The sequence below is a fragment of the Strix uralensis genome, chromosome 5, assembly GCF_047716275.1.
Source record: "Strix uralensis isolate ZFMK-TIS-50842 chromosome 5, bStrUra1, whole genome shotgun sequence".
Lineage (NCBI taxonomy): Eukaryota > Metazoa > Chordata > Aves > Strigiformes > Strigidae > Strix > Strix uralensis.
Genome location: NC_133976.1, coordinates 40,034,460 through 40,164,044, shown reverse-complemented (window position 1 = coordinate 40,164,044; position 129,585 = coordinate 40,034,460). Strand labels below are relative to the sequence as shown.

General features: G+C 40.8%; 3 protein-coding genes and 1 long non-coding RNA gene across 7 annotated transcripts in view; all 4 read left to right on the top strand.

Moving 5' to 3' along the window:
• Positions 1-27,739: 27,739 nt before the first annotated feature.
• On the top strand, positions 27,740-74,054 carry LOC141944253 (uncharacterized). Of its 2 annotated transcripts, XR_012629207.1 has the most exons (7): positions 27,740-28,060; positions 28,176-28,227; positions 54,372-56,030; positions 61,562-61,682; positions 66,110-66,210; positions 66,290-66,439; positions 67,283-74,054. It is a non-coding gene; the product is annotated as an uncharacterized LOC141944253 (long non-coding RNA). The 2 variants fall into 2 exon arrangements; XR_012629206.1 differs by having other exon boundaries at positions 61,562-66,210.
• A 1,158-nt stretch (positions 74,055-75,212) lies between these two features.
• MDM1 (Mdm1 nuclear protein) lies at positions 75,213-100,904 on the top strand. Of its 3 annotated transcripts, XM_074870531.1 has the most exons (15): positions 75,213-75,292; positions 75,859-75,964; positions 78,225-78,586; positions 79,027-79,161; positions 81,240-81,383; positions 83,432-83,565; positions 85,604-85,703; positions 90,618-90,656; positions 91,025-91,200; positions 92,621-92,899; positions 94,616-94,764; positions 94,892-95,022; positions 95,947-96,205; positions 97,275-97,343; positions 99,594-100,904. In XM_074870531.1, the coding sequence occupies exons 1-15, from the start codon at positions 75,275-75,277 to the stop codon at positions 99,698-99,700; spliced, it is 2,208 nt and encodes a 735-aa protein (XP_074726632.1). In that variant the 5' UTR covers positions 75,213-75,274; the 3' UTR covers positions 99,701-100,904. The 3 variants fall into 3 exon arrangements, with proteins under 3 accessions (XP_074726632.1, XP_074726633.1, XP_074726634.1); XM_074870532.1 differs by lacking the exon at positions 90,618-90,656; XM_074870533.1 differs by lacking the exons at positions 75,213-75,292; positions 75,859-75,964 and having other exon boundaries at positions 78,447-78,586; positions 81,240-81,255.
• Positions 100,905-109,985: 9,081 nt separating this feature from the next.
• On the top strand, positions 109,986-114,547 carry IL22 (interleukin 22). The gene is made up of 8 exons (XM_074869369.1): positions 109,986-110,086; positions 110,849-110,997; positions 111,855-111,945; positions 112,028-112,285; positions 113,080-113,145; positions 113,235-113,378; positions 113,604-113,669; positions 114,071-114,547. Exons 4-8 carry the CDS (start codon positions 112,082-112,084, stop codon positions 114,182-114,184), a joined length of 594 nt encoding a protein of 197 aa, XP_074725470.1. The 5' UTR covers positions 109,986-110,086; positions 110,849-110,997; positions 111,855-111,945; positions 112,028-112,081; the 3' UTR covers positions 114,185-114,547.
• Positions 114,548-129,436: 14,889 nt separating this feature from the next.
• The window catches only part of IL26 (interleukin 26), a 6,905-nt gene continuing 6,756 nt past the window's right edge, over positions 129,437-129,585 (top strand). Inside the window, exon 1 of the mRNA XM_074869367.1 lies at positions 129,437-129,585. This exon is cut by the window's right edge and continues 22 nt beyond it. Within this exon, the coding sequence (XP_074725468.1) occupies positions 129,437-129,585 (149 nt within the window).

The window sequence follows — 129,585 nt, the reverse complement described above, 5'->3', positions numbered from 1 at the left end:
TACTACCTTCTGAATCACCAGCTCCTGTGATACCTGGATAGTTCTTCAAAGTCTTCCATAAAAGGACTGGGTGCAACGGCAGTTAACTGCTGATGATGACTGATACGTTCACAATTTAGATAACATTGGCAGTATAAACTTCTAAACACGGCAGTATAAACTAAAGCTTAGTTTTCCCCATTTATAATTCTGCACTCCTCCTGAGAATGTCCTTCTTCACCCTGTTACCAGACATTTGAGAATAATGCATTGAGCAGAATAGAATAGCCTGAATAAAGACAGCACTGGGACCGTAGTGGTAGGCCCAATCAAGTATATGGGAAGCGGATACTTTTGACACTGCTTTACCAGAACATGAAAGTACAGAATTTTGGCTTGGGAAGAGAGTGTTTATAATTATAACTGAATGTCAGTACCAACATTTTAACTAACATACCTTTCGATTTTAATGAGCTTTACACCAGAACTTAAATTCAGCCCTTGAGGGATGTGCAACATTTAGCAATACTTGCATATAAAATATATATTCACTTCTGGTTTATGTCAATATTAAGACAGGAGCAAGTATATTTAATAATGACAGGTCTAAAAATGCTCAGTGTTTTTTGTCCTGCTTCTCCCAGCAGCAGAATTATATCCCAATTAACACAGCAATTTACACTGAGATATAGATATAGATATGACTTTTCTTTGCTTCCTTTCCTTTCTGTCCACTTCAGAATCAAGCCTTAATTAACACAATGGGCCAAAAACATTCACAGGGAAATCATTAGTTACATTAGCAGTTCATTAGTTTTGGTACTCAGTTCCCTTAGAAGAACAAAATGTACAGCACAGTAAGGAGAATTTGTTTCACAACTTGGTTAGACTATTTTCTCCTTAGCTTTCTTTGTAGATATGGCCTTGTTCTGCCATATCTTTCCTCTGGCCATGGAAGTTGCTGCTGAAACTACAATCAGGAGGGAGGTCTTAATGAGAACTGTTAAAGTCTACACCAAGGAATACACATATTCCTTGCCTTTTAAAACTAGCCAAAAAGCAGGGTAATTTTTTTTTCTCCTTAATCTTTTTTTTTTTTTTTTGCAAAACCAATGCATTGTGGGGTTTTTAGCTGATAAAAATTTCATTGTTTTACTTCTGTCTTAACAAGTCCCTATATGGCAAACCCTTCAAACAGCCATTTCATTAAAGTGTTTACCACTAATCCAACTGTGTGTTTTAGTTGGAAGGTAATATATTAGGGAAACTTTGTATCACCCAAATAACCTATGTAAACCCAGGAAAATGTTGACACGAATTTTGGATTAGTGTATATATTCAAGCCATCTCCAGATAAGTTGCTACATCTGCCACAGGCCATGGCTCACAGTCTGATCTGGAAAAGTTTTAACTTTTTTCATGTTGGATGACTGCTATGATAATCAGTGGCATTGGAGCTGTGCAGAGATGTGTTGATGCCCCGCTCTGCCTCCTCTCACGCTCTCTTGCCATACTCTTTGCAGCTTGCTTGGTTCACTTTAGCCCTGTTTTCAGGGTGGTTTATCAGCTAGTAGGCCTACAACCTAGTCAACCTAGGTCAAATCCTTTCTTGTTCCTTAACTGGCCTGAGGTTCTGAATAGATTATTTGTGTAATAGATTTATTTTATGAATTCTTTCATTATACTACTGCTATATTGTGCAGTTCTGCTGAACTTCTAATAGAAGATTTCATAATATTCTACTCCCACGAGATGTCTTTGTTGTTATATTCAATTTTTATCAATAAAAATACACATTTGAAATGAAAATGCTGTCCTCTCTGAACCTTTCTTACAAATTCAGAATTGCTTCAAGGTCCCAAGCCTTTTAACTACCTCTGCACTACACAGAATCTTCTACTACAACCTCGAGCAGCATAAAATTTATTCTAATTTGAGCTCCAGACAGTATTGTAACATGCAGAGGAGGCTGGGTGAAGAGTAGCCCTGTGAATCACTGCCAAAGATAGGGACAGCATGGAAACTGTTGCCCTGGTGTTGCCTTTCCTTGTGTGAAGGTGATATTCCTGTTGCCCCGGTGCTGTGTTTCACATGCTAAGGTGATACCACACTGGCTATGCTAGTTGTGCAGCCTGTTTGTGTGCGCCATGTAGCATTTCCAAATTTGGTTCAAGTAGAAGAAAACACAGAGCCATGATTTTAATGATGTAACATAAAATAAAAATTCTAGGTTGTTTTTTGTTTTGTTTTGTTTTTTTTTTCTCAATGGTATTGCACTTGAGTTGTTAGTTTTGCTCCCTGCTTCTCCTAACTCTTGTTGTTTTCTACATTTTTCCTTTTCCTTCTATTCTTCCTTTTTGTTAAAAAATGAACAGATTATGGGAGTTTCAGACTCCAGTGAGGACACAATGAATTGCAGTAACGGCTTTCATGCTGTCTTTCTCTAAATCATATAATTTCATCTAAGCTTTATTAGACATCATTCCATTATTTTATAAAACAGCAACTTCCCCCCTCCCCCCTTCTTCTCTTTATCTTTTATCTTGTCTCCCTTTTTGCTTTAACACAGCAGTTTAAAGATTACAAGTTAGTTCTGGGGTGGGGTTGTGTGATATAATCAACTTCAAGATAGTCTTTACATTTCCTTTCATCCACTACAACACTGAAATTTATGCTCAGAGATCAGCATTCACTCTTACTGTATTTCTTTATGCTCCTTCAATGATATAAAAAGAGAGGACTGTAGTTTTTTTCCTGAAAACACTCTTAGATTAGCACCATGTTATTTAACAATTTTGGTACATAACAGTGGGTTCAGAGAAAGAGCAGTGCCTTGAAGATAACAGTCATTTTGTAGCCAGTTCTTGCGAACAGCTTTTTATCATTTAGTGAAGTTTTTTGTCTGTCTTTGGGCATTCAATAATGAAGGAAAAGCCCTCAGGAGGGAATCCTTCCTTTTATAGAAGAAGTGCTAAGGCACTTCAGGCTTTCCCAGGCTGGCCCATGTCCTGCTCTCTCTGTATCTGCCCTGTTCCAGGCATAGCATCGTATTTTAGTTCCCAGGAACATTCTGTGCATGGCTTAGGCTGTTCGTGAAGGCTGCGTGTGTGCGGATTGCAGTATACAGGCACATGGACTCAAGAAAGTGAACAGAGCTGCCCACATTATTTTATGTACAGAGAACACTGAGTGTCATCAATTCACTGGGCCAGTAATTCTCAGCATTTTCCATACTCAGGATTTCTGCTCATCTAGCCAGAGTGTGATTAGATGTCTCTCTCAGACTGCAGTGTAGGGAGGACATTCAGTCATGACTCCTTGCCACATGCATACATTCATGACACCCATGTTGAAAAGCTGTGTGTGTACTTGTCCAAGTTACACTCTGGAGATGTATTTTTTAAATGCTCTGTAATAAGCTACCTATTCACAACAGATTCATGAACCATTCTGTCACAGAGATGCCTGTCAGCTCGTTACAATTCATTTCAGGTTTGTTAGTATATTTCCAAGGCAGATTGGCTCATAATTAGGAATCCTAAACGCCACTAATAAATCTCAACCCTATTTTCTTTCAGAGTACATCAGTGGTGAAAAGCTTGCCAGTTGAACCTGGATGGAAACTGTCATAACAGGACAGTTAAAAACATATCATATTCCCAGTGTCCTGTGGTTTGGTACCACTATCATATAAAATAGATTCCATGTAGTTACGTGGAGCTTGTAAAATGGACAGATCAACCTTAATTCCACCCTCCTATATATGCAATCACATAATATATAAACAAATTACAAAATTCATCAGAGAATATTGTCCAAAGTGAAATTGAACTAATTGGTTATTTGCTTACCCACACACTTCATAAACACATATATGGAGGCAAATAAACAAATAACCAATTTTTGAGACATCATTTTCCTAATAATTTGTCCACATTTCTAATAGGTTTTGAGTGACAGCAGTAATAATATTTGGGAAAATGCACTGTGCCTATATACATGTAAACATACAGTTACGATTGGTCTGAGAATCCTATTTTTGAATTTCCGCACTTCTTTGCAATGAAATGTTTGACCTTCATGATGTATTAACATACAGATTTTTTTTTTAATTTAATATACCGATGAAATTGGGGCAGAGAACACAGATGACTGCCTCTGAGCCCTCAGGCTCCTGATTATCTCAGGATAACTGTGCCTTCCTGGACTTGCTCAACTGCTGCATTAACAGTCTTTACTGTGAAGAAAGCAGCACTAGATAAACATCAATCAGAAGGGTATCTCTAATTGTTTGAGCCTACAGAAATAATTTGCCCCAAGCATCAGCAGTAGATAGGTGCGGTTTTCAGATCATCAGGAAATATCTTTGGCTAGTATCAACTCAGTGCTGTGTCATCCTCTTGTTTTAATTGACACTGAGTGTATCACTTACTCATTCTAACGCATTTACAGATCTTGATTAAGTCACAATAGTTAAATGTCAATATATTCATAGCAGTTTTATAGGCTAGGGGGTTACCTGCCTTTTTTTGTGTTTGAATACCTCATGCAGAGACAATAAAGGCCACTTAGTTATGCCTGGGTGTTGACTAGTGCCAGCAACAGCTGCCAGCAGCTGAGGGTGGCACTGGGAAGATGCAGTGCTCAACAGAGACATCCTGATAGGTATCTTCACTCCCTGATTAAGCATTTTTTCAAAACAACCTGCCATCCTTGTGCTTGCAGCCATGACAGAGAGCAGATCTAGGGAGTGAGGAGCTTCTAAGCTCACAGAGCCACCACACAGATTCAAAACTGGCTAATAACTCTGCTGGAGCAGGAGACCTTGTGGTTGTCCCCTCTGTGTGTTGTTGACAAGGGGTGTTTTGAAGGTGACTCTCTTTGCCTCTTTTCACACATCCACCATTTTGTCCTCCTGCATATGTCACCCAAATCTTTGTATATATGTCCTGCAATTTCCCTCCTGCTCCAGTGCAGACGCTGAACACCCTGTGTCACTACACCTGGAGTTCATAGCTCATGTAACTGCCAGCACAGAAAATGGATATATACCCTACAGGGAGCTTGGCAAAGTAGAAGTGTTGGGGTGCTTGGAAATGCCAACTGGAAGGTCTGTCCCACATAAGTGAGGCTACTATTCCAGTAAATGACATCTATTTCTGCTGCATAAAACTAGGGAAAGATTGGTTTCCTGGGACCTTACCATACTTCCAGATTAATTGCATCCGAATGAAATAGAAGGTGCTGATATTATACTGGCAATATCAGATATTCTTGTTTCATTTACTGGAAGACAGGTTTTGTTGTATTTCCCCATGAGTAACAAGTGGCCTGATGGCAGTTTCTGGATATTGGGATCTATTTGAATACAGTAAAAATCAAAGCCATTCTATGAGGGAAAGAAAAGAAAATATAGTTTGATTGTTGATTACTTTTTTTTTTTTTCTTTTTGGGTAGCTTTATGTTAATCTGTCCTCAAAAATACTTTATCACTAACAGTTTGGATATTGATAGAATATCTATAGCACTGACTTGCCATCAGAATCTACATCTAGGCTGTGTTTTATACACTGCTTTTATTTAGATCTTCTCTCCTGTTTAGTCTCCAGGGAATTTAGTTTGAACTAACATAGCTCCTTTTTTTTATTTCTCAAATTTTTATTCATATGTGACTCAAAATATCATACCCTATGTTAAAGGATTCATTGCTCCCTTGTGCATATATGTATCAAAGCGCATGCATATACACTAATATTTGCCATTTATTTATACAACACATTATTTTAACAATGTAATACATATACTTACACATACTTATAGCATATAAAATTATTATGTCGGGCTATGTAATAATAATAATTACAGTTGTGTATAAATGTATGTGATGACAAAGATCGTAAGAGGATTGTAACAACATGCTAGCTATTACTAGTGGTACTTATTTGGAGAGAGAAAATTAACCAAAATAACTGTAGTGGATTACGTGTGCCTGAAAAAGTATCTGTCCTGAAATTGTCATTATAATTAAAATTCATACCTTACTTTAATCCAGAGAAATGTTACAAGGTAGCCATTGTTATTACTAATAGATTCTCCACAAGTTGAGAGATGCATGTTGTGAGCATTTATCTGTAAGCAGAAGTTACTGCACTTTTTACAAAGACAGTGCATTGCCACAGAAAGGTGTTAACGCTTCTGCTCTAACATTGTGGTTTGTGAACACTGACGGCTTCTGAAGCCTCTCCTCTTTCCAGAGCGAACACGCACAAATCTGCTGTAGGAAGAGATAAATAGCTAGACTTCAATCCCAGCCTGCTTCCACTCCTCTGAACGGCTCATTCAGAAGCACTCGGCTTTACAGACATTTTATCCTGAGGCTTTTATCACTGAAAGGAAGTGGGGACATGACTTCTCCGATCCCACTGCTGGTTTCCCAGGTTGTGCACAGATCCCCTGCCACAATAGGCTGTAGTCTTGTTCAGCAGCAAACACGAAACGGGCCATAGCTACAACAAACAGAGAAAGAGGAATAATAATAATAATAACCTCAGCTGTTCTTTAGCTGAGATAGATCCATGAAGTGCCACTGGTATTTCGGTTGCAAGAGGATGATATCTGAGCAAATGATACAAAGTAATCAATTATAATTATACTGATTAAAATGAGAAGGATGGCAGACTTTTGCATCATAGATACTGGCTGTGAGGTTTTAAGGTCTGAAAATCACTTGTTCATTTTTAAAAAAAATGTTTCTATCAGTATAAAGTTTAGCAGTTTAATGATACCTGCATTCTATGCAACACATATTCCTCCATTTAAACAAGTTAAGGGTCTGATCTCATATTTACGACCAAGCTAAAACTTTCAGAGCTCTGAGTGCACAAGGAATGCATAATCAGATTTTAAGAGACTCAAATCTTCAGCTCACAGCTGCCTTGAACATCCCTTAACAACAGCTATTCCTAAGGCTTCCTCCCAGCTCAGAGGGAGAGGAAAATATATTAATTAAGGGTGCTATGCCAGTTCATACCAGCCAGAGATCCAACCTAATAGTTATAGTCCACAATAGAAAGAAGAGTCTTGATGGAGATCTCTAGGATATATATGCTAATTATCCCAGAGATAATTGCTGGGTGCAATGGTAGGAGATGATGATTACTCTTTACTCACACTGGAACCTGTGGGCCAAGTGTAAGATGGTGCCGGCTCCTTTCCTACTGGCTGATAAAGTATTAACATGAGAATCAAAGATACTCAGCAATGCCGAGGAAAAAGCCCTAGATGTGAACTGCATATATATTAACCAGCAGCTCTTTTGAGCAGAGCAGGAATTTTCAGATTTATATTGATAGCCGAAAGGGGTGCAAGAAACTGACTGTTGGATATGAAGTAATGAAAACTTTATCCCCTTCTCCTGTCCTGTCACAGTAATCTAATATTTCTTCTGTGTTTCTCCAGTCCACACGCTCTGTATTGTGCTCACAAGGTTTTCCCTACGATCATCTGAGAAGTCGATCTGCTGAAAGGATTCCTCTGGACCAGAAGACAACTTGGCAATGTGGTCTGTTGTGGCCATCCTGCAAATCTTTTGCCCAAGTGTGACAGAAGCTTCCCTGATGCCCTCAGTACATTTATAGCATAAAACATTACAACAGAGTGGGGTTGTGAGCTTAAACTGAAGTTTACTCTGTCATCTAATACAACATTTCTGAAAGGATTTAAGAGCACAAGCAAGTAAGAAATGCCCTATGAGGTCAGACCAATGATCTATCTGGTCCTGTATTCTGCCTTTGACACAGATGGGAGCCACTGTACAGGTAGAGGAGCAAGTGCACCCTGGCACTCTCTGTGGTCCATTACTTGCATATAACCCTAGCATCCAGAACTGTTGTATTGGGGGTGTTGGAGGCTACCTGGTGCTTTTGATACTCATTTATGGACCTGTTTGTGCATGTCTTGGTAGTTGTCCGACTGTCGTTCAGCTTAAATCTGACTACATGTCTGAAAATACTTCAAAGCTCAGAGTAAGGTTTTTCACTAATGATATGCACTGAATAGTTGCAGTTTTATCAGCCTGAAGACAAGTCATAGGAAAAGATAAATAAATCAGTTTCTCTCTCTTGCTTCTTGGACTATATCTTTTCCCTTTAAATTCCTTGGTTCCATCTCTTATTTGTAGCACTTCATCATATTACTGTTGCTGTTTGAGTCCTGCAAGTTTTCCAATCTACCTCTTTGTACACATTTCCTTCTTTCCAAACCCTGAATGTTTTTTGCATATTAGGTTTTCACTGTTTCTTTACTGGTTCTTGTACTCCCATTTCCTTTCATACCACACATCCACCTTGTAAAGCAAACAGCTTAGTGTCATCTACCTCATTATGTTATACTGCATTTATTTCACAAAGATTTTTCAAAATAGTTACCAGAAAAAAAATCTGTGACCCTTTGTGTTTAAACTGCATATCATATGTGGTTTCTCATGTGGTTTTCTCAACTGAAAGGCGTGGGAAAGAGTTCACAAACAAATAGTCGTGGCTTCTAATACATGGGAGAGTTGAGATAGGTGCCTGCATTTCTATTACAGTTGTCAGTAGAAACATGATGTAAGATACAGAGTTATGGGGAGGAGCAAACCTAAATTCAGGGGCAATCTACTGATCCCCATCTGGCACTGTAGTCTCATTTGGACTTTTAAATGCTAGTAAGTCTCAGTGGCCAAGTGAGAAGGCACCAGATCAGGTACTTGAAGCAGTCCCAGGATTTAGTGTCACATGTCCATCCCTCACTTGTAGACAAGTTGTTCTCACTGCAAGATCAGGCTGGTGAAAGCCTTGCCCCTGCTGTCCTGTTAGAGATCATACCAGAACCCCTCCAGGAGCGACCAGGGCAATGTGTGGGTGTGTGTTCAGAGACATTTCTGTGAGGGCCACGAGGCCATGGAGTTCTGTTTGGTTGCCTTCCTCAGTGCCCAGGAAAGTGCAAGGCACAGCAGGGGGTTTCCCAGGCTGGGCCCCCAAAGCCAGGCGCAAGGGTGCGAGCCAGCTGGGGTAGCCCAACCAGGTCAGAGCCAGCAGCTACACAGTGTGCTGTGCTACAGCAGTGCCTTCTGCCTGGCCTTATGGTTGTGCTGCTCTGCTGCTGAGACATAGTCAGAAGTCTTAAAGCTGCTTTAAAGCTGACTGTTAGTGATCGTGAGGAGTAGGGGACACAGAGCTCTAACCTCAGTCCCCATCAGGTTTGTCCCTAAGTAGAGTCTGGCCATATCTACAGGTTAACAGTCCTTTGTAATGAATGTCCATGTAAATCAGAACCCTAATTTATTAACTCAACTGCAGAAAACATATCTCCTTCTCTACCATGCACATTTAAAGAGTTCTGCCCATAAATTAAAAATCACATCCAAAATACTTTTCATTCCCCAGGGATCATACAACACCTCCAAAGTCTGTCTTACTGTCATTCTCCCAATCTGTTTTGCACTGCTGTTGAACAGAGCTTGTACCTAGTAGCGGTTCTTTCAGAGTGCTACATGTCAACTGTAGGTCCTCCTAGGCCTCATGCCTGTTCTGTTTGTCTTGAACTTAGTCCTTCAGGGACCTAAGCAGATTTGTCATTAATAAGTAGATGGAGTATAAGGTGGTATCAGTACAACTGCCGGAATTTTAAAAAATAAATACATCTACACTGCAAGAGAAATGAAGCTCTTAATTATGCAGAATTCATCACCTGCTTGGGACAGTATAGCTTTGTGATCCATTAAAAGCTTAATTTTATTTTGAATCTTTTTTCCAACTTTTTACAGTTATATCAACCTTCCCTATATGCCTTTCAACCTCTCAGTCTGAAAGCAGCTCCGCCCTGCAGATGCAGCTTTAGGGAAAGTCACAATCATTTTATAAGCTAGATATTACTGAAAGGTAAGACTACACCTTGGGCACTATTCCTCCCTAGCTTTGCTACATGGGGGAAATATGCAGATGGTCTCAACTTTTCAGTATCTCTTCCAGTGCAGAGGGAAGTTAGACCTGAGTCCTTGTTTCCTTCCCAGTGAGGAAGCAGACCCGCTGCCTTCATGCAGTAAAAAGAAATACTCCCTGTACAAGACCTTCCTTTAATTTTTTACTAGGGTATCACAGGAAGGTCGGATGAAATCTGGCCCTAGAGCATTTAATCTGACTCATTTTTTTGCACAGCTTCTTTCATGTAAACAGTATAATAAAGCACTTTGCAGAACAAAGGAGTATTTGAGAAGCCTGCTAAAGATGCTGGGTTCATTAGATTCATATAAGGCCAAATTCTGTCCTTCAGGACACACCTTTCATTAGGAGTTAGATCATGCATCCAGGGCATGGAAATTATCCTTTAATGCAGTCATATCAAAGAGATTACACTTGACAGTTTTCTCATTTCTTGCCACAATTAGAAATGTTAGCAAAAGCCCTAGAACAATAGTTTTTCTTTTGATTTATTCCATGTCCCAGACTTGTTGCTTAATTTTTTTTTTTTAAATTATGTATGACCATAGGAGAGCCCTGTTTCTCTTGGCAACTTGCAAATGGCTAACTTTCCTCTCCTGCCTTTGCTCTCCCACAGAAACCAGCTCTTCAGTTTCAAACTATTTATTGGTCTCTGCAGAATGAGAAGGAAGATGTTGTTCCAGGAAGGGACCCACATGTTGGTGTTCATGGCCCAAGGCCTGTCTCTGAGTCATCTGGGCCTTCCTTGCGAAGACATGGATGGAGAGTGAAAAGGCTTTGTTCTGTTACACAAGTGATATGGGAGATTGGGGAGGCAGATGGTATCAACAGGACAAAAAGAGTTGAGGCAAATTTGCAGATAAAAAGTCAGTAAATGTGGTAACAGCACTAGGCAGCAACGCACCATCTAACATCCCTCAAACAGCAGTTCTCCTTGTTGGGAGATAGAGAAGAATGGACCGCAGAAAGTGTCTAGACTCAAATGGTCTCCATGAACAACACCTTACACTGCCCACATTGAAGACAGAATACTGGATGAGATGGATCATTAGTTTGACTTAGTGGGACATTTCTGCTGCTTTTAATTAGGACTTGGTATTTGAGATTATTATTGTTTTTCAGTGAGATTTTCATAGCACTTGGATTGTAATAGCAATCATGAATCGAATTAAATAAGCAGAAGTCATGTTTGTCCTAGTTTTTATTGCCATAGGATGTGTTTCTGTCTTGTAGGTGTTCTTTAGTGTCCACTTGCAGCACATCATATAACTATTGGTGTCTCAGTCTGTATTTCTGAGGGGGTGCATCTAAAAGCCACTGCCTGAAAGGAGAGAAGAAGGGAGAGTGAGAGGGCTGGAAACAGATAATGTACCAGTTGTGGGCTCATTCTTTTAAAATCCAAAATTTCTGTTCCAATTTTTAAAACATCTGTGTTTTATTCAGGCAGAAGGGTGATCAAGTCTGACAGAGTGAGTTTTTTCAGACTCATATTCTGTTATCAATCTGATTTACCTCACTTAATCCCTGTGGAAATTGTATCTGACCTAATTTTTTCAGCAGTTACTCTTACAGCAAGAAAAAATATTAGGGGTGACCCTGTGCATTTCTGCCATATCTCTTTCTCTGTAATGTGGATTATTCTAGTTTCAGTCCACATTTGTCTCTGAAGAGACAAAGTCAAAGATCAGTTCAAAACAGCCAATACATTCTTGCAAATTCACATTTGGCAGTACTGTAAGTGGGTAAATATTGCCAACATGTACTGATTGCTTTTTCTGCTTCAGCCAACAGACCCAAAGTTATCTGCCAAATACTCGTCTTTTTGTAGATGACACTTCATACTGCCTGATATTGCATGAGTTGTATCAATTCGCTGCGAACCTCACCTGCTCTGAGAGTGTTATTGACTCTATAAGGGATTCTGCTCTTTTCAACAACACATTTTGTGATTCCCCCTTTAATCCAAATTTAGCAGAGAAACAGACTGCTAATAGTGAGACTTCCAGTTATGGCCATTTGCCACATTTTAGGGAGTTGTCTAGCTCCTAACTTACTGTGGCACTGCAAGGTGGAAAGCTTATAAATTGTTTTTGATCTCTCTCGGGCCCTTATTATTTCTCTGTGTGTGCATGTGCGCACTTGTGTGTCAGTGTTTGTGTAGCCTGATAAGATGCCTTATGGTCTATTCCGTTAATATGCCTTCTGTGTTGCTCCTGCTGCAGCCAGCAGCCGAGCTGCCCTCACCGCTTGTGGTGGGTAATGGAGAATGCTCAGAATTCAACAAGTGTCCGCTGGCTCAGCTGCTTTTTTATCCCCTACAAAGGCATGCCTGCAGTGTGGAGGACAGTGTGCTGTGCTCCAAGTAGCTATATTCTGAGTTGCTGGTGGTCTTGAGGGAATGTTTCAGATTCAACGACAGATGGAAAAAAAATGTCTCCCCAAAGAAGTTTTTTCCCTTTGCCAGAAACAGACCTGTTTTATGAAAGAGCTATAGAGCTGGATGCTATTGCGTTGTCTAGATATGGAAGCTGAGAAAAGGAAATATTTTTTTGAGTTATATTGTTCTTACAAGGTTTATAAAATAATTACTCCTTCTACTATGATGAGGTCTAATAGGTCCAATATCACTGTCCTAGGCATTACAGAAACATGGGACAGACATACCCTGCTTTAAGAATGACATAGGCTGCTTTTGACATGACATTGGTGGTTATTATGAAGACCTGCATGAATAAACAAAATCAATAATGCAAGATGAATGCCTCCCTTTAACAGCAACCGCTGCATGAAGTAGTTCGTTTAAGAATCCTTTGCTGGACTGGAAGGTATACAGTGACTTATAAATGCTTTCACTACTGGTTCTTTCCCTGCCATGATCATTAATCAACTCAAACTTTCATCTAGCTTACTGTTATGAAGAAAATCGTGCCTCTTGTATTGCACAGCTGCAGTGTGATGAGGAAACTTCAGACCCTTCCTCCTCTCACCTAACTCTTCCTCAGTGTATCTGTGCAGTGGCAGCAAAGGAAATGAGCTTAATAGCTCCTGGCCTAGTGAGTATTGCCTCCATTAGCTGTTGGTACTGAGAATAGCCCACCTGGGAAAGCAGCTGGAAAAGGCTTGAATATCATCCCTTCACCTCACCTCACAGTTTTTCTGTTGCCCACTCCCAAGAATGGGCTTGAACTAGAAATTATTTAACTCCATAATGAGATTCCTATTGATTGGATCAGTCCTTCAAATAGAAGAAATATCATCTTTAATTTGAAAGTATTTGTGGTGCTAAAAGCCTCTTGTTTTTTTAAATTTTTTTATTTTTAAGTGAAGGGAAACTGAGGCAGAAAGGAACAGTAGCACAAGGGTCAGAACTTCAAGGCTTCAGCAGAGTGGTCTTCCTCCCTTTTTATGCAGGGGGATATGGAGTGGAGTTCTTGTGGAGTTCTTGTGACAGCATGGGTGGTGCAAGCTGCTGATTAACTGTTCTGAGCGAGTTTACAGCTTTGCAGTTGGAGGGCTAATGGGTAAGGAATTATTACCTGCTCTTGGATCTCAATTATGCAATCTTTGTCTCTGGTCTTCTGTGAAGCAAGAAAATTGAAGCAGAAATGAAATTTATTAGCAGGACAAGCTGCATTATGAACGTGGTAAATGCTGATGTCTTATTGCAAATGAGGTATTTGCTAAATAGAAATGCTTTTAAAACAGCATAATCCTTCACTGTCCCTCCAGGACAAACAACTGGAGAGCAGTGATTGCAGAAATCATTTAGGTCATGCAAATCAAGCTCTAGCAGCAGTGTTTCATGCAGTGAGAAGGGAAGGCTAGACTGTCCTATTAAGAAGCCCTGTAATGATAAAAAATGATTAAAATGCCTTAGAAGAAATTACCAAGTGGCGGTCAAGAAGGGCTGAGAAGGGCAAGCTGATCATGGAAATGTGTTTTTTAAATGGACTAATTCCAAGGGAGTATGTTTATCATAGTCACACATAAATGGCTGAACAATAATCACACCAAAATTATGTGAAAATTATAGCCCTTACAGGGTCTGAGGGTAGTTTAGTGGCTTTTTATATACAGAGCTGATTTACATCAAGTGACACAGGGGTCTAAAATTCTCACATAATGTTTTCACAAAAGATGACAATCAGCTTTCTTCTGGACTTAAATTTAAATGTCACTTGGAGAAATATCAAGTTACCCAATATTGTACAGTGTAAGCAAAATGTAACAAAAGGTACTGCGGCTAATGCTGCTGCAGTAAGCTTTATTGTACAGGGGAGCCAGCTCTGTCATTTGCAGATCCTGGAGATGAATTTCCTTTACAGTGGTGCTGGCCTGCCAGTCCAGCTGAATGAAGACAGTGTAATTGCTTTCTTTAATGGGACTAAACAATCAGGGATATTTTTTATGTGTGGCAATACCTGCAGGAAATGTATCAAATGCACTGTTTGGTTACAGGCTGTGCATAAGGCCCTTCACAACTTGGAGAACATTGACTCTTTGGTGTTATTGCACAGCAGAGCTGAGAAGTACCTCTTTATAAGCTAATGGTTATAAACCAGTTTGAACAGCAAGCTGTCTCTTGGCAAACACTGAGGAGCATGTCTGTTTCCCCCCCCCTCTTCCCAGCCACCCCTTGCTTCAATTCTCAGAATTATTTCTACTTCTATCTTTTGAAGGTTTTGGTGCCGAGGGCCCAAGGGAGGTTCTGTGCATGCAGCCCCCCAAAGTTAGTGACACCAGCCTGAAATCACGCTCACACGACTGCTGAAGCTCAACTTCAGACTTGCCAGCCATCAGCTGCTTCCCAGCTTTCCTTGCCAAAGGCATGTGTATGGTAAGGGTGAAGAAAGGTTCAGGAGGACAATGGTGATGGCTAGCATGAAGGGAAGGGACAACCAAGGCTGTCTTTGGCCTGGCCATGGAGTTGTAGCAGGGAAATTGAGAGGCCAATTAGATCTCTACCTGACAGTACGACAAAGAGCACAGGAGATAATTATGTACGAGGTGTTACTGTGACAACTCACAAGGCAGCAGCGCACTGAAAACAAAGTACAGAAACATAAAGCTGAAACCAGAGGAGAAAAAAAGAAGAGAAGATAAAAAACATGAAAGAAAGAGGAAAAGAAGTACAACAGAAGCAAGAGCAAATGAAAAGGTCAAAATACAATTTGAAAGGATGGGAAGAAAAAAAGAGTAGGTAGTGAGGGGGAACCAAGATAGATGCATGATCAGAAAATAAGCGTTTGATAGCCTGGTTAGCAAACAAGATCCCAGGATGTGGTGTTTTCACACCAAAGACCCAGAGTCGTTTTGGGTGGGGTTTTTTAATCCGACTTTAACCATCTCAAAGTTAGGTGTTTGGCCTGAGGAGGTCTTCTAGGCTCTGTCAGTAGTTAGCAGGGAGAGACAAGTACCAGGGGATGCTCAGTGGTTCAGCAGTCAGTGTGGACACAGTGGCTCCACAGATGTTTCCTTTGCTGTCAGCAATGACTTTAATTAAATTGCAGTTCTTTTTGTCTCCTTACCTTCTCGCTCCTCTGCACTGTTGTATGACTGGTGCTGGTGAAGCTGTTGTTGGGGGTTGCAGTGAATTGTGTTGGGAAATCCAGGAGAACTCTCGTTCGTCCACATTGGTCATTTGATGTGGTCATCACAGAGTGGCCACAGAGTTTTGCTGACCTGCTGAGGGAGTCTTGTGGAGACACAAATGAGTGGGTAAAAGAAACAGTGAGACCTGGTTAAGCTGTCACTGCCAGTGGAAAAGCTCCCCATTTGCTATGCTAGTGGATGGTGAGTGATTTGTCCATTGGAGGTCTCTTGGCAGAGTGAGCTCTGATGGCTAGCCTAGCCTGGCAGCCTCACTTCTTCATGGCCTTACTCTTTGCAACTAGCATTTCGTGTCAACCACTCCCTGCAACCTGTTGTATATCTGGGCTGTTAAACGCATGGCAGCGGAGTTAGCTCCGTGACAGAGGGGTCCAGGAGAGCATGAGGGAGCTGCTCCCAAGAAATGGTGGTTCGTTGTGGTGGGCCACGGCTTTATGTGGCTGGGGGGATGTTGCACACTGTGTGATCGCTGCGCGACTCTGAGGCCTTTCATTACATCAAATGACATTTCATATGACAGAAGTTCACTTCTGTAAGGTCTCCCATATTCTCCCTGCTACACTCATTTTCCCACTGGGCTAATCGCTTTGGCAGTGCAAACAGCACCAGTGTCAGCTACCTTTCATACTTGAAAACTGTTCATATATATACACATTTGCAGTAACTAATTACAAAAAGGAAACTCTGATGCAGCAGCTGTCAGAAGACAGTGAAAATTAATAGAAACCAGTTCAGTGAAAACAGTCTTCATTTGAAACAGCTAAAATGCATGGTTGATTTAAGTATCTGGCCAGCTCAGATTAAGTAGTCTACGCTGGGCACAGACCTCCAGCAGTCACTGCACTGCTAATGAATGAAAGAATTCTCTTATTATAAAATCATTATCAGTCAATAAAATGAGCTCAAACCACAAAATAGGAGCAAAGTTCAGGGATCTGATAGTTTATAGTTTAGCCCCATCACTGAAAATGTCAGGAAATTAAAAGAAGCTCTATGTAAGTTGCCACACAGTGGAACCCAACACACAAAAACAATCCCCAAGTGCCATGGCAACACTCATGGGCTCTTCTGAAACAAAATGCTGTTTCTAAGGTGAAAGAATGGGGCCTTAATCTTTGCTCCCAGCTCTCCATTCCCACCTTCATCCCATAAGTATGGTTCACACAGCTGCTAATTATCTATCAAAATGCAGGCAGGGAAGACAGAGGTGAACACTTGGCTTGAAGAAAAAAAAATGAGCAATACAAAACATATCTAAATTAGGCCATAAAGACATACAATAAGAAAAAACCAGTAAGGTAGCATTATGCCTATCAGGCAGGCACAGTTCCCTGTGAAGGGCCCATACCATTTTTAGACCTGACCTAGGCTTGCACAGAGCTGTCTTAGGAGTTACTGAGAGCAGGATGGATAATCAGTGATGGCTAACTGGCTAACAGCTGACTGTTGCTGAAGTTGACAGGGAAACTGGCTGGTGATTTTTCTCAACAAAAGTTATACCAGAGGAAGAGTTTATTACATTACACCTTGCATTTGGCTAGGCTCTGGTCCTCAAGTCTTGGCTTGGCTGATGTTTATTCAGCAACTTCTTTCCCTTGCATTTGTTCAAAGGAAAGATGTTGATTTTAGGTGGCTTCAGCAGCTCCACACCTGGACTCGGCTGGTCCCAGCTTCCCAGCTGGTTCTTGGGCTGCCTGGTTCTGCCTCCTGCATGCATGGCTTTTTGCCTGAAGAGCTGCATATGGGATCTCTAACACCTTACTTTCTTTCGTGGTGGTTGAAGGAGGAGTTGCTTAATCCAATTAATTTTCTCCTAGAGGGTTGAAAAAAGGGCAGATTCAGAGAGGTCATGGTAGGGCAGAAAAAGCACTGCCTGTTTTTTCTCAGACAGATTTTATACCCTAGCCACAGAATCACAGTGTATGCGTGGTCACCTGGAATATGAACAGGCAGTTTATTGTGCTAAATTCAGACTGTTTGCAGCCTCAGGAAGACATTACTGCACTGGTTGATGATGCTGTCACAGTTTCAAGGTTACCTTTGCGACCACACAGGAGAGGAACAGATACCATGGCAATTTCAGTTCTAGACCAGATTTCTGAGGAAAGTTAATTCTTGCAAATTCTACAGCATGAAATCAGAAAGTATTGAACAAGAACTGTATAAACTACTGCTAAAATGAGAGCAAATCTGACTCACAGAATATAGATATATTAATTTAAGACACAACAATGGAGTTACTTAGGATGATAGTACTTAGATATGTTACCCATATCTTTTATTTGTAGGACTTAAAAATTCTTTGTGAAAATGAAGGAAATATACTTTTGTTTTGCACATTACAGATATCAAGTGAATTGAATCACAAAGAAGCCTGGGTCATTGTCCATCTGGGTCTAGCCTGGACCTTTTTGTATGCCAAAAATTATTTTAATCTGTAGGTTTTGTTGGATACTGATGCATATCCTAGTGTCCTGTAAGAAACCTTTAGGTCTCTGGTCATTGCCAAGGCTATAGTTTCAGGCCTAACATATTTAGGATACCTCACAAATGGGCTAACCTTGTAATATATGCTTGCAAACTCTGTAACTAGGCAACTAAAAAAAGACATTTATTATTAAATAATTATGTTATCTAAATAGCAAAGCATTCTTGTCTAAGTACACACATTTTATTTCACTACATCTGGCTTCTCTATTGTTAATGAATAAAAACTAAAGGAGGAAGCATAGCTCTGTGCTTTTTCTGTTCCTCTTTATCTATTCCAGTTTGTAGATCCCAAGAGCCACTTGGGACTTATGGTTTTGAATATCCATGGAAATAAATACACAGATCACTTGTAGTGACTGTGGTGCTTGTCATAAAGGTTCTGCAGATGAACCTTCACTTGCCTCCACCAGCCAAGCTAACCTCTAGTTACTACTTGTTATGCTGTGTTCCAGTGAACTTCAAGGAGCTTTACATGAAGCACATGTTGTGATGCAATGCAGTAAAAGAACTTTCTCAGAAGAGTCAAGAAATCCAATGCTAGATTTCTTAGAGATCTTTGTAAATATGCCACAGCAAGTCACAAAGTAGTAAGGTAACCTAATTAACACTATGTATCCCAATATTAAGAAGTAGTTACTTGTTCAAGGAGGTGGTTGTACATTGCTGTTGGAATGATGACTTTGGAGATTGTACAGAAAAGTTAGTTATATCTGAAGTAAAATTAAATACTCTGAACTGAGTTGAAGGTGATAAAGACCATAAATACCACAATTATCTGATAATAGTAGATAATATATTTTTATGATACCTATAAATTCTCTTTCTTGCTCTCAAAAAAAGCACCTAATATAGGGTAAAACCACCCCAAATATTGTCAGGAAATGCAGCAGCTTTGAGATAGACTCATCTGTTTCTGCAGAGGATTCAAATGCCTCCTCGGGGAACAGCGATTTCTAGGCAGAAGTGCCAGTGTGAAATGCTCTGTGCAACTGGAGCCACAAAGAAAAATCAGGTCTTTCATTCTGGATGTATCTGAAGTCATCTGTGAACATTTCAGGAATCTATATGTCTTTCCAGAATGAGATTAATGATTACCCATTTTCCAATCATTTGTTCATAGCAGCTGTGCTGTGTGGAACAACTCTTGTGCACTGCATCCTGAAACGTTTGGTATTTGCAAAACATTTTACCATTTTCCACTTCAGAAGCATCTAAATTTAGTAATGGTACATAGCTCTGCCTCCTCAGGGGCCTCCAGTTCAAAAGTCCAGCTCTGTTTTGAATGTAAGTTTACAGCAAACAGGACAGCATGACATAGTAGTGGCTGAAGAACAACCTACATCTGTTCCTCAGGTCAAAATCTTTATCCACTCAATCTGAGGGTGCTGGAGCCCAGGTGGAATGCTTCAGGGAGTGCGACAGTTCAAGGCGTTTTATCTCCTCCTTTCAGTGTGGACTTCACAGAGACATGGGATGTTCTGGTTTTCCCTCTGGACAGCTGTGGTCCCATGGCTGCTTGCAGCTCCCACCTTGTGTTGCCTTGCTTAGAAGCAGTCAGTCAGCTGAATGACAACCTTGTGGTCTAGTTGCCCACTCTTCCTCTGCAAAATCTTGCTTGCTGGACCATAGTAATCTATGGAGCCATCCTGTCCCCTCCCCTACTTACACCACTGCTGTTCATTGTCCCACTTCTTCTGGGCCCTTGGTCTCCTCAGAGGGAAGTAGAAAGCAGATCTCGCCCTCCCCTGAACAGCAAAAGCAGAATTTATTCACCACTGCAGCAAACAGCAGTACACTAGATAGATTTTTGTATAGGGGAAGATACTTGCACATATTAGAGTCAAAAGTATGAGTCTTTGACCCTTTCATTTATTATTATATATCTTGACCTACATCTTCAGAGAAGGCATTTTTGAGTTTATAAAGGATTCTGGATTCCTTTCCAACCACTTTCTGTTCCTAGTTAGTCCCGTGCTGGGTCATAGAATCACAGAATCACAGAATCATCAAGGTTGGAAAGAACCTTGAAGATCATCTAGTCCAACCGTTAACCTCACACTGACAGTTCCCAACTACACCATATACCTCAGCGCTATGTCGACCCAACTCTTAAACACCTCCAGGGATGGGGTCTCCACCACCTCCCTGGGCAGCCCATTCCAACGCCTAACAACCCGTTCTGTAAAGAAATACTTCCTAATATCTAGCCTAAACCTTCCCTGGTGCAACTTGAGGCCATTACCTCTTGTCTTATTGCTCATTACTTGGTTAAAGAGACTCATCCCCAGCTCTCTGCAACCTCCTTTCAGTAGTTGTAGAGGGCGATGAGGTCTCCCCTCAGCCTCCTCTTCTCCAGACTAAACACCCCCAGTTCCCTCAGCCGCTCCTCGTATGACATGTGCTCCAGACCCTTCACCAGCTTCGTTGACCTTCTCTGGACACGCTCGAGTAATTCAATGTCCTTTTTGTAGTGAGGGGCCCAAAACTGAACACAGTAATCGAGGTGCGGCCTCACCAGTGCGGAGTACAGGGGTAAGATCACTTCCCTGTCCCTGCTGGCCACGCTATTTCTGATGCAAGCCAGGATGCCATTGGCCTTCTTGGCCACCTGGGCACACTGCTGGCTCATGTTCAGCCGGCTGTCAATCAACACCCCCAGGTCCCTCTCTGACTGGCAGCTCTCCAGCCACTCCTCCCCAAGCCTGTAGCACTGCTGGGGGTTGTTGTGGCCCAAGTGCAGCACCCGGCATTTGGCCTTATTGAAACTCATGCAGTTGGCCTGAGCCCATCACTCCAGCCTGTCCAGATCTCTCTGTAGAGCCTCCCTACCCTCGAGCAGATCAACACTCCCACCCAACTTGGTGTCTTCTGCAAACTTACTGAGGGTGCACTCGATCCCCTCGTCTAGGTCATCAATAAAGATGTTAAACAGGAGTGGCCCCAAAACCGAGCCCTGGGGGACACCACTCGTGACCGGCTGCCAACTGGATTTAACTCCGTTCACCACAACTCTTTGGGCCTGGCCATCCAGCCAGTTTTTTACCCAGCAAAGCATGTGCTCATCCAAGCCATGAGCAGCCAGTTTTGCCAGAAGAATGCTGTGGGAAACGGTGTCAAAGGCCTTACTGAAGTCAAGGTAGACGACATCCACAGCCTTTCCCTCATCCAATAAGCAGGTCGCCCTGTCGTAGAAGGAGATCAGGTTTGCCAAGCAGGACCTGCCTTTCATAAACCCATGCTGACTGGGCCTGATCATCTGGTTGTCCCTCATATGTTGTGTGATGGTACTCAGGATGAGCTGCTCCATCAGCTTCCCGGGCACCGATGTCAAGCTGACAGGCCTGTAATTTCCCAGATCATCCCTCCGACCTTTCTTATAGATGGGTGTCACATTGGCCAGTTTCCAATCTGTCGGGACCTCCCCAGTCAGCCAGGACTGCTGGTAAATGATGGAAAGCGGCTTGGCGAGCACCCCAGCCAGCTCCTTCAGCACCCTCGGGTGTATCCCATCTGGTCCCATAGACTTGTGTGTGTCTATGTGATGCAATAGGTCACTGACTGTCTCCTGGATTGCAGGGGGGTCGTTCTCCCAGTCTCTGTCTTCTGGCTGAGGAGGCTGCATTCCCTCAATACAACTAGTTATTGTTATCTTGTTATTAAAGACTGAGGCAAAGAAGGCATTAAGCACCTCAGCCTTTTCCTCATCACTTGTTACCATGTTTCCTCCTGTGTCTAGCACGGGATGGAGGCTCTCCCTGGTCTTTCTTTTGCTACTGACATACTTATAGAAACATTTCTTGTTGTCCTTGATTGCTGAAGCCAGGGTAATTTCCAGCTGGGCTTTAGACCTCCTGATTTCTGCCCTGTATAGCCTCACAGCCAATATCATATCATACTGAATGTCTCCCATCATCCTAATTTCTCTTTCACAAAATCCTTGTGGGTATGTTGGACTTCCACGTCTCTGCCACAGCTTTCTGTCCAAATCTCAGCACCTTGCTCTGTGGCAATTCCCAGCTGATGTCAGGTCAAACTGGGTACGCCAGCAGGGTGGAGTGGCTATTGCCGGTCAGGCTGTTCAAAGTCGTCTCACTGCTTTAGTGTTTTCCCTTTTTCTGTCTGTATTGATATAATACAGAATCCTAAATGCTTTAGTAAAAGTTTTTTCTCTTCTTCTCAGTAGCACTAGTAACAACAATAAAACAATTTCCCTAGGAACGAATTCTTAAGTTATGAACTCTAGATTTGAACAAAGAACATTCATATTGTGTGAAAAAGAGAAGGCCTTTGTTTGAACACAACAACCAGGCATGAAGAAAATACAGAAGTATGCTTGGACAAATTTTTCAGCTTCATTTTCCGTCAGTAAGCTAGTGGTAACAGAATGGAATTTTTCTTGCTGAGCTTAATGCTTGTGCTGTATTATTTTAGATATGCTCCATTACCTTATGGCACAAAGGATCTGTTTTTTCTCAGTATACAATAGAATTCATGCTTCTGTTGTGAATTCCTTTGAACATTATGAGGAACTGCACAGGGAAATGTCTCCTTTGGCAAGAAGGAATGGTGGAAAACAGAAGATGCTGCTTACGAAACTCCATGGGAGTGAGTCTGTCTAGCCACACTGCAGCATGAATTCAGTTCAATAGTTATCAAAAAGCAGTACATCTGAACAGTTTCACTATGCAGCCAAGTTCAGATTACTTCTTGAGAACTTTTCTAATGGATTCAACTGTGCATGACGAAAGGCTTGCACCTGAAACCAGACTCAAGTACTTCCACTGTGTAAAAACATATGCTACTGCTGTGCTCAGCTGTGGGATTTTTTGTTTGTTTAAAGGTAGAGGTACATTTGTCTGATCTTCTGAAGGAGAATCACATCTCCTCTCTTCATCTCAAGGTCAAAGATCAACCCTGGTTTGTCAATTCTTGAAATATTTCCTGAAAGATCTCCTTCAGATATCAAAACCAAGAACCTTAAGCAACAACATGGAGAACAGAATGCTGAAGATGTGACCCCCCCAGCACAAAATGCTGTAGATGAGTAAAATTAGCATTGGTTTCAGAGTGACTAGACAACTTAACGAAGGATTAATCCATTGGGGGCTATTAAATGCTAAATCACCATGTCTGGTTCAGAAATCCTCTGAACCACAAGTTGGTGTGTGCTTGATATTCTGGGAACAACATCATGCACTTGCTCTGTTTCTAACTTCTTTTCTAGGCATTTACTACTGCCCACTGTTAGAGACGGGATACTGGGCTGTCTGATGTTCTCTGACTTGGTGTGCCTGTTTCTGTGTTTTGAAAGATTTCTTCATAGGAAAATTGGAGGAAGAGAGGAATCAAATGATAACTCATAGAAGAATGTGAATAGAGGTCACTAAGAGGAAAACTGAAAGAGAGGAGAGTTCAAAATATTGTCATTTCTCTATGTATTTTCCCATTCTCCTTTCATAACATATTTATGATGTAAGGACAAGCTAAGCCACTTCTGGATGCATTGTGTGTAACCCGATGAATCTTAGAGGAGTGAAGAGCTTGTTGCAAGTTCTGATCCTCTTCCAGTCCAAACAGTCTGCCTCAGAGTCAAAAGAAAACAATGTGGTCAGCCTCTCTTGCTCTCTTCATATCCCTAGTGCTGCTAAATGGGTAACTTAAAAAGGCACATGTCATTCTAGTCAGTCATGCCTCAGCTAATCCATTTGGGTATAGAGTACCTGTCCCCTCCTTTCTAACTTTCAAATAGCTTTGCTTTCTTAGTCATTTGTGGTATCCCTGTGTGGTCATGAAAGCTAAATATTCGGTCCCCATTAACTCAGTCCTGTTATTTCCTCTCTCTGTCTGCTGAACGACCAGTTTTTCAGTTTCCATTTCACAAGTTAGGAGTTCCTCACCCCGTTGTTCCCTGTGGTTGGGGAGGTAAGGACAGAGATTCCAGCCTTGTCTTCACAAAGTAGCTTGGACTAAGACCTAAAGTTTGGGAAATGGTTGAGATAAATAGTTAGCAACTTGGACTTCTTACTGACATGCAACGAGACTTTGAGTAAATCTCTTATCTTTGGTGTGTTTCAGATGATCTGTCTTTAAAGCAGTCCATTCTCAGTGATCTGTGATTTTAGGCTAACTTATATTATGATTACAGAGGCAGTTTAGATCTGGCCAGGCTCAGTGTTGCATAGACACTTAGTGTTGCATAGACAGCCATCTAGAGTAAGTTTGTCTCTGAGGAAACTCAGCCAATTTTGTAAATTTTGTACACTGAACTATTTAATCCCACCAGACTGAGGCTTGCTCTGCACAAAGGCAACTTGGGTGTCCAAGCACCCCATGGCTCAAGGTGCCCTTGAATGAAGCCAGCCTCAGTTTAGCAAGTCTGGCACTAAGCTTGAGGTATTAAGTCCAGCTGGACCTGAACTAACTCCTGCAGAGCCCTGAATACAACTGCACTGTACTCCTCAGCCAGCTCTGAGCATCCCTGCAATGTGGAGCGTGGACAAAAGGTGACACTTGTATGGTCCTGAAGGAATCAACATACTTCAGATGGGCATATTAGCACTGATATGGCACCAGCCATCCTGGCTGACTTCACAGCAAACCATTCAAAGGCCTTGGCACCAAGTGGCACAGTACCATATTGCCTGCAGTTTTCCATTAGCTGGGTTATTTCAGGCCTTTATTCCTCTCCTCCTCTCCCATAGCTCTGGATAATGGCAAGCTGGCCACAGCATGAAAGCAATGATTTTGCCATAACTGTATGCATTATCAGACCCTGTAACTTTTATGGTTATTTAATGCAGTCTTTCAGTTTTTGTCCACCCTTTTTTGGCTAGGCAGCCTGCATTTCAGGATCCTAGCCACGGAGCACAATGAAATTACCAGTTAACTCGTCCCTGTAATAAGCTGCACTTAAGAGTCCTGTCTGTGGGATATGCGGAAGGGATGGGCCAGAGAGCTGGAAATAGGACTTCATGCACACAAAGAACCACAATAACAAGCATACAATGTCACTGTTTAGACAGTTAAACTCGGTAGCATGCACATAAAAGAAAAAACAGAAGTCATCAGTCTTGATAAAGCTGGTTCCCACCAAAACATGCAGTGAATTATCTGTGTTTTTTTCCAAAAAGGAATACCAAGACTAAACATGAAAGTGTTTTCACATAAAAGTTGTAATTGTAAAGTATTACATTAAAAATAAAATCAGTGAAATGACTAAAGAGGACTTTGAAAATTTGTCTTCTTTTGTCTACTCTCAATCAGATTTGAAAAGTTTCCAGCACTGTGTTCTTCCTTTTAGATGGTGCAGTACCTTGGCAGCATTTCCTGAAGGCTTTTCATGACCTCCTACCATAATTGCTTTGAAACCTACAGCAATCTCTGTAGAGTCTTCTTAAAAGAATATTAAAAAAGTTAGTAATGCAACTATTTTTACATAGACTTAAAAATGGAAGGATCACATTTCTGATGTGTTTGAGTGTCAGAGATCTGATTTTTAGATCTACTATGATTTTCTTCTTGTGTTTTTTTTCTTTTTTTTTTTTTTAATTTCTGCTTAAAAATATAATAGGTGTACCAAATTGCATAACTATATCAATATTTCAAAAGCTACCAAATCTTGCACATGCTAAAAAGGAAACTTAACAGTCTTTGCTAATCTCTAATGCAAGATGTATCCATTATTTATGAAGGCAGCAGACAAAGGGGGACTGCTCTTGAATGGAATCCTAAATACTACATGAGAGAAGCCCTGGGCAGCTACACAGCACAAGGTTCCTTGTTATTAAAGCTACTGACCAGTCTCTTGGGAGATTAAGTCTGAAAGTTAGTATCCAGCAAACTTTACACTAATTGAGTGTGAACTGGACTGAGTTTTGTAAAAGAAGGAAAGAATGAAGATATGATCCTGCTATCCAAGCATCATTCTGTACCAGCACCGATCGAGTTACAGCAGGTCAGCACTTTCTTCCTCTCATCTCAGATTTTCTGCATCTCTTTTTTTCATATGTGAGGAACGCAAATGACCTTCAGTAGTGGGACACTGTGGTGGAGGCCCTTACATGGCAGTTAGGGGAACTCCACATCTATATCCAACAGTACCTGTAACTTTCCTTCCCTCTGGATGTGTAATCACTTATACTAGTGTATGTGATACTAGCCTTAATGCCTATTAATGCTTGCAAATGACACAGTGAGGCCAAATTGCAATTTCCTGAAAGCTGAGCTTAATAGACCCTTAAATACTATTTGCTTCTACTGTGGCTGATGAAGCTTTTCCATATTGATATTCCATAGTGAGTTAGAGAGGCAGGATCTGACAAGGGTGACATCTTTTTCTCATCCATACAGAACCCATTTTTGGATATCCCACTTCAGAAGAGGGAGGGACTAATGGCAGAGTTTCATGAGAAAATCAACAAGAATGATCAGAGCTCAAAAAATAATCATGAGGGCACAGACTGAGGAAAGGCAGGAGGAACCAAGGTTATTTTCTGTGGAGAAATGAAGAGAGGAATGACATGATGTCAGCCTTCAAACGTGTTTTTTGAGACACATCGAGGCCTGCCAGACGGAGGACAGGAAATTGCCTGACCTCTGTGTTCATGTTGGATAAGACCAGAAAAAAATGTGCTAAGGGGGATAATGCAAGTGCAACCTGCAGTTTGGGTATTAGTGAAGATTTTTAATGGTAAAGATAGTGAAGGACTAGACTATATTTCCTAGGAAGCAGACCTTTAAGTTTTAGAGATCTTTAAGATGAAGCTGGAGAAGCATCTGTTGGAAGTGACATAGGTATGGTCCACCCTACTGCAGGGAATGGGTTGGACTAGAGGACCTCCTGAGGTCCCTTCCTGCCTGCTATTTGCGAGTCAATTGTTATATATAAAGATTTCCAGGGTATTTCAGATGGAAATATATTAAAAAATTCTGGGACATAACTGAAACTATTCTTCTTATAGCTCTTTTTTGTGCTGAATTTTCTTCCGTAATCAACACATCAGGCACAAAACACCCACAAAGCCCTGAAACAGCTGAATGAGGGCCCAATGTGAGGACAGCAAGAGGTACCATGCTACACCACTGAAAATGGCGAGAAACCTTTCAAAACGTTGTGAGAAGGACGAGACTGGTGTCAGCCGAAACTAGAGCTCTTTTATGGATCTGAATCATCTGTTCCTTTCTTTCTTGCCGTGCTACGTTCTGTAAAAATAATTAAAAAAAACACAAGAAGAAAAGCACAAATGTAATGGAAAATGTTTTCATCTCCCTGAGGTTTTGATATGTTCAAACTTTTTAAGAACTGGGGAATAGTTTTCCTCAGGGAAACTGTTTTCACCATTTTCCCCTTGTCTCATTTACTAAAAAACCCAGTGCTTTGAACTTAAAAGGAATCACACAGAAATGATGGTTTTATGAACATGACAAGGAGAATGGTGCCTGATAATTTTTTTCCTTTAGAAGTATGTTCAGGTTTTCTCGTTGTGAATTTAGGCATGCTAAATTCTCCATTCTTTGGTTTAACTACATACAGAAAATGATGCCTTTATAGTTTACATCAACATAAAAGATAAGCCTGTTCCTTGTGATCCAAGCAGAATGATTCTGTATGTCAGAGCTTTACAAGGAGTTTAACTTCAGGAGAGCAAGTTCTTAAAGGTGAACTACAAAGCACAGAGAAACTATGCTTTCGTGCCCTGTAGTGAGCTATAGAGGGAATGGTGGGATGTAGACTATATTCTGGGGAGCACTGAAGAAGCCACAGGATAATTCTGTTTTCTCCTTCCTCATCATGTACTATTTTCTTCTCCTTCTCCCCTATGCTTTCTCCACATTCTGTAACCCCCATGAAGGGTGTAACACTTGCTCTGTGCAAGTGCTGCATGGTTTGGGCTGGGGTTTTTACCCTGACAGAGCAGTTCACCTTCAAACAATTCTTGAAAGCGAGTTTCAGATGGCCTCAGGCATTTTGGCTTGAAATTTAGAATACCTTTTGAAAAAAAGTGAGTATATTAGTTTCATTGCTAAACTCAATTATGTTTTCAAATACACTGGACTTTTCTTCAGGGCTATTTTTGTTGTTGTTTGTAATTTGCATATCTTTGTCCCTACCTTTAGATTCGAAGACCAAAAAGGCTTAGAATCATAAAGCAACTGAAGATGTTGTTTGGTACGTTCCCTTTTTTTTCTTTTTTTGCACCTTAGGTTGATAGCACTACATCGACTTCGCGTCTTGCTTATTATTGCGTGAAAAATTCAAATTAAAGAAATCAGACAGTTGTAAATTGCTGGCATATGTAGTAGCAAATTAAAGAGCAGGCATCAACAGAAATAAAAGCCTGAAATGAATTGGAGTTCTGAGGATGCACTGGGAAACTGAAGAAAGACATCAAAGCCAGCAGAAAAAAAATTAACAACTTAGCAAGGAAAACTGGCTTTTAAGAAAAGACATTGGATTCAGCAAAGTGCTGCATGGCCCATAGAGGATAAAAATAATGAAGAAGAACAGCAGGGACCGCAGTAAAAATGGTTGGAAATGAATACACCCTGGAAAGTAGTTGGTACAGTCTTTGCCAACAAAACTGATAGCAATTAAGCAATAATAAATGCTCAGGAATTGTCTGAAGATGCGATGATTTGCTGTTTAATGTTGTTATAATGTTGCTTACATGTCAGAGAACAACTGGCCTTTTAAGCTAGTCAGATCACAAGATTCATGAAACAGCTTTTAGAGCTAAATCACAAGGAATCCCCCGGTAGTTTTTAATACTTAGTTATATGACAGCCTAGAGGGTCGGAAAAAAATGAGTGTAAGGCATTAGTAAAATTATGTCAGGGATTATCTTGTAACCCTGACTTATGCTTTTAGTCCTATTACCATTATGGGATGCAAGTATCAAGTGTGTGTTTGAGGGACTCTCATTCATCATATGCTAAAGCAAAACCTGTTTCCCCAGCTGTAGATCATTTTGCCATATACTCTTCCGTGTGGATTTGGACTCCTGTTCAATTCCAAGAACTGTTATTGCCACTGTGATGGTGATGAATTAGGTGAGGATTAACTCCAAATTACATGTATCACCAGCAGCAGCACCTGTAACACCCTTGCACAAGTTTGTGAGCCTAATTCTGATCCCACTTAGCCTAATTTTATTCCAGTGAACTTCAGCAGAGTGACTCCTGGTTTGCTGCCATATAAGGGAGATCAAACCCAATATGACTCAGCCTGTCGCTTGCCAGTCTATTCTAAGTAAGACTATAATAAGAACTTCCACAAAGGAACCTTATTTTCCTAATATGCAAAAAAGAAAAAAGAGTAGGAAAAGTGTGTCTTTATAGACATTTGTTCCACTTTTTTTGGCTTTTGAAATGGATATGTCTACACAGACTATAAATATTTGCTCAAGGCAGATTTGGCATACCTATGAGCTACCTGTGTTAATTTTAATATACTTCATGCTGGTAACAGCAACAGTAAAGATATGACATCACAGGCTAGCAACTGGAGTACAAGAAGCCTGGGCACGCACAGTAGTCACTTGCCCATGCTTTTTGTTATGCTTGCTCACTAGCTTAACACTAGTCTGGGTGTGCTTACCCATTGTAAAATCATTTTGCCTGGCACATAGAAACACACCTGAAGAGTATGTTCTGGTATGAGGGATGCAATTGTCTGGTTCTTGGAGTCACTGAAAACCAGTCATTTCTGAATGGGCCCCTAATCAGGAGACAGAGTGACTTCGTACTTGAGGAAAGCACTCCTAGAACATGATTATCCTCACATTATGCCTCAGAGAAGCATTATTTTGTTACCCCAAATTTGATAGCAAAGACACAGTGTTTGTAATATTTTATTCTTGGAAAATCTTATTAATACTATTGGAAAGACAGGCTTTAAAATAACTTCCACAGTGGCTGCAGCTATGGGGCTATACCCAGCAAATGCCTTAGGCATACAACTTTACCCATATGAGACAGGTTTGCTCATGTGACTGCTGATATTGCATGCATTTCACAGCAGTATGCCCTGTAACTGGAGTGTGCTCTACAAGGTCATGCTATTTGCCTTGCATGCTGCTTTTAACACAAAACCACTTTGAATGTTAGAGGATGCTCATCATTCTGAAAGTTATACATTATCCTGTAGAATATTAATCAAGTTATATGTATGTATATTTTCCTCATCTGAGAAGATTATTACAGCTATTGCCTTAAGGAGTCTCTAAGGCCACTGTTCCCTTTGCTCAAATTCCTCATTGAAACATACATCTTTTGGGAGGCCAGTAAGAAGCCAGTCTATGCATAATAGCAAGTAAAAGAGATTTGGGGGATACATAGTGGACCAGCCATCTACATAAATCATAAGCTTATACTTCTTTGCTCTTCCTCTATTGCTTCCCTTTTTTGAGCTAAGGGACTATGAGTAAAACCTTGGCTTCACTGAATAAAGAATTAAAAACAATTTTAAAAAGATGTGGCCAGTTTTAACTGGATCTTTTTGGCCAGCCATAGGAAAAATGGCAAATGCGCCATGAAGATTAGTTAGAACTTGGACAAGAATGCCACGCACTTCTAGCCCCAGGCTGCCCAAACTCTGAGCCCTGGGTCAGACAAAGGGTACGGTTTTATAGTGTTACGTTCAGAAGCCTTATTTCTGCTGTGCTTCTGTGGCTTTTTAATATGCTTTGTGGATAAGCAAAAATTTCAGAATTATTTTCTCCTCATTCAGAATTTGCAGTCTCTGGTCTGTTTTTGGTTTAAGTTCTTCCTTTGGACGTTTCACCATAGGGTCCCAGAGTCAGATTCCTGTCATGAAAGTGTCAAAGCTTACTCCATTCTTAATTTCTCCTCCAGGACTTCCACGTCCGTCCCTAGACAAAATGTAGGACTGAGAACCTGCCCAGGTTCCCCCACCTGGTGCTGTAGGGTCTTCTGTGTGTGGCTCCACCATCTGGTAGCTGCTCCTCAGAGCAGTACTGGCAATAACTATCCTGTTGTGATATCGCCATAAGGTATGTGATGGATGGGAGGAAGTGTGGAAAGCAGCAAAAGTGTGAGGAGTTTGTGAGTAAGGGGGAGTGACCCTGAAGGTTGGCAGTGTGTCTTTGCTTGAGTCACCTCCCTGGACCAATGGTGGAGTTACTGGGGACCCTGAATGTTTATTGTCTAACCATGTCTGTAAAGTGGTAATTGATAGTTCACCAACAGACCGTACAGAGCTACGCCCTAGGGTTGGACAGGGGCTTCTCTGGGTCTGGTACTATTCAATGTGTTCGTTAACAACTCAGATGATGAAACAGCTTAGTAAATTTGAAGAGAATAGCATTGGAGGATGAGAATTTTAAGATAATTTTGATATATTGGAGATGCAGGAGAAAAAATAAATCCTTTAAAGAATGTAAGTGTAAAGCATGTCAGACGAGAAGAAATGGGCTTCGAACACAGCAAGGAGGATTTTTTCTTGGACAGAGATTTGAAAACATTCCTGATGGTGACACCCCTTCACATATGGCATAAAGGGGTTCTGCTGGCCAAAGGCCTAAAGAAACAGAGAAGAAGACTTGAGGAGCAGCATTCAAGTAGCTAGCTTAGCCCTTTCATTTCTCAGGCTCTTCCTCTTTCCTCCATACTCCTTTAGAGGATGCAGCCAGGCAGTGTCACAGCTGGTGTTAGTCACCAACGTGCCGGAGAGCCCTGCCCCAAACCACCTCAGCTTTGTTACATCCTAGAGAAAGGCTCAAAGAGGGAAGGAAACTCTTCTCTCTAATTCCTGGTGTGAATTTGTGAACCACAGAAGTTCTGACATCTAAGCAAAATTTAGGAAATATGCTTTAGGATTTTGTCCGTTCTTCCTCCTGTCTTTCACTTTAGCGGGTTTGGGAGTGACTGAGCTGTAGCTGATCATGATCAGCACAAACATTCCTGTAAGGAAGGTCTTTGCAGACCTTGGGTTGTCTCCAAGGCCAGCTACCCAATAGACCCAGTCCTGTGATGACTATGAGACTGCTGGAGGCTGGGCACAGTTGTTCAGATGACAGTTTCTTTTCCTTCAAACTTTCCCATTACAAGGTGGGTTGCCATGTAGTATACTAACAAAGTGTGCTGTCTGAGTAGCCTAAGCAAGTGGCCCTACATCTTGATTTGGGAGCTTACCTGAAAAGACGGAGTGGGGATTATATCTCCTGTGATGAGGCTCAATAGTTTTAAGGTCTAAAGCTTTTGGCACAGTGGCTAAAAAAAATTAATCATTTAGAGGTCCAGGCCTGAGTGAAGAGAGAAAAATAGGAACAATAATGTTTTGGGACTCTTCATGGCTATAACATGAGTCACATGATGACATGATCCCCTGGTAAAAGTCTTTTTCCCAGCTTCCTCTTCCTGTCCATTACCACACATGTATACACACACACATGCATACACAGAGTGCACAGTGCAAGAAGGGTTTTTCTCATCCTGTCTGGCTTTTGCTGTGTCCTTGGGTGCCCTGACCCCATTGTTCCTCGGTTTAGCCCTGAGCACACGCAGGATGGGAAGATGTAGGGGAGCACACAGGCCTTGCCAGGGTGCCTTGGCTGCCGGCAGACCTTGAGGAGGAGAGGCATCACGTTTGTCTCCAGCTGTTCCTGAGCTAAATAAAAATAGAAGTTGTGTCATCTAACATCCTGGTATTTATATTTCAGGAGGCAGAGCTTAATTTCTTCATTAACCTGAGTAAATAATTGAAATTGTCCCAAACACTTCAAGGGAAAAAGCATTAAAAAATTAACAGTGTATGGGAACAAGATTAAGTTAAAAAATATGAAAATACTTATGTGCATTGCTGTTTGTTGTAGTTGCTGTATTGTCTGCCCCTTATTAACTGAAAGGAACATTTTCCCTTCTTCTAAGTCTATATTGTTTTATGTTTATTATGTCTTGTCACTTTGTGGCACATCCAGCTAGATTTGCTAGAATTATTAGTAATTACTTGTCTGAGCTAAATGAAAGTGCTAATGAAGCCAAGACCCCTCTGGGGGTAGGGTCTGGGCTTCCATTCCTATGCAGGCATAGCTGAATTTTTGGGAAGAAAGCTAACACTATCTCCACAAAAACACTTCTCTCAAGTGATAATACACCATATCATCTCCCTCAGCAAATAGTAACAAGTGCTACAGAGCAGTAAGCAATTTGTGAAATGTTGAGGAAGAAAAATAAAATTGCTGCAAACTACCCAAAGGCTATGGAGCTTAACTCAGCATGTGGCTGAACTGAAGGCAAAGCTATTTTAAATAATTGATAGTGCTGTAAATGTACATGATGTGGTACTGGAAGAGGTCAGTGCCTAACACGTAATAAGCCCTTGCCCTGAAGGGTTTATGGTCTGATAGTGCAAATGGAGGAAAGCCCTGGTACCTCATCAGAGGAAGGGGTCGTAGACAGTTGCATGGCCTTTGGAGCACAGATGTCTCAAGGAGTGTGGCGTGCAAATTCAGAAATGAATCCAATAGCTAGAAAAGAGTGAGCAGGATTGGCAGAAGGTCAGATGCAGTTTGGAGGAGGCAACCAGACAATTCAGAGCTGTGCCATTTTAAGTAGGCTGACTAAGACACGTTGGTGATTCAGTGGTGATGCTGGCATGCCAGAAGAGCTTTGGGAGCTCATGTGAAACAAGATCAGATGCTCTGAACCCAAGGTCTGGCATGATTGGTGCAGATGAGGAATCCTGTGGCTGAGACTTCCTCAGCTCAGATGTAGGGAGCTTAAGGCAGTGGGTGGAAGGCTCTGAAGATGACACTGGTTATCTGAAGTATTAGGATGCAGGGACTATTATGTCACTGGAGCAAGCAGCTTTGTTGATATTTCCTACCATTACCCCTGGATGCGGTTCAGCGCGACCTGTGAGACCTAGTCCAGAGGGAAACAGCAACACCCAGAAAGTTCTGTAGAATAGCCTCCTCCTTCTGGAGCTGTGTAGACACAGCCCCCGTTATTGCCATTGCCCTACAAATGGATTGATCTTGGGCAGCATCACAGGTCTGGAGAGCTGTCTTCTGTACTCTGAGGGCAAGAATTTGGCCCAAAGCGTGCCAAATCTGAACCAGAAAGACATTTTTCCTCCTGATTCTCTCCTGCCTCTGATCTCGCTTCTGCTGGCTCTCACAGCATGGGACACTGACTGACTGTATCGAAGCCTCAGGGGGTAGGGAGATTGGTGCCAGTGAGACAGCTGGTTGCCATTACATTATTTACTCCTTACCCTGGAACACAAAAATAATAATGAAATGAATGTTAAAGATGGAGATAACAGCAAGCAAAGAAGATCTTTTTAAACCTGACAGGTTCAGCTCTAACATATTTGCATCTTAAACATCTGCCTATGTGTAAAGAATTTTCATGCATTTCAATGCACAGAATCAAAACCTCAGTGCAATAGTCAACAACTGCCATAAGCATTTTCTGATACAACTAACTCATAGTATGTTAAGTAATTTATCAATATTTTAAGAAGAGGTACTTTTGGTAAAAAACCCACTTTCTTCTTTTCCCCATTTAGCACAGATTTTTTGAGGATAGATCCTAACACCAATTTTTAAACAGAATTCCCCATTGCTTTCCATAGTATCCCAGTTCTGAAAAGTGGCGTGGTACCACCATATGTTAGCTTCTTAAAAATGTTGTATTTAACCAAGCAACAAGAAGTCAGTTTTGTGATACAGAACAAATGTAAAGACATATGGTGAGTAGACCTGCCTGGGGAACACCAAACTTTCTGGTTTACAGAACAAAAATGTCTCAGTATTTTCACTGCCTACTCCAGAGTCTGCTTCCAAGAGAGCCTGTAAAATCAAGAAGATATATGGGGCAGAATTCATCTCACCTAACTTGAGTCATCTACAAGTCAGACATCTACATGTGAGCTAGGCACCTTGGCCTATCTTTACTGTCAGCAGAGAGAAAGGCACTTTAAAAGGGCTTGATTTATTAGGTCCATTTTAGATGTCTAGTTTGGGATAAGATTAACCGCTTTTTTAGAAGGGTCTGTTTCTCCCATTGGGATTGACTATGCAGAAAGCTTAGATGACTAATCTAGATGAAAACATCCCCAATGTGGACATGAATGTTCAGAAGAACCCCACCCACAGGTAAGATTTCTGGGCCTAGAGGGTGCTGAGAATGTCCAAAAGTGCAGATGTGTGGTATGAATTCCACACACAGTTTGGAGGTTTCATTCTTGTGGGAAAAAAAATTGCCCTGATCATCCAAAATATTTTCTGAAAATCTAATTTTGATTGAAATATTTCATTGAATTTTTATCACAGTATTCTCTCTCTTTTTAAAAATAGACAAGAAATAGGCAAAGTTGATGCAGTTTTGCAGTGTTTGGTAGAACTTGGTCCTCTGATGGAATATAGTCCCCTGTGGGTTTCTCTAACACACTGTACTTTTCAATGTCAGGCCTCACAGTTTCAGAAACATTCATATTACTTCTTGAACTTTGCAAGATACTGTAATGACAAGATGAAATATGTGTAGCATGAGCTAACTTTGGGAAAGCTTGGAAAATGTACTTACAAGGTATATTATACCTTTGCCAGCATAACATTTTATGACATAGACTCAGTTGCTAAATTAGAAACTCTTTATTCTGTTAAAATGTCACAACAATTTCTATCCTTGAGCTTCATTCTTTGCAGCACACTCAGACATGCACATTGTTTTGCTGCTGTTGTTCTTCTTATGATGGTGACGGAAGTCTAGCATTCTTGGTAAAGAGGAATGAAGGACTTGTCTGGAGCCAAAAATAACTAATGAGGAAGCAAGGAGGAGGTTGATAATACCTTCCCCCTGCGGGGAACCAGCACAGGCACAACAGTGGCTTAAGCTGATGTCCTTTGCTTTATTAAACTGCTTAGCTCTACCTCTCTTCTTTAAGGTCTACCAACTTAGATTTTACTTTTTCAGATAGTGAGGGAATGTTAGGTACTCTGTACCTTCCTCTTCACAAGTGATGATGTGCTTTGCGTTTCTGAAATTGTATTTCAGCAGATCAGGGAGGAAGAAGCCACAATATTGATTTGGAAAACTGTATTACATTATTGGCAGCTCCTCTCTTTTTGGCTTAATTATAAAAAGCAGTCATGAATGCAGATCTGTTCTTGTGTCTGTTGAAAACTGAAACCTCACTGAAAGGAAAATTAAAGCCCTGATTGCTTAGGCGGTCAATGGAATATCCATTTAAAACTATATTTCTTGTATTAAGAGGAATTTTATAAAATAAATGCAAATACAAAATGTTACACTTTCAAATAAGATGTGTATCAACAATTATTAATAGTTCAGTACAAAAGTTTCAGGGAGGCAAAAGCATCTGCAAGTGGGAAAACAGAGTTGATGTGCTAAAGGCACAAAGATAAGGCTCACACCTGCTAGATTTCTTTGCACAGGAATTTCCTACTGTCTCAGCACGATTTCAGCACGAGGACTGTGGGTGAGGTGTCTAGATTGTGTGTGTTCCCTGAACTGCTCTTTCTTGTAGCTAACTTTATATAAATGGATTATGTGGTTTACTTTTCTGCTTTCATGGGATCCCTGTGAGCATTGAGAAACTCAAAACACTGAGTGTCTTGTCTAATGATTTTTTGTATTCACTTGGAGTCATAAGCATGAAACCCTGTACTGTTCAGCATCAGCAGAATCTCTTTCCCATTTAAAGTAACTTTAATATTCCCTTTTAAATTCTAGGTGAAACTTCAGAGTTTTGAAGTCAGGAAAACAATCCACAATCTATCTACACACTGCATATACTAACATACAAGCTAAACAAACATAAGGAAATGACAAAGCAGCAGCCCTTCAACATATGAGCAGAATGATTATCTAGGAGGTTATTTTTAAGTATGAAAAACGTTTATCTGTCCCTAAAGTTCCCAGTTGTTTAGAGAAACGTTTTCTGATGCTGCTGGCTTTCTTCTGATGCTGTCTGTGCTCTCTTCCGGACAATCCATGTGACATTCAGAAATGTGTACTCATGACTAAGCTGCCTGCTGACTACTTCTGACACACATGATTCCTCAACTTAACAAATTCAGCAATAAAAATATAGCAAAGCAAGTAAAAATCTCACAGTGAACTCTTTAGCCCCAGATATGAATAATTCAGATTTAGTTGAGAAAAGAACTGATTTAATTCTCATAGAATCAACCACAAATAAAACACAAATGTAAATATTTACTTGAAAAATGGTGGCTCTGCTAGGAGTTAAGTCAAGACCCTCACAAACGCAGGGCAGATTGTGATCTCAGTTTTCAGCGAGATTATTGCTGAAGTCAGTGTGAATACTGCGGGGAGAAAAAAGGGACTTTCACTCTATGAAACAAATGTTGTGTGTAAGGCTGCACCCCACTGAAGCTGGAGGGCCTAACAGAGAACTTAAAAAATAGGAGCTTCTACAAATGAAAAAAAAAGTCATGAGATCATCACCTACAAGAAAGGCCTATATAAAACCAGTATGAGCCTACTGGATAACACTTCTGGAAGTGAAATATGTTTGACAGATGGAAGTAATGATAACCTTCTCCCAGCCTGGCAACAAAGGGACAGAGATGGGGAGAAAAACCCCCAAAGGACAAGGCTTGAACAAGCCCTGAGAAGAGCCTAGCACAAAGAGCTGTTCTTTGACCCACGGGCAGCAGACTGGTGACTTGTTTGGTATCTCTAGGCATGCAAATGTGTCTTTTTAAGGTGTTTGGAAGTAAAGAGATACCTAGGACCCTCTCCAAGGCTTCGTGTCAAATGAGTAAAGAAGACATCTAAGTCTGGGTAATGGCCCAGTTCAAGAAGTCATAAGAATCAATCACATCATTGCTTAATATTTCAGTGAAGATAGCCTCAGACCACATGGGCCAGTAATAATGCAATGTATGCTCAGAGCTCCTGTCATCTAAGTATCTAAATGACTTTCTTAGAAATGATATAAGCTTCTCAGCAGATGAGTATTATTATTTAAAAGATGGACATGACAGTGTACATGTATGTTATAAGAATTATACAGTTAAGCAGGCCTTTTAAAGACAGATCCAGCACATATCCCAGCTTTCTTGACTCCCAGTCCCCTGTTGATACCAGCCGGACCATTTTCTTTCTCATCCTTTGTAACAAATAATTTAGCTGTTCGTCAATATCGTATAGCAGTGTTTTCCAAAATTTGCAGGTAAAATTCTGTGCTGCATCTCCAGGAGATGTGATATCTTGTAGGCCTGGGGGCACTCTCCTTACTGTACCCCATCAGTGGCGTGTACTGGACTTTTCAAAGGTATTGCAGCTTAAACCCATGACCACAACACAAGCAAGAGCCACCCTTGTACCTAGTGATTTTCATCTCCTCGCTGGTGCCCTTCTGAGCATTCTCCTATGGCAGTGTTGGCACAAATGTCCAGGTTTTACTACTGTCTTCAGCAGTGCTTTAACCATATTTGTTGATGCCAATTTTGTGGATCTCTTCTGTTGTGCTGTCAATACTGTATTTGGCATAAACGGACTGAAATGTGGTGAAGGATCTTGCCATCGACCACTTTTGAATCCTGAGTTTTCTCCTTTCACATATTTGTAGGTTACACATAAAGTACAATCAATAGGTCAAAAAACCATGAAGTGACTAAGCCATTTTTAAATACTACCCTTTGAAATGTTGTCTCTCCTGTAGCTAAAGCAATGCTAGGTAAATATAAGTACCTAGACACAGAACGGTGAGAGTGGGCTCCTTTTTGAGCCTTTGGATATACACTTCCAGTGAGTTCATACAAGCCACTTAAGGTGAACTAATGGGATAGAACCTGTAGTGGCCAACCTCCTGACCTACCACACTGCCCCTGCCTTCTGATGGTTACTTCACCGTAATTACAGAAAAGGAAATTTAAAAAAAAAGGGGAATTGTGGTACTTGAATCTACATAATATGATTTTTAGTACAAGACAAATACACTGTTGATGTTGGTGACTTACTACGAATACTCACATTGCATGTGGTTGACCCAAATGGCACAATTTCAGATTCTGACTGAAATGTACTAAGCTGTGTGTTTCTGACCCATCAGTATAGTTTACAATTGCTAAAAATACCCATGCACTGCACAGATGGTAGAGATCAGTTAGTCCAAAAGAGTCACAAAGGAACAAGTTTTAATGATAATTTGGGATTTTTTTGCTTGCACGTTCCAATGGTCTTTTAAGGCGACTATGACAGAAGAATTAAGAGAAAAAAGGGCCAGCAATCTTTGTGTGGAAGGTAACAATACTGTAGTCAGGGCACTTGTCAATCTGTGCCTGAACTTCAACACAGCTTTTCTCAGGATAGCATCCTGTCTGAGTCTTACCTCTACACAGCACCTCCTCAGAATGAGCACAGACACTGGCAACGTCAGGTAGATTACTTCTGTTTCTGTGAGAGGGATGGAAATACATACTGAATGTGGTGTCCCTAGCGTAACAAGGTAAGGTGGTCTCTTCCTTGCAGCTCTAGTTTCCTCCTACTTGCACATCTAATGGTCTGGACTATGCTTTAACCTGGACATCTGGAGAAGACTCCGATACCCAGGCTAGCCGGGTCAAATCCAGGCATCTGTTGGGTCTGACTTTAGGGTTGTTTCTGGAGCTGGAAGGATGCAGAATAGTGATGACTCTGGCACAAGCCTTCTTTATAAAGCACAATAGAGATAATAATCAGAACAATTATGCAAAACTCACTAAAACTTTCAGGAATTTACAAGTAGGTACTGGTAAATATTCAGCAGCAATTGGTGGGATTGCAAGTACAAGTCCCTTTTTAATCCAAACAAAGCAGAGAACAAACATCAAGAGACCATGAGAAAAGTGGTTACACTGATATAAAAAAGTGCAGCTGAAGCAAGAAGTGGTTGCTGAATGTTAGCAAATACAAACAGTGTGGTAAGGAAGATCTATAAAAATAAGTACAAACAAGCCAAAGGATAAATGGGGGAATAAAACTTCACTCTCAAACTGTAGATAACTCTTTACTAACATCAGAAGGTACTTCCAGTATCTTCTTATTGAATTGTAACCAGAGAAAAAGCTGTTTGAGAAACACTGAAAAACACTGCATGCATGTTTATACTGCTTTTATGAAGTCCTTTTCCTCGGCAGTTATCCGTCCATCTGTTTCCATTTTAGCTTTATAGTTATATTTGACTCACAGAAGGTCAAAAAGAAAGGGCACTTTCTGGTTGTTGACAGACAGTGTTTGTAATGCTCTAAGGGAGTGTCTCTGCAGGTACCTTCCCTCCATGCCTGACTGGGGATGAGGGAGAAACACAGCTTTATCCTCATCCTACCTACCATCTCCTTCAGAGCTGAGAAGCTGACTCCTGCCTTTGAGCAGCCCACTGTATCAACACGCATTGCCTCCTGCTAGCTCTTTAAACACACGCCTCTATGCTCTGTCCCATGCTGTCCCCAACACTCAGGAGAAGCTCTCCGTAAACATCTGCAGAGCTGCCTCATAATCTTTCTTCAGTCCTCCCTTAAAACTCTCCTTTTGCCACATTGCCTCCCTGAGTTTGCATGAGACCCACTAGATTGACAAATATTTGTTTCATCACTTCCTTAGGCTTGTTCTTCTCTCTGCTTTTCTGCCTATCTACTGCATCTTTTCCTAACTTTAAACTGTAAGTTCTGGGGGGCAGGACTGTCTTCTCATGTGCTATTTAAACAAGGCCTCGTACAAAGACTGCCATTCCTGGCATGGACACCTCTCAACTCTCCAGTGCAATGCAAATCAGCTGTGGCAGTTGTTAATATATTAGATTCAGTTTTTGCTGGTTTTAGATCTACCCCTAGAAACATCCTTATGATCAGGACCAAAGTCTTAACAAGGGCTACTGAGGTCCAGAGACAAGAGATGAACAATGGTTTGATGTACCTGCAACAGCCTGGACAATGCAGGAGACATGTCTGTCTTGCACAGAATCCTGCTCTTATCACCTTCATACCCAGCTTCGGGGTTAATGAATTTAGTGTCAAACCCATGCCATGCATCCCTGCAGGCAGGCCATCACCTGAGAAGCAGCAGCTAAGGACTAGACCCTACAAATGGCATTCAGGCTCCTAATTCCTATTTAAGTGACCAATATATTCCAATTCCAATAGGAGACGAGGCTTCCAAATTTGAGTTATTTTTAAAAACCTGATACTCCCTGGTCACTCAGGCATAGTACAGACAGTAAGTTGAGCATTTGTATCACTTGCATTAATGGATGATATACAGCTTTCCTAAAAGACCAAGAAACTTCATAGTTCCATTACAGCCCTTGTGCTAAAAGGGTACACTTCCGCTTCTTCTCAGGGGTGCATGAGAAGATGTCCCTGGAAGAAATCAAAACATTGGCTGTGGTTGCCTCACCAATTCTTCTTCAACACAGTTTTGCATTCAGAAAAGCATTTGAGTCATAAAAGTCAATAGTTACAGAAACTGTGGTGCCTTGTGGGAAGGAGGCAACAGCAAAACAGAACTGCGGGTGAGGGTGGGTGGGTGGGAGGTAGAAGCAGGATGTGATCACTGGGGAATGGACTCTCTCAGTCCTCACTAAGCACTGTGCAGGTTTTGGTGGATGGACTGTGAGTCTGTCAACATCACAGGCCCTAATCTTATAAAACACACACAGATGAGTGGCTTTGTTAAAAAGAAAAAGGTCCAGCTGGGGTAGTTTCCTTCTGAGTTGTGGCAGTGGCGGCAAACAGCTTCAGACATTTTTAATATGAAAAATTGTGAATCTCTACCCTAGCAATCCATCTAGGAACAAGTACATAACCAGTCCATGAAACTACTCAGTTAAAATATATCAGCCATGTCTATTGATCTGCCTGATCAGGTCACTGGGAATCGCTTGAGAGGCACTGTGTGCACTGCTGTGGCTGTCGGCAGCACCTGCAGCCCAGCCCTGCCAAGTACAAAGCTCGAGGGGGGCAGATTTCCCAGGTAAAAACAAAGACATTCCAGATTACCAGACCCCCCGCAGTGCTAATATTCTTTCTTTTTACATGCACAAACTCACCACTGAAACCTGACCCTTGAAATGTTACTATTTATTAGTACCTGAGGGGCTTGGTGTTAAGCAAATAGAACTAAGATAGTACTTGAGAGTGCCTGGTCCCTGCTAATATTTTTCTGGATTGGCTTAAACTTTGTGAGCATATCAGCTGCTTTCCCTTCAGGATAAACATAAAAAAGCCACCAGCTCATCTGGAACGGGAGGGACCTCTGCGCCTACCGAAGTCACAGTGGGGCTGGAGTGGGAATGCCCAGGGGGATGACGATGCGAGATGACAGGGCAGAAGATAACCTCAGTTGTACCTCTGTGTACCTACAAGAAATGCAGCAAGAAAGGTCACAGAAATCCTGGCAAGACAGGAAAGGCATGAAGACCATAGGAAAAGACCCCGATCCTTAAAAACAGCTGAGTAAGCAAGGTTTCCTGACTGAGTGTGTCAGGGTCATGGGTGCACTAATAGCCTCACTGGCCCTGCCCAGCCTCACCAGGGATCAAACCTCTACCCATAGGCCCCATTTTGGCACAGTCCTTTAGACCTCCATCTGAGCTGTGATGCTGGGGTGCTGCTCTCCAATGCCACCATAGCTATGCCCAGCCACAGACTCCCTTGATCCTGGCCTGTGGACTGACTTTCTGGCTTGACCTTGGACCCACCTCACCACCACAGAGGTGCCCAATGATCTGGTCTCTTGGTTGAACCGAGAGACCAGCTGCCCTGCTGCCTGTGTGGGGTGAAGTCCTGCCCTGCCTGTCCCCCTGGTGAGCCCCTGCACCCCCTGGCCCCCGGGGGGTGTTGGCCCAGGCAGCACCCTGGCGAAGTCCTGGCCAGAAGCATGGGACTCCAACTCCCGTGCTTGATTGCAGCTGTGCTCAGGGAAGCGTTGCTGGGTAGGATCTTTGTAAACAGGGACCTCTTGCATCTGCACATGTCTGGTTTTGCCAGTAATTTCTCAGACAATGCACAGGACTCTGAATCTTGTGTAATTCAGGGTCTAGAAAGCAAGGCAGAGCGCGTGGCTCTGGTTTCACCGAGGTGCTGTATGTGCATGCTGACAAGAACGTGAGAAGTGCCTGTTTCGATGGGAGTCCTTATTCTTTGTCTCACAGTGCCCTTGCTTTGTACAGGCTCTCTGCCCAAAGGGATTTTCTCTTTTGCAATCTGATCCTTAGCTAGTAGCTTGGCACTGAAACCTCTCCATCACACAGCACAGGAGTACTAGGCACCAGCACAATGAAGCTTTGTTATTGGTCTGTCCTCACTGAAGAAATGGAGACCCCCAGCTCTTCTGCGTAATGTGGCTAATAGCTGGTTAACAGCCCCTGACATAATGAAGTGGCTCCTGTTGCTCAGTATGGCCTTGCAGAGTATGAAACACGGGCAGTGGCCAATCTTGAGGCTGGTCCCTCACCGCCTCCTTTCACAGTTTAGTTAAATTGACAAGAAGTCCTACCTCCTTTTCTTCACATTTTCCTATGGGAGTTCATGACATTTTGCCAAACTGGTAATTTTTTGTATTACTTTGTAGAAAAAGGTAGGGATTTTTTGGCAAATCAGCTCCTCTTTTTCTTTTTTTCCAGTTGAAGTGACCTTTAGATTTTCATGTTCATTACAAACTCCCACAGCACTGAGGGTCTTCTCAGAGGGATTTGCTGGTGCTGATAATTATAGGTGCCAATTGCATTGGTTCCCTGATGTCTTCCCCTACTACTTTATGTTTAGTAAATGAACTTTTTAAAAATCATGTTAGGGGTGTTTTTAAAAGCTCCTTGGAGGTGGGAAAAAAGAATGGGTCAGCAGTAAGGAGAAGTGGTGGAAATGACAATGCTTGTCCGTTGTACGCCAGATAATTCTCAGATACAAACCAGAAGATGTTAACAGCTGTCCCCAGTATACTTGGAGCCAAAGAAGTTGAGAGGAGGAGGGACAGGCAGGTAGAAGGTGAAAGAGATGGTCAGAGCTGTTCAGTCAATCCATAATAGAAGAGAAAAAGAGGGATGTTACCCCTTCATTGCTGACATCTAGAGCATTTCATACCCTCTAACATGGTGGGTACAAGGGTGAGGAAGCCTGCTTGGACTCTGAGCTGCTGCTGGGCAATTCTCCGTAATTATTTAGTGTAGTGTGTGATCTGGATTAAGGCATCCAGACAGAGATTGGTATGGTGCATTGTGTCAGAAGGCCTTTTAAACAAATCAGTTGAAATATCTTGGAACTGGTTTCTGCAATTTTTGTCAGGGCAAATGACCATAACTCTAAGTGGGAATTTTGCTTACTGCCTTAGGCCGAGTTTTGAAAGGTATTTAGGTGCTGAAAGATAGAGTTAGATTTCCACTAAGACTTTCAGAAATATTGTCTGCTTCATAAAATCTTATCTGGCACATGTCTGATTTGTTTGGTACTTAAGTGTCTCAGAAATTTGGAACTGTGAGGGTAATAAATACAGAAAAATAATGGGAGTTCAGATTAAAAAAAAGCAACATTGTTTTTTACAGTATCAGGATTGGCATGCTATTAAACTATTATTACAACAAAGTCAGGATCTCTTACAAGGTTCATGGAACTAAAAGGTAGAAACAAAAAATAGCCACCAGGAAAATGAAGAGAATGAAGAAGATGCAGAAAGTCTACTTTATAAAGCCCCTGTCATGCAGATTCAGATGATTTACTTTTGGCTTCTTTTTTTTTTTTTTTTAAACCTTTTCTCTAGAGAATTATTAGATGAACGTAGAATTCTAAATTGAGTATATAGATCTTTCTACACACTCGCAGAATAAGAGATCTGAAATAACATAACCACTGTTCTTAAAACTCGTAAGGACAGCCACTTGTTCAGGAAGGTTAAATGTATCCTGCAATGCTGAGCAAATCAAACAGCACAAAGAGGGGTTTCAGGAGATTGTAGTGTGTCCTAATCATGAGTATGAGCCTCCAGTTTCTTCGTTTGGTTTTTTCTTTTTTTTTCCAAGGGTGAGAAATAGAATAGTTCTTGAATATGTAGATCAGTATAATTTAATTAGCTTTTATGACCAGGACTCCTCAGAGATAACCATAAAAGTCAATTAGACTGTATTAAAATGCAGCCATTTCCCTGAAGCTTCTGTGAAACTTCCCTTACTTATTCAGGAAAATGGTAAAAATCTAGATATCTGATCTAATGAAAAGAATAGGCATGTAGAAAGAATGCTGCTGTCTGTTTTAATAGATTTCCTTGTGCACTTTCCGAGTGCCTGAAACGTGTTGTAATGTACAGGTCATACCTTGAGTCTACACATTTATATGCTGTACTGGCCAGCCAGTGTTACGGTATGATCTCACCGTCCATTTAAAATTGGATTTGAAGAAGATGGTTAGCAAAGTGTAGTGCCTCAGGGCAAAAGCTGATTATCTGCAGGAATCAGGAAAGGACTGTGTCCCAGCTGTACTCCCCCTCCTAACTCCAGATGTTACACACACAGAGCTGGCTGAGCACACAGCAAGACGTGCAAATACCTAACCATGCAGCCAGACAATCACATCTTCATTGATGCCTTCTTTCCTCACCCTTGCCTCTCTGTACTGTAATCAGATCTTCTTCTACGCTATGTTTAAGAGCAGCTCTGAGGCGACACTTGGTGACTATCCAGCATTTGCCTGCTTGGTCTGTCTCCACCTACTCTACCACACAGCCATGGTTAGTCCATGCACGATGGCTCTCTGCCTTGAGACAAGGTTGCCTGTTACTCCTGTGGGCTTGGTCTCCAATGCATCCTGAACTTCAGGAAGTGGAAGCTTTTGAGGGCAGGAATCACAATTACATTTTTGGTATCTCTAATGAACATTACAGACATATATGACTATATTACAGAATATTCAACATTTAATTTTTAGGTTTGCTCTTCTTCTTCTGAACAACATGTTCTGGCCATTACAAAGAGCAAGATCCTACTTTTAATTTGCCTTATCACAAGTACACACTCTCTTAAATATTACTGTGCCTATTAATGCCAGGAATGGCTTATATTATTCCTGCAGGTATGGATTACCCAGAGCAGAGGTGGGGAGGGGTCAGCAGCCTAAAGCTATAGTATCTTGCTCACCAACAGTTTGGTCCTGAGAGAAGGAGTGGCAGAGCAGCTGGGCAGCTTCCCCATCACCGCCACATGCATCTGGCCCTGAATTCCAGCAGAGCCTTATTTATTTCAATTAGCTCACTAGACCTTTTAAGTCTGCATGCTTATCTCAAAAATAAATATTTGCTGTACAGCACGTCACGCTGCCCGGTATTATGTTCTCTGCGTAAAGAAAGTCCTTGCAAAACATACCACAAAGAGCTTGTAAATTTATTGTGAGAATCTTCATTCTGGCTTTACCTGACTTTATAGGATTAAAGTCTCAGAGTTGTCATATTAGTGTGACATTTATGTGAAAATTATTGCATACAATAATGTACTCAAGTTCTAGAGGAGAGAGACAAGTGTGAAGCAAACAGAGCTCATATCAAACTTGCAGCAGATAAGAACAAGCATTGTCTTGAAATCTCAAGTTCTTCTCTTCTTTTTTATGGCATAAGGAGAAATATTTGAGAGTTAGCAACCGTGGCACTGAGATGATGTCCCTTGCATCAATGTAGTTAATCTGTCAGCAATTCCATCAGCAAACCTGTTTTTCAGACCTGTTAACTGTGGTCTGAAAATCAATTCCAGACTTAATCACGGACAAAGGGGTGTATTCCACTGTTCTGCATGCCGGCGATACACATATATAATTGGGAGAATAGATTCCAAGGTCTCAGACCATGAGGAATTTTATGCTTACAATATTTATGACAGAATATCACCATTGTGCTACAAAGTACAGAAAACTAGACAGAAAAGGTGATTCAAATGCAAAATAGTTTGATCTTCTGATGAAAATTCTTTGGCCTTTGGCCTTATCATACAATACAAGGCATGTAAAAATTGTGCTGGAATTTCCCTCTTGTCATATCTCATTGCTTAATTATTAAACATGTTTGGTATGGTACAGTTGGACTATAACAAAGTCTGTCATTACCTGAGCAAACAAAACTCCTTGTGCTATTGTCCTGCTAGATAGTCAATACCCGATAAGGGCCAGGGCTGCAGCTCCTGGCTGAAGCCGGGCCACATGGCTCTGTAGTGTGAAACAGTATAATCCTGGGGTCACGCTGGCACTCAGAGAGCAACCAGGCACTGCATTTTCAACTCTTTATTTTTTCTTCATGAAGGAACAAATTCTACACCCTTCTCTTCAGCTGGATGGACCACGGGGAGAGGACAGAACTGTGACCCTTTGGCACTGGCAAATGCCAAAGCCTTTGGGTCAAGGGGTCAAGATAAAACTGCCAGTGGCATCAGGTCAGGGCACCAAAATTACAGAGGTTTCTACACTTTTCAGTACATGTATGAGAGTATGAGAGGCAGATGGAAGAGCACAATTTAGAGAACATAGTGCAACGGCAGAGAAAGGACACCCTTCCTCCTCTGCCCCTGCTAGCCCAAGCCCAGTTTCTCAGGATGGACCTGAGAAAGATCTGTCTAGTCATACATATGAAGCACTGCTGCACCTGTTGATTTTTAGGCTTTCCACTTAAATATAAACAATGACCCAAAACCCAGCATTAGTGAGACAGATTATGACAAAAATTTTCATCTTTGTAACCTTCAATGCAAAGCAGTGGGTTTAGCACCAGTGCAGCCCTTGGCAGACACAGCCTCCTCCACTTTTACCATCACCACTGGCTTTGGGTATGCTTACTTTTTGGTCCTCAATTTGAATTGTTTGCCTGTTTTTCCAGATACAGTTCGTGAGGCGCCACCTTTCCACTGATGCTCATTGAAATGGCACCAGCTCCCAGTCGTGAATATCAGGCACAGTGCAGCGTCTCCACTTAGGCACTCAAAAACTGAGATGTGATACTTCCATGTTAATGGCTTTTCACTCCATTGGTTTTATTACAATTTTCCGCGCAGATGTGAAATAGTCCCTTGAGTTAGAAAGGGAGAGAAAGAGGTGTGAGGCTCAAATACTGATGAGCGATACACATTCTCTGTCCACTGCCTTAGTCCCACTCCCAAGGCCTGACAGCCTTGCGTAGCCCAGTGCAGGGCCAGGCAGTGATACTGGCAGCGGCTCTGAAGCAGCACAAGAAGACACTATGTGTAGTGACCTCAGTCCCTTGCAGCAAGTTTGCCAAGGTGCCTTCAGCTGCAGGGATAACAAACCTGCGTGAGCTCTGCTGTGATGCAGGCAAGGGCTTGACTTGGGGACATGCTGAGCTCCTGGCAGCATGACTGAGCTATTTATTGAATGCAGGGTCTGCCTAAGCAGAAAATTGTAGTTGGGGGCTGCCTGAGAATATCTGTAGGGTGCTTAGTTTGAGTTTTCTCCTCCAGATCTGCACGTGCATGGGCTCAGCTCAAGACAGGGTGAGCCTGAGGAGCCAGGCGGGGCAGCAGCCTGGGAAGGGCAGCAAAGTGTGCCGGTGCTGCAGGCACTTCTGTGGATGTGATGCTGCTAATTTATCTTCATCTGCGGTTTGTGCTACATGCCAGCCTGCAAACTGGAGCAGCTGAGATGCAGGCAGACCCTCGGCAGCTACGCCAGCTGATGCTGGCGGCTGGGAATGGTGACTGCTCTGGTGCCACAGCCGGGCCTGTCACGCTGGCAGGGGGTCCTGCTCCCCGCTCCCATCTCTGTCCCCTCAGGGCTACTCCTGCTCCCCGATGTCACCGCAGGCCCCTGGGGCTGCTGTCAGCTGCAGTCAGCACAGAGTGAGTCTCCCTCCCCGCTGCCTCAGCTCCGAGCACCGCAGTGCAGGCACGGGTCTGTTCCTCACCACCTCTGCTGCAGAGGTGGCAAATTTTGGCAGAGGCAAAGGCAGAGAGCCGGAGTGGGCTCTTATGGTCAGGGCCTTTTTTGACAGGGGTACAGTTTTTCCAAGGCAGTCAAAAACCTTATACAGGTCTTCTACAGTTTACATCTCATCTCTAGTACATGTCGTGCATGGCAGTGCTGTAGCTTTATAGCCACATAATCTAGCTATATTTTCTAAAAAAAAATAGACTAAGGCTATTTAAAAAAAAATCTTAGAAGGTAACTTTTTTGAAGCCAACTAACTCAGCACTTGCAAACCTAACTATAAAAAGAGCTTTATGCTGAACCATCCCACCCTAGAAAGCTTTTTAGGCCATCCCACCATACAAAGCTTTTCAATGAATTGGAAATGATTTATCTTTAATGTCTTGACCTCAGGGCTCAAAGGGGGGTCTGGCAACAGCCCTGTACAAAAGCCCTGGTGGGAAACATTTAATTTCCCAAGATGTTGCTCTTACAGTATACATGAAGAGGAATTGCTTCAGACAGCGCAAGGTGAGTTTTACAGATCACAAAACTCTGCCAAAGTAGGGGTGAAATACAAATAAATAAGTAAATAAATGTGTCCTCTCTCTCCTTTATCATGCACAAGCTGGAAGGTAGTATGGACAAAAATAAAGGTCCTACATGAAAATGCTGATGCAAAAGCCTAGTTGAGGAGCTCCTGTAATTTTATTACAGAATCTCTTGTCCAAATAGCAGAGGTCTGCATAAGGCCTGGCTATGTTTGGTGTGTAGAGCAGCCCTCTGTTTGCAGGGGGAGGAGAGGCTGTAATCTGTATCACCTGGAGTGGGAGCACACACGCTGCTGCAGTCCGCTGCCCAACACACTCCCCTGCCTCCCTGTGCAAATGCATTATCTCTTGGATTCATGTGTGACCTCTCAAGATATTCTGTCTTTACCACTTAGGCTTTCCCTGTCCCTATCTCAGGAGGGAACCAGGAGTTTTCCCCATTGTGAATTAAATTAATGAGAAAAGAATCTAGGGAAAATTGGCTATTCTTTGGCTGATTACCTTTAGTTATCCTACTAGCCATGTTGGGGTTCAGCATTACTGAAAGAATGAACAATAATCTAATTAATATGCTTACTGTACTAGAATAGAATCTAAAGAAGTATTTAGCTTGTCGCAGCATGCACTTTTAAATTTTTTACTCGGCACTAACATTAAAACAGCCAGACTTTCAGCCGTGCAAACTGTGGATAATGAATTTCTTTCATCCCAAACAATTTACTCCCCTGTGTATTAAAACACTTAACCAGATCAGTTGTATTTGTACCAATGCATGCTCTGACGTGCAGAGCAGTGGAAAAAATGAGCAATCAGTGCGTAGTAATGATTATTTTCTTGGTAAAAGCTTTTTCTAAAAATGATAGAAATAAAGTCACATATTTCTCTGTCAGAAGTGAGCACTGTTTACACAACCAACATGAATAATGAAAACAAGTATATTCCCTCCTGCCCTTGCTCTTTTTGGATACTATCCAGCATTGACTGAAGTCAGGGAGAGCTCTACTGTTGACTTCTCTGGAGCAAGAGGGGATCTGCTGCCTGCAGTCGGCATTCCCTCTGGAAATGCCATGCAGATGGAAAAGTCCCACGCAGAAGGCAGAGCTCATCGCACTCAGGGTTAAATGGATCACCCTCTGGGCCTCAAAATGAGGTCAAAGTTGGGAGCGAGAGGAAAAAAGATGAGTTTAAAATAAAGGTTTGCATGCTTTTTTCCCTGCCATTCTAGTTTCTGAGGCATTTAGCTGTATTTGGTTGTATTTTTAGGCTCCGTTCCAGGAGCAGATTGAAGAACTAAAAACTTTGTGAAATGAAAGTTAGGATTTCTGCATGATCACTTCACTTCAAAAACTAATTTTCTGAAAGAAATATCCCACCCTGCAACACTTGTTAAAATACAAATATTTTGTACAAATGCAATTTTAAGCTAGCCACATGAATCAGGTCTCAAGAATATAATTCTCTACTTTTAAAATTTGATAGGACAGCACAGAAATGATGCCGCAAGGAGCCCATCCTTTCATCATGTGTGTTTTGGGGTTTATTTCCATGTTCTTTTACAAACTTGCGTGGGATTAGGGTTTTCAGTTACAATACACATGAACGTTTTTCAAAGCAACTCACAGCAACACAATTAATCATTCCAGTAAAATGGAATTTAGGGAGAAGATTTCTGTGCTTCAGAGAACCGAAAAGGACCAGGGTTTGGCCTGCGGGGGTGGGATTCACCCTGAGCAAGGGGTGACGTGGACTTGAAACAGGCCCAGTTCATCAGCTATTGACTTTAGTGGCAGCACTGCCTGAGCAAATAAGAGCTCACACGAACTTTTCATTTGTGCCTCCGTAAGGGAAGAGATTTGACTTTGGCCGCCAGCCTCTTCAGCCTGTTTGGCTCTCTGGGGTGGTTCCTCTAGATTTCAAAGCATATCAGCTGGGGCTATTCATGCAGTTGTAAAAATAATGCGGATTAATGAGAGTTACTCCCCACTAGGTGACCCCTGGAAAACCTACTCTGCAGTCACTGAACGGCAAGAATTTTTATTCCGTTTTGGCTGGAGAGAGATTAAATCGTTAGACTTTTTCCCATCATCAGCATCTTCGTTGTGGAAACACGCCGGTCAATTTTTACTGTGGTTCAGCAAGGCTGTCCTCAGCGCTGCACATTTCCTGCTCAGCATCCACCTTCCTTGCTTTTAAAATTCATTATGGGTTATCTGCTGCAAAAGAGAATACCGAGCCTGTATGTCTCGACCACCCAGATCTATACCCTCCTATTGTCAGATCTATACACTTCTGCTGTAATAAAAGTGCTGGAGAGCAGAGCACATGAGAAAGTGCTCCTAAGGAGCTCACTGAGTCTTAATCTTTGCTTTATACCCTGTTTAGCAACGTTTCTTCTGAAGCTGTGCACATATCTGTGCAGCTGTATATTTTCAGCATATGTCACTGCAAAATGAATTATTCAGGATTGTTAGATTACTTATAAATGACACCAATCAATTAACACCACAGCCGGCAGTCTTTGGGGCTTTTGTCAGAGGCCAGGATGGTAAAGCTCTCAACTCCACATTTCCCAGTATGACGGATTATGGTAATGACATCTTATTTTTATTGAATTTTTAATTGATGAGTAATATCTCTGGACTCACTGTGCTAACATTAGGTCTAGGGAGAACTAATCTCTTGAAGGAGAACATGATACAAGCAGAGCTGCCCTTCCCCAAACAAAAACCCCATTTGAATGTGGCACCAAGCAATCACAGGAGTTTGCTGCTCACAGTTGTCAGAGCATTTCACAAGCCTCTGTGCTGAAGATTTGTGCCTTTTCCTTACACAGGGCTGCCCAGGCCTTTGAGGAGACCATGCATTAACATGCACTTCACTGCTGTCCTGTAATAAGGTGAAAAAAGTAGGGTGGCTCCAGGTCATCTGAAACAAAGCAAGCAGCAGCCTGTATTGATCCCTAGGCCGAAGATGCCACATTTCTGTTTGCAGGCTGGAAAAGCCTCAGGTCTCCCTCCTCTGCAGCACTGACATTTCCAGCATTTCTGCTCATGCTACCAGCAAGGCCACCAGATAGCAGGTTCTGCAACCCTCTCACAAAGGAACAAATCCTACTACGGGCAACAAAGCCACAGAGTCATGAAATTAAATATTCATCTCCCTTTCTTGATTGAAGGACAAAAACTGGGGTCCCCTCCTCCTTCCAAAATGCCCAGCCCACAGGCAGATTGTGCTGGTGCGTGCTCATGGTGTTGTGCACGGGGTGAGACACGCAGAGAGCTGTGCTTCAATACCAGCAAAGAATAACACAGCTGATCCAGTGTCTTCCATGTTGTATTAAGTAGTAAAGCTGCATGATGACAGATAAACACTATTATCATGCATTAAACATGTGTGGTTTAAGGACAGAGAGTAGTCCAAAACTAAGTTTTTCAATGCAGATTGAACATGTCATTCTAACTGCTTGAGTGTATTTTTAAATCTTCCTTGTAGCCCCATGAACTAAAATCAGGCTGTTCAGAGTCCAGCTAAATTCACTTCATAAAGTCACCAGGAATAGTTTAAAAACATATGCATTGTATGCTGACACAGATTGATTCATTAAGGGTGATGGTAGAGTCTGAATTGGAAGGTGCAGTGAAGATGATGATAAATTTTAATGTGGCCGGTGTCTACTGTTCAGCAGATATGAAATTGGAAATCAATGATGGCTATTAAATACAAATGGATGCTACCTTTACGTTTGAAGCAGTCTTCCATTCCCAATCTTTCAGTGTGCCAGGGGAATGCTGGCATGAAGGAAGAAAGCCCAGCCTTGCCACAGTCTGCCAGTGCTGCTCTCTGTACTCTCTGTTTATGTCTGGGGTACATCTCACCCTCTGTGAAACAGGTCCACAGCAAATGCTCCCAACTCCCCCCATGCTAGATGTGGTGCTAGCAGCTATACTTTAAGTCTAAGTCTTGGTTTCTGTGTCTGGGAGTCACATGATTGCATCTGAACATAAGCTCATACATATTTCTAGACCTCATGGTCAGAAGGAGAATCTTTGAAGGGTGATGAATGTCTAACAGATGCAAGGATGCTTGAGACTGCTGACACCTGGAAGACTAGCCCAAGGCAAATTACGAGTACAAACCCTAAAAGCCAAGAGTGACTACACCCCAGCTGGAAGGTGTTGCTGGAGGAGTGTGACATCTTAGCCCACCCCAGGCGCAGGAAAATGCTGTTGGATGTCCCCCTGGCTTCTAGCATGGTGCCAGCAGTGGCTGGAAGGCAAGTGTCTGCCTGTCGGAGAAGCAAGCTCCCCTGTCAACGCTGCTTCACGTAGCGGTGGAGACAAGGCATGTCCTTGGGGGAGCAGAGAAAGCCTCAGGGAGCTCTCTGTTATATTTTGCCTAGGGCATCAGTTTGCCATAATACAGCTGTGTTTTCATATAATGCAGAGACAAGGTGTTTTAGCCTCCTGAGTAGTGTCTGTTGCCTTGCTTTCTATCAGCCCTCTTTTCAACACACAGATGTGGATGATGGAAAAAACTTTACTTTGTTGCTTCACAATAAAATATTAAATGGAGAGACAGAGAGCAAAGTGCCCCCTCCCCCGATAACAAAGCAATGAAGAAATGAGTATCCCAATCTCATTTAAATATTTGCTGGCTCTGTTGACACTGGAACGTAGAGCTAAGTCCCTAATTAAATGAGAAAACAATAAACATAGCTAGTAAACTATTGGTTTTCATTAATCCCCATCTAGAATGTTTTCAAACAGTGTCTAACAAAATGAGCACCATATTTTAAATGTTCACCCTCTAGATCTCTCGAGAGTAATCAGTGATGTTTATCATGTCCTTTATGAAAATGCTGTTTCTCCCCTTCTCCACTGCAGGAGCAGAAGAAAGAAGGGAAGCTGTTCTTAGGATGTGGGCAAGATGCAATAGGGATTTGTGGCACCTGTGCACTGGAAACAAACACAAATTCTCCTGTGTGATCATGATAGTGGTATTGGTGTAATGAGTTCTTCTTGGGTAAGTAAACATGATAAACTGATCTAATTCCCAGTGAAGGGTCTGCGTGATGTGGCCAGACAACACAGAGGGGTTCAAACAGGATTATGGGAACCTCCAGCCCAGAGCCTGGCTTTAACACCCGCCAACGTGGTCCACAGAGGTGCCGTGGATGTAGAGATCCATTAGGTCCTCAGGCAAGCCCCAGTCAACACAGCTGACCCATGGAGCTTGCATGGGGCTGTTCACGAAACACAGTTCTAGTCAGGAGGGACAGAAATGCATCATCTCCGCTGTCTTATGTTTTTCTCTGTGTCAAAACTTGCCTGACTCCTGAGAAGCATCTCCTATTATGTATTTTAATTTCACCTTGCAGTGGCTCCCATATGATAGCACTATTTTTCTCATTTCCATGTTGTCCTTGACCTGCATTGGCACTGGTACCTACCTCTCCTTGGCTAACATGTATAAATTTAGCTGGTGAGGTTGAAGCATTAATGATTTCCAGCCGTTTTGGCCAACATTTTGACACTATCAGAGGAAGATTCTTGTCTGAAGGTTACTTGAGCTGGTTATCAAAAAGTGGGGGAGGGGTGAAGTGTTGCTAAAACATCTCCAGGAAGAACCCATTTTGTGAATGTCTGAGATTTTTTTTTTTTAATTGATATTTGACATTTCAGCCAAGTCTGAAACCTCCAGGATTTAATTGCAGTAAAATCAATGGTACATGAGAAGTAATGAGGTGTGCCTGAATTATCCTGAAATAGATATAATTGCTGTATAACTCCCCCAGCAGGTCCCAGTTTCCCCAGCCACAGTCAGTATCTCATTGTTTGCCAAAAGTAAAGATGTCAAGAGCCAGTGGGATAGAGAACAATTAGCCAGGGTGCTCTTGTTGCCTGTTTTGGTTTTGAATGACACATGGTGAACAGCATTTGAGAAGGGGAAAGGGTGCTGGAAAAAGATGTCAGCATCCTGAGGGTGCTTCACACTCAAGCGGTGGGGAAGACAATCATGGAAGTGTAGTGGCAGGGTGGAGCAAGCACTGGTGCAGAGGGCTTTGTTCAACTGGGAGGTCTGAGTAGATATTAATGGTGTTCTCATTAGAACTGAGTTTTGACTTTCAATATAGTATGGAAAAATCCCTGTTACAGGCCAAGATGGAAATGCTCTGTAAATTATCAGCTGCCATCTTACTAGAGCCACAGCTCTGAGCCATGGCATTTCATGTGGCTAGAGAACAATAAGGTACCTGGCCAGGGGAGCAGCTATAAAAGTCACTGTGACTAGGGAGTCTGTCCTCTTAAGGGTCTCTGCAGTACAAATGTCTCTGCTCAGGATTTCTTACTGCCTGATCTCTGCTGCCTTTCTTTCTCCTGGAGGAAAACATGCCTAAGATGTGGTGAATCCAGGCTGGACATTCTCCACTGTCTGAGGATGCGTGACTCTACCCCTCCTCTGCTGGAGAACAACAAGACACCAGGTTTCAACTTATTTTACTTAATTGCCTCCTCTACTGCACTGCTTCCCTTATACACAGAGTAAGTGTGCCTTAATTAAGGGCACTCAGCTGGGGAGGCAGGATATGCAGGCTGAAGGTGGGATTTGATGTGGGTCTTCCTACTGCTGCAACCACTGAGCTACAGAGACAGCCTCCATGGCCCCTCAGTGTTGTACTAGATTGTGGATGAAACTTGTTTCTGAAAGAAAGATAATTTGATAAATTTTTATTAAGTCTTTTTAATTTTTTTTAAAAAATTTAATAAATAGATCATTTACAAGCCCAGGGAGATGTAATGGGGATACACAGTCATCTGGACTTTTACTAAAAATAATACAAGATAAATTTAGCTAATGAGTTCAGCATGTATACGTTTTAATAGCTTTCCCCTACTACAGCCTTATACTGGCTCCTATTGTACATCAATGATTCTTTCAACACATGTAAATAATATAGACAGCACACTTCAAATTCACATAGAAAGGAACTTGTTTTTAGTTACAAACAGAAATAAATGCAGCAGCAATTGCATAGATCCATTCAGGCAGTATATCAAGAGTTGGGCCAAATTCTGCACCTTTTGCTCACAAAAATAATCCTTACTGACTTTCTGGTGTCACTGTGACAAACAGGGATAGATTTTCTGAAAGGACTTTACATTGCAATATATTTCATATTAGCTCCTAATGCCAAAGGCACTTTTAAAACCTTCCATATGTCTAGCTAAAGCATAGAGGATGAGCTCCCTACATTAATAGAGAACATAACCGATCAATTAGTATAAAGACTCTCTCTCTCTCCATAATCACCTGATTCAGTCATCTAACTCCAGTGCTACTAACGCAAGGCTTTTTAAACAGCCTATAGTTGTCATCGAGGCCAAGATTTTAATGCAAGTCCCCTTATCTATTAGTGTAGCTTACAAGAGCAGCTTGTCTAAAGTTCTCAACACTGGATAAAAATTTGAGATGTGAGTTTAAATACGCTATATGCCTCTGCGTGGTGAGCTGGGCCCACTCTTTGGACTTATTACAGAGTCTGGCCATGCCTATGTTGCTCAGAGAAGCAGAGGACAGTGTGTTACATGTGGCCATGTGCAATGTTTGCTCCCTGCAGGGACCGTCTTAATTCACAAGAGTCACTAAGCACCGTCATGTAACAACAGTGTCCACTCCACAACAGTTATTGCTAATTTAAACCTAAACTTATTCTCTGGTCATGTTTTTCACTGCACTTGCAAGTTGCACTTGCAAAAATGTGTGAAGAAAATAATTTTCAGGCATGCCTTCTTGAATCCTGGCGGCTAAGGTGATGAGGGTACCAATAATAGCGTAACCCTTTGCTTCTGCCTTGGGATCTAAGTGATTAGGCTGTGAAACATCTCCTTTCTTCTCACAGGACTATTATTTTGTTTCATTGGGTTCTCTATTTCTATGATGATGTAACACTTCTTAATCTGGGAATCAGTTAAGAATGAGCAGTAGGGGTAATGGGTGAGACAGATGTTTGCTGTCTGATCCTTTGCAACAGCATGTCTTCTTCTGAAGTATTTTTACCTGGACAAAGCACTATATACAGTTTATTAGTGGAAAGGAGCTTTCAGTGTGAAACCATGAAGCAGAAGCAGTGTACGCCTCTCTTCCTCACCTTGGTCTTAATCTACATCTTCAGGGTTTGATCTTGTCCACTTGAAGATGGCTGCTGTTGACCTCAGTGGGATTAGGTATTAGAAACACACAGAGGGGATGATACAAGAAAGTGCTTTACAGCCAGTCTGCACAGAAAGAATTGGAAATACCAGGTGCAAGTTCAGGGAGAAGAAAGGTGCAGATGTTGCATTTTCTCAATTTAGAAATAGGCGTCCAAAAATCAATATTCTTTATACGTAGCTCTGAAATATGCTGCCTAAGGTGACTTGGACTCTACAGTGATGTGTGCCCTAGAAATCTGATCAATACAACATCTGTTCCAAAAGTCTACCTTAGTCAAAACAGGCATAACTCCTGACTCCTCAGAACATGGGCAGCTCCTGCAGGAAGTAAGCACAGACACAGTCTCCAATCAAGTGTGCTTATTGGGAATAACATTTCAGGTACAGTTTGCCTGCTAACCTGCTTATTGTAGTAAGTTCTGCAAAGATCAGACCTGCCTAGGAGATTTTCTGTAAGAAGTAGAAAATGTATGTTCAATGCAGCAAACTTTGATGATAAATGTACGCTACATTGCTTCATTCAAATATATATGTTTGTTCTTTTTCTCCTCAAAACCTAAATTCACTGTATAGGTATATGTAATAAATATACCAATTTAATACCATATCCTTCCTAGTACCTCTTGTTTTCTAATATGACCTTACAAATTTTTCAAACTGAAATACGGGGGGAAGCAGTGAGGCAGAGTTTCCACATTAACTGTTATGAGAGCAATGAAAAATTTCTCAGGCATTCCCAAAAATATTTCCACATTCAGAGGAATACCTTTTATCTTGGAGCTGATATTGTACCAGAATAGTTGCCATTTTATGTCATTTTTATTCATGTTCATCCAATCACCAGCTTTCCTAGGAAGCCCATGCTTAACACTTGGGGCTGGATTTGCTAGACCTGCAGAAATCATGGAAATTGAACCTGTAGGAGATGTTTAAAGCCTTTCTGGCCCCTTGTGTACTAATACAGATATTTTCATCTTCCTATGACAAAGAAAGAAAAATATGCTAGAAATTCACATACTTGACACAATTGTCAGAGAGGAGAAGAGAAATTTCAAAATTCACCACCGATCCCAACTGGAAGTACAAAACCCCCAATTATTTCTACAGTACTGATTCCTTTTTAAAAACTGTTTACATCTGAACTCAATTAAAACCAAATCTGATTGGATCAATCAGTTCAAAGGCAGGAGTCCTTTACCATCAGTTGTATTTACAGACACTGATTAGAAATGTTCTGTGTATGCTTGGGATCTCCTTTCAGTTAAATATCTGCCTTCTTTAGTTCAGACCTTTAATTCAAGGTCTTGGCCCTATCAGCATACTGTGCAGTGACAGTGCCACACCAGCAAACCCCAAGTCTTGGTACTGGATGGAATGTCCAGTAGAAAAGAGACCATTTCTGCTAAAAAATATGGTTTTAGATAGATTTTTTTTGAGGGAGTGGAGAAATGGCCTGTCCAAAAGCACCATTCAAATGCAGCATGGTGCCCTAATACTTTTATGTAATACATCAGCAAGATAGTATAGTTTGAAAGGAGTATCTGTGACTTTAAAGAGCCATTCTACTCTTAGGAACTAAGGCAAATGCATTCTTTTTTTTAAAAAGGTTACCCTTAATGAGCCTGCGGGGAAGCTATTTCTGAGAGGGGCACATTTGAGTGCAGTGCTATTATTCCTGACAAATTAGTCATATTGCATCATCAACACGAAACAATGAAACTGAAGAGCCAGGGCCCTAATTTGCTCTCACGCATACTGGTGTAAGTCCACTGGGTCTGATTTCCTGGCATGCCTGAGCTGGGAAGAGATGTCTCAGAAAAGCCAGTTATAGCCCAAAGGCTGCTCCGTTCTCCCAAGGAGCGGGTGTCCCACTGGCCTGGACAGCAGCTGGGGATGGGATGGGAGCACGGCAGGCTCGGCCACCTCCCTCCCCACCTTTCCTCTTCCTGTGCACTGAGGGGTACGTGGCAGCTTGGTCCTGGCCAGGAGCTCCCCAGGGAGAGAGCAGCCAGCTCAGGAGACGGGCTGTTTTCCACCTCCCTTTGTACTACCAGGCTGGTGCAAAGCAGGGAAGCAAATATTGAATCAGACGGAATCACTCCCCTTTCCTGGCATAGAAGAGTTGCAGAAGTCCATCATTTCTTATGCCTGTTGAAAAGTAAGGAAGAAATCAGTATATCTTGGTGGGGTTTGAAGAAAGATGCCTTTCTACTCTGTTCAGATAATACAATGGTTTGTGTCCTGATTGACCTTTGCAGTATTAACATTTTTAAAACATATTTTTTAATTAAAATGGGCTGGAGCAAACTTCTGTTCATGTCCTGGATTGAGCCAGAGTTCACAAGTGGGTCTCTTTTGCAACTCAAATCAAAACACTGAAGACTAAATACACACACTTTGATTCAATCTGTGCTCTCAGTGAGGTTTCCAACAAAACACTACATTTGACAGTGTGGAGCTACTTCAGATTTCCATGCAGAGAATTAAGATCAAAATCTGCCCTTGACATTTGAGCCTCCCTCCAGTTTAGATCAGGAGTTTTGACTCTGATCCATGTTTAAGACTAGAATTTAATTCTGCTATCAAAAAAACCTCTCCTGTGCTCTTTTTAGCATCTTTGCAAGTTTAGGCTTGTGTATAAACTGTAGAGTGAAAAAGTAAAACTAGTAACTAAAATAGCAGGAACATGATCTACTAAGCATCATCATCTGAGTAGTTCTTTCCCCTTCCCCCACATGCCGGCTTGTTCTCAAGTATTAATCACATCCTGAAGGCTGCCCTACAAAAAGCACCCGAAGAAAGCAGCTGTAGTACGCTAGGGCCAGTTTCATCTTTACGTGTGTATTCATAACCGTGGCAGATGAGGGTGAGAAAGCTACGTGGGCAGGGAAGTAATGGGAAGTAATCACAAAACAGACTTACTTATGTAAGTGAAACGATGCATACAAGTAGTCTTCGGAGATTAAAGATATTTGGGTTGGGAGAGGAGCTTTAATTGGAATTGACCTTGTAAAACATGCTCCCTTATGTTCAGGCTTATAATCATGGGTGGGCTGGCTGATCTATTTAAAAATGCCTGGTTCACATTAACCACCCAGTTTTTAGAGGCAGTTTTTAGATGCTTGGTGGTATTGCAGAGAACAAATTACCACATTTGAATATTGATCCAGCACTCTAGCAGTTAATGGAAATGAGTACAGATGTTTTGTGTAGCACCTCAGACAGCACTATCATGCCGTGTTTTGACATAAGAAAACACTTTATTTCAGGAAAATAAAATACTACTAATCCAACTGCTGCTACTAGGACAACAGATTTCCAGTTGCTGATCTCTAGATATATTTTTAGAAGGACCAGATGTTAGAGAAAAAGTTCTAATAAACCCAGAGATTGTCCAGTAAGATTTGGTCAAAATTAGTTCCTTTGTAACGCAGATCCAAATGTAATAGGCCCATCACTAACAAACAAGCTGTTTTGCTCAGGAATTTGTACAGAAGAGAAATGCTGTATCTTTTTGCACTCTGGGTGCGGGCATGTGAAGGGCTGGCCTGGAAAGGGGCAAAGCAGTTTTTTATGAGGAAGTCCAGGGCTGCGCTTTTTGGGATCTAACTGTAATGAGTGCCTCTCCCTGACTTTCTTCTGGCCTCATGGAACAGCACATACCGATTGTCTCTGAAATAGCCCAAATTCCAGGCTCTCTTTAGAAAGGAGGAGCATGAACACTGGGCATTTTGAATTTGTGGAGTTTTGAGCATATGTTGCTGATGTGAGCTGGTAGGCTCATTCTGGGTTTGCTTTGGTTTTGTTTTTGTTTTTTTTTCAAATACAGAGTCCCAGTAATTTACTCTGTGCCTTTGCAGGTACTATTTCAAGGTTTGCTCCCTGGTCGGTTCCCCTGCATCGGCTGTGCCCCTGTAACTGTGGTGGGGTCACAGGAGCCTGGTGCCTCACAAGGGCTGAACGCCGCCAATGGGAAATAGGGTGAGACCAAGCTCTGGCTCCAGAGACACGGGAAAAGGATGGTGAAGCATCCCTGCCTGAGCAGAAAGCCCAGTCCAAGCAAAGACCCTCATGCAAGCTCCTGCCCCTGTGCAGTTTCCAAGCTTCAGGGCTTCTGTGGCTATTATCATGTGTTTCTAAGTGCTGTCCACAACAAATCTGTACCTAAATTGCATATAATTGACAAGTGCAAGTAAATTGCAGTCCTTCTCAGGCAAGGGACTTACAGCGCAAGAATTCACACACATGCTTTAGAAATGTTTGAGAATTGTTGACTGAAACTTTTGCTGATGAAAAATCAGGTTTTGTAAAATTATTTTCTCAGAAATAGCTTGCTTTCCTCTATGTTATATAAAAAAGAACATTTCCCCCCTCTTTTAACTCGTTGGCCAAAACGGAGAACTTTCTTTGTTTTCTGCCAAAAATCAAGTTTCCTGTAAGGAAACTCTTTCTTACCCCTGCACGCAGTTTCTGACTGGCTTCATGTGTATAACCTCCGTAGTGTCTGGGTGTAGCATCACACTTCCAGGAAACCAAACCAAATTCGCAGTTGACACGAATGACTCAGGAACTTAAATAAGAGCAATGTATTAAAACATGTTGTCTGTATAAGAAATGGGAATTATTAGAAGTATTTTTAAAGAAATAGTCTCTGATCTTTTGCTTCCTGCAACCTCAGACTCCCTTAAAATCCTTTGACATGCCTCATTTTTTTTTCAGCCAATCTTCTATTGCTAACCTCTGCGCAGGCTTTCAAAGTGGATGCTGTCCAGAAATCCTATTACAATAAATTTACTGTATTAAAAAAATCTGAGGAGGAAATAAGATATGGTCACATAATCAAGTCTGACTGTTCACCATTGCCAGCCTTTCATCCAGCCCTTTGTTTATTGTCATCTTATCCTGTTCTTAATCTCATTTAAAGCATAGGTGCTTTAGTACAAGGACCTTCCATTTTCTTTCGAGTGCCTTCTGCATATATGATACCACATTTAAAGCACATAATCTCTCTCTTTAAAGTGCTTTCCACATCTATGATGCTGTAGAAATAAAAAATTGTAACAAAAGCTTAACCAAGAGTTGTAAACCTAACCAGAATATATTTCTGCAGCTTTCAGTCTCCTTTGTTGTAAACAGTAAGGCCAGCTTTCCTGTATTTTAAGAGAGATTATCACATTTATCTAAAAATCCTGCTTAAAGTAATGGATTACATATTAGCAAATCTGAATAAAAAATCACCAGTATATTAGAGTGCATATCTGTAAAGAAATCTTGAGGATCACTTGCTTTAACTGGAAGTATCTTGAGATCTCTCATACCTACTTGGAGAGCCAGCTTCCAGATTGACATCCCGTTCAGAGGACACCATGAGAGCAGCTCTCCCCAGACCTGCAGTGAAGTGCCAGCGCTGGCCTGGAGGTGAAGTGGTGCTAAGACACTTCAATTTACAACCTTGAGGCCTAAAAGCAAGTTTGCACCAAGTGAGTTGTCTGGACATGGCCAAAGGGAATGGAACAGCAATGGCAGCCAGCTAGCCTCATTTTATGATGTGGTCCTAGCTGTCCAAACCACTGTAGCTCCAAGTGGGGAAAAAAAGTGTGTGCTTGGCTGCAGAAATACAGAAAAAAATTATTAGCAGCAACGGATTTCCATTTTGCCCCAGGGAAGGAGGCAATACAGTGATTCTGTTCCAAACACATCGCCCTTCCCATTATCTGGAAGACTGTTGTGAAAACCCGAATGAAGTGGGCTTCCAGATGAGTCCTGTGCTGATGGCTAGCGTGGTGGTGGTAGTCTTTCAGCTGTTCAGCAAAGCATTAAATCTTTCAGCGTTCTTTCAAACATGTTTTCTGCTGCATCAGGTTCGTGCCACCTAGTGGTGACAGTCCCACCGTGCTGAACCCCATCGGTAAGGCAGACGGATTTTCACATCTCCTCATGAAAAACAGTAATAATCAAAGTATACTTTCAAATGATAAAGCACAATGTCCTAAGTTATTAATCGGTACCCTGGATGCACCTCCAAACTGCACATCAACCCCTACAAGACTGCAGATGATATCCCGGACCTCGGTGAAAGAAAATGCCAAAGGCAAGCATTGCCATCTGTAAATTTGCCTGCCCACTCCAGCTGGCCTCTGCCTGGATCGTGAAGCCAGAGGCAATGCAGTAATAAAACAGAGGAATAGAGAAGTGCTTCACTCGGGCAGTTCTCACTCATTGCCACTTCTTCATCTGCCCGAGTCATCATGCAGTTGTCAACAGTCCATCTATTGTCTGGAAGCCCTGACAGGTATATTTGAAAAAAGAAATGTTTCTAAATAGCTTTATTTAACTGATCTTGTATTTCACTTTGATTTATGATTATTGTCTAAACTTAACTTGGAATAGATCCGCTTAACAACCAGATGTCACCAAACTTGCAGTAAATTTTAAATTAAAGTTCCTCCATTTGTCTTTGTTCAATGAAATTTTCAGCCTTGCTTATGCAAAGCACTTTTGAATATTCATCATCTTTTTGGCTGGACAATTTAATTCAGGAAGGGAGAAAAAAGACAACATCTATCCACATTGCAGCATTGGACTTGTACCAGGAATGAATCTGGACCAACAGATTTATTGACCAAAACACAAGAGAAGAAATTGTTGACTTTCTGCACTGAGCAAGCCACAGAAGAGACTGAAGTTTTAATGAATGGATTGCAGTGGAAAATTTCTAATATTGTGCATTCACGTACAGTTTAATGGATTCAAGCCAATACCGAAAAGAAAGTCAGCACTCAAGTCTTCAGAGAAACTGTCATGCCATAAAATCTGCACTGTTGCCATTCAGAGATCGAAGGTTCAACTTGCCCTGGTGAGGAGGTAGGAAGCAATGTGGAACCCTGATCTGCTTCAGAAGTCAGTCCCCAGGAGCACAGAAAAATGTGGTGTTTCTTTCACTTTTTTTCTGGAAACTGTTAGGAGATTAGCTTTAAATTACTAACTGGGATCCCCTATGAGTTCTGACAGAAACCATTGATAAGAACTCTTGTTAATATGTACCTCCAGCACCTCAGTAGCTGGTTCTGCTCTCTGTGTGATGTCCTCCCTGGTCTTTGGGCCACTGGGATTAGCCAAAGTGCCCAGGAAGCAAATAGAACTTCTGAGTCTAACAGAAGTGATACTGTGCCAATAAAGGCTTTCAGGCATTTTATCAGTGCTTCTTAAATAATCCAATTCAAAACATGACAAGAAGTGTCTGAGAGATGAGCCATAGTTCCCAATGAATGTAAAAAACGGATTAGAAAAGCATCATTTGTTGAGGATTAAATATTTTATAGACAGAAGAAATGTGAGAAATATGAATTTTTTAAGCTGACTTAATACCATGCTTTCAATGTTCAGTGAGTGTCATGGGTGGAGCAAGTGCAGATGTAAAAAGATTAGGAGGAAAATCACTTGGAAGACCTGCTGCATTAGAGTTACAATTTAAACTTAAAGTCAGGACAGAAGCAGCATGTTATGACAGAAACCACTTAACATCTTCTTTAACAGCAAATTGTTTATTTAAGGATGATTATGTCTGGGAGGGAGCAGAAAAAAAAATCAAACATTAACTCTTGAATATTTTTCTAAGCTTGAAAAAGCAACAACTTCACAGAGACTACCAGTATGACCCATGCTTAAATGAGAGATCCAAGATGGAGAGAAAATCAAAAATACCCATTTTCTCAAGTAAGACCAATACACCAGTTGTGATAATGCAATCAAGCTGGATCCTGTCGGTACTGTTCAAGTAACATGTCAAATGATTTTCAGACTTTTTTCTGATACAATATCTACAAAGTCTAATTTCTGATAAGACCACAGCAGACTGAGATTCTCCTGTGTCTTTTTTTTGGTTTTTTTTTCCCCAACAAAAAAAGTAAAATTTTTGGAAAATTTGATTCAACTGGAAAATTCAGATTTTTTTTTTTTCATCAGGTGATTACACACAAAATATTTAACTTCCAATTATTTCCACCAGACAAAATACTTCATGGGAGGTTAATGCCACACTGGAGGCTACCTATGGATACATAGCTAAGTATTTACTACTGTTCAGCAATGCTTTGTGCTGGACACTTCTCTCCAAATATAAAGTGGGATATAGTTTTCTGCTTGCCTTGGCTGCCCCAACAGTTTTACAAATGGATGTTAATTAGTTGCAAATAGCCTGTCTTTACCATGCACTGGAGACAGTGCCTGAGGGAGGTAGGTATTCACACATGAAAAAAATTGAGGACCAATGGGATATCCTGACCCAAATGGAAACTTCCAGCATAAGTCAGCCAAAAGAGTGAGTTTTTCCCTACACATTTCTATTTTAAAATTGATATTTAAAAATCTACCTACTACTCACATGGCTTCTTTCCTGTAACTTTTAGATCCTGGTGGGGATGAAGAACTTTGTTCTGCTCAGAGCATTTCAACTTGGTTATGCTACCAGAAGTGGTGGAACACATGCCTGAACTAATCTTTAAAAACAGTTAAGTACCACCACTGTTGGTTTTAACTTGCTATGATACTGCTTTTTACATTAATGCTTTCACCATCCCTGTCTTCAGAACAGGACAGCACTTCCTCCTCTTGAAGTCATCAGGAATGTTGTTCCTTACATCAGCAGGACTTTCTGACCATGACAGTTACAATTTTATCTCTTCATTGGATATTGTAATCAAGGGCTGGATTTTGACAGCTTGCTCCAACTGATGATGGTAAGACCTAGCACACCTGCAGGTGGGGAGGTATACATTTCAACCACAAAAACTTTTGCTGCCATTCCAGATTTCAGATTGAAAAACTACAAAAAATGTTTGGATTTTAACTATTTGCTTGAGAAAAAGCTGTGCCAGAATTCACAACTACAGACTGTTCTCTGAGGAACTGGAGGAGTTAATGCCTCAAACATTCACTGAACTGTTTGCTGCACTGATCTTCTAAGGAGGATGCCAAACATTGGCTCTATTGTATAAGTTTGATACTTTGTATAAACGATGCAGGTCTTGCTATAGACTATGCCCTTGAAGAAGAACTAAAGACTGGTAAGAGGGGAACATCTGCCCCAGAAGGAGCTAAAGGCTGGATGGTTGCCCCAGAAGCATGAAGTCAGCAAAAAAGGGCAGTAACTGGGGGAAAGGTAAAGGTGTCAGGGGGAGATCATGACCACCAACTCAACTGGTCAAACGGGTTAATGCACCCCATCCCCCCTCAATGCATGTGCTCCACCTTTTCTCGTCTCTCGTGCTAATGAGTTCATGGAAAACCTGCCTCTCCTTGTCTAGTATGCAAACCAGCCGGTAAGATGAACTTAAAAGGTGACAGAAAATGTTGCTGGGTGTGCACCCACCACCCAAGACTACCAGACCTGAGACAACGCTGGAACCTGGGGTGGCGATCTAGACTCTTTGACTCTTTTTCTCTCCCTTTTCTTTTACTGCCTTTCTTTTCTTTTCTTTCTTATAGACTTATCAATAAGAGGCCACATAGCTTACTATCCTTTTCCATGCTTGTTTCTACCACAAGTAAAACATTTTAACTGGTTGTTTCTGTTGTTTCAGCTTAATTTAACCCGAGAGGATCACAAGACCTTTACCACTCCCTGGGCTCTCAGTCCAGGTTGTAACACTGCTCTCATGAATGACATCATGACATCATGAATGACTACTCACAGGGGCCAAGTTCAAGCCACTGACTAGAAGACAAAAGGTTATAATACACAATCCTTTTTAGATCTCTTAGCAGAGATGATCAGCCAATGATCCTCTGTCTAGATCTGGTCTGCAAATCAGTTAATCTGGTCTGTGGAAAGAAAAGAGATACCTTCAGCAGACTGTACTTCCGAAGTTTCTCCATTGATTTCAGTGGGAGCTACTCATGAAAGGAAATTGAAGGACTTTGTTCCTGGTACTGTCATGGAAAGAAAAGCCCTAATGAAATTATCTTTGGAAGTGTACCACTACAAGTCAGGAATTTTGAAATTAATCCAACGTATCATATTTAATTGCATATATTTTCTAAAAGCTGTTAAGTACTGAAGGCTCTGGTTTATCTGAAATTGAAAAGGCATCCAAGACTAAATTGATTGAAACGTGACTTTTGGGCACTGAGACTGAGCAGCTGCGATAAGGACCAGATTGCTGGTTGGGTGGCATTTTCCTTTCCAACAGTATTGGGAACTTTAGATTTTTCTACAGATTGAAAGAAAATACTAGAAAGCATTGTGTTTGTGCAGACCAGCTGTAAACACAGAAAGGCCCACTGTGCCCTTTTTGTAAAGGCCCTGAGAGCATCCCCCCACTGGGAGGTCTGGCTGCCAGGGCTTGGGGACAATGCAGAGTCAGTGCAGCTAAGGGAGAGGCCCCCAGGCAGTGCCGCAGGGAGGCTGCAGCTGGGACCCAGCTCAGTCTCGGTCCCAGAGAAGCTGCTTCCAGCTGAGGCCACAGTGCTGGGTCCCTACCTGAGCGACAGTTCCCACTGTGCTGCTGCCTGGCCTCAGCCCATCGCCATGCGGTGGCTTTCCTATAGCTGGGAAAGTGTGGAGTCAGGATCAACCGCAAAAGTCTTGCGTTTGACAAATCCCACTTAGCAAGTCCACAAAGAGCGAGAGGGATGCTCGGGCCTCTCCCGGGGACCAGTAGGGGTAGGGTCAGGCTCAGCCTGCAGCTCCACACCTGCATCCCCTGCAGCCAACCCAAAGACTGATGCTATCTTCAGCCAGAGGTGGATGAGGCCCTCCAGGAATGCTCTCAGCTTGCTCACTTTCTCTGGTGGGCATTATCTGGAGGAAATAATTTTCTGAAGAAACTCAAGATATGCATGTCACAGTGATGTCATATTTGACTTATAAGGGACTCCACGATTTTTGCCAACTGCTGTTTACACAAAACTCAGTTAGAATGGTGTCCCGGGGGGCTGCTCATACGCATGACAGACAGAAGACAGGCTGAGATAATAAAGAAACTTCAGTTTTAGTTAGGACATGCTGACAAAACTGTTAATATTTGATTTGTGTGGCACTGGATGACCTACCAGTCCAAACGGATGGGGCAGGAGCACATGATAGCACTTCTGGTGAATTATCCAGAGTACGCAGTTTGGTATTTATACTGGCTTTATATTGTCTGTGGGGAACTGGCAATATCTAGTCTGGCATAAAACTGGCGTGGTATGGGCAGAATATGCTCATACTAATATAAACTGGAACGTTTTTTTAGCACATTCTAATCATGTGCCTGAAGCATTTTGCACCATAAGGCTGCAGCGTTTTGGTGCAGTACTCAGTGCCATAAAATATTCCTGTGTGTTGCCTAACATAATTCCAACTGAAAAGCTGAGCTGTAGTAACCAAAGGCTTACACAGTGTTAAGAAGCTCTCGTTCTTGTGAACAGCCAGAACTGTGTGTCAGAACCAGGTACACAGTCAAACAGATTCCTTGCAATACCTAAATACAGCTAAGAAATGGATTAGTATCAGCTGCTGTGTGTACCTAGTGCAGACAAATGTGAGGAGAACATGGAGCTATTCAGGCTGGCGGTAGTCCAGTACTATGAGATCCTGCCGGCTTGCAGATTTGTGTTGGGCTATCTACTGAGGGCAGCTAGAGCTTGGCTCATTCAGATGTCCTGCTTACAATATTTACTGGCACTCTTTGAGGGGAGACAAGTTTCTAAATTTGTTTTTCACAAACTTTCAAAGCCAGGTACCATCACTGGCAGGGACACCAGTGGCATCAGCGGTGGTGGCCACTGCTAGAGACAGCAGGTCCTATACCTGGCTGCAAAGTATACATGAGGAGAATGCATGAACACAGTTGGGGAACCTCTGCTATACCACTCTATCAATGCCTTCAAATCACCTCATTAGAAGGCACTGGAGCTAGTTGAGTAATTGTGTGCATCAAATCTAGTTTTCCGAGACACAATGTAGCTGACACAGTAGTATCTAAGAATTTTGTAGTCTGTGGATAAATACAGGTTTGTGTATGTAACTGATGGAGCATTATTCTTAATCGTGTGGGCTGGTAGGGGTCAGGAGGGAAGAGGCACTCATTGAGAAAGACTGAAGAATCAAAGTCTGGTCTGTGTTTAGTATAGGTACATGATCAAGCTGTACCAGTGAAGGCTTACCATCTGCTGATATTTTGTTTAACAAAAAGTGAAAACAAGAAGAACATTTGCATTGCAATTACTGGAGGGTTAATGGATAAAGTGGCAGATAAAAAAGTTGATAGGACTCAGGATCTTGAGAACTGCTGCCACTTCATAAAAATAATTCTGTGCGTCTCTGTGACAGAAAACCATCACACCAAAAGCCGCTACGGTGACCCAAGAAATGCGTACTACAGAGCAATATGCAACTTCTTCTCCAGATGCCATCAGTGAGGGAGAAAGGGGGTAACAAGCCAGCTACTCCTGGTATCTACAGTGAATGAGTTCCTGAAAATGAGGGGGAATATATGATCTATGCAAGTGCCATTAATGGCTCTTCCTGTAGCTGGGTGCTAAAGTTGTTTCACTTTTGATCATATTGTCCCCTTCCTAGTCCATCCTCAACAGTTACAGCTACTGGTACAGTGTATTTGAAGCTACTAATAACGTCTCTTTCAATATTTGTACTATAAACCACAGCTGGTTTACATAAATTTTTTTCATCTTTTATCATCTTTTTTATAGAGAACAGATAAAATACAGATATCAGCACAGATGACAGACAGTGGCAAACTGCACTGACAGAGCAAGAAAAATTACCAGAGCAAGAAAAATTTTTAGATGTGCCTTTACCACAATGTTGCCAGATGAACTGTGTTGACCTAGACAGAAAACCCAAACTTGTCTGAACATTTTTACTCTGTCCTACAAGACTGTTGGAATGGACTTCTCTCTGTCCACTCCCTGAAGGGCACTGCCAGGAATGCCAGGCAAGAGGAAGAGCTGCTCACATTTGGATTCCAAAAGGTAAAGGACAATCTCCTTCAGACAGTGTGGCTAATTCCCACTCCCTTAATGAGCCTTCCCTTCTAAATGGCTATGAGTCAGCACCACGAAGTGTGATTTCTTACTGATATATGTATATGGCACCAGTAGTGTGGTAGCAGATTATTGTTACAGACGGCATGCAAAGCAAAGTATGAAGTGAAAAGAAAAATGACAAAAGTTTCATTTAACAGAAAGTTCAGCACGTCTCTTCCAAAACCTTTTCTTAATACGATCATAGGGAGTTTTGGCCGTCTAGCAGATGGGCCACTACAGTGACTATTAGCCTCTTTGCCTTCCCTTTTGAAGTTGAACTGCATTACCTTGCTAACACAGCTGAGCCCGCCAACCCGAGCTGTGAGATACCCAAGGCCAAGCTCATGTTTCCGTTGTTACAGTGCAGTTACCAGTGCATCAGACCATCCCAGGACTGCACACGTCCTGCCAACAGGAGTTACTCCCTGAGGGGTTGTCATAACAGATTATTTATGCCAGCATTGCACAATTTTGCTACTGCACTGCGTAAATCTTACGCACCTTTAAAAACAGAAAGGACAGTATTTCTATGTTATGAACAGTCATGTAGACTGGTAATGACTGAGCGTGTAGAGCTGCACAAATATCACAAAGTAACACTCTGTGCTTCCTACAGAAACAGAGATCAGTATTGTTTATAGCTACAAGTTGGGTGTATGCTTCTTTTCCTAAAGGATGAGCAGCTATGGTTTCACTGTGCTCTCCGGGCAAACATTAGATCAAAATTAGATCAAAATGACACATGCTTTCCTACTTTTCTTTTTCTTCTAATGTAAGAAGTGAAGTTGGCCACCGTTGCCCTTGCATCAGCTACACACATTTGAGATACTTTGTTCTGTTTCTGAACTTGAATTCCACATATTTAAAAAAATATCATGTGCTTTTATAATCAAAATAAGCTCATGATTAGCACATACCAAACTATGGTTAGAAATCTTGTATTATTCTCAGTTTAGAGAGGGAGGAATGATAGAAATGCTAAGGATGCTGATTTCAAAAGTGGTCTGATCTGAGATATTTTGGAGTTTCAACCCTGAGTAGCCACAGAGGCCAGCAGCCCTTGGTTATGGAAAGCTCTGCTTCATGTGTCTGGCCTTGGGTGGGTAAAAGTTGAAGTTCTCTAAGGCAGCAGTCACTTTTGACAGTGTTTTGCCCTAAGAGATAGCGCACAATGCACAAAAGAGTGGATGGTGGGCTGAGAGTTGGACCTGTCTATCCACATTTCATGTTCATTTTATGACCTCTTTTACGGTTAGAAAGATGAACTACATAGGTGTCTCTGCAATTCAGAAGGAAATTGTATCAGAGGGACAGACTAATTTAAGATGGCAACAGTTAATGCTTTTGCCAAGCTCAAGAACCACAACTGAGACATGAAGCCAGGACATCTTCAAATCCAGACCCCTGTAAGCAACAAAACACTGCCCTTTAATGACTGCTGGGTCAACTCAGCCACTTGAAAAAGGGATTGAAATGAGTACTAAAATTAAAGTAGTTTTAATACTGCAGTTTCTGAATGAGTTGTAAAATAAGCTGGGACAAGTTTACACAAGAAACGTTTGCTATAAAGAGTAAAACCATGGGACCTGAGCCAGGCCAGCGGTGCTGCTGCTCCTCCTTTGCTCCTGTACCAGTAGGTGCCAGAGGCTACAGACTCTGTAGGCAGAAAACACGTTTCATTGCTCTCATTTGATTCCCTCAGGCTGACACATGGAGTGGAGTTGACAGGCTCCACGGCAAGCTGTGTCTAGCCTTCTTTGGCTAGAGGGAGAATTGCTGATACATCGTGCTTCGAGTTTTTGCAGTGGAGAGCATAAATGTTAAAGCAAAAGAAAAGAAAGAGACGTTAGGTTACCACCTCTTTAAGGCAGGGTTGCCTGTGGTATACAAGTTTACAAGCAGCGTGAGAAACAGGTCATAAAAAGGTCCCCATTTAGTTAGAAGTAATAGACAGTTAGCTTTTCACAGGCTGATGTTCAAGTGAAAGGTGCTCAGGGAAAAATCTAACTTAATCAAGCACTTGAAGTCAGGACTCAAGAAGGCTGCGGTCAAGATACAGAGGTCAAAGATAAGGGTCAGGATATGCAGCAAGACATAGTGAAGCTTACAGGCAAACAAACGAGTGAAAAGAAAAATATATGGGTCACATTATCCATTCGAAATTAAATACATAAAAAATTAAAAGAATTTTCATATGTAGTTTAGGAAGACAAACCACATCTGTTGATTCATTTTAAGAACAGCAACAAGAAGGTCTAAATGTGGAGTAAGTATGAGCAAGGTAAAATTAAACTTATACTTGCTTTATAGGAAGTAAAGGAGGAAGATGGTCAACCTCTCAAGTGTTACAGAAATGTGAAGTGACTTGACCTCAAAATTATTTAAATCTGTTATGTAGCAACACAAGCTTTAAATGCTTTTTTTTTTTAAACAATGGAATTCAATAATACAGACCAGTTACCAAGGGATGCACATTTACATCAGTCCCTGCTAGTTTATTTTCCAGAAAGCTGTAAACAATCTTCTCCTTTTCAAGACCGTGAGTTTGTGAATGCACTGCAACTTTTTCCACACATGGATCAATTTTTATGATTTCATTATTTATTCAGCACTCATATGAAAATATTGTTATCAGCCTCCACATTTTAGCATTCTTACATCATATTACCTTGAATAACTGTGTGTTCAGTAGTATACACTGAAGTAGCTAGTATACATCAGCACTGATAAAGAGCATGAGGTAAAGATCCTGGTAGTTCAGTGGTTGACATATTTACTAAAGTGCTTCCTCCACATCAGCTATTCCTATCTCTTAGCTATAAGGAGAAGATTTAAAATGCAATTTAAATCAATCAGTGCATATGGAGGAATGTGAATTCCATTGTTTCGGGATAATTTATTTTGCTTTATCTTAAAAAAATGGAAAGACATTGTTAAGAAATATAATACCCTGCACTTCAAGAGGGTGTGGTGTCATGTTACGTTTCTGCATTAAAGAATCAAACCCATCTCTGAATCCAGGCAGCCCCAAACCATCTAGAAATGCATTATTAGAGTTCGGTTAATTGGAAAACACCCTAAAAACATACTGAAATTATGTTTGGCCTGATTTCCATACATATCAAAGAGGAGAGATTCCTGGCAAACCTTGAATCTGTATTTTGAAGAAGGAGTTTGCCAGCTGGCTTTTCACATTCTGTAACAAGTTTGTGCATTACTTTAGAAAATGTACTGAACTAGACCTGATTGAACATTGTGAAATAAACCATTGTAATAACAAAACAAACTATTTCGTGGACCTAGCAGTTTCAAGTGTAATCAGCAAGCAAATTATAACAAAATTATGGTCTTGATCTTGAAGTTCATTAATAAAGATATGTGAAACTTGGCAACACTATCAATGCAGCACACTTCTTCCTTTTTTTTTCCCCTGCTGTTTATGTTGCAGAAGATTTTACTTTGCTCGCAAGCCTTTCATTACGGACTGGTGCTCTCTCTTTCCTCGCATTGACAGTAAAAAAATGTTGCTCACCATTTATAAAGGGTCGGACCAGACCTAAACTCTGCTTAAGTCAGCAGGACTGGCACCAAAATCATTCCTCCCATGTCTGGCAGGATGCTTTGCAGACATAAAGGTGACAAAGCCCTGGCTCGAGAGGCTTACCCTGGCTCAAGAAGCTTACACTGCACTGGAGGCATCAGTGACCAGCAACAGGCCCTACTAAGAAGGAAGACAGGGTGGGTCAGCAGCCGCTGGCAGAGGGAGTGTGAACAGATTGCCTAAGCCATTTTGTTTAGTGTATCTCTTACCAGTTTTTTACCACCCTCTCAGCTGTTTTTGATGCAGTCAAGGAAAGTCAGGATGGAGATTAGCAGTGGGCAGGCAGTCAAAAGAGCAGGCCCCAAGGAAAGATCTGAACAAGAAGGTGGATTAGGATCTCCTGACCGTGCGGTGCGGTTGGGTGAGGTGGCAAAGGAGGGTCTACAGCCAGCACACCATCGCACAGGCCCCAGAAAGGTAAGGGGACTTGTTTCTTCTTTCCCTAAACGCTGTTTTTGTGCCAACCTATTGCTGCAAGCGTGGGCGTGTGATTTTTTTTTTAACCAGGCGTCCAACTTTCCCCTGCCCTTGCGCTGATTAGCACCGAGCACCCCACACTGACTGACACGCGGCTGGGCGCACACGCCTCCCTGCCGTCCTTCCCCAGATACGAAGTACTGGCGATATAGCGCCGTTATCCTGCCACGGGTCGGGGAAGAGGCGTTTACTGTGGGTAATACGGCGCCCGCACCCGGCCAACACAGCCCCCGCGGGTGGCGCCGTGAGGGGAGGCTGCGGCCGCACCCAGCCAACATGGCCCCCGAGGGCAGCGTCGGGAGAGGAAGTAGCGGTGGCCGGGCGCGGGCCGCGGCGCTCCCCACCCCCGCTGGGCGGCCGCCGCGCAGGCGCCCGGTGAGGCGGGCCGGGGTGGGCCGGGCCGGCGGCTTTGCCAGGGAAACGGCGGCGTTGACGGCCGCGGCCCGGCAGCCCGCGCTCCGCCATGCCCGTGCGCTTCAGGGTGAGGCAGTGCGGGGCTGCCCGGGCCGCGGCCGCAGCAGGGAGCGGGCGGGTGTGCGCGCCCCGGTGTGCGCGCCCCTGCGGGCCGGGCGCGGCGCGGGCGGGCGGGCCCCGGGCGTGGGGGGGGCGGGCGCAGCGGGCCCCTGCAGCCGGCCGGGGGAGGGGGGGCGGCAGGTTCTGGGGTGCCACCGGCGAGGCGGGGAAGGGGAGACCCTTGCGCTAAGGAGCGGCGGCTAATAAAGACAGAAGGAGTTCAGTCGTGCGGGAGGCAGAGGGTTCAGCCTGCGTCTGTTCCTGAAATGTTATTAACTTCAAGATATAAGTAGGTTTTTGCATACTTCTTGGTGCATGAAATTGTTCGATGCTGTTTCCTGCTATTTGGAGAGCAACCAACTAGCTTTGCTCTTCGATGGGGGTGGGTTTGGAAGATGCAGAGCAACCTGCCAGCGTGGCCGAACCCTGCAGTGGCCTTGTTGGTGTTTTTTACCTTGGAGATGTGTCACCAACAGAAGCAGCGAAGCAGGACGTGCACCCGTCACTTGACAGACACCTCTCTGTTTGCTGCAGGGGCTGAGTGAATATAAGAGAAACTTCAAATGGAAAACCCCAGAGTTTTGTAGCCCGTCCCAACAGCAGAAATCCTTGTGGGCAGGACTTCGGTCGGATCAGTTTGGTAAGCGCCCCGGAAAGCTGCCCCTTTGATTGCAAACCCCAGCTCCAGTAAGGCTGCGGTTTGCTGTGGTTGAGTGCATGGTCACAGTGAACCGGCAGCGTTTGCAGTCTGTGCACTTTGTGCAGTTAAAAGTATATTCCTACTCATCATTCAGAATATGTTTTTGAATGGCATATTCTTTCTGGCTACACTGAAACCTTCTTTTAATGTTAGTGCTATTTCTATAAAACCTGAAAAATATGGGCTTTCTGACATGCAGCCTAAGCTGAGTCCCAGATATGAAGCACAGATGCAGTGTTAACCCATACAGGGTGTGTAGAAGGAGGCACAGAGTTACCTGTGGTAAAATTCTGTATTTAAGAGGTGACTAACTTGGGAAGTTTGATACAAAGTAAAATTGTTATGAAGACTTAACAGGGACAGCTAGCTGAAAAAAAAAGATGAGCGTTAAATGGAAAAGCTTGTAGTACTCTTGTCTACGAGTTTGGGGTTGTAGACGTTACCATGTCAGGAAAATATGGGGTTGGGAAGTGGAAGACAAAGGAAATAGCATCTAGATTGAAAGGCCCATAGGGAGTTGAGGAATAGGACTAAGCTGGAGAGTGATGACAACTGCAGTGCTTTGAAAAGGAGCAGTAAAAAATAGGAATTATTGTAGTGGCACAAGACAGATTAACAAAATTGTGCAATTCAGTGCAACCGCACTATGCAGTCTGTAATGAGTCCGATATATTAATTCCTACAATATGATAAGTGTTCTAAATTGCGGCCTAGTAATTAAGAACAGACCACTGGGAGTAGGGTTTGTTTTTAATTGAGGTGCTAGACATTCTAATAAATAATTTAATCTTGCTAAAGATGATGCTTTATATCTATTACTGCTTTCTTCCATTACTGCAAAATAGGTATTTCTTTAACCTCGCTTTCCCTAGCACACGACTCTGTGTACCTGTATTGAAAAGTATAACTTCCACGAATTCTGAAACAGCCAAACATCCAAACACATAAACTTCTTTAAAAAATTGTAATCTATGCTTCTTTTCCAGTCAAACTAAACTGCAAATTTTGCAAGAGTTGCAGTACGGTAGTGAGTTATTGCTAGTACAGCAGGTTCTCCTCCTCCTCGTGTTTTAGCAGTGTTTTTGTGCGTACTTGGTGTAGTTTTCCAATGTCTTTGCATTTTCACTCCCACCATTTTTCTGGCCATTTAACCATCTACATCTTCAAATGTCACTCTTGACACCTCATGGGATTTGCAGATTGTAATTGATAATTCATTTATGGTTCTTCCTGTTGAAACATAGTTGGCAGTTTTAAGAATGACTTGGAACATCACCACAAAAAATTAACAGCTGCAGGTGGTCTGAGTTCCTTCCTGCTACTAATTCCTTACTGGAATTATTTCCTACCACCTGTATGTGTAGGCAGCTATGCAGACATTTTGTATACCTTTCACTATAGGTTGTTCTCTCTTTCTACGTTGCTTTTTCATGAGAGAGGAGTTTCTCCTAGAAAGTGTTTCTTTCAGCCAGTTAGGGGCCTTCACTGGCTTTTCTGTTGCAGTTGAGCTCTTTGCAGTTGAATTATGATTTCCTGCTTTAAATATGTTCAGTCATTCAATCCTCCTCTTAAAATGGTGGGATAATTTTATTTTTATCTGCAATTCTTTCAAATAACTTGATACCTGGTTTTGTTACATAGTCTTTTTACAATTTTGGAAATGCTTTTGCGTTCTTGCTGTAAAAAGTCACCAGCTATATGAGGTGGTTTTAAATCACAGTTGTATTAGATGGATAGGGATCTGTCACTGTCCTGTCTCAATTGGTTAGAACCTGTTCAGCAAGGTGTATTGTCCATGTGTAATGAGAAGTGTTTGTGGCATACTCTTATCGCTGCAGGTTGGTTATTCTGTATCTGTGTTAACCACCTTCTTCTCACTGGCTGTGTTAATTTTGTTATTGTTGTTCAACTCCTAGAGTCAACTTGCAAAAGATTATCTTGTGGCCGTATTTGCTTTGTAGGATTTTAGCCAACATAGTCCTGGAGCACCATGTTCCTGTCTCTCTTTAGTGGAAAGGAAAGGCATTCGCAGAGAGGAAAGAAGACAGAATTTTACAGCCGTGCCCATAATTCTTAGGCTCAAATAAAATAGTTTTTTCTAATAATCAGTTGTATGATAAACTTTCAGTTTATTCTTGTAATAGAATGATCTTATGTCTTCAACAGAATGTTTTTGTTAAACCTGATACATCTTTTACAGGAATCACCAGAGAACCAAACTTCATTTCCAAGAGAAGGGTACCTTACCGTAATCCACAGATTGCAAAGTCCTTTGAATGGACAACAGATTGTGATTTGAATGACCCACTTGAAACTGAAGCTCTTAGGACTGCAGAGCTGCACACAGACCACAACAACAATGATGTGAATCTGGAAAAAATCGAAGTGCCAGAAGGACCCAGACTCCCCCCAAAAGTTCAGTCACATTCAGTGGATTCTAGAGGTGAAATAGCTCTTGCCTTTGCAGAAAACAACATGAAGAGATCACCCTCTGCAGCTCCACTAAATCAAAATGAAGCATTTTCATCTTCAAAAAAGGAATTGGAGAAAATGGGTAATGGGGTAAGAGAAGATTTTTTTTTTTTTTTTTATTGACCAGTATAAAGTTCCTAATCTGATACTTACAGTAATGTAATGCACATACACCAATCTCTGTTGTTTTAACTCTTTCCTTAGTTCTGTATTTTGATATTCTATGTTGTAGCTTCTGTGTTGAGAGAACAGTATTTTGAGACCAGATTTTGGTTCCGCTTAGGTTAATAGGGATTTGCCCTTTGTGTGCCATCACTACTGATTTCAGTTAAACAAGGATTTAGCCAATAATGCATACACATTTTGGGGTTCTTGGCTATAATGAGAAAATGTACTTTGCATTCATTTAATTCATACAACCAAAAACCAAACCGCTGGTTTGAAAGTGTACATTGAAAGGTATCTGACTTGCAAAACATTGTAGAAAAGGGAAGAATCAGTTATTTTTTTTTTCTTTTTTATGTTGTCAGCTTCACAGAGTCCTTCAGAGGAAAGCAGGCATGAATATTTCACGTTTAAATACTTTCCCCAGAAGTTCTGAATATCAAAGTCAATTTGTTTGGAAGAGTCCTCATGAAAGGTCACCAATACTTGCAGCTGAACAGGTAACTTTAAAGAATCCAAAAAGTAAATGAATACTTTCTTTTATGTATCAGCAAAGTCGCTTACCTTCCAAGATTTCCTTTCTTCGTCTTTTGGCAGGGGAACAACAAACTGGAATGTTCTTACATGATTTTATTTTTTTTTCTCTCTCAATATACAAGAGTGCTGTATAATTAGATTTGTTTCCCTGTGATTCTTTATTGTAGTCAGGTCTAATTACTTGTTCTCCTTATGCCTGGTTGTATTCTGTCCTTTCTAACAGGACCATTTCCTTGTTTTCATTAGTTTACCTTAGTAGCTCTAAGGTCCTACTCAATGTTACCCGTCATTTTTATGATTTTTATGTTATCTAATATATAGCTAATCAACAGAGAAATGTTCAAGTGTTCTGTATTGTAACAACATGTCTTGCCACTGAAATCATTCAGGTTTCACTATTTATTCTCATGGTATTTTATGGGTTACCACAGTTTCTTAATTCTCAGTCTCCATCTCTGTGCACTTACATTTCTAAGCCCTAAAATGCATCTCTCTAGGGTTTTTTCTTTCATGAGAGCTGCTTATATTTAGAAGTGGAGTCTTCTGATTTTAAGATATTCTTGTGGCATTTTAATACATCTCATGAGTTTTTGGACTTAGTAGGATTGGAAATGCTGTTATTTCTAACCAGACCACAAAGAGTAACTCTGATTGTGAGACTGCTTTGTGTTTTCAATTCATTGTTACTGGGATCAGGCCGTAGGAGACTCAGTCCACCTTTTGGCATTTTACAGTAGGCACTTCTGCTTTTATTTTGTCTTCTGTTTCTTCACTAGGAGCATACATGTTAATGGGGTTACTACAGGTGGTGCGCTCTGTTTTTTTACCCACAGGTAGCAGACTTGTTTGGTAACAGCTTTCAGAGGCAATAAATGTTGGTAACTAGGATCAGTCACTATCCTGTCTTTTTCTGTTGGAATACAAAGCAGGTGGACTTACTGTGAGATATCTGTTCCCCAGCATTCCCTTATCCAAGGAGAACTCACTGGAATGCATGGCAATAGTGTAGAAGCCAAAGGACCGTTTGAGGAAGAGGCAGGTCCCAAGAAGTCATCTTATGGAAAATTTCATAGAGAATTCCGTTTGATTCTATTAGAAATCAGTTTGATAATTTCCTTATTGGTGCTTGTGAACATCATGCTATTTCAGAAGAAACACTGTGAAATCTAAAATAACAAACTTTTTTTCACAGCTTACAGAGTAAGAAGCTGTAAGAGTAAGTTTGTAGGCATTATAAACCCTTAGATAAATAGAACTTAGAGAAAATCTAAATATGTATAATTGTTTGCAGGTTCTAAATTTAAGATTAGAATTTCATGATAAAAATTATACATATTAACAAACCGATACTCTTTTGATTGCTATTGATATGATGGAGTGAATACTGAATAATGACACTATCTTTTATCTTTCCCTCGAAGAGATTCTGTGAAAATATAGGTTATCCAAGTTAGGTTACAACCCAGGCTTAAAGTCTCATAGCAAAGCTGAGGAAGATGTATGCTTGTGACATATGACATGGTTTTTTAATTCAGCACCTCATGAGGAGATGATACCTGACCACATATTAGGCAAATTCTCTACTTTGGTTTATAATACAGTATTGTTTGGAAAATAGTGGATAGCTCAAATTACCCAAGTCCTAAGCATCTGGTTCTAAAGCACAGAACAGTTGTCTGTTACTTGTGGACTGGACATGTACTGTGGACTCATAGGGAAGTTTTAAAAAAACTGATCCTACATACAACTCTGAAGGTGAACTGTCTTCCCAAATAACCAAAACCTCTGTTAGTGATTTTCATTAAGAATAGCGTTTGGCCACAGGTTTAACTGTGTCTGACTTGGTCACTTTTAAATGTATCAGATGAAGTTTCTCTTCAATTTGTCCTAGAAGTTAATGAATCTGCACATGCTGTATTTGTACACGTGGCCATCTCTCTGCTTATATGTGAGTGTATTTGCATGAAATGGTTAACTGATTTTGAAAATTTAGCCTTAAGGTAAGCAAATCACACTCTTTTTTGTTTTCTTTCCCTCCAAGGTTATTTGCAACACAGGTAAATCCATACCTCCGTTTAAATCTCCTGCAATTACTTCTGAAACTGCATATGAGGGAAATTTCAAAGGGCCTCCTCCTGTTAAGAGTCCACAAGAGAGAGGTGGTTCAGAAGAGAAAGAATTTCTGGTTTGTGAACAAGTTTCCTTAAAAGAAAGGCATTAGTATACTTCTGTAATTTTGATTGTTCTTTTCTATAATGCGTGGGTGGGTTTATTTTGAAAATTTTTAGTTATGTTTTTAGAGCTGTTGCTAATGTCACTGGACTCAATCAGTGGTTTTGCTATAAAAGACTGAAAATAACACTGTACAGCTCTGTTTGCTCTTAGGGGTTTCTGTAATGGGTTCTGTAGTTTCTGTAGTGCATTTGTTCAATTTACAATGACATTTTAAGTGTGTTTTTCCTGTCACCTTAATTTATGAGTTTTCAAGTGGGTTCTTCCTTTTTTTTTTTAAATTGAAACTGGTTTTAGTCATTAGGATAGTTTCTGAAATCTAAATCTCTGATTTATACTCCGATTGGTACCAGTGTAGTCTCTTGGTATGCAAGAGGGCTGGATGAGAGGTCTGGAACTTTTTTGATCTCATAAATCAGACATAGTGTGAACTAGAAAAAAAGTATTTTGATGCATGGAAGATGCCACAGTTAGAACTGATTTTCACTCAACAGTTTAATTTGAAGAAACATGGAGGAAGGGTTACAATTCATTTGCCTTTGCCTTGATAAGTTGAAAGGTAGGTGTATTTAGCACAGCACTGTAACAGGACATTGTGTAGCCTATGTAGGCTCTGTTACTCAGTTCAAAACATTAAAATGTCTTTTATGAAAGTAATTTGGCTGTCTGAGGCCTTGCATTTCCTTGTCTTGCTGTTGGCTTGGACAGACAAGTGGACTTTTAGGAAACATGGCTATGGCCGTTTTACCAGATACATTAAATGAAAAGGAATTTTTTCAGACTGATACCTTCTAAAAATAGGTGAGAACAATTTAGACTGCATGACAGCTAACCTATTTTGCAAGGTGGACATATGAATGAATATTTTTGTAGCAAGCTGTCAAGTGTAGTGTTGTCTAAATGCCTGCAGGCTAGCTAACCATCCTTCAGATAAAGGACCACGTGAGTCTCTTCAGTACCCATCTCTGTTCCTTGATAAAAACAGAAAGAGCCATTGTCAGACACATGTTCACTAGGACCATTACTGAGCAAAACGCATACTTAACATGGAGTCCCTGTTGCTCAGTTTAAGCTGTTGGTACTTTTGAGGTTCTTAGAGATGATTGCTGGCTTGGAGGCTTTATAATTTAAAATTCAGACCTGCCCAGTGCGTTAAATCTCATCTGAGAGTGAGGAATTTTATGTCCTCTTTTGCTTCTCTTAGCAGATGTGAAGAAAGCTTGAAAGGCATGAGGCTTTCAGGAAGCATTTATTTGTTTTTAATATTGAAAATTCAGTTTATGTTTTCCCGAGAGAGCTAATAAAGTGAAGGAAGAGAAGGAAAATTTGGTGAAGGTGTCTGAAACACTTTTTGTTTATACTGGTATCTCTTCTCTGAAGAGTGTCTTGAAAAAGTTTTGGTGAACTTCTTTTTTGCTTTCCTTTTTCTTTTTTTTTTTCCTTGAATCTGAACAATATCTGTGAAGAACTCTAGCAGAATCAGAAATCATGCATGAGATTTCTGAGAGGATAAAATAAGCAGGAAAAAAAAATTTTTTTGAGAACTGGATGAGTCAATCTGACCCTTTATAAACCAGCATGGCAACAAATTAAAAATTTGCCTTTTGGTTTATTATCAATTGGTTTATCTTGCTTGACTATAAAGCTAAGAGGTTTTTTTTATTTATTACAAATTCCAGAAATACATGTTAAGTCTTACACAACTCAGGTTAGAATGTACAGATATTGTATTATTTTATTTCTGTGTTTCACGTTGAATTCATTTTGTAAAGTGTACAAAATAGGTCCTCTCACTAACTGAATGTTGCACTCAGAATCTTAGCTTTGGCACTTTTCTAGTTTATTTTTGTATTAACAAAGGAATGTAATATTCTTGTTTGTATTAAATATGCAAAACAGTTAACATTAAAATTAACTTTGCAGAAGCTTGATGTCAAAAGGAATATGAGGGTTTTCAGATTGTTAGCTAATGTGGTATTTTTAAAATTATCTTTGCCTTAGAGTAAGAGGGAAGAACCGTTTCAAAAGCCAGCAGAAGATGCAGCAAAACAAGGGAAATCAGAACAGAAACATCCTAAACAAAAAAATAAGCAACATATCAGTCCAAAGCCCCTCTCTTTACATACAAGCCGTGGGTATGTATAAAATAGGAAAACATAGCCTAGTGAATAGTACAGCAGCCTAATATTTAGAATGGCGGATGATGGACCTTTAATCACGCTGTCCTGCAGTTGCAGGGGCAAATGCCCCCTTGCAGTGCTGGGACTGAGCTTCCTGTGGGTACATCTAAACCTGGTGTTAATTTCTATCCCCTTCTCTGGTCAGCGGAAGTGGAAGCTTTGTAACTATACTTGTTCAACTGAACCTTCTGATGCAATAATAATAATACTATTAAATTTAACATAAATGAAATTAAATTGGTGCAGTGCTGCTACTAAACTAAGCTTTCAGTGAATGCTTTGGAAGTTGTAGTCACCTCTCAAACTGATCTGCTGTGGTTGCTCCATGTCTTAGAACTGTGATGATTGTACTTGATGTCTGCTTTTTCTAGTCTGCACCACCTTCTGTCCCAGAGTAGCAAAACCAAACAAACAGGTAAAGGGAAATAAATTTGTCCCATTTAGGGTAATCTGACAAGCATGGAAATTAAATGAAATTGTATGCTACTGAGGGCTATTCAAGTATCTTTTTCTTCCACCACATACCTGCATTGCAGGAACTGCTCATGTTTCCATTTTCTACACATCTGAGATATGCCAGGAGAAATAAAAGTCTGGAATGGATGTAGGTTTTAGAATGCATGAATTAATCCATTTCTGCTGTCTTTGTGCTTAGTGTATGTCCCAGTGATTGCTTTCATTCACATGACTTTCTGGCAGTGTTAAGGCATTAGATTAAAGATGGGAGAGGAGACTTACCTAGGTCTGAATGCTCTTGGATATTGGGAGATAATTACAAAATGATCACCCAAAATACTATGAAATAAAATTGCTTTATGAAAAAGTGAGTCGATATAGTGTAGTTAAAACCTTTAACTGTGGTTTTCATAGCTCTTTGATGTAGTAGATTGTAGTAAGTTTTGCAGTGAGTAGTGTGTAAAATTCTTGATCATTTGCTATGACTTTTTTCATTTAAGGACAAATTTCTACCTCTTATGCCTTCAGTGTCGTAGCACAAGTCAAAAGTTTCCAAAACAGTCACTGGACAAATAACTATCAAAATGTGCAAGTGACAGGACTGTCACTTTGTATGCAACCTGCATTGCATAGCCTTCTTTTGCAGCAGAGTGACTGGGATCAAGGCACAGCAGTGATGTGTTTTTTGAGCTAATCCATTAGTTTTGCAACTAAAACTGAAGGAATTCTGTTAGTTTCAGAGAAAGGGACATACGGAAAGAAATTTTTAATATAAAGGAATTTTTTGCCTTGGTATTTTTTCTTTTTACAAGGTGCATTTTATTCTCTGACTTCAGGCTTTTATGATCTGTTTCTGAAAAAGGGCTGAAAAAGAGGACTTTTTCACCAATGGTGAATATATGAAAATCAAGTTAGTAATGTTCTGAACCGAGACTAAAACCAAAAGCCTCTTGAGATTTAAGCTAATAAATCCACAGTTCAATGCTGAAGGACTTGAAATATTGCTTATCATGTGCTTTAGGTTAGAAGATGTTAATTTTTGTGTGTGTATGTGTGGCAGAAGGGAAAATAAATCCATCCTTTCGAGTACTGAGGCCTTTTGAAGATCAAAGCCAGTAGGACATCGTTAGATGAATTATACTGGCTGTTGTTCTGGTAGTTGAATGTTTCTAGCCTCAACAATTCACCCCACCCATATGGTCCATTTTGCATTGAAGGAATTGAGGCTTATGTGTGTATTATGTTCTGCTGATCTGGCTGTCAGGGCAAAAGCTGCTGGCAAAACATTGGGAGGAAAAACCAACAGGAGTAACTACTTGAAGAGCCACCAGCTGTGAATGAGCTTTTTCACAGCTTTCCTAGTTGTCTTGGTGTGGACGAGCTGTGTTTCAAAGCATGTGTTTTTCACCTCTCAGCCTGGCATTTAAGTGCAAGTATACTTATGATTGTTGATACAACTTTAAAAGTGCTCTTAAAGAATATTCTGGATATCGCTTTACTCTGTCTTTTTCCCCTCTCCTCATTCTTGATTTCTTAGGAAGATGAACACTGAATATAGGTCAAAATTTTTGTCTCCAGCCCAGTATTTCTACAAAGATGGAGTTTGGTCTCGTATCAGAAGTAAAATTCCCAACCAGGTGAGTATTCTTAAAAAATCTGAAGCCTGAGTATGCTTTGTATTTTGATTTTTTTAATGCAAAAAACTTTGGTTTGTGGTGTTTATAAGATACAGTTTTGAGATTGTAATGCTAATGACTCAAACTCCCAAAGGTGAGTATACAAAAGAAGATTAGGTTCTGACAAGCCAGTATAATACATAGTAAGAAAAAGAAAAGAGACAGTGTGACTTAGAGAATGTATTAATGTGACATGCAGAGTGAGGGAGGAGTTCTGTTTCCCTTACAAATCAGAATCATCCAGAGCAATCTCTTGGAGCAGATAACTGTAGTGTTGATGTTCAGCCCAATTGTAACAAGCATAAGTTTTCAAAATGTAGGATTAGATGATAGGAGATTCCAAAGGAATAAAAGGTAAAGGTCAACATATGTATCAGCCTAGGTCAACTTGATGGTTAAGATCAGTTTATTAGCTTGCCATGCTGAAGCTGTTCAAAGCAGTCAGCTGAATTCAGTCATACACAATACAAAATTCAGAGCTTCTCTTGCAAGTTTCAGCCAATCTTAAGTATTTTCATGTAGTTCATTCAATAACTGTGATCAGTATTATACTCTATAGGAGTTTGTTTGACAGCACTCTGAAAATGCTGAACGGCTTCAGGACCATAGGATTTCTGAGCAGGATTATTGAGTATGGTTTCCTGAACTAGTCAAGTAAATCAAAACTGTTATCAGTGTGGTGAGAAACTGCTAGAGCTAGTTCTGCAACTACCAGATTTCACTGAAGTCACTCTGGCTTCTCCCAGCTGATAGAGGGAGCCTTCATGAGACACTCTGTGTGGCTAAATGTGTGGCAGATACTTGGAAATGTGAGTTTCCTCATCAGCTGAGACCAAGCTGATGGGGAAGACAGAACTGGAGCGGATGGCTCTAGGGTGGTGGGCTTTGAGATTTTGGAAATAACATTCGCTGGGAATTGCAGGAGTAGTGTGGTAGCATTCAGTTTTATGTTTTCTCACTGGACTTGATCTAGAAAGTAATTTTATTTCTCTTTTTAAGCAAAAAGAAATAGATGTTGAAAATATATGAAATAATGAGAACTAGGTCTCAAAGTTTAAAGTATGTTATAGTTTGAGATAATTCATAATCAGATTTTGTGTATGCATGATTGAGATAATCCGTTCTGTGAAAACAACCTCATGAGGATTGTTAGAGGACTAAAAACAAGCAGTATTTTTATTCTTTATATGTATTAATATATGCATTAGACTTAGTCTTACCATCACTAAGGCTGTAGAATAATCTAAACTATTGCATGCAACCCAACTGTAAGCAGTATACAGAATGTTTCTGTAGAGTATTATGTCATTTTTCTGGCATGTAAGGCTTTCGTCTGGAGACTGGATGTTGCATCAGTAGTGTTCAAAACAGTCAGGAGCAATGCCTAGCTTCAAGAGCAACTGACTGGTAGGCAAGTAAAGGGAAGGGAACACGTTGCCTTGAGTAGGTTGTGTTTGCGGCCAGCTGAGGTGAGTCACTGCAGTAGTGAGTAGAGCTCACTAGTACTGCAGCACTGCAGTAGAGTCAAGGGAAAGAATGAGGAGACTGCAAGTGAAGGATGGGTGTTCTGCTTTATCAGGCAGGATCCTTTTTGGGTTGTGTTTGAGAGAGGTAGGAAGTACATATATGTGGCATTTAATTAGAGCATATGAGATACCAAGAAATTCCCACACTGTAGATACGCGTTTTGGATGTGTGTGACTTTTCCCTGGAGGTTTTCTTGCTGACAAGGGAATTGCAGAAGAAACTAGAAAGGAGTCACTTGGGAGTAAACATGATGAAATAAAAAAAAAGAATTATTAGGACTTTAAGGGCCTTCTAAATGAAGGAGTTGTGCTGGGTAGCTGGAAGAGCCAAATTAATTTAAAGACTGTAGTAATGGCTGTTTTATTGATGACAAATGTGCTTGGATTACATACGGATTTTTATGTATGCATACTTACATTAGATCTTAGTATGAGTTCATGTAGAAGAGACTTTTGTAATTGGAATTACCTGAATTTCTCCTCTCGCTCTTAGACTTTAAATCACATGCCTGTGAGCATACGTCATGGTTTAACCTCTGTAGGCAGCTGAGCCCCACACAGCTGCTCGTTCACTCCTCCCCAGTGTGATGGGGGGATTGGGGAGAGAACCAGAAGGGTGAAAGTGAGAAAAGGGTGAAAGTGAGAAAACTTGTGAGCTGGGATAAGGACAGTTTAATAGGTAAAGCAAAAGTTGCGCACACAAGCAAAGGAAGGAATTAATTCACTGCTTCCCATCGACAGGCAGGTGTTCAGCCATCTCCAGGAAAGCAGGGCTCTGTCATGCGTAATGGTTACTTGGGAAGACAAACACCATCACACTGAGTGTCCTCCCCTTCCTCCTTCTTCCCTCAGCTTTATACGCTGAGCATGATGCCATATGGTCTGGGATATCCCTCTGGTCAGTTGGGGTCAGCTGTCCCGGCTGTGTCCCCTCCCAACTCCTTGTGCACCCCCAGCCTGCTCGCTGGTGGGGTGGGGTGAGAGGCAGAAAAGGCCTTGACTCTGTGTGAGCACCGTTTGGCAATTGAAACACCAGTGTGCTATCAACAGTTTTCAGCACAAATCCAAAACATAGCCCCATACAAGCTACTCTGAAGAAATCTAACTCTATCCCAGCCAAAGCCAGTACAGCATATCAAACTAGTTTTGTTCATAAAGCGTAACAGTGAGCTTGTGTAAATGGGATACTGTGTGGGATTTTTTCTATATAGAGTTCTTCTAATTTGCTATTGCCTTGTTAATATTTCCATATATATCATTGAGGGTTATAACTCTTCAACAGGAAGTTTTTTGTGGGTGTAGCAAAAATGAAGAGCAATATTAAAGCTTGGAATTTTCTGGTCTTCAGGACAGGTTGGTAGAAAACCAGTGTTAATTCTTTAAACCTCTGTTAACGCAAAAATAAAAATCCTGATAGACCTTATCCTTGGCCAGGGCTTTTTTTTTTTTTTTCCCCCCACATCCATCAATATTTTTGTTTTAAGAACTACAGCGTGGGATCCAGCATGGCTAAAATAGTAGGACTGAATAAAATACTTCATTCACGGTTGAGACGTAAGAAAGAATCTAGCCATTTCACAAATATGTTAAGAGCAGATTAATGAAAGTATGCAAAACTTGGAAAAAGTGTCAAGTGCATCGGTTTTATTGTAAAGCAACAAAGGTACTTTGGCCATTTACAGTATAGGCTGCCCAAGTCCTTTTGGTTTCTACATGGTTATTCCATACCTGTTCCCATACTAATGCACTGACATGAAGAGAAATGTTCTTCAAAGCTGTATCTAATTTCTGCCTCTGATGGGTACATCTTTTGTGTAAGTGATTATATGATAAACTCTGACTGATTCAGTCTAGTTTCTACCTTAGTTGGGACTGCACATGGTTAAGTTTGGGTCCAGAGCAGACTTTCTGAAGTTCTGAGCCCAAACACGCGAAGACTGTAATAGAATCCTGGTATGACCGTAGTGATTACTCTTAGACTGCTACTCTACAATATATTATTAAGGGTTGCTCTTCAGCAGTCAAATGAAAAAATCTCTTTGAATTATGCTTTTGAAAAATTAATACGGGCAATTCATAATCGCAGTAGGGCTCTGAGCCCTGTGTCCTGCTGAGATAATGCTGCCCGCTGCGTCACTGAAGGAGGCAGTTGCCATTTGTACTTCTTCACAATTCACTGGAGACATAGTATTCTTCCTCCCCCTGCAGTGTCCTGTTGCTCTGGATTTATATTCCTTCTGTTGCAGCTGTCATAATTAATTTTTCATTCTTCTACTTAAAGTGAATAATCCAGTAGATCACTTACGCCTCAAAGTTTAAACTCTCCTCTTAAAATGACAAGTATATATTTTTAATGGGCTATTCTTTGGAAGTTTAGTGAGTCAAATTGTGGGATCTTAGCTGGTGTGGGCTAAGCGGATTTCCATCTGCTGCATCCACTTACTTTTAGTGGGTTTAGCGGAATTTGGCCCACTTAACTCTGTTCCTTGCAGGAAGAACGATGCGAAGTCTGGTATGAAATAAGAATAAATAAGAAAAGCTATGAAAATATGCTGGAGGAAGTGTCAGTATTACTTTTCTGCTCTTTGGCAAAATACTTATTTCCTGTGAACCACTTTTTAGTGGGCCAGAATTCACACAACAATATAACAAAGTTATTTTTGATAATTTAAACATAGAAGTTTTGTTGCTGCTTTTTCTTCCTGCACTTTGTGTTTGGGTGAAGGACACATGACAGTGTGAGTGTTGAAATAGTTTTAACCATAAAAATGATCGTGTAAGGTCAGCAGTATAATGTCAAAAATGATAGTGTAAGGTCAGTGGCATAATGTCTAAATAGGGGACTTACACTTTTTTTAAAGACTAAACCTGACCTCTCATTCTTACAGTTACTGATAGCCTAGAAGGAATGATTTTGATGTTATGTCTTACATACAATAGCACCAAGAGTTGTCATGTAATCATCAGCTCCTCACTGAGATAAGATTAATGTAGCTAGAGACAATTGCAGTGTTCACAGCATACAAACTCAGTATTACACATGCACATAGATCTGTTGGCTTCAAATAATCATGAATCAGTGTGTGGTGAATGTATTTTTGAGTGTTAAGACTTAGAAATCTAAATTAATTTCCTCAAGGTTGGTAAAAACTGCTGAAATACCAGTGCTGATATATTAGTTTTAGAGCTTTTTATTGCATCTCAGGGAGGCAGCATAGAGCTATGTTGACAGGATTTTAGTATTTAATTTCTTTCTTAGGCTGAAATAAACTTACTAGGGTGATAATAACAATACAGTGTTGAGAGAAAAATAAGAAATTTTAAAATAATTCTGTATTCCTCTCCTTAGGCATCTCAGAACACCCTAAATTCCATGTGGTATATGGAGGTTGGTTGCATTGAAGTTCCAGTTTCTCTGTTTGGAGCACTGTGTCTGGGTGCTGATAGAAAAACTAGAATCCAGCACTAAACTTATTAATAGTTGCTGCATAACTTTTTGTGCTCATTGAATGAGTAATTGACAATTTTGCTTTGGCTTCATGACTCAGACATGCTTACTAAATATACACTTCTGTTATTTTTGCTTGCTTTTTGTTGCATTTATTGCAGCATGCAATGTTTGTGCTATGGGTGGCCCTGTATTATGAGTAACTTGCCTTTCTCCTTTAGCTGCCATTAGCTAATGCAAATACGTTATAATATAGCCTCTTAGTGAACTTTAAACAGACATGTAACGTATGAAACCTTGACGTGCAGGTGAGAGAACTTCGAGAAAGAGCAAAAGCTTACAGGCAACGAGTAGAGGGAACACACTTCTCTCGAGACCATCTCAATCAGATCTTGTCAGATAATAATAGTCTTTGGGATGTGTCCTCAAATTCCAGTTCAGAAGAAGGCATCAGCAACAACATCAGAGCACTAGATCTTGCTGGGTAAGATTGTAATTCCTGCCTATTATTCTGTAGCTTTGAAACAGAGCAAAATAACTGAATATAGACTTAGCATAGCTGTGAGATCTTGGATGCTTTGACTGTATTCAAGATGTGATTGGACAGGGTGCTAGGTAACATCATCTAGGCTCCCTTTCCCCAAGGCACGTTGGACCAGATCGTCTTTTGAAGACCCTTCCAACCTGGGCTGTTCTACCTTTCTGTGATATGTAAATTCTCTAGAACAGATCAGAGTATTTACCTTCTCACAGGTAGATAAGTTGATCTGTGCTCAAATTGAAAATGAGGCACAGTCCAGTCTTCTGAAAGAAGAGAAAGTTACTTGTTTATAATTCTCCACAAATGCATATTTAGTGCAGCAACCTTAGTCTCATCAAGTCTGGAGGAATTTTGCACTGAGTCATACTGAAGTAATATTCTTCTTTCCACTGGAATGATATGAAATATGTTTTGCCTACTCAGGTGTTAACAATGTTCTTGTCAGGATTAATTAATCTTATGGTTGAGTCTTAGACACTGTTTAGTACTGAGATGAAGACTTAGAAACTGGAATGGTGTACATCCATTTTCTTCTTTCTTTGAAGGCCATCAGAATTGGCAGATATTAAATCCCTTGCTAGGAAAATTCAGAATTAGTATTTTAGTAAAATGTACAGACAGCTATTGCTAAAGCAAGGAGGAAAAAAAAAAAGCCATTTGTGTCTCTTCTGAGATCTGATATTTAAAAACAGCGCCTTTTTCTGCAGTCCACTTAGACTGCTGTATGCACACTACTTGTCTTGTGTGTGTGAGAGGGATCTATCCATTTGCATGACTGTAGCTCTAATAAGGGTTGGGGGGTGACATGTAAAAGAGTATTTATTACACTATAATGTGTGATACTAAGTATGGTGTAAATTTTTGGTTTACTAGTTTGATTTTTGTCTGGGATATACAGAACCTCTAACTGATCTCATTTTTGTGCACTGGGCTAATTTACACTGATTTCTGTGAGCAATTGAGAGTTTAAGACTTTCAAAAGTTGTGCCTAAAGAGGAGTCTAAACTGCTTGACTCACAAAATTGTGCCATCAGACATTGTCTATGCATGGAACTAGTTATTTTTTGAGTACTTCTGATAATATAACTTGTTAAATTGGAAATGGAGCCCTAATTTTACATTCTGGTTTTGGGAATGATAATCCAGAAAGAGTTTTCATAGAATATAGTTTGAAAAGGGGTTGTGCTTAAACATCAGTTAAAACTTCAGTGGAAATAAAACCATTCATCATGTCAACTGTACCACTTTTTAATATCTGAGCTGTACTTTTGTCAAAGGACTGAACTGGATGAATGTGCTCTACATAGACACGTGTATATCATCCAAATCAATACTATGAAACACTGCTTTCTTTGTTACCTAGAGTTTCTGAAAAAGACACTGCACCAAGCCTGAAAATGCTGCAGCAACCTGACTCCAGAGAACAGCCACAGCAGGACAGCACTGAGAAGAAAGACATGTCAGATGCTTTAACTGTTCCAGTCAAAAGGCGTTTAGTTTGGGGTGAACAAGAAGGTACTGAAGAAGGGGAGAATTGGCAGTCAACAGAAGAGAAAGAGAACCAAGATGAACAGACTGCAGTCGTGGCTCAGCAGTTAGAAGAAAACAATAAGGATGCCAATGAAGATAAGAAAATTGAAGGGTAAAACTGAACATTTTTGTGGTGTATATATATAATTTTTTTCCTCAACCATCTTGGAAATTTGTAGGTTAACTAATTCTTGTTTTTAAATCAGCTTCACTTAAGAGGGTGTGTTAGTGTGTGTTAGTGTGACACGACTTTTGTTTTTAACAGTATGGTAAGGAATGAGAAAGTTCAAGACATTGAGCTGGTTGATGGAAGTGGATCTATCATTAAGAATACTGGATTTCTAACTTGCAAGACAGAAGTTTGTAGAAGCATGAACAATTCTGATGTTTTTTTCCAAAACTTTAAAATTTGCAGTACGGGCCTCTCTGAACAAACTGTTCATTACACAGCAGCCAAGTGTAGTGAAAATTAAAGCTCACCATTTGCTTCAAATAGACAGCATAGGATTGATAGGACTGAAAGGATAGAATACCTGTTAATCTTGTGCTTAAGCATCTCAGGTGCCCTCTAAGCTCAAACCACAACACTAGCATCCAGTAATCACCAGTGATTATGTTACTGAGCACAGGTGGGAAAAAGGTGGAGGGGTATTTAGAAATAATGAGTGGTCAGTTCAGTATGTGCATAGTACAGTGCATAGTACTGTATTTGACAGTTGAAAGATCCAAATTGTATCTAGTTACAGAAGTCTTTGGCTTTTTACCATGCAAGTTTTGCATACTTTTTTGGTAGAACAGTATTTTTATTTCATAGATATTTAAATCTGAATAACTTTGGCCCTTATTACCGTACCATCTAAGCATTTTGTATTCCTCATTGAGTTTTATCTTTAGTGTTGCAGCACAAATCCAAGGTAAGGAACTGTAATTGTCTCATTTAGGGATAATACCCTGTATGCAAAATCCAGGCAAAGAAAGGTTGAGATGCTAGACTCAACTAGAAATGAAATGCAGACTTTCAAAACTGCCATCCTGGAAACCTTCTTAAGTTTCTATCTAATTGTGAAGATTATCTAGTTTGTGTATATGTCTCTGATTGACATTGAAGATTTTCTGTCATCCTGCAGTGTGGCTGTGTGTGTGCTGAGATCTGCTCTGGACTTGGCCATGCAGAGCACCTTAACACTTGCATGTTACCTAAGCCTGCTCAAGAGCTAGAAATGAGGCTTTTTTTGCCTAGATGTCCTCAGAGTGTGTCTAGCATGCACTGGTAGGATCAGGTTCCTTGCAGAGTGGGTATGCAGCCACCTCCTTTTGAAATGCATCTGGAGGAAGAAGACAGAAGTGGTAGTGCTGATTTATTTAAGAACCTGGGGGCTAGAGTGGTTACATAAATGTGGGATACTTGGTTTCAGTTCCACCACATTGACTGAAAAGAGTCAAACCCACATTCCCACCTCTAAGGTGGCAACCAGGTTCAAAGTTTTTCTGGGCAAGTACTCCTTCCAGCCCTCCTTTGAGTTTCTGCTACTGTGCAGCAATACGTTCAAGGTTTATTGGGAGAGAAGAAGCCTGAATTTGCAGCATGAGGCTGTTTCTGTATTTTATCCAGTTATAGAAAAAAAAAATATACGGAAACTGAGGCTCGAGGGCTGGAATCCAGAAGTGCCCACTGCAAGCAGATATTTTAGCTACAGGCTGTTGGTGTTTTATGGCTCTAACTGTCTTGCCTTAGGCTTCATTATAGGAATGTATTAGAAGCAAAATGCTTGAGTGCAAGACTCCTGAGTCCTTAGCTAATCCTTTAATCATATTCATTTTTTTGCAGTGAGAATGCCTTAGGATTGAATTCTTCTGCAGCTGTGTCAGATTCTTCTTCTGTATCCTCAAGGACAGGCGGCAGGCTTCCTACTCCGAAGCTGAGAGCACTTGGTGGAGCTCAGAGGACTCATCATGATCTCACTACTCCAGCTGTTGGTAAAAAGGCTTTTAAATGCAAAGCAGTATTTCAAGAACTAAAGAAAAAAAAAAAAAGACATGTATGAATTAACTTACTAGGTTATTTAAGGTAATAAAGCATTTTTCATCTTTTCTACTACAATAGGAGGTGCGGTTCTAGTGTCTCCTCCTAAATTCAAGTCTTCGTCTTCACAGCAGAGAACACGAGCTTTAGGAACAGACCCTTCTTCAGTGAAGCAAGGTGCAAGAGAAGCTTCAAAAAGAAGGTCCTTCCAGGTGAGCCAGAAAAGAGACTTACCATTATGCATTTTAGGAATGTGCTATTAAAGTAGTTGTGAATAATTTATTTAATGAATTTTTTTCTTGAGTTGTCATTTGCTATTCTAAAATTCTCATAATCTGTGACTGAAAAAGGCTGAATAAATAATTTTTGGGGGGTTATTAAGGAAAAGGGTTGATATTGTTGGAGTGAGGTTGGATGAGCTTCATTTTGGCTTTGCCTGCTAAATGCACAGGATCCATTTCTAAAAAAAAAAAAATTGCTATCAGTAGTTGTTGATTTCCCCTTAACGTTACTGTAGCTTGCCACTGACATAGGGCACAGCTCCATATTCTGTGACTTGAAAGGAATTCAAGAAGGAAAGGTTGGGTGCCTACGTACAAGATAGGTACATGTGTCATAATAGTTTCATTCTCCCTTTACTTTTGTGTTTCTTTTACTTTGCAGCTTGCATAGTTACTAAAAGAGCAATAGAAACATTTAGGAGTTGTTTAACTGCCTTCCTCTCAAAATTGTGGGGTTTTTTGTCAAGTTGTGCATAGTCTGTGTTCTACAAAGACATCTTCTGTAGTAAATTCTGTAGTAGAAGCAGACACAATTGCATGAGAAATTGGTTATGTTGGTTTAAAATCTAGGAATACTGTTTTTTGCTCTGAAGAAAATAAGCTTTTGGTTTGACCTGACTAGATTACTTTCAGACTATCTTAAGCACTTGTTATTAGGAATAGATTTTCTTTAAGCTGTCTCACAAGCTTGAAATACTTATTCTTCCAGTACCCTTATGAGAGGTGTAACAGTGTAAAGGCAACATTTGCTGCATATGTGAGGATCTGTACTGGAAGGCTGTATATGAGATGTTGGGGTTTTGTGGTTTTCTTTTGATTTTTTTTTTTTTCTTTCTTTTTTCTATTGTGTTTTAGCCTGATGTGGAAGTGGAAGCTGTTTCACTCCTTACCTCTCCACCTGCTGGGCTGGGAACTTTGGATCCTCTGCCACTTAGGCAGGATGAGCGGCTTCCTAACAGTGTTTCTGATGAGCAAGTTCCTCTTGCTTCAGCTGATCGAGAGCGTTCCTCTACACCTCCTGTGCTGAAGTCAGCCAAAAGCTGCTCTATACCTGGCTGGAGTCCCTCTCGTCGTATTCAAGGGACTCTCAAGGATCCGGAATTCCAGCATAATGGTGAGTTTTGTGTATTAACTGGCTGTGTTAGAGTGCTGCAGGATGGAAGTGGCTACCATGTGGTGTTCAGGCCAAGAGAGTGCTGTGCTTGCTGCCTTACAGACTCTACAAAGAATGTGTGGTTTGTAAACAAAAGTGTTTCCTCAGCAAGACTAAAGGTGTAGTAGAAATGTGCATGACTCTTCACCTTAGTTTCAGATTCCTCTAATATCATAGTATTCTTGTGGTTAGTTGTCTAATTTTGCCTTATTAATTTCAGTAAGTACTTACTCATTATGAGAATAATTTGGTTTAGCGTGAACAGTTACAATTTTTAATCTTTAGGCTACAACTGGATGCTGTGACGCTTTTCCAGCTGCAGTTACCAACAGTGTTGTGTAACTGGGGACCTTTATAGTGTAGTATTATTTTGCAGGAGTTGTGGATTTCTGAGAGATAAGCTCCTTAAATATTTCTGCAGGATATGGAAACAAAAAAGCCATCTATAAAAGATTTACTGGATATTGAGAAAAGCCATTCTTGGCTGAGGAGGAATTTGTGCTGGAGCATTTCAAAGATTTTTAACAATGTTTAGGAGTACTGGGGGCATAAATTTGCTAAAGAGAAGAATCCTTCACCCCTTAGTCAGAATAAAGTTGGCATGTGCTTAAATCTCCATTCCGGAAAGAATTTCTATAGCTGCTTAAGGTCCCACAATTCTTGGTCTTTTTATTGAATGGTATTTCCATTCTAGAATGGAACAAGTAGTTGTCAGCTTAAGTGGGATGGTGAAATCCAGAGAATTTGGAAGGAGGTTAGAATCGGTGCTGTGTTCTGGCTCTGCACCTCAAGTGCAATTCACTAAGTAAATTTTACCATCTACCAAAGATAGGTGCTTCGAGAAGAATACAGTGGAGTAAGTATTCAGCTTATAATAAAGGAGTCTCGTGGAGTTTTTGGTACGTTTGCTATTTATAAGAGTCGTCTTTTGGAAATGATGTGGTAAACATTTTTAAATGTTCTAAAATGAAATATTATCCTTTGTCTATTTTGAAATGATTCAAAAATGTGCCTTTGACTTTTGTCTTAGGGAATGTTGGCAATCCAAAAATGAGATCTTTCCAGTTACCCCTTCCAGAAAGAAACTATAATGATGAAGGTATTTCTTGTCCCAAAGTATTGTATATGATGTGTAATATACCTAGATTAATTTTAACTTTTGCACTAATGTGAGAGGTTTCTGGATGCAGTAATACTGGTTTATGTGTTTGCATGAATAGCTACTGCATTGTTTAGTCAGAATAATTTGAAAATGTTCATCCTAGTAATCTGAAGCATGAATATGAAGGTATATTCTAGTGTGAATAAACCATTAAATGCAGCTGAAAATTAAATAGATCACTGTGGGTCAATATGGTTACTAGAGCTTGCTCAGTTCCATAGCTAAAATCATTTCCTCCCCACACATTTTTTAAGCCTTTTTGTTGATAGCAACAGAAGCAAACTGAAAAATTATCACAGTCCAGGTTGCAGCTGCAATAACTTTGGATGCAACTTAAAAGGTACCAGAAATCTTCAGATAAAGACTTTGCTCATGAGACTTCAGCACCAGATATGCAATATAAAATGATTCCTCTGACTTTAATTTTCCCACCTATTCCTCTGTTCAATGTATTAGGGGTACTTAATGGCATTCTGTTATCCTGATTGCTGTTTTGGCCTTTTTTTCTGTTTACGGTAAAGTTAACCTGGGGGAACAGGCAGCGCACAGCCCACCAGTGTATCTTCATGGCCCTTTTGTGGGCAGACACAAAAAACCTTTTAGTAGCATGAGTGAACCAAAGGCACTGTAGCCTCATTAGCCTGAGCTGCTATGCATTGTTTCTTAGCATGGTGTATGAGGTTGAGCTTGGTATGGTGCTGTGCTACTCGCAATCACCTGTGCTTGGTTCAGGTTAGAGTATGGGCAGAGCAAGCTTATATCTGATTGCAGTTTATTTATAGATACACCCCAGAGCAACCAAAAGTTTTTTTTCTGTACCCCTTACGCTTGTTTGCTCCTTGGTTTTAACCAAGGTTCAGGCCGATTCTCTGTTTTACTCATTGCAGTTGGCTGGAAAATGTGTGGGTTGTGCAGATGGCTCAGCCAAGCATCTGTGTATCTGCAGAAAACGTGCAAAATCCTATCATACTCTGCAGCTTCCCCACAAGCTTGCTGCACACAGATTAAATGCTGTAATTGCTGTTTCTTTTTCTTTTTTTTCCTATGAGCTGAGTGATCATGTAGGAGCTTTCAGAAACAAGTGCAGTGTGCCAGCTCACAGATACTTCGTATGCCCATATTTGTTCATGTACATACAAAGCTGGGAATTATTCCAATGACATGTCTGTTTGCAGAAGTGCGGTTAGCAGTTTCCTCATACATGGGACTATAGTTGTTATGCATAGTGTGTGAGCCCGTTACGGGCTGTTTGGATCATTGTATTTCAAGAATTTAGAAATGCTGCTAAAAAGTTAATTGAAATGCTGACAAAGTACAGGTCCTGTTAGGATTGAATTGTGGAATTTTTTGTTGTTGTTTTGTTGGTAGAGGGGGCTGGAAAGTAGTGATACAGTTCTTTTTAATCCGTTGCAGAATGGGTGTAATTAAGGTTGTTTTTCATAGAGAGCATCTTGACAGAATTGTAGTAACATTTTAATAATGATGTTAAAGAAGTATAATGTGCTTTATCAGAGAAGCAACATCCAGGCTGCTTAATTTTAAGAGTTATGCTGGGTGTGAAGTGGACCCTGTATTCAAAAGGAAGAGCTTTCAAAAGCACATTTTTAAAGCATGCTTCTTGTTGTCTTTCTGTTAAACTTCCTGTTTGCTTCAGAAGACACATTTCTTTTAACAGCTTGTGGCACGCTAGCTGGGTTTGGCACAGAAGGGCTCTTTTGGCAATATAGGTTCTGATATTTCAGTTATTTGAAGGTTGTCTGCTTTGTTTGAAGTGGTGCGTTGCTTTAATGAATATGTTGTTATCAGAGGCTAGTCTATACAGACTTCAGTGGCAGAGGAACGATTTCTGAGGTCTTCTGACACAGGAGAGTAAATGTAAAGATGACTTGGAGAATCAGGCAATTTCCACGTGACAGCAGGGATCTCATTCTAGAGTTTGTCAAGAGTTGGGCATGTAGCTCTTTTAAACTTACCTAGCATTCTAGTAGCTTTCTAGTGAGATTCTTCTCCAGCATGTCACTTACCAAGTAATAGAATTAAAGTGTATCGTGGTACTATTTCAGCATTCATTGTGAAAGGGGGCATAAAAATATTTGCTCTTTTGAGGTCTGCCATGATTGTCAACTGTGTTTTAATATGTATATTTGCTCTTCCTATTTACTTTTTCCCTTGTTGCTTTCCCTACAGATGACAGGTTGTCTCAGATTTCTGCTCGCTCAGCAGCATCTAGCTCGCTTGCATCTCAGATACTGGAACGAGCTCAGAAGAGGAAGGATTTCTGGGGCAAGACATAATCTCTCCCACCTGATGTATAGAAACTGTTCTGTAAAACGATTTATTTTTTATAGTTTGTAGTGTACATTTTAAAAAATTGTGATGGTAGATATCATGCAGTATCCTTTCACTTATCACTAATATGGCCCAGCTTTCAGGACTTGCCATTCCAATTTAAAATTTCAATATTTAAGCCAGTGTGGAAAATGTAGGTCCTTTATATCTGAGAGTTACGTCTTAATTCACTGTGTCGCAGCAGCCATTTGGGGTTGTATTTTTTTTTTTTTACAGTGGCACTTCTTGAAACTGAGATAATTATTTTTTTATGCAACCTGTGTGTTACTTTTCAAGGTGTTCTGCTGCAGTTGTGCAGTATGACCTGGGACAGTATTCAAGGGCAACACCATAATTCACCAAATACCTCAGCTGCTTGATTTTAACCAGCTATCTTAAAGGTAACTGTGGTATATTTGTTTATGTTACTGTATGAGTTGTCAGTACAACTCAGTGCTGTAACAAAAAGTTACTTTTTCTACTTTCTGCTTTTAATCTTTTACCAAAAAATTCTTACTATTTCTTAACGAAGCTAACATGGGACATACAGGAATTTGAGAAAAGACATGAAACTTTAGGGTTTGTTCATTGTCCACGGTTTTTTGCCCAGGTTGACTATTAGAGTTCAATGTGTACAATACTGCAGTTTGTCAGGTGTACTGGTATGAACATTTCTCTTTTTGTGGGCAAGACCCGTGTTTAGTGTTAACTTCAACTTCTCTAGAAAATCAACCTCAGCCACCTTAAACAGTGGCCTTCCCCAGCCCCACTTCACACTCAGGTATTTAGGAGTAGTTGATCTCTTAAAGTAAACTCAGAAGAATGTTTTTTCTTGACATTTTAATTACCTCTCCTTCTAGTTGCCTGTTTCTGGGAGACTGACGTACTGTTATGATTGTCACAGTGAAAAATGTTCGTGATTTATGCTGACAGCTTGTTTTATCTTTCCAAGCAGTGCAAACAAGTTAACATGAAGTAGAGGAAATAGGTGGCTAGCAGGCAGTTTGGTTCTTCTCGTGTGGCTTCAAGTTTTAATATTACTTCATTTGGCAATTTTATACAAGAACAATTTGAATTTTGTATACATTTGATTACATTTTGATTTTGTACACAGTTATGTATGCATATTACTGAAAATAAAAAAGGTTGTTTGATTTGTTTCTATTCAAATTATGCCAGATAAATTGGTAGAGCCTGTTATGTTGGCACTTCTCTGTTTAGTTCTCCATTTCACCTGTTCATCTGGAATGTCTATGGACTTCTGAAAGACAAGAAGTTACCTCAGAACTGATCTTCGGAAGGAATAAGTTACTAAAGCTAGATATGTTGATACTTGGAATCGTGGCTGGCTTACAGGTGCTTGGAATCGTGACCCAGAGCAGATGGATGCTACACAGGCTGGAAGGCTGCAATGCCCAGAGGGCTGGTCCTGAACAAATGAGGTGTTGATTTAAAGAGTGAGTGCTATCCAGCACTGACCATGTTAGAAAACAGTGTCCATTTCTTCCAGAAATCATGCATTGCAGTAGCTTCCTACCAGTGGAGTTGTTTGAAACAAATCAAGGTATTTTATTAGATCTTGAGGAGTTCTGGGATTATTCTGTGGCATGCACTTAATATGTAAGTTATAATTGGTCAGAAAGTTTCTACTGAAAAGGAAACTGTATTTGTGTGCAACAGCATTTATGAAAATTGCCAGTTTTCCTCTAAAATAGCTTTATAACGGAGAACTTAATGGCTAAAAAATTGAAATATTTTTGTTTAGGAGGGAGTGTTGCTGCAGTATATTGCAGGTGGGTTAATTTGGGTGTCTTCTGTCTACATTCTTCTTATTCAACATGTTCTCATGGTTCTCATGGCCAAGAGCTCTCATCCATTACTTCTCTGTGGTACCTGTACTTTGAGTTTTATGAACTGTGTCCACTTTTTAAGTGTGGTGTTTTTCTAGGTTTGCCTGGGATTCCTGGCTATCTGACAGCTCTGTCAAGAGTTTTTGTGAGGCCTAAGTCATAGATATTATAACAGCATATGTACCAATTTTGCTTACAGTATTGGGCCGTGAGTCTGGTGCATCTGGCTAGCTCTGAGTTTGTTAGGTGTGTGCTGTATTGTACGTGTATATTGATTTCTGCCAGGGAGACAATAGATGTGGTAAAGGAGAGAGACATTTATGTTGCATGGGGGTACAAACCCAATTTAGAGATAAGAATGGAAGCCCCTTGTGTCCCACACATCATCATAACATTATTTCCCATCTGAACAAATTTTAGCTTTTGCCTGAAATGTTCTAATTGAATTTACTTTGAGACAGAAGTCTTTAAGGGAAATGTAGACAAAATACCTTTTTTGAGCAATGCTAGTGTAAGGATTCTGAAGGGTGCTCTTTTGTAGTCTTTAAGGCACACATAAAATTTTTTATGCCTGCTTTCTGCTTATTGTTGTTTATCTAGTTCAAGAGGGTTTTTTGTTTTTCTGAATGTTTGAGACCAACCTTCAAACATGTTTCCTGTTGTGTTTTCCAGCAAGCTGAACATGGAGAAAGGGTTCAAAAGTGCACCCTTCAATAGTAATTACAAGTGTGTGCTGTACAGTGAATGTGTATTGTTTTCTGTCAAGGAAATCTTAGAATCCTTGAAGCAGAGAGACCAAGTAGATAAACAAGGAGAAAGTCAGTTGCCAATAGGAGATGCATCTAAGGAATAAACAGCTTTGGGAGCTTGTTGACATAAGGTCAAGATTTACAAAGCCAGCACATTAATGATGGACCCAGTCAGTAAGTGTTGAATTGAATGTCTTCAGCTGCTGTTTTTCACTGGCACTTTCTCACTGACTGCTGCCAGCTGGGAAAAGGCCTTCCTTTGCACAGTATTCCTGTCAATAAAGTGTTCCCCCAGCAAGCCCACAAAGAGCAGACTTGATTCCAGTCTATCACTTCTCCAAAACTTCCCATCTTGCCAGGTAATAAGCCTGTTGCCTGTCTGGGGGAATGAGAAGTGAGCTCCCAGTTTCTGCTACTGAATCTATTTTTGGATAAAAATGGTTGCTGGTGGAGTAGGGGTTGGAACAAAGTTCTCCCTATTCCCAAAGCTGTGCACACTCTACCATCTTCCTCCTCCTCCATCTGGCCCTCTCTCTCATGGAATGACTTGAGCAGGAGGGATGAAGCATTTTTCTCAGCACTTAAGTGGTTCTCTGGGGAGGTTTTGATGTCCCTGGACATGAAGAGAGTTTTGAGGATTTAGGTAAATGTTTACAGTAGCAGCAAGGTAGTATTTAGGCACTTGCATCCTTTTACAGCTCTGGGATTTCATTCTTTTCAGTCTGAATTTCCAGTGCCTTTTGCGATGCATCAGCCTTTGCTGCTTAAAATGCTGAAATTACCCCTGAAACCCTGAATAGAACAGTTTGAGAAGAATTGATTGGGGCTTTCCAGCTCTGCAGGGAAGTTTGGGAGAACATCTGGGATTGTGGATAATCCTATCCAATTAAAACAATTCTGCTAAAATGTGTTACTTTTGCAATAATATTTTGATTTACTTTCAGATTTTAATGCCTTGGTGAGGTGAGTTCTGAAGCTTAAATGTGAAGTATGTAAATGTCGTTAACCTACAAATGTAAGCAGTCAAGTTTCTTTAACCATCAGAGCTAGACTGCTTTTAAGCAAGGTGTAGGCAACAAGATGTGGTTTTGGGCAATACAGTCTGGATTAAGTCCTAAGGATGTCCAGTGATACTTAAATCACTATGGTATGTTATTGTATAGGGATTTTTCAGCCGTTTTTGATGACTAGATCCATATGTCTTCTATATTGCTCATATGAATCCTTATGTAGTGAGTAACAACCTCATGAAAACAGGTTTGCCTTCACTGATGCCTTGCAGGTAACCTGAGTTCTCCCTGGACCTAAGTGCCACAGCCTGAAACTCAGTGTATGTTGCAAAAAGGTAAAAGGAAGTGAAGTTACTTACCAGCCACCAGCTTTCTCCTTCATTCTTTGAGTCCAGCTACTAAGATGTTTTCCTTAGCTGACTCTTGGCGTCATTGCTTTCTGGCAAGGGATTTCCAAAGGGATCCCAAAAAGGGATTTCCAAATACTATCTTTAATACTTGATGAGCAAATTTATAGTACTTGAAGATGGAGCAGGAAGCACAGCTTCTCTGAACAATTTAGTGTGTGCTTATTTGTATAATATCATACTGCTTCATTATATCTGCCTGTTCCTGCAAGGCTGAGCTGGCACCTAAAGTTCTGGTATCAGAGCAGTTCTTACTGTCTGGTAACATTTGTCAGCAAAGAGCCCCATCACCATCTGATGCAAGTGAAAGTTTTTCTGTGCCCTCGTTGACCAACTTTTAGTGTAGCCTGAAGCAATTTTGTTCCATTACCCAGATGCACACAAATGTGTGATAAAGAAAACAAGCCAAATGGTAATTTTCATGTGAAGCAACCTAAATTAATGTCCTGATTCTAGCAGTCATTCAAACCTTTGCAGGGAGAAGCCTTGGAAAGAGAGGGATGGACGGTGGAGCTGCAGTTAACTCTGGGGCACAGTGAGTTCTTCGGCTTTGCTCTGCATTGAAACCCAGTGGGAAAGTGTTATTCACGTAGCAGTGATCACACTGAAAGCAAAAGCTGGAGAGAGGATAACGGATGGTAGATAACCAAAAAACTCCAGTTTCATAGAAATCCAATTTTTGTTTTTCTTTTTGCTCTGAGTTTAGTGTTGTGTTCAAGGACATCTGGAGTTCCATGTTAAAAATGTGAATGAGCTTCCTAAGTACTCTGATACTCACTACAGTTCATCTGTGTCAGATGTGAACTGACCTTGCGAGGTGTCTCTTTCGCAGGCTGTGTTCTAGAGAAGCTCGTGGAGCAACTGGGCCCTGCCTAGCAGATCTGAACTCGGCAGGCCGAATGTGCCGCATGTGGAATGAGTCCTGAGAAACTGAAGGATGTTGCTCGGTGGTCCTGCAGCATCTTGTTAGGGTGGAGGACTGAGAACTGCACAAGGTTTGCCTGGAGACAGGCAGTCCTTTGGGAAGGCAAGCAAGGCCTGATAGTGTTTACAGCTTACACACCTTTTGTTGGATCAGTTTGTTCCATTCATGGGGCTGGAATAAAAGTATAAGAGCAAAAATACTCATTTGCTGATGTGAGCTTGCTCTTTGCAGGAGGAGTCTGGTGGTACAGTCATGGCAGCAAATCCTCCTTAGTGCAGGCAGTTCTTCAGTGGAGGGGAAAAGGACAACTGAAGCTTTTCACTCCCCACTTTCTTCAGAGGTCTTGATAAAGTCTTCTGGTAAGCGGGTATCTGCTTTGTAAATGTGACTGATTCACATTTATGCCAGCTTACCTTTCCTGAGGTAACTAAGGCAGTGACCTGTGCAGGTTTTGAGTGGGCCTCAAAGCTTTTCCTTTAAACTGTGTTTATATCTGCTATACACACATATTGTATGTGTGTCTGTGTATGTATATACATGTGTGTGTGTATGTATATATAAAAAAAATATTTTTTATTCAAGGTGACTTTGTTTAATACTGCCATGTGCTGGGGTGTTTCCAAAGCACCTACGTCAAGACTTGAAGTAGAATAGATTGACAGGATCCAGAAAGCCTGTACTTCTGGATTTCTCCCTTCCTCGGACCCCTTCTGGTTGCTGGGTTGCTGTGACACATAGGTACAGGCATCTGTGGATGCACGCTGTTCTGGAGAGCCGGGTGCCCATCTCTTACCCCAAGGTCTCTTGGGCTGGGGGAAACCTGCTGAGACTCGGTGCCACCCGACTGGACTGGGTCCATGAGTTCCCAGAACAGTGCTCTCGTGAGGAGTACGCTCTTTGTGTTTCCAGTGGGAAGCTGGCTCCAGCCTGTTTATGTATTTTAGCTTACATGACATGTGGCTAAAAACAGATAACCCAGGAAAACAGCATCCTAATTGGTAGGCTGTAGCTATTTTGTTTGGTCTCCTTTTGGTCCCATAAATCTCCCATTCTTGACAATAGTCACCCTCCAACAGGAAACTCGCTGATTCAGAGGCTCTCCTGGGAGTTGGGCAATAGCATAACCTTGGGCTGGGGAAAGGCTGGGACATGGACTGTTGACTTCCTAGGAATGGAAGATTACTGGAAGACTACTGTTTACAACATGGGAATTGTCACTTCCTTCTCTAGTGGCCCTGTTATACACAATACCTGAGCAGCCAGAGTCTCACTTTCAGGAGGTGGTGCTGAGCTCAGAGCCTCTGTAAAAGTGCTGGTGTATGGACAGTGTCTGGGCACAAGTACTCCACCTTAAATAATACTGCTTCCCTTCAAAATGGCTTTATTTAACTATTCAAGGTGGTGTGGATTCGTTATGTGATAAAACTGATGGTGCATAATGGTGGAGCTATTTCTTAATCTGAATAATTGAGTAATCTGAGTAACTGTCGCTGAATTTTGGATTATAAACCAGCTTGCAAAATTCTGTTCCCAGTTTGAGTGGTTTTCTTTGAGATACACTATGTCAGTAATTCCACTTTGCCATGTCACTGACTCACTGCTGTGCAACCACACCACATTAACAGGAAGCCCAGAAGTTTCAGTTCACCTGATCTGACTGTTCGCAAGACATAGTTGGATATATGTAGGTCACTCTATGAAGTGACAGAGTCTCATAATACATGTGTGATTTTACACTCCAAATTAAAAGAAACAGCCATCTGGTGGAAGGGTTAATAGTGGTGCCTTTGGTGGTGTGGGGCTGTGTGCACTGAGATGGTCTGAACTCTCTTTTCTCCTGTCTGCATGAGCTAGGCTCCTATAAGCAGGTTGTATTAAAACTTGTTTATGCTTTACTCATGTCGACAGCAGTTGTCTAAAGAGGCAGGACCACTGGGCTAACATCTATTATGCTTCCACTGAGACTGGGTTTTGGTTTGGTTTTGTTTTTTTTTTTTTTTTTTCATATTAATCACTGAATCTTTCTGGCACTGCAGTAGAAATTACCACATCAGTGGTCCTGGGGTAGCAGTAATAATGTTGGTAGCAGCTGTACAGTATTGTCTCAATCAAGTCTGAGTGGCTTTCTCTTGGATCTCCACTACATGAATGTTACTGAGGTGAGAATAAAGTTATTTAAACCAAGAGGTTTTGTTTGTCCCAGAATGTAATTTAAAATTGAGACCACAATGAACTATTAGTTTACTTCTACTTAGACTTTTTGATATGAGATATCAGTTTAATGATGTTTATTATATAGCATTTTATAAATAGGGTACCCAGAAATTAAATAACAGAACCAAGTGAATGTAAGAAAGATGTTTGATGAAATATTAGATATATAAGCAAAAGTGTTACTGTCAGAGGAAATGTGTTATTCACTGTAACAAAAGTGTTACTGTCTGGGGAGGTAGGTGAATTGCACATCCTCTGCAAAAAGCCTGAGTCAGCAGTGTCTATACTGAGATCTGACACAAGTCTTTTCCAAAGCCACCTAACACTCCCAGGCTAAGCAATTCTAATATTACTACTCCTTCTCCTTCCACAACATTCACAGTGTCTTACACAACATTAAACCTATCATGAACAAAGCAAAAATATAACAGTCTCTGTGTTGATATCGTTTCCTCCATAGAAAATGAATCCCTTCTGCCATTCCTAATGATCATGCCCAGATGAGACTTGCCTGTGTACTAGGTTGTCTCCATAATGAACGGCTGAATTACAGAAAGGCTTATTTTCAAGTTTTGTAAAGAAGAATCAACTTCCATTACTGACGTTTTCATCGCTGGGCAGAGAGCTGACTAAAATCAGGCTCCACTGGAGCTTGAGCTGAAACATTTTTAAAGTCTGCTTTAATTTTTTCAAGCTTGAAAGTCTAGGCAAAAGCAGAGAACTGGGGTAAAATGCAATGAACTAGCTCACAAATGAGCTGGAGCAAAATGAAGAGAATGAGTGTGACCTGAAAGTTGAGGATATCTCCACATAGATTGCATGTTCAGCTTCAGGCATTATGTGACCTGTGTTGATGTACAGATGTTTAACGGGAGGAGAATTTCATCTCCAGGTAAAAGACCCAAGAGGACAATACAGAGGCTCACTCTTCCACATGCCTACTCTTGGCGATGTTTCTGGCCCAGTGTCTGATCCTGAGGATGTTTCTAATAATTCAATATAGTCCTAGCTGATTGAAAATGTATTAAAGCTCAAGAAAATCCCTGCATGCCAGTGTGCTGGTGATGATACACAACAGCTGAACATCAAAGTACAGTATTGGTTATTCACCTGTGGCCTCATTCAAAGTAAGAAGGAAGTGTCTGTGGCTTTTGAGGCAGACGTGATGTAGAGTTCCAGTCCTCCTCAAAAAATCCTGTCTTCAATATGGGTCAAGAAGTCATTGTCGAGAATATTTAACCGCTATGGTTTCTTAATGAATTAGGGAAACTCCATGTAATTACACTTTAAAAGTTTAGCAGTGAAGTCAGTGGTAGGATAGATGTTTAACTCTTAGGACAGCACCGGAGAGAAAATACAATCTGTGAACAATTTCAAAATTTTTTTTTTAATTAATTATATTTTAAAAACTATGCAGAGGGTACTTTACAGAAGTTCAGAGGTCTTTGGTAGTTTTAATTAAAAGCATAGCAGATATGTTTTCTTGTAAGAATTTTGTATTTTAAACAGTGTTACTAGCCTTAAACATTAAAAATATCATTAAATCTAGAAAAAGTCATAAAATTAAAAAGGAAGAGCACTTTTTTCTCCACACTCTTCTCACTCGCACCTCCTCAACTGAGCTTGGAGAGGTCTTTTTGGGGGTTCATTTTTGTTTGTGTTTTTTGTTTTCAAGAGAACATTGTTTTATAAAGAAAAGCTTGGTACTATCATGTCATGAGACATCAGTAGTTCAGACTCAAAGAGAAATGACTAAATTACCAGTTCCCATACCACTTGCTAGAATACTTGACAATGGTAACATAGGAAAGAATTAGTGAGAAAGATTGCTCTTTTAAGACATGTTCTTCAGACGTGTTTTTTTCCACTTTATTCTTTCTCCCCAAAGTAAGACCCACCAGTGTTGGTTTCAGCCAGGGTACAACATTTTAAAATTAAATGCAGCTTTCCTTCCACTGCTCTCTTCTGCCAGCTCTACAGTTCAGAGCGGCCTGTTTGGGGAGGGGTGTCTAAGTAACCTATTTCCCTGATGTTCACCTTCAGTGCTGGCTCAAGACTTTATTTTTCAGAAGTTTATTGTATTTCCTTCTCAAACAAGAAGAAAGAGAAATTCTTCCTCAACTGCAGCAGAAAACCTTCTGATTCCTTCCTCCCTCTATGGACTTCAGCTGAGAGCTGGAGTAAGATCTAGTGGTAGTGCAGGTTTCTAGCCTTACATTTTTTAGACTTACATCTTTCTCTAGGATGTAATGCTGGATGTGTATCTCCCATCCAGGGTGTGGTGAGGTAGTCAAAAGAGGTGATAGTGGTGACTAGTCACATCCTTGTTCAGTGCAATCTCAGAAATAGCAGACCCTGGGAATAGGAGGCATATCTCCACTTCCACAGAAATTCTCTTGACATGTTATAGGCACTAACTGCAGCTATGACTATGGCTACACCACAACTCAGTGGTAGATCCAGGACCAGCAGCCATCTGGTGGAATGTGGTTGGGAAGAGGCCAGGAGTGGATAGATGAGCACGGGAACCATACAGTCTGCTAAAATTAGTATCCAGCAAGATTTTGAATGTTTGTTATTTTTGGACTGGACCATACTTACAGAAAGATAGAGGGATAGAATATAGGTTGTTACAACTCGCAACTGAAAACAAAAGGTGAAATAATGTGAAGGCTTTAGGAATGTCATAAAAAGGAAATTTGTGGAATATGAATTAATGAACTCACAATATGCATTTCAGCATTTCTGTGTCTGGAAAATAAAGGTGAATATCGGAGGTAGGGAGTTAAACTAAACAATTGAAGCAAAGCTTTTTTAAAGCCTCAGAAGGAGGGCATTGTGGCACAGCCAAAGAGTATTATGACTGAGAGAGGTGGCTAACAACATAGATGAGAGAAAGAGATCCTTATCAAGTCTAACTTAACGTTTTCTGTGAAAATAGGTATGTCCCAGTGATGGTTTCCAATACTAGAGAAGACAGAGGAGATCCTGTAATGATGGCATAAAAGAGGGCAGAAGAAAGATGCAGCATCTAGTTCCTCATCCCTCTGTCTGATGTTGTTTAAATATTCATCAGCAGGTGTGGGAAGCCTGGGACTGGGTGGGCCCCTCACAGTGGTTTGAACACGTGTGAGTGGCACAGCACCTGCTTACCCAGGTCATGAACCCTTCCCATGGGACTGGAGCCACAGGAAGAGGTGAGGCAAGCTGGATCTGTGTCTGACAACAGTAAGTGACCAAAGGGATGGGAGGTGGGATCTGCCAGAAGGGCAGGAGGACTGGGGGTCTGGACCAGGGAGGGTTTGAATGCCCATTCACAGCTTTTGTTCTGGGTTTGGGACTTCTGCTCTGCTGGATGAGCTGGTGGAGAAGTTTGAGAAACTTCAGTTAGAAGCAGACTTTGGTTGTCAGACTGTGTTTAACACCTGGAGAGAAGCTCATGGGAATGCACTTCAGGGAGGCCAATCCTTCAAAACAGCCTCTCTGTCTGGATTTCTCCCAGTTTGGTCTTTAATGTCTGTCCTTTAGCTAAGTATAACTCAGCCTCCCATCTTCTCATTAACCTGCTCCCCCACAGGGCCTATTAGCCTGGCAAATGAAAAATTTATGGAAAAGAGTTTATAAACATGTTTTTGAATAGCTTTGTGATACATTTTGGGTGTGAACTAGGTTGTTGACATCCTGGGTCCTGACTTGCTTTCTACTGCCTGCTGCAGTCAGGGTGCTGTTGGAGGCCAGGCATGGGAATGGGTACCTGAGATGGGCACATGGTGATGATGACTCCAGGGTGAGGGGGTGCAGCTTCAAGGGCTCAGAACTGTGCAGAGCTAATGTGGCAGGTATCTGAGGGCAACTGAGGCAGGACTGAGGCATGGAGAGATGAATTTGTGCTGTGGAGGCATCAGGGCAGGCTAAAGCATAAACCTGGTGCCAGCCAGCCTTTAACTGCTTCCTTTCAGGTATAAGGAAAAGAGCTGAGAATTTCAGCCCACGGAATAAAGCTGATTACGGCTCTTGTTCCAAGCACCTCAGCCACAAGGGATGAAGCCCAGCCCCAGGGATGCTCCTGTTCACTCTCAGAGGCAGAGCTGGAGCCTTGGTTTTCCAGGTCCAAATTTCTCACATTTGTCACCTGTGTGTCTTGTGGGTATTAGACAACTAGGAGTTTACAGTTGTACCAGTTCTGTGTCCTCATGCATTATTGTCTACAGCTGGGTTGCAAATTACTCTCTAAAGAGAGCACAGTTTCCCTTTAGCACCCTGCATAATATTTCAGACTGAGGGTGCGGCACTGCCTTTACGTTAGCAGAAAAGGGTCAGGAATGTGGAAATCACCTGGATAAGTAAGTTCATGACCACAGGTCTCGTCATTACACCTGGTTAATGCCTGGAATACGGATATTTTTTTTGAAAATGGGAATTTGGAGATCAGGGATGTGATAAATGCAGTGTTGGTCCTACACATTTTCTGACCTCTTAGAGAGGATTGCACAGTGATGGGCAAATGGCCAGTGACTCCAGTGGGCCACTGTTTGGGAGAGGGTATTTGCAGGGTAGAACCACATGTGGGTGGCCAGTGCTTTGGGTTTGGTGCAGTCTTTGACCACATGTGTACACCAGTCAGCAGCAGCAGAGCACCAGTCTTTCACCACAGAAGATGAACAAAAATTTATATGTTACGTTATCTGCCATCAAATTGCCAATTCAATTAGTGTGTTACAATCAGGACAGGAGGCACAAACCCATAAACTTCTCAAATGTTTTTATGCAAAAAGAATTCAGGATTCCTGCCTTGGTAAAAGCCCCTGCTTTGCCCTGTATTAAAATTTGGTTTATTTTATAAGAAACTAAATATTACAATGGCCTTGAAGTTGTATTTGTGGGTTTTGCAGTGGTTAGGTAGTTCTCAGAAGAGGATACTGGAAAGTAAGAGACTTGCTGATGTCATTTTTATTTCACCAACAGTACCCGAAAAAAAAAAGCTGAAAGAGATGTTGGTGGCCCTATATAAGGTGCACCTCACCTCCTGCAGAGCACATCAAGAATCACAGCAAAGGTAAGGCTTGCAGCCTTTGTGCTTCTCTCACTTTGCCTTGCCCGCTCTCTCTGATGCTACTAACCCTGCTCTCTCTCATCAGTGCTGAGTGCTGTAGCTGCAACCTGCTGGCACAGACGACTTTGGATTGTGAGCCATGGCCTCCCTACAGACCTTGACCAAAAGCTTCTCAGGATGGGTCATCTGCTGCTGCTGTTGCTGTCTCCCTCTTCTTCTCACCAGCCCTCTGCCTCCAAATGGAATAGGGGTGACTTCTACCACCCATCATGCCTGCAGGCTCAGGAAGATCAACTTCCAGCAGCCCTACATCAGGAATCGCACCTACACCTTGGCTAAAATGGTACAGTAACCCATGTGTCCTTCATGGTGGGATCTGAGGACCTCCTTCTCTTCCAGTGCCCTGGCTTCTCACCTTTGGCATTCCTCTCTCTTTCTCATGCCTTTCTCCAGAAAAATACGTGCATTTGCAGTAAGGTAGAGCTTGGGTGTGTGGAGTGGGTGTGTTGCCTGCTGGTTGAGTAGCCTGGGGGAAGCTGCTGCCTCTCCTCCTCCTGCTCCTCAAAGGAAAGGCAGCCCCTGGGACAGCATAGCTGCTTCTCTCAAGTGGCTGCTGCTAGACTGGGACAGTTGTGAAACATGAGCTTAAATGTCTCTGTCTGCCCAGTCCATTTGGACCTGGGCCTGCCCGTGACACCAGCCATGGCCAGACAGCTCCTTGGGCAGAGCTCTTACAGTGCTCTGCTTGGACAGGTTTCTTGGTTGCTCTTACCATCGGTGGGTCCCCACAGTGTCTGCTATCAAGTGCTGCAGCACCTCCCAGCAGCGCTGTGGGCCACCCTGAGGTCGGCCACCTGCGGCATCTGGTTTAGTCATCATAACCACTACGATATCTGACGTTTAAGAGGGGGACAGTAATTCAGAGTTCTGCTTGTTTTCCAGTGATACCGACCTTGAATCTCACTCCATTAAGGGTAGAAAGACACAATGTCCAAGCTTATCTACCTGTAACAGACTGTCTATGGTGTCCATTCCATCATTTAATCTGCAGTATTACTGATGAAAACCTTAAGGTTTATTATTAATTTTTAGGTAAGGTTCCCATCCCCACCTGACATTTCCTTTTTTTCCTCTCAGGCCAGGGTCTCAGATGAGGACACAGACAACAGGCTCATTGGGCAGCAGCTCTATGTTAACATCAAGGTAAGCCTTACACCAGGAGGCTGCTCTTTGCATCCTTCTGCATTGATCTGTTGCCATGATTTAACATGACCACTTACCTGCATACATAGGAAAACAACCGCTGCTACATGATGAAGAGGATTGTGGAGATTGTAGTGGAAGATGTCCTCCTTACGAAGGCCAAGGGCCAGTACCCATACGCTGAGGAGGTGGCACACTTCTTGGCATCCCTGACCTCGGAGCTGAGCAGATGTGTGAGTAGTGTTGGGTGTCTTTCCCTCCTCTGAGTCATGACTCTTGTTGCTACTCCTGAATCTCAGAATGCTGCAAACAGCAGCTAAAGGCAGTGATATGAAGGGAAACCTCAGATGAAAGATACTGAACTCGAGGTTGATAGAAAGGTGTGAAAAAGGAAAAAAACCACATTGATGCATACAGCTGCCAGTGTTATGTCTGGATGTGTTCTTTTTTTTTTTTAGAAATTCTCGGGACACAGAGAGCACATTGAAAAGAACCTGGAAGAAATGAAGAGCAAAATGAAACAGGTACATTTTTTCACAACATTTAAAAAAAGCTGTTCCAAATCCCAGTCATTTAGTTGGATTAAGGCTGACGTAATTATGAAACAAACTCTGGAGATTATTTAGGAGGTGAAGCCTGCAGGGGCATTAAAGAGATCAGTGCTGTTTCCACTTCCAACCCTCCTTCACTTGTCCTGTTAACTCTCTGCATATGTTATGGTAATTTAAACCTTCAGAAGTCACATTGCAGGTAACTGTATACACTAGACTAGATTTGAATGAGATAGTTTATATTTTATGGTATAATGACTCTAATAGAACTACTTAAGAGAATAAGTAGTTTCAATTCAGTTTCTGTAACAAGCCCAATTTCAATTTTCTGAGAAGTAGTGAGATGCTAAAACTTACATTCTGCTCTTTTCTAGTTGGGAGAGAATGGAAAGACTAAAGCCATTGGAGAACTGGATTTACTGTTTGACTACATAGAAAATGCCTGTACTGATGCCCCGAAGAAGGGAGGGAACAAGAAGAAAAACTGAAAGAATTTCAGATCAGGCTTGAAGAGATGTCTCTGAAAAACTCTTGCTGTAACTCAAATTGATTAATTGTTGTGGACAAAAACCCCTCACCCACAGATGCAGTATATTTTTCACTTGTGCCGAAAATAGCAAACTAAGTGGGCACAGACAGGATGTGTATTGCTGCCGCCTTTGAAAATGAAAACTCCAGGACAGTGTTTGCAGCTTCATTTCAACACAGGGCACTAGTTATTTTCAAAGGCATGCTCCTGTCCTCCTCATCTCCATAGGAATAAGGCAACTGTTTCTGTATTTTATATGCTGAGATTTGGAACCTATGAATGAGCTTTGGTTAAGGTAGGCAGTGATATGTAGCCAGGATGTTTTGAGCCTTTTACTTGGAAAATTCTCTTGCATATGTTGCCCCCTTCTGACCTTTACCTGAAAAGTTGATATTTCAGAAATAATTTTTGTTGTTCATATTTAATGATAACTTATTTTAAGGTAATTTTACAGTACTTTTATTTATGTAGATTAATTGAAAAATATCCAAGGATATGTATTTATGAAGCTCTACCAGGGGGTTTTAAGTGAACTATGAAATTAAAACTGCTGTGTGATATTTATATGCAGATGGATTGTTTTATAAATGCTTACTCTTTAATTTATTATAATAAATATTTTGGTCATCAAATATTGCCATTTACAGAGCTTTTCTCTTTTACTCAAACATAAGGGAGATGACACAAATTGTGCCTGTGGGGCTGCTGGGTCATGGCAGTATTTTTGTATCTGGAAAGGATGCAAGCTCGGTCTGGGGACATGCTTCTTCACCATAAGGCTGCAATTTCAACTCATCACAGGCCAGGGCTTAACAGGGAGCATGTGGGTCAGCATTTCTTGTGGGGGGTGATGGGAAAAATAGCATCATTCATAAGAGTTATTGTTTTTGTTCATTGATTTTGCCTCAGTATGCCCGTAGACAAGATCCCATCTTGAACAGCTGCTGGTGAAAAGTCTCAAACTGTCCCGCCCTGGGTCAGATGACATGGTGACAAACAGGCAGCACTTGTTACTGAAAACTCAGTACTGTGTTCTCACTGCCCCATAGATGTGCTGAGCACTAATGGCAGCATCAGAGATTTGAGAGCATTTTAGAAGTGAAGTGCTCTCCACGCAAGCTCCCAAACAGAAAAAAACCCTCAGTCACTGAAAAGCACTTTAATCCATCGTTATTATGTCCTTCAGCAATGTCCTATGGGCAAAGACAGCCAGAAACATTGGTGGCTGCACCAAGGTTAAAGAGGTGAAAAGCATCCAAATAGTGAGAAAGCCAGAGGAAATATGTAATAGCAGATTGTCAGCAGCTGGTGAAAACTTCTTGAAAAAGGCTTTACTATTTATTCATCAGGGCAACAGGCATCCTGTCCACATCTAAAAAAACCCCAAACACCATGAATGTCCTCATATAAAAGACTTGAGGTTGCAGTGCAGATGAGGGGGGTGAAGCTTTGCAAACACAGCATATGAGGGACATTCATATGCAAAAATGCTTGCTAAATGGATATCTAGAAGACACCCCATGAACAGATACTGTAATATAGGAAAAGTGTTGGCATAGAATCTATCTTGATCTACCTTGGTAGCTTCATCAATTAAATTCAAAGTGAATTCAAAGTTATTCCAAAAAAAGTCTCAACATGTCTTACATGAGCTGTTGAAGCTAGACAGCACAGAAGTGGGATTAAACTATCCCATGTTGCTCCTGAATCAGAGTGATTTTGAGATAAAAACATCCATTTATACCTAATTTGAACAAGGTTTATGTGAACTGAAATGATAACAGTTTCTTGTGGTAACTTACATACTAGACTGGCATACAATCCATCTGGATGATGGAGGCCTGTTACCTGTCAAACTAGATGCAATCAACATAGTTTACTTTGCTTCACACTGTCATTTGCATCTCACAGCATATGAATTACATACCTGTTCACAGTCAAAGCAAAAGTGACCCAATAGTGACAGACAGCCAGGCTTTGGTACAGTGCTGGGTTTTAATCTTTTACTATATTCAGTAGGATATTTATATTTTTTTCCTGTGAGATAAGCAGTGATGTTGTCAAGAGCTGTTGGCTGACATCTTTTCTCTTATCACTTGAATGTGTGACAGCTGACAGCAAAGGGAAGGAGGTTAAGCACCAACTGGGGAATTCATCTCACTGATCTTGGACAGACACCGTCTATTCCCAAGATACACACAACTCCCTTTATAGTCAATGGAGGGTAATAGGAATTATCCAGGTGTCATTCATCTGATCTACATTAGAGGTTTATAAAGACTGTTGGACTGAATAACATGACTTTGCCCTGAAAGTACCTGTTTTCTTCCTTGATTATAAATAGAGACTAGACCATGAACCACACACGTGCTGTTCCTCATTGATATCCTCTCTTTTCAAATGGATAATTAACTTCTTTCCTCCATCTACTTCCTTTAGGCCTCTTCCACATTGTCCTTGTTGAGCTGCCCTACACAGAAGTCTGAAATCAATCTCTCAAGCTTCCCATGCTGGGGCTAAACCCTGATGAAAACCCATTAGTCCACAAAAATGTAAAAGCAAATTCAACTATTTATTAACTTCTTGAACCTTGAAAACCACCAGCTGGAAGACTCTACCATGGAAACCTCATGAGCTGGAGCCCTGGAAATGCCACACAGCAAATTTTGCAGAATTTCCTTCATAGGTTTTCTTGCAGGGCATGTGTGACTTGTGGGTGTGTGCAGGATGGCAGGCAATGGTCAATTCTGAACAGACAAAGGAGGTAGAAGTCATAGGAGGTTTCCCTTACAAGCAGGGGAAATGTCTGGGACAAACAATTACTGACCAAAAGAAAATAAAGGTATGCTTTCAGTCAGGCAAGCTGGGTTTCAATTCAGTCAATAGTTACAGCTCTAAAAAGGAAAATCATGCTGAAATGTTTCGTTCTGACATTTTCTAAATAAAATATTTCGAGTTTTAAGTTTCAAAATAGTGTTTTGGTTTAGAATTTTATGTACATTTTCTTTCAAAGGTTGAAAAGAGATTTGAAAGCAAAATGAGCTGTTTCATTTTGAGTTGGATAAGTGCTTTGGGCTGACCCAAAATGAATTTTTTTGGTTTAATTTTTCAGTTGGCTCACCAAAGAGAAACTCCGTTGTTCACACAATTCTAACTTGTGTTGCCCTATTTTCCTTTCCTCAGCCTACCTCCAAGTCATGGACTATTTCTAATTCCCAGAGGTCCTCGACCTAGCGCTATTAGGGAAGTGACCTGCTCCACATCCTTCAGTGAGGACACCTCCACTGTAGAGGCTGGAGGACCTCTTCCCAAGCAAACATTGACAGAGCTCCCTACCACCAAATTTGTGTTTTGTTGACTCTTCCTCTGCTTCACTTACATTAAATGACAAGAACAGACATTTTTTTTGTTACATAAATAATTGTAAAACATTTAAACTACCTCTGAAACTTCCTATTTTGAAGACAGAGGAACGCAAAGCATGAATAGAAGTTTCCACATCCTGCTGAGTAAGTATTGGTGACAGTTTAAGAAACATCTCTTAAATATATTGCATGGAGTGTTAGTTAGCTGTGAGATTTACATGTTCAGTGTCTAAATATATACTCCTTAAGTGACCTAGAATAATAGAGGGTTGATATTTCCAATTTGCTGCTGGAAGTACATCCTAGACAATGCAAAGAGCTAAAGTTATCCTGATAGTAAACCAGCGACATGTGATTATGTCAGCCCGTGCTTTAGAGCACAATTAGCTAAACATTTAGCTGCTTTAAAGAAGGTATGGACAGCATTGAACAACAGTAAATGCCTGATAAACTTTTCAGTCACAGCCATCATCAGTACTCAATGGATGTTTGTAAAATTGATGTAATCTGGAGCAGAACTGACCTACTAATGTGAAGCAGGATTGGCAGAGTCATTACAGTAAATCTCAGGCTTATGAATGATGCTGTCAGGAAGAAGGTAGTGACTGTGGAAAGAAGAAAAACCTACAATGTAGTTCTGTGGGACCTAGGGTATTTTTGGCAGGTCACTACCCAATGATATGTTACATAAAATAACATATTTAGGATGGAAAGTAATGCAACCTTTCAGGGGATCCAGTCTAGGATTCTGTGCCATTCAAGAATTTGTTAGGAAGTCTTATTTGTGTGAGGTAAATAATTACAAAATACAAATGAAGCTAAGGCTGATGGCATTTCTGGGGCTATGCATGCTTCTTAACACATATCTGTAACACCTTTTTATTGGTTAACACGCAACTGCAGACCTTATCAGATGAACTATATGAATTTCACCACTAGCAAAAGTGTTAAACAACTATGTAAGTGAAAAGTTTTCCTCTGAAGTCTAGGAAATTACTCTCTCTGTTTAACCTTTAAACTCTAAGTCCCTGGCCAAAGTCAGAGATATCATTATAATTTAATCTGGAATTCACTGATGAATGGTTTAGAAAAGAAGATATTCCTACATCTTTCCTCCTCCAGCGAGAAATTAAAAAAAAATTATTTTGAGAAGAACTGTCCATTTATCTTCAGCAAATTAACTCGTGAGACCCAAATGTAAACATTTTTTGAGTATGAAGGATTAAGTCACAGCATTAAATATTTCTAAGATCAGGCCATTTTTCTTCTTTAGGATTGAATAAAGAGAAAAGGCAAATCTTCTAAACTAAAAACATTTTATGTTTTGCTCAGGACAACATGGATCAAAATATTTGGAAAAAACAGAGTGAAGAATATGTCTTTGGCTAGCTGACTTGAAACTGTTTTATGGTTGTTCCTGCAAGAACCAGTAAGGTTCTTCAACAGAAATTGTGGCCCTAGTTTCAAATGACCGAAAGCAAAATGATACAGTTTTCCAAAAACTGAAAAATTGCATTGATTTAAAGTTTATTTTGTCACATAGTTTTCCAAAAGAGGGTTGTTTCCAATTCCTACAGCACATTTAAGGAGTGGTGATGATGTTCATTAAACTATGAAAGGAATGGGGCAATCATGTATCTGTGGTAAAGTCTAAAACCTATGCAATTGTTAAGATTGACTTTCTGATCTGTCTTTTGCATTGGGCCTTGACATGTAAGAGCTCCCCAATGGATTAGCTCATCATGTGTGTTCCTGCTCCATAGAAGATAGAAAGAAAACTCCTACTGGCTTCAAAGTGTATAAGATCAGCCTTGTAGGTTGTGACTGTATCAAGTTAATTATAAGAAAAGATTAAATATTTCAACACAGATGTTAAGATGGAAGTGATGAATTGGACTGCTCCAATGAAAGGCTTGTTCCAGAAAGTCCAATGTATTGACACTTATTTGGGAAGCAGAGGTTCAAAAAAAAGAGATTAAACACTACTTGTCACTGCAGTGACTGGTTTTTTTGTTGGTCTAAAACTATCCAGGCTTTGTTTTAGGTTTATACTTCTTATCAAACACGTCTCTAAAATTCCTGGTTTGACAAACCTTTTTCCTTTAGTAGTTATCCTTTATAATGTGACTCCTGCCAGTCTTGAATAGGAGAAGAAAATTTTTTCATATTTTATCACAAAAAAAATTGGATAACTGAGATTTTAGGTAGATAATCCCAGATTTAAGGATTATCAACTCTGATGCTCATTTTTCCTTTGGTAACCCAAAAATGGAGAATACTTGTTTGCCAAGCACAGCATTTAGCAAATAATATGATTATTTTGTAGGAATTAACATGTCAACTTCAACACCATGATCATTGCTCCTGTATTTAACAGAGGTTCCATTAAGTTTAGGAAAGCATCTTGGTTTGACAGGACCTATGTGTGTCTCAGAAAATGCAAGACAGTTACTTGCACATGAAATATCTGGTTTAACTTGACATGTGCAGTTGAAGCCTCCAAAACAAGAATATGCTCAACCTTAGCATCATGATCTCATTTTTAATCTTCCAATGATTCAGTTGCCACATGAGAAGGACTTCTGGGCAGTGGCTGGGAACACAAAATAAATCCGTGACCAAGACTCTGATCCTGTAAATTTGTAAAGCACCACAAGTTTTCCCCATTTTGATAATAGCCTTGTATTAGTCATCTGCCCTAGCTTTGGTGCCAGAAAACTAGTTAGAAAAGTCTGAGGTGCTGCCCACAGGCTCCCACAGAGCCTGTCTCTAGCTCCGTCAGCAGCAAGGATGTTAGGCAGATGAAGGGAGGTGCCCTCTGAGGGCTCGGTCTCCTCCATCAGCCGTGGGTGATGAGCACAGTCTCAGACATCCAACCTCCAGTGGTCTATGGTTGGCCATGACAAATCCCAGGCATGGACTTCAGGGTGTTATGTTGCTCACGGGTCAAGCTACTAGCAAGAGAAAGAACCAGAAACAAGCATCTTTGTCTAGATGCTTTTTTGCCATTTTACTTCGGAAACCTTTTAGCAGTAAGAACATAAATTTAGATTTCATTTCTCATTTCTTAATTAATTTTCCATCGGTACTTTTCACACTCTTGCAGTTATGAACTTCAGTTTATGTTAGTAATCCAGTGACATTGGAAATGAATAAATAATAAAGAACGTGTTTTAGGTGAGATGAGCATGTGAGGTTTCTATGAAAATAGGAAGACAGGAGCAACTCATCTTTTCTGCACTTCTGAAAAGTAAAACAGAATTTCTTAGAGCTGCAGTATGAAGTTTTGGCTGGGAGAATTAGGTTTATGCTGTAGCCTCATTATCATAACGGAGACAAGAGAGAGGTTGCAGATTGATAAATTATCTCCTGATCTTTGCTGTGTGGGTTACAGGAGTATATGATAAATAAAATGTTTGTTTTTCAGAAGTCACAGATTAGTAAAAATAAACCTCAGTATGTTCAGAGGTTTGGGCAAACGTTTCAGACCTGGGACACTTCAGGGCTTGCCTGCAAGTTCTGGAACAGGTTGGCTGAATATCAAGGCAACAAATCTTCTGATTTTTATGGAGTTGCTAAACTGAATGAAGAACTGCTAGAAAAATCCTCCTTCCCAAGGAAAGGAATCCTCATGTGGAAAACTTTGCTTTCAAATAATCTAATCTAAGCCTGGAAATGAAAGGGAACATTTTAAAACCCCTGAAGAGCTTGTTTGGTGTCTGGTATTGGGTCAAAATTCAATAAAGTTTGCAGTGAGATTGATAAAAGCTTCTTTCCAAATGGGTACAAGTACTGAAAGTTTTTATTAGAGATGGGAAAAAAGTCATTAAATCAAGGTTGCCATGTGATTTTTCCACCCCATACAGAGGAGTGTAGATTTAACCTCTTTCAGCTGATGTAACAAATACAAATAATCAGAAGAATGATGGCAAATAATTTTTTTCCCTTTTTTTGTAGAAAATGGTAGCTCTGAAACTTTTATTAAGACTGGAGGCCCTTTTCCATCAGATTTTTTTTTTTTTTATTTCTGCTGGTAGAAAATTAGTTTTGTGAAGAAATTTATGGTTTTGCTGCTTTTCTACCTAAGTGTTGATTTTCTCCTGGAAACTCAAAGACTGGAAAGCCCAGTACTGATATTAAATTCTAAAAAAAAAAAAAAAAATTAAAGTTTTCATTGCATGTTCAATGGAAAGTATGGGTCTGTATTTTAAAAAATGAAAATTAGCTATTTTTATATAGAAAACATCAACAACTTCCTAATTAGTTTCACTTCACTCCTACAAGCATATTAGGGGATTTAAACTTCTGTCACAGTTACAAAATTAACTGGATATACGGGAGTTTGTAAAGTCAATGCTCAGGTCTCTAATTATAATTTTGCACATAATGATTCCCTAAAAACTTTGCTAAATCTACAAATAGTAAGAGATGGAATATTTCTGATTTGTTTAAGAAGTTCTTAAAGGTGTTTGTTAAAAAATCTCTTCCATAATTTAAACATTGTGCATGTTTTTACATATTGTGTTACAGACTAAGTAAAGAGTAAAGCCTAAAAATAGGGTAAAAAGTGAAACTTCAGACAAACAAGCTATCCAAAGTTATATATAACTAGTATTTTACTCTTTTCCTAAGTTTCTAAAATAAATTACAAATAATGTAAGAAATGTGAACTTCATTATTATCTCCTTGGTTTCTAGATCTAACTTAATATTTGCTGAATTAGATTTAATTATATTAACTGCAATAAGCAATGTTATCTTTTAGATGGTAACATGAAATTTCCTCATTGTTTTAATTGGAAAAAACCCTCAAAATCTCCCTGATCCAAAGTGAAAATCTCAATGCATATTTTGACATGTGGCATCTGTTCTCTCTCTCTAAGTGCTACTTATATTTTGTGATATTTTATTTTTCTATAACTTTTTGGAGTCTTTACATTACAATCTCTTTTTTATAAATACTGCCAACAAGAAACCCAGATTTTACTCCACCCTCAAGTACTTCTCTAGTGCTCACTTATGTGGCCCATGCCACAGGATTTCACGTGCTTTGGAAAATGAACCTCTCATGAGTAATTAATTATTTGGCTCCTATATCTTCTCTAGCAATAAAGTGCCAGATGTGATCATATCTGAAATTAAATCAGTAAATGTTCCACAAAAAATGCCCCTACTGATGACATTCATTGAAAGCACCACTTCACAAAGAAAGCAGATACACAATGGGAAGTCCAGAGACATGGAGGGGTTGTTGAACGAAAACTGGGGAGATGGCACCATGGCAGCAATCTCTGACTGAAGGTCACAGACTTCTCAGGGCTTGAGGACTACTTCCAAGGGAAACATAACTGAGGGAAGCACCTTTATTAACAATAGGTTTAAGTTCACTGGAGGGAGAATGGCACCTCCAATGGAATAAAATGTTCTGGAACATCATCTTGTTGCCTATTGCACTGTTGCTTGCCTTGTTTTTATTGTCTGGTGCTACCATTGGAGAATCAAGGTCATAGTCATTCTGCATCAGTCAGTCCGACTATGGAAATTTACCACAAGCCAGCATTTCTTACACAGTTGTTTTTCTGTTTTTTTGTTTTGTTTTGTTTTTCAAATGAAAGACTATTCTTGCCAATAAAGATCAACTATAATGATTTTTCTTAATGAAGTTTGTTTTGCTGCATGCTGTTAACATGGCTATGCCAGCTGAAAGGTTCAATCCCACTATTGTTCACCAGTGTCTGGTTAGGTTACTTATACCTCTGTATGTCCTAACTTATCACTGTTGTTTCTGAATATTGTCCAGAAATTCTATATTTCATTACTATTTTAAATTACATATCAAAATTTGTTTCTCACAGGACACAGCCACCTCAGAGCAGTCTGCTCAATTCATGTCTTAAAAAATGTTCTTTTCCACACCAAGAAATCTTTCCAGGATGGAGGCTGTAGTTTCTGCAGCTTCACAATCTTCTAGCCCAGCTTCCAGTTGATGTTACTCCTAGAGCTGTATGGGCACCCTGTCTAAATTTGAAAAGAGAAACAAGCAAGAAGGGTGAAAAAAATTAGGGGGAGAGATAAAACTGAAAAATGGTGCACAAAGGTAGAAGGAGAGAGATTTTCAGTGTAAGAGTAGTGACATGCAAACCAACCCAATTCCACCAGCCTTGCAGCTGTGGGCATCCTCCTACCCCAGAATCAGGGCCAGGTTTCCATCTTGTTTGTTTTTTCCTTTCATAATTTTAGTACAACCTTTTTATAAAGCCACAATGAAATTACAAGAAAAAGCAGGTCACAGACTCTTAAACACTCCTCTATGTTGCAAGAGAAAATGAAGAGTTTGGAATCACTGCCTGCCTACGTGGGCAAAGCTGAACTGTCCATTATTGCTGAGCACATCTGTACACTCTGCAGAAATACCGCTGTACAGGGATTTCCTAGTGTGAGTTTGGTGGTACAGACGAATGTTTTCTAAAGAATTTGGGGACTGAATCACTGTCATTAAATGAGATCACTTGACTGATTGATGGGAACGATGTGAACATGCTCAAACACATTTTCATATCTCTTTCTTTCATAATCTTTTTTTCTCAAATACAAGACTACAAGAATGTGACTAGTAAAGACTATATACATAAAGGTTTTATGTCAAATTCAGCTCCTTGCCTAGCCATGAAGTGATTACTGATTTTTAATTTCACAGCTGGAAACATTTGAAAGGCATCTTTTGATATTCAGAAAGTGCTGAGCATTCTTTCACAGCAGCTAATCGCTGGCCATAAAAATTGCTACTGCTTTGAAAACTTCAACTGTTTTCTGTTTTCTGTGCACAGAGGCAAAATTTTAGTTTTAGTACCTTGGTGATTTCAAACTAGACCCTGAATATACTCTGTAATCTGTCTCTGAAAAGACTGAATGTGCTGAGACCTTCCTATCAGATGGCTGAAGTAAAACTAGCTTGACAGACAATTGTTGGCCACGTGTCACCAAACCAAAACACAGTAGCACAGGGAGATCCACCACTTGAACCAGTCTGTGTGTTTCTTGAAGATGAGAGCAGATTAACAGCGTGTTTTATAGCAACTCACATTTGAGGCTTACTCAAAAGATGTTACTCATAAAGTGCAAAGAGATGCAAATGCCCAGAGGATATGTAATTGGGTTTGGTTTGGGGTTTTTTTTTTTGGTTTGGTTTGTCTTCTTCATCTAGGTTTGAGTCTGATTTATGCTTTACTTAACGCATTAACATTTTTATGAAGTTTGTCTAAGGCATAGAGTGAAAAAATTCTGAGTGTGGTGGATGTGTAGCTGTAGTGTTGGAGGGCTGTAGAGATAATTAGGGTACTGGAGCATGTCTCATCTGAGGAGAAGCAGTGGGCTGGGAGTGTTCAGCCTGGAAAAGAGAAGGGTCAGGGTGATCTTATCAATGTGTACAAATACCTGAGATGGGGAGTAAAGAATAAGCCAGGCTCCTCTCAGCGGTGCCCAGTGACAGGACAAGAGGCAATAGGCACATATTAAAATGCTTGAAATTCCATCTGAACACAGTAAGACAGTTTTTTACTGTGAGAGTGACCAAATATTGGCAAAGGTTGCCCAGAGAGGTTGTGGAGTCCCATCTTTGAAGATATTCAAAACCTGACTGGACACAACCCTGGGCAACTGGGTCTAGGTGGCCCTGCTCTAACAGGAGGGTTGGACAGGATGACCTCCAGAGGTCCTTTCCAACCTCAACCCTTGTTGCACCTCAACAAAGGCAGTTGAGGGGCACCTGGACAGGTACCATGTAGTGTGGGTGTGTCATGAGAACAAGGGTAGTGATTTCATACTTAGGGATGAGAAAGGCACCAGACTACCATCCAATCCTAGGCATCCCATGTTTTTAGCCATCTTGACTGTCCCAATTTCTGTTATGTAGGGTTTTTTCCTAACCATAACAATATTTAAGCAAGAGCTGCTAGTACCATCTGGTCATGCTATTCTGTTGTTCCTTGGCCTTTTATGACTATTGAAGCTGATGGCAGTGAATTGTTGGGTGCCTATGTGCTGAGTTTGCATGGGTGTCTGAAAAATTGGCTCATAGTTGTTCAGTAGTTGTACAAAATCTACAGCAGCTCCAAAGGTTACTATTATAATAATAGACAGTTACAAGAAACAATGTTTAAACATTGGTGGGTATTTTGTGCTTACCTATGTGCCTATGTTCATTGCAACCATGTTCATAAAATTTCAGAATCAGTTCTGGATGCTAGGAGCTGCTCCACTCCAAACTTCTTTCTCCAATGGAGGCACTAGGGTATCTCAATTTTTATGTCCTATGGTAGTATTGTCACCTTCAGTTTTTGGAAATCTCACTAGACTTCATTGTTACTCATCAAATCACATTTCCAGCACAAATACTGGAGTTCTTCATGTAGATCTATTATTTTTCTGACAACCAAAGTGAATTAAACAGTATAAGGGAACAAAAGAAATAGTAGAAAATAGTCCCAAGAGACAGCATAACATTAACAGCAGCTAATATGAGTAACGTTTGTAGGAAGTACACAACTAATTTAGATACTAACAGAAAATAAAATAAACAGAAAATGTGAAAGGTGAGAAGATTCAGAATTAAGAAACTAGATGAGGTTTTTTATGGATGGAGATCAGAAAGCCAATTAAGCTGCAAAACAACCGGTAGGTATGATTGTTATGTTAAATAGACTAAAAAAACTTTGCAGTGGTGGTAGATGTATCTGGTTGTTCTACATAAAGATAATTTAATATTAATAATATCTAATGAACTCATATAGATCAAGACAATTCCATGGTTCACAAGAAGACAGTGAAGAAAGGATCTTCTCCGGGCTGGTGTTCTCATGCACTCATGTGGAGCATAGGTCACACACAGCCTTCTTTGAAACTTAGTCCCTAGCCAGAGTAAATCAGGCAAGATTTTCTCCTCTAAGAAGTCTGTTAGCTTTTCTTATTCTTTTTTTTTTTTAGTTATTTTCTTTCTCTTTCATTCTTATGACCGTAAGCTACACATCTTGTATTGAAGTAACACATTAACTTTGCGTGTGTTATCAGTACTGTATTGTTCCTTAAGTATTCACTGATACTGTACATCTAAAATTTTTCCTCTGAAGAGATCCTATTTCCTTTGGGGCAGACTCCTTGAATTCCCATGGTTCCCAGCCTAGGTCTGAAAGTCAACATGCTTGGTGGTGTGTTTTGTTGTTGTCCTCAGACTGGCTCTGGATATTTCAGTTTCACTAACCATACAAAGCTTTGCAGATTTTCTTTGTCTTTGCTAAAAGGGCTGGAGTCCCTGAATTAATTTCTTTATCTGCTTCATATAACTTTCAAATACTGAATAATGCTGGTTCTTTGGTATTCTATATTATTTATACTATAATTATATCTGAGTGAGAAAGTAGCACTAAAATCCAGTGTACAAAGAGCTACATGAGATCCCAAAAGAGACCATCTTTTTTTCTGAAGAAGTATCAGATGAGAAAGTTAAAGAATATTTGCTATTCTCTGACTAGTAATTAAGTCAGCATATCAAAAAATGTGGAAGTGTCACTGATTTTACAGGATCAGATATTAAATGGTACCCACCATCTTTCTATGAGAGGAGAGATAGGAAAGCCCTATTTCCTTTTTACTTATTATTTTTTTAAAAATATAGTTACCATGCATCTGCATCTATCTGCATCCTTTTACACCAGTCAGTTGAAAAGTTAGCCAATTCAGTAAGATGCTTGCTGATTCATGTGTGGAGGTCTCTAGAGCCCAACACAACACTATCACTGCTACAGCCCTCTAAGCAGTGGAGATCACAGAACAGACAAAATGAAACTTGTGGGCTCAAGGGTTTTCCAGCAACATCAGAAGTTTCAGAGATGTTGAAAATTATTGATTTTCTTCTGAAAAGCCATTACAGACTGGCTGCATGACCCATTTATTCCAATTAGAGGAAAACTGTTGACCAGGGAGTAACACACGTTGGGGAACCCAAGGCAGTTTTGCATTCTGACTCTACTCTTGCTATTGCCTGAGATCCTTTTCCAGGAACAAAGTAGGAGTAAGTGGTTAATCTGCTGTCCATATACCTTGTACTCTGAGTTTTGGTGCACCTCATCTGGCAAGCCTGATAGATTTAGAGAGTTTAAGTACAGACCACAGTTCAAATGAGCACTAAAATGCACATAAGGCCTCGGTCTCCATCATCTCCACTTTCCAAAAGTCTAAGCTCTCCTCCCCTTCTTGGTCGTCTTTGTCCCTGGACCCCATCAGCACTTCAGTTCTGGTGAAGCTACTGGGATGTGTGGATGGTCCTGTGGTAGAAGGCATTTTCAAGAGCTGTTACAGGTGGGTTACTTGAAGCTGGATGTGAGTTCAGCTTGGCCTGGAGGCTGCATGTAGATTTGTTTGTGTAAATGGCCAGTGGGACCAAGGCTGGATGAGTTTATTATTCAGCTCATCTAACCCTTCTTCCTCCCAAAGCCAGGTCATGACCCTGGCATGAGTGCCATAGAGGGGCATACAGTTCTGCTGCTGACACTGGAAATTCAAGGTCCCTTTGAGTGGTATCAGTTGTAGTTTATTTAATTTTCTCTGATCTGTTTAAGTCCTTCTGTGTTGCTCTTGAAACATTAAAGGAGTAAAAAACTCTCTCCTGGGTGAACATTTCAAGAGCTTGCTTTTACTTCCAACAAAAATGGTATCACTGTAGGCTGAAGTATTGCTATGCTGGACCAAAAACCTCTATCTCCATCTTCTTGCATACACCTCAGCCAGTCCCAGGGGTCTTGATATTTGACTTACGTCCTTCCTTGGCTTAACAGCCTCACATGCTGGTGTCACTTAAGCATTTCCAAGTCTATCCTTGGTGTGATGTTCCTTGCATGTCTGGAGTAGTACCTGAGAAACTCTCAGCATTTGGCTGTCTCAGGACAGACCAGACACATAGACTGCCCAATGTCTGAGCAACTCTGTAGAATAGTGACCATCTGACTCTATAGTTTTACTTTTACCACATCTGTGGTGGGTATGCTGGGGTCTTGCACATTATATCCCAGTGCCCGTGGCTCTTAGTGGGCTCATGAGGCAACTTGATAGCCAGGTGTGCCCCAGTCCTTGAACAGAGCCCTCCCTGGAGCCTCCTCTTTCACACTAAACAGCCTGTTGCTTCTACAAGGGCTAATCCTGCCCTGGGAAAAGACTAATTGCAGAGATTAAAACAGGCAGCAAACTCCTTTGCTACTAGTTGCTGTACCCTGAAACAAAACACTTAAAGACTGGACAGTGAAGTTTTAAAGGCAGTGCAGTCCAACCTCCTTATAGATAACTGATTTTGTAATGTTTCTTAGGGTAAATTAGCAAAGATTTTTTTTTTTTCTCCAGGCCCTTACCTTTCAGAAAAGTGCTGCCGTAAGGTTTTGTGGAAAAATCAAAAAAAATTTCACACATTTGGTACACTTTGTTACGAAACCAAACTAACCAGCTCAACTCCTTTTTCCTCACTTGACCACCACTTAAATGAAAGAAGACTTCTCATATGAGAGGGAAGTTCTTCTTTCTTGGAAACCTTGACCCTGCTGCCAGTAAATATGGAGATATCATTTAGAAAAACGTCACAGATGATTGTGGTCAAATTTGTTGAAAGTAGAGCAAGATGTATAAAAAAGCACAGCAACAATACTGATCAGCCAGCACATGAGCAATAGGTTATCTACGTGAGCATCTCAGTGCAGAAGCTGCTTTGAGGGTTAACAAAATTAGGTTAACCTCTGTCATCTAACCAGTCTTGCTGTATCACATAGGCTGGTGTGACTGTAGAAGCACGAAGATTTAGGAGCGAAGATGAAAGTATATTCTATTTTCAGATCTGTGCATCTTCTAGTTCTGCTTTGTCTTTTCACTGTGGAAGGCAAAAAGTCACCTACAGGAAAGCACACCTGCCGAAAAGGACTCCTCTCCCAAGTGACAGAGAACCTGTATATCAAGGCAAC

Coding starts and splice junctions, on each gene's coding strand:
- IL22 (XM_074869369.1), top strand. CDS start 112,082: ATGGCCTCCCTACAGACCTTGACCAAAAGCTTCTCAGGATGGGTCATC. Junction 112,286..113,079: donor CCTACACCTTGGCTAAAATG/GTACAGTAACCC, acceptor TTTTCCTCTCAG/GCCAGGGTCTCAGATGAGGA. Junction 113,379..113,603: donor CCTCGGAGCTGAGCAGATGT/GTGAGTAGTGTT, acceptor TTTTTTTTTTAG/AAATTCTCGGGACACAGAGA.
- MDM1 (XM_074870531.1), top strand. Junction 81,384..83,431: donor CAGAAGAGAAAGAATTTCTG/GTTTGTGAACAA, acceptor TCTTTGCCTTAG/AGTAAGAGGGAAGAACCGTT. Junction 83,566..85,603: donor TCTTTACATACAAGCCGTGG/GTATGTATAAAA, acceptor TTGATTTCTTAG/GAAGATGAACACTGAATATA.